Source organism: Lygodium microphyllum, chromosome 6, assembly GCF_053477565.2.
Source record: "Lygodium microphyllum isolate KBCC chromosome 6, Lygodium_microphyllum_v1.1.10, whole genome shotgun sequence".
Classification (NCBI taxonomy): Eukaryota; Viridiplantae; Streptophyta; class Polypodiopsida; order Schizaeales; family Lygodiaceae; genus Lygodium; species Lygodium microphyllum.
In genome coordinates, this window is record NC_141140.1 from 121,908,314 (window position 1) to 122,052,492 (window position 144,179).

The 144,179-nt window shown below is 42.5% G+C and overlaps 1 protein-coding gene across 11 annotated transcripts; it reads left to right on the forward strand.

The window, feature by feature from the left end:
- The first annotated feature begins 30,344 nt into the window (after positions 1 to 30,344).
- LOC148035057 (phosphatidylinositol-3-phosphatase SAC1-like) lies at positions 30,345 to 108,872 on the forward strand. Of its 11 annotated transcripts, none has more exons than XM_087679955.1 (17): positions 30,361 to 31,475; positions 31,578 to 31,782; positions 32,108 to 32,273; positions 57,951 to 58,170; positions 79,196 to 79,275; positions 79,604 to 79,788; positions 79,878 to 79,975; positions 101,887 to 102,020; positions 102,190 to 102,309; positions 102,811 to 103,114; positions 103,228 to 103,349; positions 103,433 to 103,543; positions 103,781 to 104,002; positions 106,228 to 106,339; positions 106,456 to 107,385; positions 107,485 to 107,603; positions 107,802 to 108,871. In XM_087679955.1, the coding sequence occupies exons 1-15, from the start codon at positions 31,362 to 31,364 to the stop codon at positions 106,720 to 106,722; spliced, it is 2,460 nt and encodes an 819-aa protein (XP_087536081.1). In that variant the 5' UTR covers positions 30,361 to 31,361; the 3' UTR covers positions 106,723 to 107,385; positions 107,485 to 107,603; positions 107,802 to 108,871. The 11 variants fall into 11 exon arrangements, with proteins under 11 accessions (XP_087536086.1, XP_087536087.1, XP_087536083.1 ...); XM_087679954.1 differs by having other exon boundaries at positions 106,456 to 107,141; positions 107,244 to 107,385; positions 107,479 to 108,871; XM_087679953.1 differs by having other exon boundaries at positions 106,456 to 107,141; positions 107,252 to 107,385; positions 107,479 to 108,871.
- The last annotated feature ends 35,307 nt before the right edge of the window (positions 108,873 to 144,179 follow it).

The window sequence follows — 144,179 nt, forward strand, 5'->3', positions numbered from 1 at the left end:
CTGGTGCTCTCTCTGAACTTTGCGAGTTGGTTTCTTCTGAATTTGAGCTCCTGGAGCTCTGCTCTTTTAGCTGGTCATCCACTCGAATGGCCTCTTCAAACACCCTAGCTATCGAGTCTCGTTGCAAGCTCGAATTACCTGCCAAGGCCTTATACAGCTCCTCGCTCCATATTCCACTGATAAATACGGTGGACACCGCTCTCTCGGTAGGCCGTTCGCCCATGGGGATTCTCTTGAAGAGGCTCCTTATGTGGGTGACATAGTCGCGAATGTCCTCTTTCTCCTTCTGATTGAAATTCATCAATCTCACCAGCAGATTGTTAGAGTATCCTAGCTCAGAGAACCTCTTGATGAAGAGGTCTTTGAGGCCGTTGAAATTTGCTCATTCTCTGGCATCTAGACTCCTGTACCAAGTCCTACCCTTGTTGCCTAAGCAAATCCCAAATGCTTGAGAGCATTGAGTCAAGTCTATGAGGCCGTTGGCCTCGCAAACTTGCTCGAATTGCTCCACAAAGCTGTATGGGTCGTTGTGGGGTTGGTACTTGTCGAGTTGCTTTGCAACGATTGGGATTCTAGACTGGCCCTTAGAGCCTTGGTTTTTTCCTAATCCTATTAGTAATGATATCGCTAGTGCTACAGCACTCTGCTCTGTTGCGGTGTTATCGAGCAATCACTTCATGAGAAGCTCACTTAATGTCAAGTCTCCTTCTAGGGTTCTCTCATGATCGGTACAATTCCCACCTACCAAGTTCAGCACCCGCTGTACCTCGGGCAATTCTATGTTCTGCCTTAAGCTCCTAGCACGTTGGTCCTGGTTGTATTTCACTATGCCTTGCAGTGCCTTGTGGGCTAGCTTCCGTTCCTCCTCCAAGTCTGTTATGATGGCTTCTATTGTTCTACCGCGGTGCTCATATCAAGCGTGCGCATCATAGCTGCTTACCAGCTACTGGATCGCCTCTGGAAAAACTCCTAAGTCGAGTTCCTCGTTCAGCCTGCAGTCTGAGCTTTCCTCTGACATGATAGCGTTCTCGTGCTCCACCAAGCTGTCGATCAGGTTACACAAGCTGGTGAGATCCACTTCTCTAGTGTTGCCTGCTTGGTCCTACTCTGTACCTTGGTTGTCCATCTATGTCTTGGGATCTTCTCCTATCGGTGGGTTCCTTGAGGTGTTTATTTGAGTGAGTTCCTTGACTTACTGCATCCAATCCTCAATCTACCCCTCCTCAATGTGTGTGTTCTTTCTCATGCACTTATGGTCAATCAGGCTTTCCGCTATCCTTAAGTGTACTTCAGGTGTGGAAATTCAGGGTGAGTGCAAAAAACAAGTGTCTAAATGGCTTACGTACCCTCTCGTTTTGTTTTAGGCCTAGTAGGCTTGTTGATTTACGTATGGCCATCTTGTCTATCTTTGGGTCATTCGTCCAAGTTGTAGGGGCCGAGTGTGTCACTCGAATGGGTCGAGGGCCAAATGGGGTTGCAGGTTGAGTGAATTCACTCAGATGGGCCGAGAGCCGAATGGTAACTAGCCTGAATGGGCCGAGGGCCAAGGGCCGAGTCAAGAGGGCCGAGGCTAATGGGCCGAGGGCTGAATGGTATTGTAGGCTGAGTGGCCGAGTCAAGTGGGCCCAGTCAAGTGGGCAAAGGGCCGAGTGGTCCGAGGGCCGAGTGGTGAATTCGCCCGACCGAATGTCAACTTGTCCGAGTAAAGTTGGGCCAAGTCGACAGGGCCGAGGGCCTAATTTCAAAGTTGGTCCGAATGCTTCACTCGGATGGGCCGAGTGAAAGGCATCAGAGTGTAGTGGGCCAAACGGCCGAGTGGTCCGAGGGTTGAATGGCCGAATGGTCTGAGGGCCGATTCTGGGACTCGGCCCAGAATCGCCAACACTCGGACGGGCCAAGTTGTGCACGACGACGGCCACGTCAGGAATGATTTTGTCAAATCTAACGATCCTCACAACCATCGAGCACGATGCCTTCCAAATCACAACAACAACTACATAGCAGAGAGGTCCTGACATACCTGAATCACGCGGCGAGCTCCTCAATGGCAAGATCAAATCAAATCAATGTTGGAAGCACAGTCTCACTCTCTCTCAATGTCAAGGCATGAAATGAGCTCTTCCTAGTCCCCTTGGCTCTTAAATCCCTTGCTGGGTAAAGTTTCGATGTCCCCAATCACTCACTTCCTGACATTAACATCCCAAGCGCTCTTTTTTCCCATTTTTGCATGACTTGTGCCCTGTTTTACCATGTTTTTCAGCAACAAACCCTACACTTTTCCTATCTGGTTTCCTAATCCTATCCTACTCTAAATGCAACAACAGTCGAAGGCAAAAAATTGAAATGATTTTTCCATCTTTTCCAATCATCAAACTAGCAAAATAACCCGAAATACTTACTTGTTTCAAAGATCAAAAAACCCAAACTTCCTACCTACCTTAAGCTCTGGTTCGAGGATGAATCCCTTACTTCGATACTCGATATGTAGCGCACGAGGGCTCAAGCTTGAATCTGTTGGTCCCGACAATGAAACCAAAATGTGGGAGCTTTCACTCAACTGCCAAGACCCACGAACTGCTTATTGCTTCAAGTGTTCCAAGCGAGCTCTCATGGCTATCTCTTACCTAGCTGACATGTCATAATGAGCTTACTGATCCTCTCGAGGTGTAATGAGCTTACCTTGATGCCGAAACGAGTTGCCTCCTCTCTCACACAAGCTGGTAGCCCCATGATCCTAGATGCTAGCTCAAGCCTCCTCCATCTCCAAGCTCCATTCTCCATAGCCCATGCAAGATAAGAGAAGGGAAGGGACGAGAGAGGAAAAGAGAAGAGGAGATGGTGAAGAGCTTCACCCTCTTGATCTCTCACTTCCACACACTCACTCACTCCCTCACACTCTCACACTCCCTCCCTCAAGAGCACACACACTAGCAAGAAGAGGAGAAGAAGAGAGGACTCTTGTTAGCCACACACCAAAGAATGAGCTTTCATTCACTTTTTGAACTTTATATATACAAATCCTAAAACCCCCATGGACGCCCATCCCTTATTACATGACTAGCCATTGTGGAAAGGTCACTTTTCCTAATTCCCTCTTCTTGCTTCATGCCTATACCCATCTATTCCTTTACAAGTAGCACAAGAGGGAGCTTGGCGCTCTTTTACAAGAGTTTTTAGAGTTTTTGAGGTGACTCTCCTTTAAAATTGCTCATTTTGCCTCAATTTAGTTTTCAAGGCCGCCTCTACGCCTTTGCTCTCTTTCTGTTCTTTTTGCACTTTTTCCTTTATTTTTCCACCAATCCAATTTGAGGTTAACAAATAGATAGTTTACTTACAAGTATATCCCACAATAAAATGGGTTTGCAGAAAGGAAAACTAGATATATTGCAGAAGTTGCACAACATTGATGACCCTCGAAAAATACTTCACAAGCAAGAAGCCCGATGTGTCACACTTAAAAGTGTTTGGTTGTATTACACATGTTCATGTGCTTGATGAGCTATGAAAGAAATGTGATCCAAAGCTGAAAAATGTACTTTTATTGAACACTCTTTAGAGAAGAAAGAGTATCATTATTATAACCATGTCACTCTCATAAGTGAATTCGAAGCAGTTGGTATGCATCTAGTAGTGATGCATTGGATAATGATGATGATCATAATAGTTATGTGTAGAAAGAAAAGTAAGAATCATTGAGCCTTAGTGGACCAAAAACATAATCTAGTATTATATCTATGATTAGCCCTTGGTCTGGGAGACCAAGGAGAAGTTCCACATCTTTTAGTGTATCTACTAGTGTTGTAGGTAAATATAAAGCGAAGAAGAAAGTGTCAAACTATTATGATAATTCTACTAGTCATTTGGTGTTTGATGGAGATTCTACGAAGAGATTGGATGATGAGCTTGGTATTCCTTTAGTTAGGACACCAGGTGTATAGGGAGTACATGGTAATGTAAAGGCTCCACTAAGTAATCTACTAGTATGCATGTCTAGTAGAGTCAAGTATAGTAGAAGTTGACTTTTTATGGAAGAAGTTTGAGATGAAGTATTTGGGTGAGCTAAGGCACTTTCTTGGTATTGAGGTGATCAGATGTGATGATGGTATATGGCTATCTCAAAGGCAATGTGGCTTGGATACGTTGTCCAAATATGGTATAACAATGTGTATGCCTCTTTGAGTGCCATTGGAGCAATAAGTTGAGTGCTAATGTTAGAGATGAGATAGAAAACCCTACTATGTTTAGGAGGGTAGTAGGAAGTTTGATTTACATGACTATGGCAAGGCTAGACTTGAGCTATGTTCTTGGCCTTATTAGTCAATTTATGTAGATGCCTAGAAAGCCTCATTGGATGCAAGTAGACGTATATTGACGTATGTGAAGTCCACTTTGCATTACGTACTTTTTTATGAGGTAGGTAAGGATATATAGATATTTGGATACACAAATTCAAACTAGCCTAGTAGTATATCTTGACATAATATCTACCAGTAGATTTATATATTTCCTTGGTAGTGCAACAGTTACGTGGAACAGCAAAAAACAATCTATTTTTGCTTTATGGAGTACAAAGGTGCTACTTTGGCAACATGTGAGGTGGTATGGTTGCAAAAGTTATCGGGTGATTTAGATATGCAAGGAGATGGTCTAGTTGTCATTCACTATCAACATGAGTAGCATATAGCTAGCTGGGAACCTAGTGTGCCATGCTAGGATAAAACACATTGAGGTGCATTACCACTTTTGAGAGAGAAGGTACTTGCAGGTGAGATTAACTTGGTATATATCAACACATAGGATTAGATAGCTAATATTTTTACAAAGTCATTGGGTATAAGAAGCTTCAAAAATTTTGAAGCTTACTTGGGATTGAAGAGATACAGTTGATCTTAAGGGAGAATGTTAAGGTGGAAAGCTCAATGCATGCGGGCATTGATGGACCACCTGGTTAGATGGGTCCACACGTCTACACTTGCATGTCGATGGTCATTATGATTGTAGAGGCACGGGCTTAAGCTCAACCGCCAAGACCCATGGACCGCTTATTGTTCAAGCATTTCAAGTGAGTACTAATGGCTACTTCTCACATAGCCAACGCGCTATCCCTCTCTACGAGTGTCGTGAGCTTACCTTAATGCCCGATTGAGTTGCCTCCGATAGCTCCATGATTCATAATGCATGCTCAAGTATCCTCAAGCCTCTTCCTTCAAGCTCCATCCTCCATAGCCATGCACGATACGAGAGAAAGGAAGAGGATAAGAAGAAGAGAGAAGATGGTGGAGGGCTTTACCTCAAAGATCCCTCACCCTCACACACTCACTCCCTCACTCACTCACACTCCCTCCCTCAAGCACTCACAAGCAAAGCAAGAGAAGAGAAGAAGAGAATAAGAAGAAGAATCCACTTTGCCACACACCAAAGAATGAGCTTTCATTCACTTTTTGAAATTTATATACAAAACCCTAAATCCCTTTTGGGCGGTCATCCTCTTATCCCATTTTTTACATGACCGGTCGTGGCCTAGGCCATTTTTTCCATTTGTCCTCCTCTCTTCCTAGCTTGGTTCTCCTGCCCATTCATGGTTACAAATTGCATAGGAGAGAGCCTGGCGCTCTTTTATAGAAGTTTTGGCTATGCCTTTATATTCAAAGGTGTGCCTTCTTGCTTTTGGCTTCTTGTAGCTTCCATGGTTGCATCTTGGACTCTTGGTGGTTGTTCCCATGCTTCTAGGTTTCCTTCAGTCCCACTCTTTTGTAGGGAGCCTTTCCTTTTTTTTGCCTTGCACTTTTCCTTTTGATACCTCATTTTCCACTTCCTTCGCTTGTAGTAAACATTACCCCACTCCTAGTTGAGTGCCAGTCCCATGGCATTGCTGGGTGGTGAGTCCAACAATGTTACTAGAGTAGTTGGGTGGCTTTTTAAGTTTGTATATGAACCCTGGTGGATTGTGTGTTGGAGGGACTTATGGAACTGGAAGGCCCTTGAGTTTGGAAGGATCCCTGGTATTGAAGGGATTTATGAAACTGAAAGACCCTTGAGTTTGGAATAAGCCCTGGTGTTGGAGGGATTTATGGAATTAAAAGGCCCTTGGGTTTGGAATGAGCCCTAGTGTTGGAGGGATCTATTGAACTGAAATGCCCTTATACGAGGCCCTGGTGGAAGGTGTGCTGGAGGGATTTATACCTTTGAAATTGAAGGTAGTTGGGTGGCTTTTTAAGTTTGTATATGAACCCTGGTGGATTGTGTGTTGGAGGGACTTATGGAACTGGAAGGCCCTTGAGTTTGGAAGAATCCCTGGTATTGAAGGGATTTATGGAACTGAAAGACCCTTGAGTTTGGAATAAGCCTTGGTGTTGGAGGGATTTATGGAATTAAAAGGCCCTTGGGTTTGGAATGAGCCCTGGTGTTGGAGGGATCTATTGAACTGAAAGGCCCTTATACGAGGCCCTGGTGGAAGGTATGCTGGAGGGATTTATACCTTTGAAATTGAAGATAAAGTTGGACAGATCTGTCGTTCTACCCTCCCTGGCTGCCTTCTCTTGTGTTGTTCCAAATGAGCTTCTTCATTCACTTTTTTACTGGGACTGTTGCATGCACCCCGCACATTGTTATGCCTGCATGGTGACATGTCACATAAGATGGGGAGTGCATTGTATGGATGATGGGACCTTTGGAGCTGGTGATGGGGCCTGTAATATTTCCAGGCAATAAAAGTTAGTTGGTTAATTCAAAAGTTAGTTAGTCAATTAATAAGTTAGTAGGTTACTAACTAAAGTTAAAAAAATTAACTAACGTTAATAACTAACTAACATTAAAAATAAATAAATAAATAAAATCGAGAGTCATAACTCTATATTTTTTATGAATTAACAAGGACTGTAGCCACCCTTCATGGAAGTCACAATGTGAACAAGAGAGATGAGCTATATTAATCACTAATGTTAATGCGTATAGTAAGGATGATCTAAAAATATTAGATTTTTGGACAAGACTAGAATATTTTAGATATTTTAGATATTATCCTTTAAAAAAAAAGAGATATGGAGATTTCTAGAACTGGTTGTCATTTAAAAGAAAAGACAAGTGATGTGTTAGTTAGTTTAAAGATTTTATTTTTTTTAAATAAAGAGAGAGAAAGAGAGAGAGAGAGAGAGATTGGCAAAATCGTGCACGCTGTGATCGCAGTATACAGGCAGAAAACAGTACTTCGAACAGAGAAAAGAAGGAGTGAAGTGAGAGCTTTCTAACCAAGCATCTTGGGGATTTTATCCCTTTTTCAAAGCCAACGGAACCATCATATTTATGATCTAAGCATCAAATCACTGATCTTTCCAAGATCCCCCTCCACAAAGAGCTCCTCTTCTCTCAGCCACAACCCTTTTGCTCCAATTCACTATAAATAAGAGGCATGGGGGGCAATTAGAGGGACATAAGGAGACCCTGAGAGGCTGTGAGAGAGAGGTAGAGAAAGAGAGGTAGAAGGATGTCCCTTCAAGAGGCTACGAGAAGAAGCTAGAGAGAGAGAGAGAGAGAGAGAGAGAGAGAGAGAGAGGAAGAGAGTTAGCTTAAATTCCTTGTCTCGATCTTTAACTAAACCATATTCTCTTACGCTCTCTCATCTCAAATCTATTCCACCTTCCCTATCTCTCGAACCACTCGTGGGACGATGGATCCAAAGTGACAAAGTGAAAAAACCATGGGGACCAATGCAACAGGTATTGCCAATGATACAAGAGTGCCGAGCTTACGGGAGTTGCCACTACCAATGGAACATCGGGTGTGGCTAATGCAAGCGCAAGTAAAGACAAAATTCCTAATGTCGTCATGCTGCCAAACCAAGTTATTCATTACTAGATTATTATTTTGCTATATAAGATAAGTACATAAGATATTAGCTTCCATATACTTCACTTACACAAATTGATAACTCATCTAGAAAACATATTAGTACAAGCATAAACAATTAATCGCTATGATTTGCAGCTAGATTAATTGAGATTCTAAGTTATAGAATCATGTTAGAACTAATTGCCAAAGGTTATTGTACATATGTCTTTATGCGCATTCAATATAGTTATGGTCAAATGCGACAAGGTTAAGAGTTGACTAGAGATGGTTATATAAATTGATTGTCTATTTAAGAGTCCTATAGGTCATCTTGTTGAGTTATTAGCACAATATATTTCTTTAAGGAATTTCACTTATGTTGGGTAAGATAGCCCAAACGGGAAATTCATGCCTTGCTTAACATATTATAAGAGATGTACTCAAGACTTCTTTATGGGGAGGAGAATCCTCATTAGAATGTAAGGTTACCTTAGGATAAGGTCTACCTTGGCTATGTGAAGCTATGAATTGCATGATGGGGTGATTGTCATTGCATCATTTGATATACATTTGAAAGGACTATCTGTATTTGGTAGAATCTAAATCTCTAATTGAAATTATTGTAAAATAGAATAAAAGGAAGGATCATGCTAGGCTACCCCCAAGCTAGCGGTGAGACCCTACTCCAAGGAGGTCATGATCATCGCTACGAGAGGCTTGGACTGGCTACGTAGACGAAAGGTCTGTTAGTAGGGATAGTTTCAAACAATAGGAAATATAGGTGCCAGAGGGGGCTCTGGCTATAAATCCTGCATTGTTTCCAGAATCTGACGAGCCCCTTTGTGACCTAGGATGGGATCCTGGACTGGACAAAATATCCTTATGGAATTATGTGTATCTTCCGCTAGGACAGAAAGATGGCAATTGTAATAAGCATCCAATATAATAAAGAAGTTTGCTTTACTGTTCGAATTGTATGTGTGTCGATGAGATAAATTATGTGAAGGAATCTGTGACTTAATGGACTAATTAAGGAAGCTAGTTTTATATGTTCCAATAAATGTGCTTTAGGTAATTAAAAAACTAAAGATGACCCATCATCAAAGGAAAGCAGGTGGGCGTAACCCTGATAGGTCCGTCCAATGGTAGGGTGGTCCCGGTTAGCTCGAAGCTTTTCTAAATCGACAATAGAAATAGGAAGACGGAACTAGTCGTTAGGTAGAACCGACTTGCATTGTTTTAGGGGGACGGAATAGGATTTTGTCTTATGGGCAGGAGGGTTGACGTACCACACTCCCCTCCGTCTCCCATTCTCTTTGAACCAAGTGCAATGGCAAGTCCACTTCAGATCGGGTAATCCTGTAAAAGTGGGACTCGAAATTACTGATGCTAGCTGGCTGCTAGGAGACCCATCCGATTTTAGGAACCCAAAACTTCAAGTTGATCCTAGTGGCTTTGGCCAGAACTCTCTCTTTGCGAAGTAGACTCAGTAGGGCCTAAGTGACAAACCCCGTAATGTTCCAAGGGAGCACCTAGCAACATCATTTTCGGAAAACCTACTGATGGACTTCTAAAAGGTGTGCCGTGGATTGAGACTAGCAGACACCTCACAGGGCCTTTGTTTGTACTTGGAAAGAAAAGAAAGGTGCACTACCTATGGGTGTTTCTACCTTACTGTGAATGCATAGTGCCTGTGCTTGTGGAACTAGGAGATGGGTCTAACCTTGGTGGTGTCCCACACTTGTGGACCCACTTTGTGCATAAGGGAGGTGTGGTGCAAGGGGCTTAGGGTGGCAGGTCTAACCCTAGGCAAGAATTACCTTCCTAGGGATGTCCTGCCCTTGATGTGCCCTAAGCAAGTGTCGTGGGAAATCCAAAGGGCTAGGGGGTTAAGCACGAAGCCGGTTGACCAAGGCCATCGGACGCACCTAACTTGAGGACCCCTAGGTGCAATGACCATGATCGATGTGCAGCTTGCGGTGTCTATGTGTGTTTTTCTTTGCCCAAGTTACATAGTCGTAATAGAAGTTAATCTTCATCATCTAAGTGAGGTGGAGAAGGGGGCTTAATAGATTTGTTAAGAAACTGGTGGCTTTGAAGATACCCCTTGAGGTTTAGGCAAACCTAAAGGGTGGTGGTGGAGAGGATTGGATGATTGCAGTGGGAGAAGTGGCTATCATTCATGTCCTCTAGAAGGGCTAAGCAAAATGAAGGTAATAGAGCAGCCCACAGCATTAGTCAAGCCATTGCGCAACTATCTATAGCGTTAGGATCAAAATGGAGTACTGGAAGGCCGCACTCCTACGGGGTGGGGTCTTGCCTAAGGAGTATCCCAAGTAGTCTAAGGTAATTACAAGTGGTAATAAAGGCGTCAGGGCATGAAGAGAATTTGTTAGTGAATTGGATTAGGGTATGATACAAGTTCTCTTATGTGCAGACGAGGGCTTCTTCATATGTAGTACAATGAGGATTATAAATTACAAGGAAGTCGTAGCGGTCGTGGACACTGGAGTCAAAATCCACTCCCACCCTTCGAGGGTAAGGCATAAAAGTTGGATCATTTTGCTCGAAGGGTTGAGTGTTGCAAAAGGTCGTCCAAGTGTCCAGGTTGGATTCATAGACTCTTCTTCTCCATTTAGGTTGACATTCATAGCTGGGCACGGACCTTGGCACTTCAAAAACCTTATTCTGCCAAAACTTGGCAACTTCAGTAGCCCATAAGGTGGGATTCTACTATCTCTCCTCCAACCATTTCTATCCGAGCAGTGTGCTTCTAATGTTAATCACCTCCTCCACCACCTTGATGGACAAGTCCCTATACAAAGTGGTGGAGAACTGGAAGTTAAAGCCGAAGGGGCTCTTGGACATTTATTACCTCTCCCAGATTACTAGGTCAAAGTGGAAGCTCACTAGGGCATCATCCTTGCATGATGGGATAGGTACCTAGGGTGCCCTCACTCCCTTGGCATTCCATTTTCTCATTGTGTCCTCCACCATTTGTTTTCTTCTTTCCCTCAGTGCCGCCTTTCTTTCTACGGAGGTGTCTGCGTGTTATTGCTGTTCAAGCCGTGGGGGGGAAGGAGACGATGGGACAAGATCTTCTTCTTATGGTCTCATTTCAAAGTTCACATCCACCTCCCTCTCTTGGCTTGGTTCTTCCTACTGCTCTTTTTTGAGAAACCTGAGTATATCCACTTCCTGTGAGGTTAGGCTTGCCAATAGGAGATAATGGCATTGCTCTTCTAGGCTTGGGCCAACTCCAATAGGTTGTGGCGGCATCTATACTGCTTTTAGTGCCCTATGAGCCATTCCCAGCTTCTTTTTCATTGCCTCTATGGGCTCTCCCTCCTCTGCTTCCAATAAGGTATCTAGGAAGGTGCGTTGCTGGGTTTGGAAGTTCACTTGGGCAGCTTTCACTCTGCTTTCAGCAAGTATCTTTTCTTTTTCAACTTGAGCGAGATGGTATGCCAAGGCTTTGACTCTTTTTTCATTTTGATTCACCCATTCTTCTGCCCTCCTGTTCATATCTTTGAGACTTTCCCCCTGCCTCTGCACTAGAACTGTCAGCCTTCATTCTTGATTTTCAATTTCTATCCTCAGCTTTTGCTACTCTTCCTATGATGAGGCAGCCTCTTGGGTTAGTTTCTCCGCCTCTCTTTCATACCTGTGAGCTCTTTCCTTCCTCAGCTCCTCCAGTTCTTTTGTGGCTTTAGTGATTTTCTCCATTTCAGCTTGTAGATATTTGTAGCATGCCACAATCTCTTCATTGTGTAGTTGTGGGTGTCATATGGCCTTGGTTTTTTCATTCACTCGTGCATGCCATTCCGCTTCTATCTCCTCCTTAGCTTGTGGCTGCTCCTTCAGCTCATGAACTTTCCTTTGGGCCATGGCTATTTAGCGTGTTTTCTTCAACTGGGATGCAACCATGGCCTTTTTCTCAGCTTCAAGCTCTGCTACCACGATTTTTTTCTCTTCCTTGGCTTTCTCTAATTGAGAAAGAAGCTCCTTGACATACTCATCATATTCTTTAGATGGCCTCTCTGTTGCGGGGACGGAGGTTGTGGAGCCTACCGCCTTTTGCCTCTTAAGGTCTTGCCTTGACTCACCATCTGCCACAATCGGTCTTTTGGTTCCTACTAGGGGGTCCCTTCTCCTATTCCTTGGCCCACTTCTTTATTCACAAAGTATTGGACCCAAGCCATTAAGTTGTTGGCCTCCACCTGGGTCGTAGAACTGGGAGTGGAGATGGCTGTGGTGGCAGCGGGCGTCAAGAGAGTGGGAATGGGGGTGATTGGGGACTTGCCCTTGCCTTATTGCATTGCACATGGCGTGAACTCTGGCACATGGGCACTTGAGCTGGCCCTTCGTCTCTAATTGGGCTTGCAGGTTCCGGCTCGTCCTATACTTGGACCGCTGCTCAATGGACCTACGTGTCGTGAGGGCCATGTCTTCCTCCTCCTTTTTTCTCAACTCCTCTTCCTCCTCTTTCTACTTTATCATTCTTTCCTCCTTGGCCTTTTTGGACTCGCTATGAGCCGTTTGCAAGTCCACCTTCTCTTGTTTTCTCCTCTCCTCTTCCTGTTTTCTTAGCGCAATTTTCTTCTTTATCTTCTTAGCCTTCCCTCGGCTAAGTCTACTCTTCTTGTTCCCTGCCTTCTTCTTCCTCACTCAGTGTCCTTTCATTGGAATGCACCTCATGTTCCTGGTGAGGTGGCGACCTACTTGGTGTCTCATCTACTCCTTCTCCTACTTCTTCCTGCCCTTGTCCCAGGGCTTCCTTGATGATCATGGTGAGGACCCCACCGAATTCGATGGTTGTGGCCTTTGAAGGAGAAGCTTTCCTTTTAGCCTTGGTGGCAGGAGATTCTCCTCTGACAGGTTGTCCTCCTATTGCTAAAGCTTTTGCTGAGGTCTCAATGGTCTTCCCCACAAAACCGTTGAGATTCACCTCATCTAGCAACCTTGCTACGATGCTCCCTAGCAGGGGGGACGTTGATGCGGCTCATGATGGTGTTGTACCTCTGACTAGAGAACAAGGCATGAGCCATCTTGTCTTGGAGTTGGACTTCGGGATCCAGGATATCTGCCAAGCTGATGCCGTCATTGGTGTGGGCCTTTACCTTGTCCATTCCTAGCAAGGCATATACATCTCTCTTCAGCTTCCTCTCTACTTTATTCGCCAAGCCCAACGCCTTTTCCACCAGCTCTAGGGTCAACTCAATCTGCACTTAACGAGTTCTCTCTCCCTCATGCACAGTTACGGTGTTGCGATTCCTATGGAAAGTGCTCAGGAACTCTGCACAGTGGAAGTAGTCCACCCCCTGGCTTACTGCCTCCACATATTTTTGCAAATTGCACTACTGGATGATCTGTCTCACAACCTGCTCTTCAATGGCCACGTCTTCTAGGTTGAAGGAACTTGAACTGGTTGAAGGCTCATGTTTCCATTGAAAGTCCGTATTTTGCTTGTTCTTCTTGTGAAAAAGGCAATTTACCCAGCCTTTTCTTTGCTTGCCATGATGGGTGTCTATCATGAAGCCATATTCACCATTAGTGTTTTTAAGAATAATTACAAGCAATAGGAAACGACTACATACTTGTTGAATCGAAATGCTTGAGTGCAAAAGTAGATTTTTTTTCTTCTAGTAGTCTATTGATTTCAAATTTTGTTGACATTTTCCTCAATTACAAGTTTTTGCATCCTACCCTTGCAATGCGTGCTTTTCCTTTATTGTTTTCCTTATGTGTTTGGTTTGATTCACCTTACCCCCTCTCCCCCCTTCTGAAATGAGAAGAATCCTTCCTAGGATTAAAGGGTTAGAGGATGAAGGGTCTTCAGCACATAATCTTAGTGTTTTACTTTTGCATGAGCCAGGCATAGAAATGCGAATTATATTCTAAATTAGCATAGCTATCCATATCAAAAGGGCGGATGCCTACATGCATAATGTAAGTGAGAACATCAAGCAAGAAGTCACCGAAGTCCACTCGGCTAGCAACATGCAACTCCTCCTCAGTGAGGATGCGATCTAAATAAGGGTGTCCCTTAATGTGCTCTTCAAGGGGTCGATTATGGAGAGTAGTCAACACCCTATATGAAGTTGGAGCTACATAGGTTGGGGCGTATTCCGATGCCTTGATTACACATCATTGCTCAGCATGGGTCATTATTTGGCATCCCTCTAGCTCCAATTGCAATCGTAGAGGGTACCGTTTTCGCAAGGAGGAGGAGTCATTGTCAGCAAGCAGTTTCAACTTCTCGATTTCCTAATTTGTGGCCATGATCGTGTTCTTGCTATACGACATAATGAGACGATGTTTGATTGCTTGTTCCTTGGATACTCAATTGAAATTAACTCCTTAGCGGCTTTGAAAGCCTTAATGAATGCAAATTCTGACTCCTCCCAAGAGCAAGGGAGTGTTTGTGCTTCCGTTGCCATAGGTTCTTCTAAGAGACCTAAGTCTAGTCGATCGTAGCTTTTAGCCAATGCCATGAAAGTAGCATCCAAGCATCTTAGGCAATCAACCAAGTCGTCCCCCATATTTTTAGCTAAGTCCATGGTAGCCAAGGTTAGAATTGATCGTTGCTCTCATAAGAGGATCTAAGCCCAGCATGTGGTTGAGGTTTGACAGTACTAGAGAGTTCAGCAGCTAATGGTCACAGCTTGGTTTGCTCCTTAGCTTGTAGGTTGGCCTCATGTTCAATGGGTTGGGTTGGAGTTGCGGTTGTCATGCTACTAGATGCATTGGAGATTTAAGGGGTATTATCAATGTGAGATTTGGGCGTTTTATTAGTAGCAAGCTGTGATTTTGGGTGATAGATTGGTTTAGGCATTGCTGAGCTAGGTTTTAGCGGTTCTATGGACTTGGTGGCCCACTTCTCTTGTGGTTTGAGTGTCTCCAACTCATAGTTTCGTATGGCCAACAGTGAGGGTTATGTTTGAGTAGCAATTTTGGTGGTTTTGGCTTTAGGTAGCCAAATCCAGGAATTACCCCCGTGGTAGCCTTGCGCTTGCAACAAGATTTTAGGAACCCATTGCGATTTTGACCGTGCGTCACTATTTACAATTCCATCTTGGTTTTCTAGGTTTCGAGCATGGGTCCTTAGCGCGGCAAGGGCATGGGTGTCTGCTTCGAGGTGGTAATCCTTGACGCTTAGGTACCCATTTGAACTAGGATTTCTCTATCACAGTGTTGGGTTCAACAGGTTTCCAGCTTTAAGGTTTGGTAGGTTGTGATGAGTCACAACCCCCCTCCTTAGGCTTGATGGTGGGATTCTCTACTGGTGGCTTTGCGAGCTTGGAAGGAGTCGCGCTGCCCTTGCTGAAAGATGCAACTATTTGGACATTGCCTATGGCTAGGCAGATACGTTGCAACTCGTAGTTGACAGTGCAACAAGCTTGCTTCTTGAAGGTTCATCCTAATAGCGATTTTGTGGCTGCATTCTTAGTGTTGGACAACACATAGAAGATTATTGGTATGCTTTTAGACTCGATAGAAACTGCAACCTTGCACTTTCCCAAAAGTGTGTAGGGTTGGCCTCCATAAGGGTTGAGCTTCGCATTAGTGGGAAACTACGGTTTGCCAATTTGGGTCCAATTGTCATGGGTTAAGATACTAAAATAAACTCCCTCATTGATCAATGTGTTGATTGTGCATGCGTGATTAGCAGTGACCATCATGCTTAGGTAAGCTGGTGCTACTGCTTCCTCATCCTCATCATCCATCTTAGTGATAGTGGCTACTCATATGTGAATAGGGGGTATTAGCATTGGGGGCTCATGTAATGGGTGCATGGAAGGGAAGTACTTCTTTATGTGACTGCCATTGAAGAAGCCTATGCCCTCACCTTCTAGGATTTTGAGTTCTGCATTGCCAATTTGGCTCATGGTTCAGACCTTAAAAGGTCCTAGCCCCTAAAACTTAAGCTTTTGCTTATGTCCTTTGATTGAGTACATTAGTACTAAGTAACCCTATTCAAAACTGCGCCGCTTGACATGCTTGTCAAACCAGCGTTTGCGTCTTGCCTTTTTGCATATTAGCGCATGGGTGGCTAGAAGCCAGGTTTCCGATAAGCGTTCGAGTTCAATCAACCGTTCTGTCTATGCCTCCTTCCCATCCCATCTCTCTTGAAGGGTATCCTGAGGCTTGGTATGAAGAATTCCAAGGGAGGATTTCCTCTATACCATATGCCAATCTAAAGGGGGTTTGCGATCTTGTAAGCTGTGCGGTCGGCCCACAAAGCCGCCATCAGCTTACTATCCCAATCACTGTGTGAAGTAGAGATGACTTTGGTTAGGACGTTTATTAAGATTTTATTTGTGGATTCGGATTGATCATTTTCTTGAGGGTAATAATGCAAGGATTTTCGATGGATGATTAGAAAGGAGGATAGGACATGAGCTATCACTTTGTTGATGAAGTGTATGCCTTGGTCGCTAACTAGTTTGATGGGGTAGCCGAATCATGAGATCACTTGCTCCCATAGGAACTTAGCGGTGGTCTTGGCATCATTATTTCTCGTAGCTTATAATTCTACCCATTTTAGTAGATTGATCAATGGTGCCACAATGATGTATTTGGCTTGTGAATACTGTGCCGCAGGACTAATTGGTCCGATGAAGTCATTCCCCCATTTCTCAAAGGGTTGTCGTATGATAGTTGGGGTTAGCTCCATGTGATCCTTACGAATCAGAACTTTAGTCCATTGGTACTCATCACAATGCTTCACAAATCGTGTTGCATCTTGGAAGAGGGTAAGCCACCATAGTTGGGACTGCAACACTTTGCGGGTTGCTATCGCATCTCCACTAAAATGTCCTCCTATGATTCCACCATGTGCCTCTATCAATACATCATGCATTTCATGCTCACACACGCATCTACGCAGTAACCCATCTTGCCCCAACCTACAGAGTTGGCATGCTATCAACTAATATGGCTAGAGCTTTAGGATGAGACGCCTAAGTCAGGCTTTTTCTATCGAGCATTCTGAAAGTCCGTGCTCAAGCACTTGAACTATGTCATCTGCCCAATACGATGTCATGTCAGTTATAAATAAATCTTTTTTGTTGGATAAGCAAAATAGATGTGCATCTGGCAGTTCATCCATAATGCCTTATCCAGCCGCCTTTCCAGTGGGAATACAAGATAGATGGTCGGCCATGTAATGTTGCTTCCCTTTATGCACCACCATGGAGAAGTCAAACTCCAAAAGCAAAAGAAGTCATCTAGCGATGAGTCCTGTAGCGTATGGTTTGTTAACAAGATACAACAAGGCTTGATGGTCAAGAAAGAAAGTAAAAGGCATAGCCAAAAGATAATGTCAAAATTTATTTATGGTAAACACCATGGCCAAGCCTTCTCTCTCCATTGTCGAGTAATTTATTTCAGTCTCAGTGAGTTGTTTTCTAACAAAACTCACAAGGTAATCTAGGTTGTGTTCACCAGGTTGGCACAACACAGCTCCTACTACGAATTTCGAAGTGTCGATATGCACATGAAACGTGAGTGTCCAATTTGGGGCTCATAGGATTGGTGCTATGGTCAGAGCCTTTTTCAATTCCTCATATGCTCATTGGCATTCACCGATCCATTCGAATATGATCAACAACTTGTATAGAGGTCTAGCAATCAATGCATTGCTCAATACGAACTGTCGATAATACTCCATGTGTCCTAAGAAGAAGCACTGAACACCTTGAAATCAGTTTTAGGGGTGGAAGATCGACAATGACCTTGATCTTCAAGAAATCTATGACAATGTCATTCTTTAACAGCATGTGTCCTAGGATACATCCATACTTCACCCAAAACTGGAACTTCAAGGGGTTCAATGAGAGACGGTATAGTTGATGTCGTTCAAAGACCTAAGTGTTCTCAGCAAGTAGAGTGAACACACAAGTCGTCCATGAAGACCTCTACTTCCTTCCTCAGCATGTCTTTGAATATTGTACACATCAGTCATTGGAAGATGGTTGACACGTTAGTCAACCCAAAAGGCATGACTATATAGGCAAAGATGCCCCATTCAGTGGCGAATACGGTTTTATGTCCATCGTTAGGATGTACTTGCACCTAATTGTATCTAGAGAAGCCATCCAGGAAGCTGTAGGCCTCTTTGCCAACCACTCTCTCGAGCATGTGCTCGGTGTACGACAATGGGTAATTATCTCTCTTTGTAGTGCATTTATCTTCTTGTAATTGGCACACACTCTAATCTTTCCATTTTCTTTAATACGATGCCTATGGGGGAAACCGAGTCCATATGTTCAATTTTGTAGATGAATCCTAGTCTCATTAGCTTGTTGATTTCTTCCTTAACAACATGGGCATTCTTTGGATTCATGGGATACCGTCGCTACTTGACCGGTGCTGACCGGTGCTGCATCATGTGTCATGGATACGTTGTGAGTTACCACACTCGAGTCTACCCCTTTGAGCTCTTCTAGGGACCAAGCAAAGATGTCTATATACTCTCGCAAGAGAGAAATGAGACCTACTTCCTCTTCCTTAGTCAAGTCATCGGCTATAAAGATAGGTTGTGGAGTCTCCCCTTCCCTGGCTAAATTGAGCTCCTTGACCTTGGCGAGTCTCTCGATTGGTTCACTTGCTTGCCCCTGTCGTTTGGCTCCCAGCAAGATCACCACCCTATCTCCCTTTTTGAACTTCGTGAATCATTTTGGCAGGTCTTGCGGTTTTTGTTGTTCTTTTATTTGCATTTCTTTAGGTAGCTTCCATTGTTTCTCCCTTAACTGTCGACGTCTTAGGTGCACATGTAGGTCCCCCTTGATGCATCTAATCTTGGGGGGTTGAGGTATTTCGGGGTCACTATCTGAGCTGACTTTCGACTCAGAATCAAACTCTCTATCTTCGCTAGAAGAGGGACTCTCTCCTAGTGGTCTTAGCTCAGAAGGTGAGTCCATTCACAGTAGTGGTGTATCACTCAATTGGGTTAGGCGTGCTTGCTTGTAGTCAATTGCACTTGTGTGCTCCAACCAAGTTCGATCGCAGTCCTTATGTCTGAATCCTTTCTCTACTCTAAGGGCATTCTACTCGCGTGGTCTGGAGTCTACCCATATTTGTTCGATTATACATCCCCCGGTGTCGCATTCTATGGTATCAATTTCCCTTTCGCTCTCATCACTGAAGAAACAACCGTCCTCATATTTGTTGTCAAAGCTATCTTTGTTCGGTTTCCATCATTCTCCAGCTTCTAACATTTCTCTTTTTGCTGGTCAAGGATTAAGGCCCAATTGTACCTCAAGTTTAAATTGTGCACCTTGGACTATCGCCATTCAAGCTCGTCTAAGAGGTTTTGGAGTGGCTTGAGATTTGTGACTAGATTGCCATTCAATTTGTCTATTAGATATCCTAAGATCTCCAAGAGCTCTCGTCTATTGTTCAGGACTCGGAACATGACCGGGTGTGGTCTTTTGTATAGACTTTCGATCGTCATGCAAACTGGCACTGAGGGGATGTCCTCAAGCTTGTCAGTTGCCTTGATGGCTTGTTTGTACTCCTCAGTGTTTGAGAACGGTAGGTCAATGGTAGCAAGAACATGCATCAAGTCTCACTCATCCTCAAGGCATGGGATATACTTGGTAAGGGCCCCATAGGATCCCCTAGTCTGTCTGTCACCCTTCAACATGGTGGAGATGGCATCTAGGTCGACAGGCGCAATATTCCGTGTGTCCATCTCCACTTTTACAGCCTCTGTTTGATTTCCCAGGAAGATAAGACCATTGCCCTAGTCCTCTATGACTCTTGCATTGCGCATCCAGGGTTATGACCTAGCAAGATGTCATAGTCCACTCCCTTCATGACTATGAAGGGGATTCATATGATGGCCAATTTTTAAACACTCCGAATGGTTTCACCTTCATTTTGTTAGTTAGTGCGACGTTGAACCTAGCAGTCTCGACTGGTGGGTTGCCCCAAGTTTGGAGTTCTCCATGGCTTAGCACACTCACTCCTACCCCCGTGTCCACAATCCCTTTCTGGTGATGTCCCCTAGTGCTAAGACTTGCACAATTGTATGCATTTTCGTGCATTCCCAAAAGGCATTAACGTGCAAGGATTTAGGTATGGAGTGCAGCGTCAGACTCAGTATTTGAGTTTTTGCATTGTGCTTAAGCAAGTCTGTGGTAATTGGCTCATTTGGTTCTTCAACTCACTATTTTAGCTCTAGCAATAGCATTGGATGTTACCTAAGCAGGTTGCCTAAGCTTAGAGTTACAGGAGTGGTCACCAATGTATTGAGGAGGTTGCTAGTCACTTGCCTCTCTCCTAATTCTACGATTCTTGGCCAATGGCCCTGACTGGTTTGCTAGCCTAGAGCATTTAGACTTGTCTAGGCGGCCCAGCTTGTGGTGCCATCACCTCCCTTGATCTTGGTCATGGGAGAGAGATTGGCATGCTTATGCTTGAGAGATCATTGATCTGATCTTCTAGTATGGGCTCACCATCCTTTAGGTGCTCCTGGGTCTCCTTCACCCACTCTTTGACCTTCTTGATGGCTTCGAGTTGGCACTTCGGGTTGTGACCTTAGCACTTCCCTTTTCAACCGTGTGTGGGGCCAATGTTTCTTCCTCTACATCAATGACTTTCCTTCCAATTGGCAGTGTTGTGGCACTTTCTATTTTGAGGGTGACCTTAGCGTCTGGTCTTTTCTTCCTTGGTCTCCGTCTCTTTTTTCCAACTGAGGTTGCGTCAAGGTTGCTAGGTCTTAGTAATGATATGCTGGCCTGCTTCGTCTACATGCGGGTCATAACATGCAACGGGATAGGCATGGCCTTTCCATCAAGTGTCTCGACACCAAGCAACCCCAATGGAGCTGATGGCTCGTTTGCAGAACTAGAGGATGGCCTCCGCCTAGGGTAATCGACAAAGAGATGAGTGATTCCACAATCCGTGCATCTCAGGTAATAGCCTTATCTCTATTTGCTTGCTCCCTCTCGGGGCAGCGCAAAGAAATGTGTCATGGGTGGCTGCAAGTCCAACACACGATTGGCTCTTGGGTCTATGCTTCTAGGTCTTTGCCTCTCCCCCTTACTAATGCCATCACCGGTACTAGTCAGTAGTCCATAAGGATTGTGTTTCCTTCCTCATTGTGCGATACGTACGGGTTAACATACGACTCATCGCTGCTAGGCTCATCCACATAATGGATTGGAGCCTCACTCGGTGGGTGGGTCACATAGGGTCCATGTGGTTTAGGGATACCCGTAAGATTTATTTCCATCCTAGGAATGGATGGCTTGGTGTCGTTAGGTGTTGGGAGAGCCAATGGGGCTCCTCTTCCAAAGAAATTCGGTGGCTTATTCGCAAGGTAAGGTTGACCATGAGGCTCCATGTAGTATGAGAGCCTCCGAGGTAATTGACAATGCATGGTGTCATGGCCCAAACCTACCACAATTAGTGCAAGGTCATGACCGTCTTGACACTCAATTGGCAAGTGGTTTTTGCCACAATGCACACATTGGACGTGTGGATGTGTTGGCCGTCGCATCATCTCCTGTAGTTTGGCTATGTCCATCCTAATCTCTGCTAGCTCTTATCCTGAATCAATGCCCTTCCCTTTGTCCTGCGTGCTTGGGTCCGCTCTCTCACTCGGTGTTGAGGCCCTCTTGAAAATCTTGGCACTGGACTCTTCTCGATTCAAGCCTCTGGAGCCTCTTTCCTTGAGCTAGTCATCCACTCTAATAGTTTCTTCAAAGACCCTTGCCACTACGTCTCACTATAAGCTCGAGTTGTCGGCCAAGGCTTTATAGAGCTCTTTGCTTCGTATTTCGTTAATAAATATTGTGGATACTGCTCTTTCAGTTGGTCTCTCACCCATGGGGATTCTCTTGAAGAGACTCCTCACATGGGCATGACATGGGTTACATAATCTCGAATATCCTCTTTCTCTCTCTACTTGACGTTCATGAGTCACACTAGCAAGTTATCGGGGAGTACCCAGGTTTGGAAAATCTTTTAATGAAGAGATTTTTCAAACTCATGTACCAAGTCATTGTCACCTAAGCACATTCCAAAAGCTTGGGAGTGTTGAGTAGGATCGGTAAGGCAGTTGGCCTCGCGGACCTGCTCGAACCGTTCCACAAAGCTGTATGGGTCATTGTTTGCTTGGTATTTGTCTAGTTGCTTCGCCACCACATGAATTTTCGATTGGCTCTTAGAGCCTTTGTTAACCCCTAACCCCGCTAGTAGCGATGTTGCTAATGCTACAAGACTTTGCTCTGCTGCCGTGTTATCTAGTAGTCGCTTCGTCAGAAGCTCCCTTAGTGTGAGGTCCCCTTCTAGCACTCTCTTGCTCTCTGATTGATTCCTGCTTGCTAAGGCTAGCACTCTCTGAATCTCTCGCATTTCCAAGCTCTGGTGCAAGCTCCTAGTCTACTGGTCGTGGTTACATGCAGCTAGGCCTTGTAGAGCCCTGTGAGCCAGCTTCCTCTCTTCCTCGAGGTTTGCTATGATGTCCTCTATAGGTCTACTGCAGTGTTCTAACCGGGTTTGAGCATCATATTTGTTCACCAACTACTGGACAGCTTCAGGAAGGTCTCCTAATTCAAGCTCCTCGTAGCTTCTTCGGCTTGAGCTACCCTCTTCCATTTCTAGGACTTCCTGTTGCGCCAAGTTGTCGATCAGGTGAATGAAGCCGCATAGATCCACTTCCCCGACGAGATTGGTTGCCTGGTTCTACTTTCGGGGATCTGATCACCCTTCTATGTCCTGGGATCTTCTCCTACTGGTGGGTTCCTTCAAAGTTTTATGTCCGAGTGAGTTTCTTGTTAATTGCAACCAGTCCTCAACTTACCTCCAAGATTCCTCACCCTCACACACTCCCTCCCTCACTCACACTCCCTCCCTCAAGCACTCACAAGCAAGCAAGAGAAGAGAAAAAGAGAAGAAAAAGAAGAAGAATCCACTTTGCTACACACCAAAGAATGAGCTCTCATTCACTTTTTGAACTTTATATACAAAACCCTAAATCCCTTTTGGGCAGTCATCCCCTTATCGCCTTTTTTACATGGCCAGTCATGGCCTAGGCCCTTTTTCCCATTTGTCCTCCTCCCTTCCTAGCTTGGTCCTCCTGCCCATTTATGATTGCAAATTGCACTGGAGGGAGCTTGGTGCTCTTTTATAGAAGTTTTGACTCTGCCTTTATATTTAAAGGTGTGCCTTCTTGCTTTTAGCTTCTTGTAGCTTTCATGGTTGTGTCTTGGACTCCTGGTGGTTGTTCCCATGCTTTTAGATTTCCTCCAAGCCCACTCTTTTGTAGGGCGCCTTTCGTTTTTTTTGCCTTGCACTTTTCCTCTCGATGCCTCATTTTTGCTTCCTTTGCTTGCAATAAACAATGATCCTCACATGTCCATTGACTTATCACTTATTATATTTAGTTTATTGCACCTACTTACAATTGGCATAGTTAATGGTAATCAATTAGTATAGTTAGTAATACACTATCTGACTTACTAGGCTGCTTTCCTTTATATTTTATCTTATCCACACTTTGTGTATATTGTATTGTGTGAGAAAGAAGAAGAAAAAACCAACAAGAAAACATTTTGGCCTCCATCTCTTCTCTTATGTCTTTGATTGAGCTTCCTCTTGTATGTATAATGCATATTTGGTGCAATAGCTCAAGCAAGTCCCCCCACCATGTGATTCTTGACAATATCGTATCCCAACCTAATAGAATCTGTAACCATACAATAGCTATGACACCAATGGTGATGTGGGGTGACATGGAATGAAGCCCCTAAATCAAGAAGCCAACATCGAAAGTAAGCTGATGGTGCATTGGTCAGTTGAGTAGCATCAAGAGATGAACCTATAAGAATGTAGTCATCAAAATTGTGCTCCAATGTATTTTTCTTCACATTAGACTTATGTACAATCTTAGCGGACTTTGCATTTTCATGTACTTTCCCTTGACTTACTCATCACACCAATCATTACTCATTATATGACACTATGGCCTAGTGTGACACTGCTACCCACAATGACATGTCAAAGAGGACTTACGATCGTGGGACTTACTATTAGATTGCCCACGAGACTGAGACTTGTCCCTATCGGGATTTGAGTCTCTACCACAATTATTATTACCATGTCTACCTCTAATAGTAAGTACATGAGAAGTGCAGGCTACATCAATATTCTTCCTATTTACTTTTTCTATGAGTAAAGCACTCTTTACATCATTGCATTTTAAACCATCCTCAAGAGGATTAGCACTTACAGTAGTACAAAATGCATCCCATGACTCTAGTAGTGTGACGAGCAAAAATAGAGGTTGTTATTTCCAAACTTGATACCTTGCGAGATAAGCTAGTTGAAAATAGAGTGAAACTCACTCAAATGAGTAGACATAGGGGTGCCATTGTTCATGCCTTTCACAAGCTTCTTCAACCAACACAATGAAGATGCAAGACTTTTCTTATCATAAATGTCAGGTCTTCTTCCATAAATCATACACACGAGCAACAGTAGAGATAACATTGAAGTAAACCTACTTAAACAAAGAGCATGATTGCAGACTTACGTAGCTCATCCACTTCATCCCAATCTTCTCCATCTCAATTTTTTGGCTTTATACCTCTTACTTTCAATGGTCTAAATTGTCTCTTCTACACCAATACCTACCATATTTGTATCTTCCAATATTGGAAGTTATTACCATCCTGTTTTTCAATGTTGAAAATGATACTATCAGTTGATGCATTAGAAGCACTTACCATAATGATTGCAAATGACTGCAAAGGACAAGAGTATGGGCTATTGTAATTACAACAAAAGAGTTGCAAAACTAAGCCCAAAGCATGAGAAAGGGATGGGGAACAATAGAGTATATACCGCTCAAACAAGACGTCAACGCTCAAAGAAACTGCTCGTGAATAGTATTTAGCATTGATGTCCACAAAATTACAATAAATGACCATACATCAGTAGGAAAATGACCAATGGAGTAAGCTCTCATTTTGCTAGGAATATTTGAGTTGCAATTCAATATATATAAAATGCAATTAGTAGTGTAGCAACCAAGTACCAAGAACTGTCAAAGCATATGGAGTGTTAAATACATAGATGAATACAACTAATGTATGCCAAGCATCCACCACCAATAACCATTGACAATGTTAGGAACTGGATATCCAAAATGCTCAAAAGCAAATCAATCCATAAGAGTCAATAGCTACAAGAACAATGTATACATAAGCAAGAGACTGCCACTCTCTCTAAAGAACCAAGCTTTGCAAAGTAAATACAAGTGTCTTACACTAAAAGAAAATTCAAAATGCAAAGGGAGCAAGAAAAGCTCAATATATAAGTGTCATAGCATTTGGGAAGCCCAAGTACATCATAAATATATTTGGAAGCATATATCCAATATGCCTTCAACTCGCAAGTGAATGATCATTGAAGCAAATGTTCAAAGCCCAAATACATCCAATGAAGCTCAAATACAAAGCTCAAAGTGAATCATAAGCCTATCCAGGCACATACATTAATGCAAAACATCCATATAGGTATATAGAGTACTTGAAACACTTGTAGACATTCAAAACATAAAGATCATTGTTATATGTTTGCTGTCCAAACTATTATTACTGCAACAATGCCTTTAATAATTAAGCTATTCAAGCTCTAAACAACCCAAGTAGCATCTCAAAGCATCCGATAACATTTGGGCACCAAAATAGCACCATGGAAGCATTAAATATGCATTATGGAACTCACAATTTGCTATGCACAGGGTATACAACAGGTCTATGCCAAAATGTGGGTCTAATATTGATAAAGAACTCTTCAAAAAATTCTTGAGAGCAAGCCAACCAATGATACAATGATTGCCAATGAGTGTGCCAAGTTCTAGGAGCAATCAATGTTTGAAATAAGAGTAGTAGAAGCAGGAAAAGGGACTTTAAAAATAATGCAAAATGCGCTGGCTACTCAAGTGCCCTTCCCTAATGTTTTTAACTCAAATGAGCATTAACTACTGCTCGATGAAGCCTACTTGAAAGGCCTAGAACAAGCTTAGACTCAATCCATACCTCAGATGGATCAAGGGTGGGAAGCCATGAAAGCTTGAAGTGAAGCTCTTATTCTAAACTGAAGCCAGTGATGAAGAAGATCCTTGAGTTCCCACTTTGATACTAGTCAAAAGGTGGAGTAGAATTGGAAGCATGAGTAGAAGTAAGAAGTGAGCAAGGGCTATGGAGGTTCAAGCAAGAAGAGAGATCATTGTGTGGGGGCTCCAACAAGCAGAATGTGTAACTTACCTTTCCTTATTCTATTGCCACTAAAAGAATAAAGAATAAAGTATCAGTTATGGGCACCCACCACCTGCAGTAGTGTACATGTGTGTGGATATAGTATACAAGTAAATGTAGGCAGCTAAGCACAAGTGGCCTTTAAGCCCCAACAAAGATTGCAACAACATAATCATGTCATCATGATCCTTGCCCACAATCATAGTAACACATGGCTCATGTATATACATATCCATGTCTATTGATACATTTATAGATGTTCATAGTTAAAACTTACGATCATCTACCCCCAAATCCCCCTCCCCCCCCCCCCCCCCACACACACACACACACATGTACACACGCACACACACTCTCTCTATTAGAAACCCAAAATATTGTGGGTTGAAAATCCCATATGCACATGCCTACCCCAACATATATCTCTATTAACACCCATTCAAGATCCACACATGAACGCCTTGTGCATACTTGAATTTCCACACCTCCAAATCCACCCATCAAAATACCCATACTAGCAAATCTCAAAATCCATATGCCTATGTGATAACCTACTCTAAATCATTATCTTATGCATACATAAGATAGAAAACACACAGAACATATATATACACACAAAACACACACATACACATGCACATACCTATATAGATGATCAGTAATCATTGTCATTTTAGATACTACTAACGCTAGGTAAGAGAATATCCATGTTTAAAAGAAGGCTCGCATAACATATTTGCCATGTAAGAGTATGCACATTGGAAAATCTAAGCAGATTGGAAAATTGAAAAGTCAAAGTTTTGAGATTATTTTGGTGCTCTTGCCACATAAAATTAATAGAATAGATAGTTGTGCACACACACACACACACACACACACACACACACACACACACTCTCTCTCTCTCTCTCTCTCTCTCTCTCTCTCTCTCTCTCTCTCTCTCTCTCTCTCTCTCTCTCTCCATGCCTCTATGTAAATACACATGCATATACACACCCTAATTCTTGAACAAAATTTAAAACTATGATGTGTTCTAAGGGTTTATCCTTCCTAAATTACAAATAAGGAGAAATGTATGGTGGGAAATTTCACATGTCTAATGGAGCTCTTTATTTACTAGAACCATTTATGTGTCCATGCTACCACAACATTCAAGAGAGAATTTATGTGTCCATCCTAGATTTTCCAAGACTTACAAAAAAAGTCAAGAGCTCATTCTTTTGGTTAAGAATGAAAAAGGATATTAGAACATATGTGAGTGAATGTTTGGGGTGTCCAAAAGTCAAAATAGAATAAAAACACAAGCATAGTCAAATGCAACCTTGGACATGCCTAGCCAAAGTGGATATCCATATCTATGGATTTTATCACCAATTTGCTTGTTGTTAAAGGAAAATATGATACCATTTTCATACATCTCTATGTTAGAGCGCTATGAGGCCCAATTGATAATGAGAGGGCAATAGTGTGATATCAAAAGATATAAATTTTTAGGGTTTTATAAAAATGAAGATATAAAAAGAACGAATTGTTTGCCTCACATACAAGCTACATTTAATGTCTAAAGAAGTTGTACCATATCTTTAAGTAGCTAAAAATATACGTGTTGAGTGTGAAGTACGCTTTTTATTTTATTTTTTGTGAGCAAAGAAAAGCAACTGTATGAGAGCATGGTTGCTTCCCTTTGCTCATAAAAATGTAAAGAAAGCGAGGGTATGTGCTTCCCTTTGCTCATAAAAATGTAAAGAAAGCAAGGCATACCCTGAGACACAACATATGTAGATGTGAATTCTTGGATGGAAATATGAAGTTTGAAGGAATATGGCTACACTATGAATACTCTCATATTAGAAGTAAAGTCTTATGATCTTGACCTCAAAGAACCATAGATGCATAGAAAGATAATGTAGAGTATATGCATGCATTTGTGTGTTTTTACACCATGGATATTGGGCCCACAATCATATATGGCATATTCCTACAATCGCATGAATTCATTTTTCCATTGATGTTTTGGTGAAGTAGAAATAAGCTCAATGTGATGAGGCTTCATGATAAGGCATAGAAAAAAGAACTCCAAACATAAAAGCTTCTTGTCTTGAGAGAAATATCAAATCTAGCTCTTTGAAGTTGGATTCAACTTTGTGTGGTTGAATTTGATGTTGATATATGCTATCATAAACCATATGTTTTTTGTAAATTTTCCTTGACCTTGCTTCTATAAGGTGATTTTTTACTTTAATATACATGAAAAGTTGGTTGATGACATGTGTTGATGTAAGTGCTAACATGCCCATTGAGCATCATAAATCAAAGAAGAACTTATAGGGAATCACAATAATGAAAAGTGCTTGCATGGTAGTCAATTTCATATTATCATTGTTATAATGGAAGGTGAATGAGGGATTCCTTTATTGACATGTTGTGACAAGAAATGATGCTAATCTATATGATTTCCTAATTATCCATGATAAAATACTATGCATCACACACGCACACACGCACACACACACGCACACACATGTACACACATACACATGCACACATGCGCTTGTGTGTATGTGTGTGCACATATATTGCATCACATTGTGGGTTGATCACTTGAACCCCCCACAGGCACCTTCTATAGTAAACATGTAGCAAAGTGGGACGTGTCACCAACTGGATGGATGAAGAGGGTGTTACAGTAGAAGAACTAATGGCACATGTAATCCTAATACTTTATATTACTTGTATAGTTGCATATATTTATTTGTCTTCATGTAACCATTAGTTTGTTTACCGTACTCTCACTCCCTACCATCTTGTCCTATACACAAAGTATAGTACTTTAATGAGGTGAGGAAAGGAACACTTGAGAAACTTATAGTATCGAGTAAGCTTTGCAACTTGCTATGTTATGTTAAGAGATTAGAGAAGGTTATATCCAAAGTGCACACATTCACATTTAACTTAATCATGGCAACAATGATTAATAAGTAAGTGCCAGTAGTTTAAGAGCCCTTTCATATATAGGTTCATGGATCTATAGAGGAGGTGAGGGGAGTAAAATAAACATGTCACCTTGGGCATGCATGCATGCCATTAGTAATATTTTTATACTTCTCTCTTTGTCTCTCCCACCAACCAATTATGAACCTTCGTTTACCATGTGGTGGTTGTGCTTTGTTTACTCCAGTCCCTTCACCATGAGAAATTTTGAGAGTTAAATAGAATGCAAGTCAATGATAGCGTTAACCCACATTACCCATGGTGACTATCAACAACTCTTGTAGGTGTGGATGGACTTGTGCGTCATGCCCCATGCTAAAGTGTCACAACTTTTTCTTCAAACATGAATAGATATTATACCTTAGGGGATGCAAGGTGTAGGGTTTGAACTCATGCACCTAAATAAGGCTAGTTACACATAGAGTGATGGACGCCCAACCCCCGCCTAGACTGTGGGCATGCAATTTTTGAAACTAGGCGAGGACATAAGCACATCACCTTTACACACCAAATAGGTACAATTTACAAGAAAATAAAAAATAATAAACTTAAAATTTTTAAATTGGTTGGAAATGAAAAAAGTACACCCTCATTTATGACTTTACGAAGTGGGCAGGAGATACTCGCCGTCCAACAGTGGGTGGAAAGTTCACTTGCTTAACACGGACGCCCAACTCGTAGATAAATGTTTTGATTGGTAAAAGCTTAGAAAGTGGATGTAAGTCATTTGGCGTGTAACCAGCCTAAATCAACCCACATGCAAACCCCTATATGGCATCATCCATGAGCTTGTTGGCACACCTTTTTCTCTTTTGGTGTTTTTGCAACTAGGCTAATAAGCCACTAGTGGACAACGGGATGGTGATTCTTGTGATTGATGTTGGCTACCTACCAACCCAAAAAAGGGGTTCTTCGCTTCTCTTTTCTATCTCTCTCACAAAAGTTCTCTCGAGTCCAACTTCTTCCTCTCTTATATGAACCGTGATGATGATCTCTCGGTGGATGATTGGGCGTAAGATTCGGTCTCGAACAGCGAGTTCTCTCTCTCTCTCTCTCTCTCTCTCTCTCTCTCGCGTGTGGCACTGTGCATGATTGATTTTACAAGAGCGATGGCGACGCAGGTGGCATCTCCACATGGATGAGTGGGTTGGCTGTGGCGGCCGACACACACACATCCCCTTTGGAAAATCGATTGGTAAACCCCCCACCCCCCGATAGAAAAAGGAATTGCTTGCTTGGAAGCACCCGCCAATTTCTCTCTCCCAGCCCACCGATTCGTTTTGCTTTTATCTCTCTCTCTCTCTCTAGGCTCTCAGAGATTGTCTGTCTGTAATTTTACCAGTCTCGCTCGGGCTGTTACTTGTCACCAGCTGTTTGACCGGGCAGAGGAAAACATTAGCTTCAGAGGTGATAGGAGAACCGACAATTTAGCACTCCCCTAACAACGATAATCGTTAATCGATAATCGATAATAGAGGGAGATGGGAAAATTGAGCTTTGCCAAGTAGGCCTATACAAGGCCACAGCGTCAAATCCCTTCGGCCCCACCGGCTATGGCGTCGTGTAGCACGCTCATTACTAGAATCAAGAAGACCTTTCGCGTAGATCTCTCTCTCTCTCTCTCTCAATTATTGACCCCTACAGAACCCTCTCTAGGCACCGCCTTGTCCTCTTGGTTTGCGTAGGTTCAATCCACACTCCCTCCCCTACACAGTAATGTGTCGTCTTTAATTCCTGCACGCTTCTGCAGTTTCGCCTCCAAACAAGCTTTCATTTTTTGGGCCGTGGTGGGGCTTCAATTGTATTGTCCTAGCACAGCCCCAAGCTCCAATCTTGTGGTGGGATCATCTAGAAGCCAACAAGGAGGCTTGCAGAAGCTCTTTGTTGTGTCACGTATTCTTGGCCTATCCAAACATGGCTTATGGTGGGTATCGGTCTCCTGCCTAAATTTGGGGCTCCATCACTTAATTCAGCTTGATTGATTCAATAACAACAGCCGCACTCATGGGATCAGTCTTACTATGGATAATAATTGCAGCCAAGGAGCAATTCCCTGGCTAGCCATGGGATAATTAATATTGTTTTTCTACGCGCACCTGTCCTCACGAAGCGGGCAAGCTCACGGAAATCCACTAGCGAAAGCTGGAAACATCGACGAATACACATTGAGCTTCGAAGACAGAAAACTAGACACACGTCTCTTAATGTACAAAGGGTGTCAAATTTCATGCATTCCTTAATTCATTCCCTCCCCAAGCTGTGGACCGGATGATCACCGGTGTATCACCAGTTCCCCGCTTCAAGAGCCTTGTGGGGAGTGATTCTGATCGGGCGTATAACTCCTATTTCCTGTCTAAATTCAAGCTCTACCAGACCAAAGCAGTAATGCCAACGCTCTTGCTCAGCTGGTTTACATCCATCTAATCAATATAATTTGGTTGGAGAGCTGACTACTCTTGACTATTTCTCCATCTGGTTTCGCAGAGATTCTACTTGATTGGCACAGATAAGTCCAGGACGCTTTGGAGAGTTTTGAAAATTGACAGAACAAGTACAGGCGAGCTTGATGTCTTTGAGGACCCGGCGATATACTCACAGCATGATTGCAATGACCTCTTATGCAGGTTGGATGCTGGCAATCAGTCAACTGGAGGCTTGAAGTTTGTAACTAAAGTTTATGGCATAATTGGTGAGTGATCAAAAGTCCATCAAACTCTTGTCACCAATCTCAAGTAGGCTTAGATATCAACTGATCTTCGTCATAAGTGCATATGCTCCTAGAGTATCTGAGAATCAGTTCATGCAGGCATACTAGCAAGCTGCATATGCATTTAGACATACAAAAGTTTGTCTTATCCTGTTACTTAAAACATTCTATACAATACCTCAAGTGCCATTATTCAATGGGGTGGCATGATGTGTTCTAATGCTGTGGTGGATACTTAATGCTGTTTGATTACCAAAGCTGGAATCTTGGCAATGATTTTATTGTAAACATTGTTGAATCTATTTAGGATTCATCAAACTTTTGGAGCCATATTATATGCTTATTGTGACCAAACGAAAATTACTTGGAAATATCAGTGGACATTCCATCTATGGTATCAAAGATAGTAAGCTGTTGCTCATACCTCATCCATCTTTCCAGACCAATGTGGCAGATTCTCAGGCTGAGCTCAGGTTTCACCTTTTCCCATCTGTCTTTCAACTTCATTGTTAATGCTAAAATATATGCACATTGTGTACCTCAATTGGCAATAAACATTAGTCTTTGTTGAATTGCATAGACTGCCTTTAGTGAAGATGATGTAAATGGCTCATTGATAGTTTGTCTATGAAGTCCCTTGTACATTTTAATGGATGGCAAAAGTTTGCTCTTCATAGGCTAGTGGAAGATTGATAAAAGAACTATTGAAGAACTTGCATGGCACACACCAGAAGGAACCTTGTTGTGTTATGGTCCCTTGGCCACTAGGGTTTCCTTGGAGCATAGTTGGCTGTGGAGGAGGCATTAGTGTTTTCAAATATGCTGCTCACACAGATCTGGTGGGTACCTTGTTGGAGCAAAGTTGGTTTCTTGTTGGAGTAAACTGCATGTGCAACCACTGAATGTGTGCCTGCATGAACTGATTCAGTGTTTACAACTAGCTGAGGCCCAACCTAGATGCTTCCTTCTGCAGGCCTCTGCCTTCCTTTTTAGCGTGGATGTAGGTCGAGTCGTTTCTTTGTTTATTCTTCATAGCATCATGACTTCCCTACTTTTCTAAGATTGGGAGGAGAAAAACGTGGAGGATCTCTAGTCCATCAAGCCAGCCGTCCAATGATCACGGGAGCAACTGCTGTGGCAGTGGTGGAGCTGTGACCTCTTTTTGCGGGTGGTGATTCAGTGTTCATAACTAACTGGCGCCCAAACTATCCTAGATGAGGTTCCTTCTGCAAGCCCTTGTCTTCCTTTTCATCTTGGAAGGACTTGGACTCAGGTTTCAATCTTTATTCCTCATAGAAACATTACTTCTGTACCCATCCGAGATTGGGAGGAAATGAATGGAGGACTCCAGTTCAGCAATGCAGCCATGCAGATATCCAGTGATTGTGGGAGTAAGTGGTGTGGCATTGGTGGAGCTACAGATGACATGAAGGGCAGAATGGTCATGTCAGTCAGGACCACAAATCCTAAGAGTGGCCATGCTGGTCAGGACCACAAGTCCTAAGAGTAGATTGGCAGTTCTCTTACTGATGAAGAGCAGAAGCTTTGGGCAGGTCGCATGCACTTCTTTGTAGACGGTTGATGCACTTGCTGTAAGATGCCAGCATGAACACTATAACTCCAGCCAGTGCAGCAAGCTTTGAAAGGTAACACTTTTCCATAACGGCAATTTATTTGTACATACAACTTTTGATCAGAAATGTTCCCATTTTGAAAGTTCTTTTCAAGATTTGCATCATGTCATTTCTCTGTCTTAGCATAGACAAAGTATCAGCAACGGCTGTACTTGCATACTTCCGACATGACTGCCATATCCTATCCATCATCTTATTGAAAGTACTTGGAGCATTTGGGAGGAGCATTTGGGAGTCCATTAGGCATCATGATATACTCATAAATCTCAAAATTACTTTTCCAAGCTGTATTATATACATTTCTGGGATCACTCTTGATTTGGTGACATCACTCTTCAAGTCAATAGTGCTGAACACATAAGCTCCTTTTTTGAGGAGATATGGTAATCGATGAAAGAGATATTCTAAACTTTTTGTTGTACACTCCTAACTCAAATCCCTTTCTTATGCCTTGGGAGCATTATTCTCTTTCTGCTCTAAACACAATGCATAATTTTTCCTCTTCTAGACAGCTTGGACTGGACATGTTATTTTGTTGGTATCAATCAACTGTGTGGGATTTGGGGATCATTCCTACTGTTTCCTCCATGGATGGCCCTTGAAGATCGCATACGGGTTCTAAATTTTTTTGAGCTATAAGAGGCATTGTGTGTTATCTTGTTTTCGTGTGTGGTTCGTGGTGTATTATCGAATATTTGAATTTTTCAAGTTGTGTTGTGCATTCAACAAAGTCAATTACCCCAACCGGCACTCCTTAACATCTCGTTATCGGGTTGTGAGTGAGGCTTGCTCTCGATCACCGCTCGCGTAACATCTCTATTTTGGTGCCCCCGCTGAGGAGTGCCGAAATTGACATTGTTGTTATTTTGAATGTGAGTTTGATTTGATTTCTTGTGATTGTTGAAAATGGTTGATAATGGTAATCATACTGAAGATCCCGAAAGATTTTTAGAAAAAATCGAGATGTAATGGAGGAGGTGTTGCAAGTTAAAGCCCGAGAAGGTAGTAGTAGTGGAGATACTGCATTTTGCACCAATGTGAAAGGCAAAGGTGGTTCCTCTACCCAAAGGCTATGTAAGCATGTACTTGGTTCTTATTTCAATGCAATGCTATTGTATATTGTACTTTCAATCTGTATCCTTGTCATGTCCTACTTAATATTGTGTTTATGAGTCCAAGAACTTAATCTTCACTTGAGTAACAGTCGGTCTCTTCACTATCTTTGTCATCATGAGTCTTGTCTTCATCTTCCACCTGCCATAGCTATCATGCTCTAGATCTGTGTTTTTGACATGGTATCAGAGCTCAGTCAAGCATGGCTGCTCCTCTCATTCCTCTTAGCTTTTCTCAACCTCAGGTCAGCTTAGTTTGAATGCATATCTTCATTCTTTCACTTGAATCTCATACCCCTATCTGGCAGCCATAGCTAGAGATTGGACCTGCAGCACTTTGAGCTTTTATAATAGTCTTCACCCTTTCATGTCCTATGTGTTTGTCTGTACGGCAAATTATGTAACTTGTTGAGTGTCCTTGTCACAAGTTCATTGGGATCAAATGGACCTTCTGCACTAAGTTTAAATGGGGTAGTACTTGAGATAGCATAAGACCTGGTTGGTGGTTCAAGGTTTTTGCTAGAAAGGAGATATTGGTTATGTGAACTTTTTCTGCCACTAACTCTCTTATACCCATTTAACTTCAGCTTAGTTTGAATTTCCATCATGGCTAGCCTATTTATGGAATGTATGCTAGTCACTAGAGGTGGTAAAAAGAGAACTCTATATTATCTCCATTGCAAGGCACTTCTTGGAAAGTTTGTTACAGTTGCTGAAGTGCAATCACACATGGAGTCATGGTACAAGCGTCTTGGACACATGAGCCAAAAGGGTTTATAGACACTTTCTTCACTTGGAAGAGTTAATGTGAAAAACTTAAAGCTTGACTTTTGTGATGACTGTGTTTTGGAAAAACATGTAGAGAGTTCATATTCTCATGGAGCCTGTAGGAAGGCATGTATCTTGGATTTAGTCCATTTTGATGTATGTACAATGCCAATAAAAACTCATAGTGGTTTTCGTTATTTTGTGTCTTTTATTGATGACCATTCTAGAAAGCTATGGGTTTACTTAAGTTAAAAAGCGAGGCATTGGACGCTTTTTAAAGTTTTATGTATGTATTAGTATCCAAAAGGACTTAAAATTAAAATGCATAAGAACAGACAATGGGGAAGAGTATGTATCTAAAGAATTCAATACTTTTTGTGATGTCAATGGGATTAAACAAGAGCTTACAGCTCCTTATAATCCGTCATCTAATGGTGTGACTGAGCGAATAAATTACACTTTATATAAGAAGCTTCGATGTATGCTGTCCATAGCTAATCTCCCGCAATCATTTTAGGGAGAGGCGCTTAAATCCATGGTGCATATTTGCAACCGATCTCCACATCGTGCACTTGAAAGTGGCATCCTTGAAGAGGTTTGGTCTAGAAAACTTGCTTCATATGACCACTTACGGGTCTTGGTTGCGAATGCTATGTACATGTACCTGTTGATAGCAGAACCAAACTTAACATGAAATTTCATAGAGGCATATTCATGGGTTATGGAGATGAATGTGAAATGGGCTATAGAGTTTGGATTTCAAACATGAAGAATGTGCTACGTAGCTGAGATGTGGTATTTAATGAGTCAAAGCTGTTGAAAAATGCCACATCTAATGATTTGGACAAAAATAAAGTGAAATTTCAGCATGATCAGCCACCATTGAAAATTCAGCTCCATTTGATGTTGGTTATGTTAATCAGTGTATCATCATTAAGCCTGATGAAAATGGGCAGCAAAGGGATGTTGAAAATCAATTCGGGCAACAAAATCAGCATGCTGAAAATGAATTACAGCAGTCTAAAAATGTATTACAACAACCTAAACATGCAGTTCAGCGGCCAAATAATGAAGTCATTGACATTCCTTTGGATGTGGATCCATTGCTTGATAACACAGATCATTGGGTAAGAAGGTCTATAGATGTCAGGAGACCTATACAGAGGTTTGATCCCTCTTTGGACTACATTTTGCTCATAGATGAGGGTAAGCCTCTCACATATAAAGAGGCATTATCTTGTGAGTTAAAAGAAAAAGTGGGAGCTAGCTATGCAGGAAGAAATGAAGTCATTGTATCAGAATGATACTTGGGATTTGGTTCCATTTCCCAAAGATAAGATAGCTAATCCTAACAAATAGGCAAATCCAAATACAAATCCAGACTCGTGGCTAAGGGCTATACACAGAAAGAGGGATTGACTTTTAGGAAGTCTTTTAACCTGTTTTCAAAATGACCACTTGTGACATTAATGTGGCATTAAAAGTGATATTTAATGTCACATTAAGGTCACAAATGTGGAATGTGACATTAAAAGTGATATTTAATGTCACATTAAGGTAAATCTAGGGGAACATGCACGAGAATGACCGTCCGGGCTCTTGGGTGCCCGAACGGGGTTAAGGGGAGCCTAGAGAGTAAGGGAGTCCAGGAATAGTAGGACTTCAAGAAGTTGACGGCTGGCAAAGAAATCCGGACTGAGGGCCAGCACTTATCTAGGCGTGGTTGGGAGAAGAAGGGACTCGTGCTTTCATCGTCATCTATCATTGGTATCAGAGCTGTGAGGATTCCTGGAGGTCTTCAACGGAAGGGCAGTGACGAATTTGCCCGCAATCTGTTCAGGCGAAAGTTCGATGGACCAGACGTGACGTGACTCGTCACGAAAAGTAATCGCTGGAGTCGTAATCGCTGGAGTTATTGGTCATAAGAGACGTCGATAAGAATCGACGGGTCGTGAAGAAAAAACGAAAGCCAGAAGCGCCCCGTCCCGTCGCGTGAGGCGTGAAGAAAAAACGAAAGCCAGAAGCGCCCCGTCCCGTCGCGTGAGAATCGATGGGCCGTGAAGGAAAATAGAAGCGTAGCGCCACGTCACATTAATGTGACATTCTACGTTACGGGCAAAAAAAGAAAAAGGAAAACGTGGGTCGTGAGGACCAGGGTCGCGAGGACCAGATCAGCCGTGGAGTTTAAACGACCAGACCAGGCAAGGACTAGATCAGCCGTGGAGCCGCCAGCATCAGACGTGGATCATGAAAAAAAAACGTGACTCTGTCACGATTGCTGTTGACGGGTAAATGCGACTGCTCCTGAGACGGATATGACTGCAACTGTTGTGAGACAGACGGAAAAAATCATACACGACTGAAGCCACTGTCTGCCATTAAAAATCAGGGAAGTACTTTACTTGTATGCAAATTTCTTATTTTTGCTTTCCAATTCCAGTGTATTAATGGCAGAAAAAGGGAAAGAAAGGGTAATGGAAAGTTCTAGTTCCGGGGATCAACCTATGGTAGATCCCTATGAACCAGAACTACAAGAAGAACAATGGGAAGAATTTTTTGCCACGCGAGAACAATTCGATGATCTTATTGCTCGTGTGCAAACTCAGGGGGTTCAAATGGAATTTTTAACCCAAACACTTATTGAAATAAAATCTCAACTAACTTTATTGTTGGAAAGAGATAAAAATAAGATAGAAACCTCGGATGTCCCATCTTCATCGAAAGATTTAGATGTGACTATGCGAGATCCTAAGGAACCCCAAACCTACCATAAATTGAGAGATAATCCAGTTCTAAAGGATATAAAACCACCTCAATTTTATGGGGAGGAAAAAGATAGGAATAAAGATACAATCTTTAATTTCCTCCAAAAATGGGAAGATTTACATAAATTGAAAAATACCCCACCACATCTCCAAGCACTGGAGGCTAGTTTAACTTTGGGGCCCAAAGCATATAAGTGGTGGCGAACCTTAAAGGAGGCGAATAAAATACCTGAAACTTGGGCTCAATTTGAATCCGTCTTTTTAAAAGAATTTCTTCCTGAAAATGAAATGGAACGAAATTGGAAAGATTGGGATTATGTCAGACAAAAGGGAAGACCCCTGCTGACATATCTGGAGGAATATCGTGAGATAATCCTCAAACTAGAAGGAATTGATGAATTCCAAAAAACAAGAGGATTCATTAGGGGACTGGATAAAGCCTGTAAAAAGGAAGTAAAACGGAGTTTACCTAAGACGCTTGAAGAGGCAATTAAATTTGCATTAATTTATGAAGATAGTACGCGTCCAGGTACACTCACTAGTCTCACTGATACGGAGCCCAAGTCTAAGGAATTGGAAACCTCAAAATTTGTGGGCAAATTTAAAAGAAAAATGCCATTTTTCAAGGGTAAAAAACAACCTTTTGAAAAGAAACCATATATGAGGCCAAAGTTAAGTCCTGATGACTTTGATAAGGCCAAAAAAGAAAAATTGTATTTTAATTGCCTATCCCCTAATCATGCTGCTTGGAATTGCCCTCAAAAGAAAAAGGGGGAAGACAAAGGAAAGGACAAGGGCAAGGGAAAAGAAAAACAAATCCATGTAGTGCAGACCTTAGAATTAAAGGGCCATGAAAAGTATAAATCTTTAGAGGTCTTGCACATGGATGTACAACATAAGTGTTGTATGTCAACTTCTATGTGGCAGCCTACTTTTGGGCCACATGATTTACTTAGAGTACATGGATTGATAGCTGGGAAAAGGGTTAGAGTCATGATTGATGACTCTGCCACACATAATTTTATAAATTATGCACTTGTCAAAAAATTGAAACTTCCCCAACAAAATAGTGAGCATCAATATGTTGTTCGTATGATGCAAGGCCAAGACAATAAAATATGGGATACAATGGTATCCAATTTGGAAATTGAGATTCAAGGATATAAAGATAAGCTTGATTTCCAAATAATGAACATGGAAAGAGCTGATATTGCTCTAGGGAGGGAGTGGCTATGGGGATTGGAACCATCCTTAAAACGTAGCTATCACCATAATACACTGGAATTTGAAAGGGATGGTAAGACTTTTGTCATTCAAGGTGAACATGAAGTATCTGATAATCCTTTGCTGTGTTCTACTGAAGTTCAGAAGCTGATAAAGAAGGAAATTTGTGAGGTATATATGCTATGGTCTCTTCCTGTACAGAATACTTTTACTTTCTGTAATATTAAGCAACAATTTTCTTATGTTTGTGAATTGAATGTTAATAATGAATTGAACAGCTTGTTAGATGATTTTAAAGATGTGTTTCCTTCTGATTTACCAAGTGGCCTTCCACCAGATAGGGGTGAAATAAATCACCCAATTGACATAAATAAGGATACACACCCAATTTCAAAACCACCGTATAGGTTAAGTGAAACACAGCATCAAGAAGTTGAAAGACAAATTAAGGATTACCTGGATAAAGGGTTTATTCAACCTAGTAATTCACCTTGGGCTTCACCAATTTTATTGGTAAAGAAAAAAGATGGTTCTATGCGACTTTGTGTTGACTATAGAGCACTAAATAAAATAACGGTGAAGAATAAATTTCCTATGCCCAGAATGGAAGATCTTTTTGATCAATTGCAAGGGGCAAAATTCTTCACAAAGATAGACTTAAGATCAGGTTATCACCAAATAAGAATTAAGGCACAAGATGTTTCCAAGACGGCATTTCGTACTGGATACGGGCATTATGATTTTTTGGTGATGCCTTTTGGCCTCACTAATGCACCAGCTACCTTTATGAAGCTGATGAATAGTGTTTTACGGCCCTATCTAGGACATTTTGTAGTAGTCTTTTTGGATGATATCTTGATCTTTAGTAAATCAAGAGAAGAACATTTGGAACACTTACAATTAGTATTCCAACTGTTAAGAACACATTCCCTTTATGCGAAGAAAACTAAATGTGAATTCTTTACACAAGAGGTCAAATATCTAGGGCATATAATCTCGAAAGAGGGAATCAACATGGATCCAGAAAAAGTAAGGGCAATTATTGAATGGCCACCTCCAAGGAACCTGGAAGAGCTGCAGATCTTCCTAGGTTTATCTGGATTTTATCGTAGATTCATTCGAGATTATGCCAAAATAGCTGTTCCAATGACAGACCAACTTAAAGGGAAAGGGCAAAGTTTTAATTGGGGAACAGATCAAAATAAAAGTTTTCAAAAACTTAAGGTAGCTTTTGCTACAGCTCCAGTATTATTAATAGTGGATCCCAATAAACCATTTGTGGTTGAAGCTGATGCCAGTGATAAGGCAATAGGCGCGGTCTTATTATAAGAGGGTCGACCAGTTGCTTTTGAAAGCAAGAAATTAGATCGTGCAAAACAGAATTATTCTGTGTATGAGAGGGAGCTGTATGCAATAGTACATGCAATGAAGAAATGGAGGCACTATTTGTATGGTGCCAAACTTCTGATTTTATCGGATCATGAAAGCATTAAGTGGCTTAAAAATCAACCAGATTTACACGGGCGTAAAGCCAGATGGGCCGAACTCCTCCAAGAGTTCGACTATGAGATAAGATATAGAAAAGGAAAGTATAATATAGTAGCTGATGCATTCAGCAGAATGCCCATCATTAATGAATTGAGTTTTACTCAGTTCACTTCCAACTTGCTTAAATCTTTAAAAGGGAAATGCCAGGTTGATCCGGCATATTCCAACATATGGGAAGCAATAAAAAATGGGGATCCAAATGAAAGTGCTTCTACTGAGGAAGGAATATTTGAGGATGTTCAACAAGGAAATGGAGCATCAGGGGTTGCTCAAACTGGATTCAAGTGGAAGAATTTTACCATTAATAATGGTTATTTACTCTACAAGGGTAGGGTATGTGTCCCGAAAGATATAGAAATAAGGCGCCAGATACTCTTTGAGTGTCATGATACCCCTAGTGCAGGACATCCAGGAGTTAATAAGACTTATAGTCTTATTAAAAGGCAGTTCTATTGGCCTGGAATGAATAAGGACGTCCTTGACTATGTGGTCAAATGTAATAAATGCCAGGTTAATAAAGCTGAAAAATTAAAAATGGGAGGACTTCTCCATCCATTAGAAATTCCTTCGGGAAAATGGGAGAGTATCTCCATGGACTTTATTGTTGCTCTACCTAGAACACAGAGGGGGCACGACTCTGTGTGGGTAATTGTGGATAGGTTAACCAAAATGGCTAGGTTTATTCCAACTTCAACTGATGTTAAAACACCAGAATTGGCTAGATTGTTCGTAGAGAACATATACCGATTGTATGGCCTTCCGGCAAATATAGTTTCTGATCGGGATAGAAAATTTGATAGCCATTTTTGGCGTGCGGTATTTAGGAAATTGGATACTAAACTTAGCATGAGTACGGCGGATCACCCGCAAACAGATGGGCAAACTGAAAGGGTTAACCAAAATCTTGAAGATATGCTTAGGGCATATGTAAGTAAAAGGCAAACTAATTGGGAAGAGTATTTACCGATAGCAGAGTTTGCATATAACAGTGCCAAGCACTCTTCCACTGGATATAGTCCATTTATGTTAATGTATGGGTTTCAGCCCAGAGCTCCTTTTGCAGTAGGACTGCATAAGGAAAAGGTTCAGGCAGCTAAAGATTTTTTGGAGGATATGAATAGTATGTTAAAATTTGCTCAAGAAAATATTAAAAAAGCTCAAAATCGAGCTAGAGCATATGCAGATCCTCACCGAAGAGACATCTCCTTTGAAGAAGGAGAATTGGTCTATCTTAAGGTGCCTGAACAAACTAAAACTATGAAAAAGGGACATTGTCCAAAGCTTTCACCAAGGTATTGTGGTCCTTTCATAATACTTAAAAGGGTGGGAGAATTGGCTTACAAGCTCCAACTACCTGCTGGTAGGAAAATACATCCAGTTTTTCATGTAAGTAAATTAAGGAAGAAGCTGGGTGATTTGGATAATCTAATCTTAAATGATGATATTGAGGAGTTATTCTATGACCAATCTAATCCACATGAACCAGAAAAAATATTAAATGTTCGTAATAGACGAACGAGGAATACTATTTATCAAGAATGTTTGGTTAAGTGGAAAGATTGTTCAGAAGAAAGCTCAACATGGGAGCGAGTAAGTACTTTAAAGAAAAGGTTTCCCGATTTACAGTTAGACCTTCTAAATATCGTTTTCGAGGACGAAACCGATTCTTAAGGGGAAGGAAATGTGACATTAATGTGGCATTAAAAGTGATATTTAATGTCACATTAAGGTAAATCTAGGGGAACATGCACGAGAATGACTATCCGGGCTCTTGGGCGCCCGAACGGGTTTAAGGGGAGCCTAGAGAGTAAGGGAGTCCAGGAATAGTAGGACTTCAAGAAGTTGACGGCTGGCAAAGAAATCCGGACTGAGGGCCAGCACTTATCTAGGCGTGGTTGGGAGGAGAAGGGACTCGTGCTTTCATCGTCATCTATCACCACTCTTCGTATATTGTTTGCTATTATAGCATCTATGGATCTTGAACTTGATCAGATGGATGTTAGAACTACATTTTTGCATGGTGATTTAGAAGAAGAGTTGTACATGAAACAACAAGAAGACTTTGTTATGCCAGGAAAGGAGCATTTGATGCGTAAGCTTAAGAGTAGCTTGTATGGTTTAAAATAGGCTTAAAGACAATGGTATAAAAGTTTGATGCCTTCATGCTCTCACATGGGTTTAAAAGAAGCAATGCAGATCACTACTTACATATGAAGAAGGCTGATGATGCCTCATAATACTAATGCTCTATGTGGATGATATGCTTATTGCTAGTAAGCATAAAAGTCAGGTTAATGAATTGAAAAAACAACTGAATTTAGCCTTTTCCATGAAGGACTTGGGTGTAGCTAAACACATTTTGGGCATGCGTGTGACAAGAGATAGAGAGCAACAACTCTTATTTCTCTCACAAGAAAAGTATATCAATAAAGTACTTGATCGTTTTTCTATGGCAAACGCTAAGCCACTTGGTGTTCCTTTACCACCATACCTTAAGCTTAGCGAAGTAGATTATCCAAAAGATGATAAGGCAGCCAACTCTATGAAGGTTGTTCCTTATGCTTCAATGTGTGGTTCACTCATGTATGCTATGGTTGCCACTAGACCTGACATTGCTCATGCAGTGGGAGTTCTGAGCAGGTTTATCTTAAATTTTGGCAAAGTACACTAGAAAGCAGTGAAATGCATCTTCTGGTACCTTAAGGACACACAAAGAAAATGTATTTGCCATGGAAAGGGTACGTTAGATTTGTAGGGGTATTGTGATGTAGATATTGCAAGTGACTTGGATACTCACAAGTCTACTAGTGGGTACATATTTACCTTGACTGGTGGGGCAGTTTCTTGGTGCTCTAGATTGCAAAGGATAGTAGCACTCACTATCATTGAGGCTGAATATATTTCAGCCACTCAAGCTTCGAAAGAAGCTATTTGGCTTGGTCATTTGGTCAAAGATTTTGGGCTGCCCACTAAAATACCTGTACTTAGATGTGATAGCCAGAGTGTTGTATGCCTAGCTAAGAATGCCATGTTTCATGCACATACCAAACATATTGATGTGCGGTATCACTTTATCAGATAGGTTTTGGATGATGGTCTAGCCACACTGACTAAGATCAAAACATAGGATAACCCTGTAGATGTTCTCACCAAAAGTCTTGCAAAGGCTCAATATGAGCATTGCATTCGACTAGTGGGAGTTGGTTAAAGATTGGCTTAGGACCTTTAAGTGAGAGATTTTTTGGTGTAAAGGCCCTTACGTTACTCCTATGTATATATTAATTTACACGTGAACACACCCTTGCAGGTGTAAGTGTACCATATCCTAAGTATGAATATATTCTTTTATTCTTTGTGTGTACCACACTGCTACACACCCATCTTTCGACTCTTCACTCTCTAATTGCGAACAGATGCACATACCTCAATTGACATGCACATTTCCTGAGTGCTTCCTCTCACACTCTTCACAAATTGCCCGACATGGTGACTTTAGATGTGTGTCCCAAAGGAGCTGATTGACTGGTGTGTGGTCCAAACACCAAAAAGGTGTAGGTTGGCCAACTTGGTATTCACATGTTAGCAAATTGTGTGGGCACATGGAAGATGGGAGAGTAGGGTGGGGATCGAGGTGCAAGGGTAAATGATTGATGTTACCTTCTAGTTACTATCTTGTTCGATGAATGAGGATCAAGCTGTATTTGGCCTGTGAAATCTCATATGCTCTATAAGCGCCATAGTAGTGAGATGTTTCTCTGCCAGTGTCAGAATCTCACAGAGCAAAGGTAGATTTCAGAGTTTGGATCAGGCTAAAAGGGGCAGTGGCAGCAGGGTGGTCTGCACAGGAGTAGATGGTAGGGGTAGGCTATAAACAGTGCAGATAGCAGTTGACAATTTCTGGGCTGGCTGGAAGTGCTGGGCAGCAGCAGGCTTGCAGAAATCACAGCAACTTGATCGATATCTGATTGCACCATGAACTGAAGTATTTGCCAAAGGAGGGGTGTAGACAACAGTGAAAACTAGGTGCGAGCAATCTGCAAAGCAAGGATAGGCTTAGTGGAAGGGTAGCATTCTTTTAGATGTGTGGATCCTCCAAATTAGGGTTTGGCTTATAGAACACAAACACTCTCTAGGAAAGTTTGGTAATATAATGAAAAGTTTGGTAGTAATATTTTTTGGGGCTGTTGTAAAGAGCTAATTGAATGGTTTAAGTTTGTAATGCATTTCTTAGCTCAACTCTCTCGTGATGAAGAAGATGCTGAAATCTCTTTGAATGATGGTTGCTATTAAGAAGATTGTTGGGCAGCCAAATGGAGGAGCGTGCTTTTAGTGTGTGAATTATTGAAGCCAAGAGCAATCAAATATGCATCTATCTTTTCATACCATGACCTAGGTGCCTATTTCAAACCATAGAGGGCCTTACGCAACCCGGACACTTTGCTCTCCGAGCCTTTCTCCAAGATCTTAGTTGGTGTCAAAGAGAAAGTTGTAATAAGTTATGCTTGACAGGTACTAGGTGGTACTCGGTGTCAGATTTGGGCCTAGACCAATTTATTGGCCAATAATGTTAGTGGGTAACATCAGAGACTAGGCATTAATTAACCAATTAATGCCAATTTGAGTGTCAATAATAACTGCTCAGGGACACTTGGGAGACAAATTGGCCCAACCAATTTAATTATTGGTTGGTAAAATTAAATTTTTGAGCACTAGAAGAATTGTTACATTAATTTTCAGAATTAATATTCTGAATTAATTTAATAAGATGGATAATGTTGGAAAGTGGATTAGAAGGCTGTCACTTTGCAAAACTTGCCCATGCAAGTGGGAAAGACATTTTTGGGGATTGAGGGAAGTCTATTGCACCCATTGTGAGAGAGGAGGCTGTTGGATAGGGAGAAGAGGCTATTGAATTGTTCTACAGCATTGGAGAGTTGCCTAGAAGTTAGAAAGAGTTGTTTGAAGGCCTATAGCAGGAGTAGCACAAGTGAGAGTCCCAAAAGGGCTAAAACATGGAGGTGACAACAATTGGAGGTTGGTGACAGGAATTTTGGGCTCCTAGACTGAAGGTGACTCCTCATTAGGGCAATAGTCAATTGGAGATGGTTATCGCAAAGAAAATAAGAAATTTCTCAAACTACAGCATTCTCTCTCATTCTCTAGCCATTTCTCAACTCTCCTCAATATTTTCCATGAGTTTGAGTTGTCAAAGGAAGAGATTTCAATCAATCTTTGCTGTAAACCCTAATTTATAGCAGAAATTAGGGTTTTGACAGCTACCTCGAGGTGCTTAGAATTGAAGAGAAGTGTTGATTGAAGTGCTGAAATTGTGTTCAACTGAGCGTTACAACAAGTATGTCTTCTTACAGTGAGATAGGATCAACTAGTAGTGGTGATACTTCTTAGTATGAAAATTCACATAATAAAGGGGAGAATGCAATGTTTGATTTTGGACAAGCCACTCAACATGGGCAACAAGCTGAGAATGACGGAATTGGATGAGAGGTGGGTCCTACGTCTTAAGAGGGAGAGGCATTTGATGAAAATAGCAGTTGAAATGCTTGTGCAATTGGCAAAAGATCCTCAGTTTATGCACTTTTTGTGCCCCTTAAAAGAGGGAGGCGAAGGCAAGAAGAGGAAATTGTCTTCAAAGAGCTTGGAGATAGCAAGATGTACCAAAGAAAGAGCCAATACAACAACATGATGTTCCAAATGTGGGTAGTGAGCATAAGCAAATGATGCTAGTGGGACACTTGATGCATATGCAAGGCCAACTTGGAAGTGCCAATCCAATGCTTTTTGAACAGCAAGGCATGCATGCTAATGTGGGTTACCCGGGGTACTTTGGTGGTGGTTTGATTTTCCAATCAATGGTTGGTAATGCTTCAGCCATGGGGATACAAGGACCAAATGTATTTGGTATGCAGCCACCTATGCATGATATGCGAGACCCAATGTATCCAGGTATGGTTAGTGGAATGAGAAAACCCAATGTATAGCAATGTTGGCATGATGTTGGGGCACAAAGTGGTAAGTTTGGAAATGCATATATGCAACCCACTGTGTTTGGAACTTGTGGTATTAATGCTAGTCATGTAAATGCTCCATAGAGTATTGGTCATGAGGAAAAATGTAGCTAGTAATGCGTGAAGTATATGGGAAAATGTATCTTGGTATGGCTATCAGTATGCAAATTCCCATGCATAGTCACATTGCAATGATCCACAGTATGCAAACAAGAATGTTTTCTAATGCATTTGGTGCTCCTAGCAAGCTAGTCAATTGGATGCAATATTGCATATAAATTAAGTTGGAATTGCAACAATGTGAAAGTATAAAGCATCATAATGCTCAAAAGGGAAAAAGGCCTAGAAACTAATGCAAGTTTTAGGGCATAAATAGTTAGACGTAAAGTTTCCAGAAGGTATTTGGTAAACTTTCAAAAATATTTACGAATGGATGCTAAGTGGATGGAAGAGAATGGCTTGGCAGACCATCCTCTGTTGTTGTGACTTTACCTCAAAGATTTTTAGTTAGAGCTGACTTTGGATTGGGCTCAATTAAGTTGTGCAGAGGAGAGGTCCAGAGCATTACTTGATGCTTAAGGAGGAGGTAGCACTTCCACTTCTCCAATGATGGACAACTTTCATGTATAGTGGATCTTGGATGTATTAAGCATGAATCCAGGGTATTGTGTTGACAATGTGTGCCATAAGGTCACTATTCAGTGTGTCAGTCACTACAGTTGGTAAACAGATGGGTATGGTTTTCACTGTAGTTCTAAAACTATACATTTCCATCAGTATGCATCAATCTATGATCATCAAAGATTGACTATGGATTGCTTCTTTCCAGTGGATGATCATAAGTTTTGAGTGGTATTCAGCTGGTTTTGTTGATACTAGTATGTTTTAAAAATGCCATTGATAGTTCAACCATGGTTCATGCTTAGTTTATCCTTTGCTATGGTTGTTTGGCCAGAATAGTCAGATATGCTTATGAGAAATCCACTCTACAAGTTTTTGGCAGTGATATTAGATTCTTTATGAGTCTTATGTTTTATGTATGTTGGCTGGAAATTTTCAGTAAGTGTTTGGCACTAGCATGGTTCAACAATAGTGGCCAATGTTGTTTTTACTATCATGTCTTTTGGGAAAATATAGTGCAATATGTTTTGCTTTGGTACATTGCAGTGCAATCGAGTACAATTACAAGGATTTTAAGGGGGTGGTCTATGAGAATGTGAAATTTTATTGATTTGCTTAGCATTTGATTAAAAGTTAATCAAAGGTGTAAATATGACTTGCATATGTGAGGTGCAAGTCACTTATTTCACAGTGTGGGACCCAAGACCCTAAGATATTAGTTGGTGCCAAAGGTAAAAGTTGTAATAAGTTATGCTTGATAGGTAGTACTCGATGTTAGATTTGAGTCTAGATCAATTTATTGGCCACTAATATCAGTGGTGGGTGGCATTAGAAACTAGGCATTAATTAATTGATTAATGCCAATCTAAGGGTCAATATTTGCTTGGGGACACTTGGGAGACAAATTGACTTGGCTAATTCAATTATTAGCTAGTGAAATTAATTTTCTTAGCACTAGAATAATTATTAGAATGCAGCCACTTGGCAAAACTTGCCCATGCAAGTGGGAAAAACGTTTTTGGGGGACTGATGGAAGTCTATTCGAGCTATTGTGAGAGAGGAGGAGAGGCTACTATTCTATTGGGGAGACTTGCCCAAAAGCTGGAAATAGCTGTTTAAAGGTCTATAGCAGCAAGTGGCAGCCCTCTAGAAGAGCCAAAATAGGAAGGTGACAGCATATGCAGGCTAGTAGCAGCCATTTTGGGCTCCCATACTAAAAGTGACTGCATATTGGACTCTCCTCATCATGAAGACAACAACAAATTGGAGATAGTTTTTATGAAGAAAATCTGAAACCTCTCTCTACAACATTTTCTCTCATTCTTGAACCATTTCTCTGCTAGCAATCGTGTATCTTGTGTGCTCATCTCTTGCATGTGAGCCGTAGTCTTAGTCAGATGAGGACATTAGGACCTTTGACATTGTATTTGTCTGTCATTGTATGTGCTTTAGGCACTTTAGATGGAGGGCACATTAGCACATTTCTTTTTGAGCACTTTTGGTTGTCTTAGGCACCCACATTTTGGACGTGGCCACTCTATTACCAATTGTGGCCCTAGTTTGCCTAATATAGGCCAGCAGTGTGCCCTCCCACACTCATTATCAATCATTGATCCTTCACGATTAGCCAAGCCTCCTCATTCTCTCATCCCCTTCCTACCATCTAGCGCCCACACTAACATGTAGAGCTATGCGTTGGGGGTGACTATTGCAGCCTTGTATCTTTAGCCATTGTAGTCACATTGTTCCTTCTCTCACTTGCTTTGTCTCTCTGTCTCTTCTCTATGTTCATTTCCTTTCCCTTGTGCACTCTCACATGGTATTAGAGCCATGCTAGGAGCTGGAGAACTTCAAAGAGAAGGACTTTGTTTGAGGTACTAGCCACTTTGCATACTAGTTTAGGGGCTGCAGATTTGCGTTTACAATGGGGCAGCATCATTAGAGGTTGGTTGACCTGATTTTCAGGTGAATATGACCACTGGCACTTTGTGTTTTGCATCAGGGGGCATCCTACCTGGCTGGACAGCCTGTTTACTGCCTATTACAGGCTGCATTTTCCAGGGACAGTCCACTGTCAAACCTGTGTCTTGTGCAGACCTTGATCTCTGTCTGCTGCATTTAGTGCTGCCCCTACATCTGAACCCTATGCAGTGTCCACACCTCTTACCTGGCAGCTGGTTTCTCCACTGCAAATCTGCATTTTGTGCAGGATATATAGTTGGTTCCTCTATGGGTGGCACCTCAGCAGCCTGGGCGGCGCATTTTGCAGAGTGGGTGGCGTGTTTCTAGTTGGACAGAACTTGATTTCTGCTGTGTTTTATGCTGAGAAGCTTCTTTTTGACCTGGATGACATCAATTTGAATGTGGGTGGTCTCTCTTTTAGGCCAAAAGCTAGGTAAATCTGTGTTTATTGCAGGTAATCCTAGTCCTTTGCCAACCCCTGGATTGGCTGCATTTACAGGTTGAAGACCTGTTTTCATCTAACTCTATTGCTCCACCTCTCTACTCCAAGACACCTCTTCTTGGTTGCCTTTCTCCCTAGTGGCAACATCTTCTTTGTTTTCTTGCAAGTATTTTTTGAAGGACATTTATGGCTGACGTATATGTTTTGGAAGATCGTGTGGTTTAGGATGTTTCAGACTGACCACCATCCTATCACTCTTTCCCTCTATACTCTTTTGGGGCTTCTATTTCCTGATTGGCATTGATGGCATCTCTTGGGCAGGTACTAGTCCTACCCTCTCTACCCGTCTCTAAGAAGCTAGATGAGACGAACTGCCCTCTATGGTCACGCCGAATGGGGTGTCTCCTTGACACCTATGACCTTTGGGATTTTGTTAATGTTCATATCCTCAGTCTACTATGGACCCCTGTGATGGTGTGACCTTGGATTCGGAAGCTTTATGGGATCAATTGAATGCTAGAGCCCACTCTTTTCTCTTTTTGAGTTGTGCAGATTTTGTACTCTTGCATGTAAGATGTATCTACATTGCCGTAGAGGTTTGGTAAAGATTGGCATCTCTCTACCAGATCCAGACATTTGGGCATTGCGAATTGAAGCCATGATAGTTTTCTGTCATAGATTCCCCCATGATGTGGGGTCACATCTAGGATGGAGGAGCTTCAAGATGAGCTTGCATCCTTTGATACGGACATTTCTTCGGAGGACCTAGCTATGACACTTCTCTCACATCTTCCATTACCAACATATGATATGTTCTACAGTGGTCTTCTCACTTCTCGTAGTGGGGAGACTCACACTTGGGAGGAGCTAGTCCCATTGGTGCTTGAGCAAGATGCACATCATAGTGAGATAGATTCTTGCGGAGCTTATGCACATGGCCATGCTTATGCGGCTTATCTACAAGTACAAGACAAGCCAAGGAAAGAGGAAGAAGTTAGAGTCATCTTCAAATTCAAATACAGATTTTGAGAGGAAGTATCAAGGATAACCTGAGGAGAAGTGCTGGAGGAAATGCCCTCACCTTCATTCGGGAGCGAAGGGTGGATCTACATTTGAGCATTGGTCTACCTTTACGTCATCACCCACTATTACCACTGAGTCTATGTTTCTATACATTTATTCGGTTGAGGGGACTTTTTTGACTGTCTCGTGTTTTGAGCAGCCTTGGCTCTACACAAAGCCTTTGCCCAAGGCTTCTATGCTTCATCATATGAGATTGTTGGGTCTTCAGACACTCCCATGATCTGAGAGGGGGTGTTAGCTTGCCCTATTTAGTCATGTCATTCTGTCATCTCTTGGTTGTGAGCTCTTGTCAGAGTTTGACGGAGACATTGGAACTTTGACAATTTAGTATGCATTTCTATGCATTTCCTCTATTTTAGGCATATTTATTGTGCATTTCCTCTGTTTGTCAGTTGGATTCCATCCCCTAACAGTGGCTACCTGCTCCATGACTGCCTGGGATATTTTGTCATTATTTTCCCATCTTTTATGTGCAGTCCGACTGCATTTATTGCAATCATATCACCTATTTTAGCAGTTCGGCCAGATTTAGAGGTCTTTCTAGCAGTTGGTCAGTTTTAGAGGTGTTTGGCTATTTATAGCCATAGCCCACACTTGGCTGATCACTTCTTCTTGCAGATTTCAGCACACTTTGGCTCCTAGACACAATCCAATGTGGTGTTGCCATCATCTCAGCCTAATTTGGTGCCCTCACTAACACCTTGGGCTGCATGCAGGGACTGATCAGTCCACATCATTGTATTCAGCATTCATCTTAAGTCAGTGCAGTATTTCTTCCTTGATTTTCTGCGCTCTCTCTCTCTCTCTCTTTCTTTTGTGGCCAAAACCTCAAGTGGCAAGGAATTTTCTCTCTTTCTTTTGTCGTGAAAGGAATTCTCTCTCTTTCTGGTGTGAGTCTGTTGATCGCGTCCGACTCTCATCGCGTCTGGCTCCCATCTCTCTCTGGCGTGAGTCACGGGATGGTGGCATGAGTCACGGAATGGTGACGAGACGGGATGGTGATGAGACAGGATGCTGGCGTGAGTCACGGGATGGAGACAAGACGGGGTGGTGACGAGATGTGTCTGACGTGAGTGACGGGATGTTGGCACGACAGACGTGTCTGGTGTGAGTAACAAGAGCTGATGTGATTGTCATGTCCGTCCTACAAGAGGCGGCAGTATGGTGGGAGCAACAACAATGACAGTAGTTTGGTGGGATTTGCGTGAGTGTTGACCCGAAGGAGCTACTCTGTAAGGTCACGACTTTGCACAGGGAGACAGCCACTGTCCTGCAAGGAAAGTGGTAGATACCTACAAATCTGAAATCTTAGAACTGGAGAAAGTGGTAGATACCTACAAAAAAAGAAATGAACGTGCAAGAAGAACTACAAAAAGAGAAAGAGGTTTTGAAGGCATGTGAAAGGGAGGTTCACTCATGTGCAGAAGTGGCAAAGACAACACAGAAGCAGATATAAGAAGCCAGCCCATGGATTGAGGTAGTAAAAAAGAATAAGGGAACATCCGTGAACAAGACTAAAGTAATGAATGCTACCTTGGAAGAAAAGGCTAGGAGATGGGCTAGGGTTCTACAGGTACGGGTAGTAGGATGGGAGGAGAAGAGCAGCCCACAGGAAGATGCTAAGACACTTGCTGACAAAATTGGGGCTTCAGATGTACCTATCGTCAGTGCTTGGAGAGTGGGGAAAGAGGACTCTAAGTCCAAGGCTCTAATTCTTCGCTTTGGGGAGATAGAGAAAAAAAAGGCCTTCCTCTCCAAGAGGAGAGCCCTCAAGGGTGAGAAGATTTATTTGAATGAGGACCTTACCCCAGCACAAATAGCGCATCGCAGAGAACACAGGCCCAAGGTATTGGAGGCTTGCAAAGAGGGAAAGTGGGCTGTTTATAGGGATGGACGAGTCATCATCACTGACAAAAGGACTTCATGACGGTACGAGGCCTATGAGACACTTCGGATGTCAATATGGAACTGTAATGGAGCCCTATGCTTGGATGCTGGTTACTTTGAAGATAGCTTCCGAAACATAGATATAGCAATGTACACAGAAACACACCAATGTAAAGGTAGCCGACCACCAGACGTGCAGGGATACATGTGGGAAAGTGTATTTCGTCTAGCAGCTAGAAAACCAGGAAGCACTAGGGGTTCTGGAGGTGTGGCCATACTATACTGGGAAGACCTCAAAGGGATAGTGCAAGTAATGAAAAGAGATGATGATGCACGATATTTATGGATTAGGATACATGCAGGAAGACCACGGGATATATTCATCGCAATATGCTACTTTCCTCCTGCAAATTCTACCTATGCCACACGTGATGGATCTCCCTTTGATGTATTTTATGAGGATATCATGAGATATGCTAGCACTGGGGACATATTATTAGTAGGTGATTTCAATGCACGCACTGGAGATAGATAGAGTGACCTTTATATGCATGATAATGCCATGTTCAAAGAGATCGACATAGATAAAATAGGCCTATGCAGGAAAGTCCAGGATAAAGAAGTGAGTACCTATGGGACACACCTATTGACTTTGGAAAGTGCACACAGACTAGCCATCTTTAATGGTCTGCCACAATGGCGAGGATCTGACAATTTGACATGCTAGAATCACAAAGGAGGGGCAAGTATTGTGGACTACTTGATGGGCTTACCAGCATTGATACCAGACGTCCAAAACTTTAAGATATCTAAGAGACCAATTAGCATAGCAGCAGATCATGCTATTTTGACATTCATGCTCTCTTGTGTACTTATGAAACATGAAACACCATGCCTCCCTAGACATCCCAAATACTACTTTACAGAAGACACCTCACACATCTACAGTGGTTCTTTGCAGACCAGTTTACATGATTTGGATTTGAGTAGATCGTTGGAAGAATGTACAAGGGATTTAGCAGAGGCCATGCATGGATCAGCCATGATGAGTGTAGAGTCACCCAAGCTCGCTTACAGAGAGAAGTGGAGCTAGGCACTCAGACACATCACCAAGCAAAGGCGTTCTTCAAATGCCTTGTGCAAAAGAAGAAACGAGACTACTTAGTGAAAGCAAAAGCAGAGATATATCAGCTATTTTTGGAGCGGGATAGTAAGAGCGCATGGAAGATGTTTCATGAAAGGCAGCCCCCCATACAGATTACATCACCAGATGCTTGGCTTGACTATGGGAGACAATTGTATGACCTACCAGGACAGCCACCTATGCAGCCCCCACAAGCTTGTAGGCCAACACAATGGTCTTTCTTCACATGGAAAATGGTTAGAGATGCAATTTATAGATTACAAAATGAGAGGGCACAGGATGAGCATGGACTAGTAGCAGAACATTTCTCACATGCTTGTGACATATTAGCACCCATATTAGCACATATGTTCAATAGAGCAGTATGTGAAGGTTTTCCTATGAGTTGGTCAAACAATACTATAATCCCGCTATTTAAAAGTGGTGATCCCGTGATTCCTAGCAACTACAGGACTATCATGATTGGTCATGCTTTGGCCAAGATATATGGATCTATATTGGAGCATGAACTCAGTGAATGGGTTGAAATGCAAGGCAAGAGAGCACAAGGACAGGCAGGTTTCAGATGAGGATATACCATGCTGGACCACATTCTCACACTTAGAGCCATTATTGAGGAGGGTTGAGCCTGAGACAAGAGGATCTATTGTTGCTTTGTAGACTTTCGCAAAGCTTTTGATACAGTGCCTCGTACACGCATCATACAGAGATTGCAAGACATTGGAGCACCAGAGAGTATACGATGGGGTGTTTATGCATTATATGAGGCAGTGACAGGTCATGTATGAGCACTTGGGGGGCTATCAGAGAGGATTGACAGTACCATAGGAGTGAAACAAGGATGCCCACTTTCACCCACATTATTTGGTCTATACATAGATGAAGTGTCTGATTACTTAGACCGAGGAGGAGGAGCTGGAGCCAGCCTGGCAGGGGTGCTGATACCAATATTACTGTATGCAGATGATATTGTTCTCATTTCAGACTCACCGGAGGGATTGCAGTGCCATCTAGACACTTTGCACATCTTCTGTAGAGACAAAGATCTCACAGTGAACCTTGGGAAGACCAAAACCATGGTTTTCAATACTTCAGCAGCATGGGTGACTAGATCTATGTTCGAGTTCACATTTACGGGAGAGATATTGGAGCATGTGAGGGAATATGTCTATTAGGGAGTCACCTTCTCTGGCCCACGTTTTTCGTTGAGGGGAGCATCAAAGGCACGTCTGGCACGTGGATACGTAGCACTAGGGGCACTCGATAGTCAATGTGCTCACATACAGTTCTAGGAGCCCCGCACTAAACTCTGGTTGTTTGACACGCTAGTCACATCTACATTACTATATGGAGCAGAGGTATGGGGTTGCAGCTTGTACCATAGGCGTCTTAGCCCACTCACGGATCAGATTGGAGTAGAGAGGGATTATTGTGATGGTTGGGATAGCATGGAAAGGCCATTGATCATGATGATAGCACGCATGATTAGGAGTAAGCCCTCCACCCCACATCCCATTGACAGAGTAGAGCTAGGGGCAACACCTATAGTTACGGAGGCACTCTTTAGGGCAGTAACCTTTTGGCAGAGACTATGGGAACTTCCATGCCATAGATACTCTAGATTGGCACTAACCTCATCTAGACAACTAGCAGCAGGAGGTGAGAAGAATTATTGGTTTTCAAAGATGGCTATTTGGATGAGCCTACATGGTTTGGATATTGACCCGTCTTCCACCTTTGGATTATAGCCTTGACTGCCTTACACTTTCTCTCAGCCGATCAGAGTTGAACCAGGTGATCAGAGCTGATATCTTAAGGATTGAGACAGCAAGGACATGGATCCATCCACCACTCCCTCTAGGATTGAGGATGGAGTTCTACAGGAGTCATTTATTGTCTCTCTGATGATGGTTTCACTATTCGGCCAGCATATATGGACACCCATCTCTCCCATAGAGTACGGGTTGCTATCGGACAGATTCGCACCTCCTCACATAGGCTTCAGATGGAGATAGGTAGATGGACAAATACCCTACCAGAGGATAGGACTTGCCAGCTTTGTGGTCGAGAGCTTGAAACGGAGGAGCACTATATATGCAGATGCACAATATACTATGACATACGAGGACGGTACCATTGCCTCTTCCGTGATGGATTTGGATGTCTTCGTCGCGTCATGGAGTACGAGGACCAGAGATGCCTAGGGCTTTTCCTCATGGAGCTCGAGAGGCGCCACGAATTGCACTACTACAAGACAGGAGGTCAACTCATCTAGAAGGACACACATAGAGAGTAGTGACAGACTTCTTCTACAGAGCCGACCCTACTGACACTAACAGCCTAGCAGAGACAGAGCCACCCCACCAGACACCTTAGAGGCCACGCTGTGGAGTCACATTGGATAGAGCCATTTCCCTTCGTCGAGCACGACGACCCCGTCTACCAAGGCCACGTCCGAGAAGGCCACACCAAAGTTGGATCAGAGCCATTATCACGAGACACTGAAGACTCACTACCAGGCATATCAGTGAAGCAGCTAGGGACCGCATCATAGCTGAGATCATGTGCAAATCTTGAGATCAACTACAGCCCATAGTCTCCACCACACTTTTTGTACATGGCTCTATCAGATCTGGTTCTCCTTTCCTTTCCTTTTCTTTTCTATCGATGGAACAACACTACACATGGTCCAACCCTAGTATAGTCCCACTGTATAGTTATTTTCAGTATTGTTTCATAGGCCACCCACTTATTTGTAATGTTATCTTTACCTTACTGATGAGATGACATTAGATATGGATGTACTCTGGATTTTGTCTCATAGGCCACATTGGCCTTATGTAGACGTTAATATATCTTTCTTTCTTTCTTTCTTTCTTCTTCTCTCTCTCTCTCTCTCTCTCTCTCTCTCTCTCTCTGTGTGTTCGTGTTCCTTCTTCCGTTGTGCACTCTCACATAGACTTCCTGCCTTCCCTTCTTTCACATCTGTTGTCAGGGCTGGGAGAAGCAGCATATTGTGGCATTTTGTTTTGTTTGTTTGCATGGAGGTCTAGGAGGAGTGTGTGTGTTTGTGCTGAACTCAGATCTGTTCAAGGCTCACAGCAGACTGCATGTGAATATTCTGAGTTGTTGCGTCTACCTATCTGGTTGCTGATGTTTGTGTTGCCATGGAAGCAAGGTCAGATTGTCAGACAATGAATTGCAGATTTTCAGACAACTCAATGCTCTAGGGGATGCCTATCTTGGTTCATGGAGGACAGATGGTGGCTTTGAGAAGAGCTGGGCATTGCACCCTTCTGTACACAGTTACAGCTGGACTGCCATCTCAATCAGACTACAAAACTTGTAGTTTAATGGTTTCATCTTCTTTTCAATGTTTATGAAACTTCTTTTTCAGTTATGAGTCACATCATGCTCATGTCTACTCCTTATTTGGATGAACGAAGCAAGTGTACAACAGTTTGCATCGGTTACTTTAATGGTTTCTGTTTTTGTGAATGTGTAACGATTTTAATAACTAAACACTTGATTGTTCGAAGCAGAATTGCTTTAATATTGTTAGCCATGGTGGAGAGGACTGCCCTTTATGTGTGCATGTTACCAAGGGATTCAAATCTCATTGGGGCATGCATCAATATAGGTTTCAGGTACCTGACTCATGGGGTATCTGACTCATGTGACATACACGTGCCACATTTGTAATTCATTTGTGCTGCACTGTTACAGATAGGGTCAACCCCACTACTTTGTTGGAGTTCTCCACTGCCAACATAGTTTCGTTGCATCTTGATTGACTAAATAAAGTTCTGTAGAAACATTCTCCTTGTTAGTATATTTGCTGTTTCATTTATTCTTTTTCCCCTTTTCTGCAAGGGGGAAAGGCCACGCTATGCAACATGTTTGAATATGTCACACAGAAAGATTTTGTGTACAGGTACAAAAAGCTGTTCAACTCTGTCAACCTCAAGGGTGATTTCTTTTTCAGCTACACATACAAAATTATGTGCCAATTACAGACCAATATTAAGGATGAAGCAGAGAAAATGCCTTACGAAGATATGTTTGTATGGAACTCATTTTTGACTTCAGAGTTTCGTCAACGAGTAAAGAGTCTACACTGGACAGTTGCATTAGTTCATGGTTACTTCAAACAGGTAATAGGCAATCCTTTTTTTGACTTTTGATTAATATCCATTCAAGAAAGCTCGATATATGAGGAAAGTGTCACAAAGGTACAAAATACTCATCTAGGCCAGTACAATAAATGATGCTTTGAAGCCATCACTAGATTTTAAGCTTTACACCAAGCTTCAATGTACAAGAGGTTATTTGGTTACACTAGTTGCTGGAGAAGGGAAAATTATGGTCCAGCTTCTTATCAAGCAACAGTTTAAAGCTTAAACTGAATCCGGTTGCAGTGCCTCATTTGGTTGCACCGGTTGCTGCAGAAGGGAAAATTATACTTCAGCTTCTTATCAAGCAATGGTTTATTCATAAACTGGAAATGGTCCTCATTAATAGGTTATATGGCTTATGTGTCTTGCAGAAATTATAGAACTCATTATAGACTTCAACCTTCCTTCCTGTTAGCTTTCAATGCTGCATGCTAGTTCTATCTACCCACTAGGAGTATCTTCAGCAGAAAATTGTCACCTTCTGGTTCAGTGGGATTCCACATGGCTTACAGTTCCACATTCAGATGACAGTTGTGGATGCAAATGAGGTCAGGTTGGAGTGCCTTCTGTAGCTAGGTTTTGCAGTGTTCTGCATTTTTTATGCCCTATTCATTCTAGCAAAAGGCAATCTCATTTTTCACAGTTGCATTTTAGAATGCTGTCAGTAATATCCTGAGCTAGGCATCTGCAGGGACCAAAATAGGTATCACGTGTGCTTGCAAATACAGCAATTGTGTTTTTTATGTGTGAAGTATTGGAATGGTGTGGTCAATATCAGTGTTTATGCAGTTTTTTCAGTGAGAGTAGGTGCATGTAGCTGTGCACATTTGCTGCTGTCCATTGAAACTCTGCAATCTATCATGGATACTTTCAGTTGCATCAACAGACATAGATATGGATTGAAGTTAGCATTGAGAGCCTCTGCAATAGATGCATTCTGTTCAGTTTGAGCTGTAGAGCTCTAGTGAACCCTAATTAGTTTTGCTAGCTTGCAAGCTGTTTCTGGGAAAGAAGGAGGGATTTCTTCTTTTTGCAGTGGGCCTTACACTCTGCAGATGTAACCATCCTGGATTAGGAAAGGGCCAAGGGTCCTCACAGTGAAGAAGCCCCAGCAGTCATCCATCTCAATGGCCCCAAAGAATTTAAATGAGGTTGTCCCAATTCAACAGTGATAATCATTGATCAATAAATATGCAGCAGCACATCCCATTGTTGAGATGGGGGCTCCCCGGGGGGGGGGGGGGGGGGTGGTGTAGGGGTAGGTCAGGGTTCCGGGGTGAATGTCAGAACTATCCTGGGTCGAATATGCGGCAGGAATCCTCATGGCCAAGAAACATGGGCAGTGCTCCATAGCACAAACTATCCTGGGTCCGAACATGCGGCAGGAATCCTCATGGCCAAGAAACATAGGCAGTGCTCCATAGCACAAACTGAGTTGCCCTGTATGGGCAAAGGATCCTTCTAGTGAAGAAGCTCCAGCAGTAATCCATGTATGAACTGATCTCAGTGGCCCCAAAGAGTATGAATGAGGTTGTCCCAATTCAGTGCTTTTTGTCAACACAAATAGTGGTAATCATTGATCAATAAATATGCAGCAGCAGATCTCATTGTTGAGAGAGGAGCTTGGGGGGTCAGGTGAGGAGGGGTGGGGAGTGAATGTCAGGACCATCCTGGGTTGAACATGCGGCAGGAATCCTTGTAGCCAAGAAACATGGGCAGTGCTCCATAGCAAAAAGTGAGTTGCCCTGTACCCTATGCAAATGGACCCGAATGGTTGTGGATGAGGTCATCCCCAATTCAATGCTTGCATCAACATATATGGTGATGATGATTGAACAATGTCTACATGGCAGCAGGCTGTCCAAATATTCCAAGCAGTGAGGCTGGTGATAAGATTCCATTGTTGCAAAGGGGAAGTAGAAATGTGGGTACCTGCAGCATGGGGGGATCTTATCATCGAAACAAGAAGAGATCTTGTAGGCTCCAAGATTAGGTATGTTCAAAGTAAGTTGATGGTTGAATCCCTTGTGGTTTTAGATATCTCGAGCAATTAAACACACCTATATCATTTACTTCTTAAACCATTTTGGGTGAGGAATTCTCATAACTGTGTACTTTTGTGCCAAAATTCAAGCAACATACATATCTAGAAAACAAATTCCTTAGAGCAACTAATAGATCAATGCATCAGTTGAGAAATCTCACATTTGATATCTTGTATGCGATATCCTTGGACATCTGGATGGGCACCGATAGCATTGGTCACAATGGTCATAAAGTAACCTAGTGTGCCCTGTGCATGCACTAGGGGCCCTTTAGGGTTAGGGCAGCCAAGCCCTATTTATAGGACTCAAGGCCCATTGTGCACATCATTGGGTGATCACCACTCTTGGACTTAAGTGTGTTGGCCAATGTATTCATACTTTGGGAAGGTGTGGGATGGTGGTATGTGATGCTAGTTCTTGGGAGGCGGTCATGACTCGATACATTTTGTTATAAATGTTCAATGCCCCACCCTTGTAAGGTGCCACCAATGATCCATGGTGATCAAAGTTGTAAGGCCCCCATTATGAGAAGAAGCCATGTGTGAACTTAGACATTGGTTAGCTATATATTAAATGAGGTCTATGTGTCTGATGGCAAAAACGTGACCTTTGTGGATCTAGCCTTTGTGTTAGATAGAGTAGTTAAGATGGTAGCAACGTGAGACATATTGCATTGAGTTGCAAGGTGTAGGAGTTATCAAGGACCCCTACTTTGGGGTCGAGGGGTTGTGAAAGTGGTCCTAGGGACCCTTGGCCCAACGATAAAGGAAATATTTCTTGGTTGACTAGTGAAGGTTAATAATATAGTACATTAGTCAAGCTGATTGGACCTCCTCTACACCCTATGAAAGGGTGATCCTCCTAGAGCCAAGATCATCTATCTTTTGCCTGGTCAGAGTTCTTCTAGCTAGCTTTAAGCTCACCTATTATTTGTCTAGATCGATATCTAAGCTCCACAGTGGAAGCATACGAGTGAATAGAGCCATCTTGTATCAATGTGTTTGGAATTGAAATTAAAAAATGTCCACTTTTCTCTAATTTGTTGTATACTCTCTGTGCCTTGCTTAGGTTTTGCTTGCTGCATTGTGTAATTTTTACATGATATCATATCTCAGGGGCTCTAGGGATTGAAGAGTATGCTAGAGGCAAGGGTTTCAATAGTAAGAGGAGTGATATTGATATCTGAAAGTGGTTCTAGCGCATTAGGAAGTGGTTCTGGAGCATCGGATAGTGGCCTTGTTATACCGGCAATCAAACATCAAGGATTTGTCCACCAACCTTTACCAAAGGTAAGTTAGATAGTATAATTACACTTTGTGGAAGTTTAAAATTACAACTATCCTTGATTCTTATGAGCTCTTAGAGACACTATTGGTGATTGACCTAGAACCATAACCCACCTCGACCCATCAAATTCGAGTGTAACAATTCTTCCAAATGCCGATCTTTTATGGGCTTGGAAACAAAGGAACTCAGATACATCGTGTGCCTTCATTAGAAGCTGTTTTGACCTTGATTGAATATATAAAAAAGATATTAGAGGCTTGGAATGTACTGAAGAGTTAGTGTAAAATGTGCAACCAAACAAGGATCCAAAACTTGGAGAATTAGCTTGCAATAGAGAAGTTTGCTAAAGGAGAGACAATAGGAGAATTCATCACTCGGGTCAAGAATTTACATGATCAAATAGCTAGCACAAGGATATAAAAGACTAGAGAGGAGCTAGATTGGTGGTGTAGAAGGAAGTAGCAGTGGAGATGTTGCGTCTCTGTCAACATAAAAGGTAAAGGTGGTTCTTTCACCAAAAGTGATAGTGATAAAAAAAAGTGGGTGGTAAAAAGTTTCAAGAAGATTGCTTCTATTGTAAGAAGAAAAGATATGCAATTGTAGATTGTCATGTAGTGAACAAAATAGTATCTTGAAAAGTAAAGTTGTCATACAATGGAAGGAGATAGCCGATATGGCTGAAGCAAAGTTGGAGTTATTCATGGTAAACATTGATGAAGTGTATTTTGCTAAGGCCCTAGGTACTATTTCCTTAGTTGTTGTAAATGGTGAAGTCAAAAAGCTTTTAAATGTGTTGTACAAACTTCAAGGAACATCTGTTATTAGTTTCTTTCATAACTAACATTGACCATGAAGTGAGATTCACTGAGATAGGTGGAGAGATGCCCGATAGTGCTAGCAAAGTTGTTTGCAAAAGGAGAAAGAAGGAACAACTTGCTTGAGCTAAGTGTTCTTACCAATTGCTAGAGTGGACCCAAGTAAACTTTGGTATGAAAGGTTTGTTCACATTGGATTTGCAGTATCGAGAGATACATAAGCAAGGTATGGTTACTCATTTACTAGCAGTGATAATGAAGGAACCATGTGAAGGTTGTATGCTGGGCAAGTAACAAAGAAAGACATTTCCACAAGAAAGCAACAAAGCAAGAATAGAGCAAAAACTCCTCTAGAGTTGGTTCATGTTGACTTGTGTGGTAAGATGCCTATACAAGCCTTAGGGAAATCTTATTATTTCATGTTGATTGTTGACGACTACAATAAAAAGAATGTGGGTATACTTTCTTCGTGATTAGAATCAAGCTTTTGGTAAGTGAAAAGAATATCTAAACCTTGTGAAAAAGGAAATGGGAAAAAGTGTAAAGAAATTTAGAACAAATGGCCGTGGTGAGGTAAAATCAAAGGAGTTTGAAGACTTTTGCAAGAGCAAAGGGATCAAGCATTGGTTGATTATGCCTCATATTTCTTAATAGAATGGTGTCGTTTGAATTGCCAAAATCGCACCATTGTGGAAATGGCAAGAAGCATACTTAAGAGCAAGGGATTACCTAACATTGTGAATTTATGCACATGTTCCAAAGGAGAATTGGAACAAGTTAAAAACCAAAAAGCCCTAAATGTATCTCCTTGTGTTATAGTAATGAACAAAAGGCTTACAAATTGTATGAGCAAGAGACAAAGACCATAGCGAGTCGTGATGCGATATCACATTTGCAGATTCTTGGTGTGAGGAGAGGGAGCTTGTGGAGTGTATGAACTAGCACTCAATCATTGTACTCTTGTCATAATGGATTCCTATTCCCGGTTATATCTTGCACATTCTCTCTTTCATCGATCTTGTGTCTTTCATTATTCTAGTGCGTGTTTTGTTGTTCTAACATGGTATCAAACACTAAGGTTTACTGATTAAGACATATTCACGTTGGTGTTTCTTATGCTGTTCGTTCTTTGTTGATTGCATGTGACCCAGTCTCATTGCGTTATGCTTGTAAATGTTGATCTAACAGGTGTATGTTGACTCGCATTTTGTTAGTACATGTAACCATGTTGCTTTTGTTGATGGCCTATGCTGTGTTGTTTGTGTTTTCAGCCATGATCTATGACATGATGGCATTGACTTTAGATGTCATTGCATGATGGTCTATTGACAATGCGACCATACTGACGTGTACTGTTGATCTCATGTCCCTTGTCACCGTTGACCTATTTGCCCTAGTTATGGTCAATCTTGTGTGAGAGTGCGCAACGGAAGAAGAACACGAACACAGAGGAGGAGAGAGAGAGAGCAGAAAATGAAGGAAGAAAATCTGCACTGGCTGTAATGAATGCTGAATACAAAACTGTGGACTGATCAACCCCTGCACACAGCCCGAAGCGTCAGTGAGGGCACCAAATCAGGCTGATGATGATGGCAGCACCGAAGACGGAGGAAGATGACGGAGTCGGAGTGTGCACCTGCAAAAGAAGGAGGGAAGATGATAATACAACTGACTGCCAAGTGGGAAATGGCTATAAATAGCCAAAAAACCCAAAAACTGGCCGACCTGAAATTTGAGGCCATAAATATGTCCGACCAGCATTTAATGCTGATCCGACCAGCATTTAATGCTGGTAAAAATGCTAGGAATGCTCAAAAAAATCCCAGAAAGGGTGGACAATGTCCGGCAAGTGAGGCAGGCTGAAGAATGCAAAAACTGCCCCAGGAAATACACATAAAATCCCGACTGGAGGAGAAAATGCAATAAACTGAGTGCTCTAGAATGAGCTACCTCCTCCGTCAAAACAAGTGATAGACAAGTCAGAGCTCCTAAAGTCCTCATCTGACTCAGATTGAGGCTCACAGGCAGGAGATGACAAGGCATGACAAACATGACTGCTAACACCCCCTCTCAGATCCTGGATGTGGCAGAAGGCCAAGGGAGAAACGGATCCTGGGGTGGCAAGAGGAATGCCAAGGTTGATGAAGTCCGTCGATGTAGACTGTTGCTGAAGGAGCTCCTCACGATCCTGGGAATCCCCCTCTAAAACACTAGGGGCCAGGGAATCCACAGCCGCATCACCGAGATCGTCCCCCTCTGAAAGGGATGGGGGGTACGAGGGAACCACCGGAGGAGAAGGTGGGGGATGGGAAGGAACCTGTGGAATAGAAGGTGCACAAGCGGGAATGGGTGTACCAATAGACTGCCTCGGAGGACCTTGCATCAAAGAAGGGGAATGGAGCCTGTAAAGCCCGCTCTCCTGCCAACCTGTAGATAAGATAGCTCCTGTAAGAGAATCCTCAATAACAACGGCATTCTCGGTGAAGATCACTCGTGTGCCAAGCCTCGTAAGGCCATAAACTGAGAGGAGAGGAAGGCCCAAATCCGGAACATGTAGGGCCTGTGAAAAGAGCTCGAAGGTCGGTCGGTAAACAAAGGCAATGTGCCAACACCACTAATAGGCACCGATAAAATGTCACCAACAGTGACTGAACCCTCTGATGGACGGAGATCCTGTAACAAATCACCTCGGGGAGTTATATGACTCGAAGCACCACTGTCCACTAACCAAGGCTGCGCAAAAGACACTGCAGCCACGGAAGAAGGATCCTCCTCCAAAGCATGGATATGAAGGAACACTGACTCATGGGTAACAGCTGGTGTAGAGGTAGAAGAAGGCTCCGATGTAGATCCACCCTTCGCTCTCGGACGAAGGTGAGGGTACTTCTTCCAGCATTTCTCCTCAGGGTGTGTCCCTTTCCCACAGTGTGGGCACTTCGGTCTCTCTGAATCTGAGTCAGAGCCTGAAGAACTGTCCTTCTTCGTAGCCTTTGACTTCTTCTTCTTCTTCTGTTCTCTCGAACCTGCAACAAAGGCTCTAGTGGAGTCGGATCCACTAGCACTGACCTCTGTGAGTCGCTCGTCATGCTCCAAGACAAGCGGGGATAGCTTCTCCCATAGAAGCTTCTCACAGGTCCTTGATGTAAGAAGGCTGGTGTAGAAGACATCAAACCGAGGCGATGGCAGCTGAGTCAAAAGAATCATAGCCATGTCTTTAGAAGATATCGTCCGACCGAGGGATGCAAGCTCATCCCTCATATCCTGTAATCTGTTGATGTGGTCCTTCATGGAAGGACTATCATCAATAGCGAGCATCCGCAACTTCTTTTCGAGAGATATCCAGTGGGCAAACGTCTTCTGTTGATAGAGAGACGCGAGCTTTCTCCACACGTCTGCTGCAGTCTTCAACCTGTGAACATGAACAAGGACAGAATCCTGCAAACTCAGAAAGAGGAAAGATCTGGCTCTAGAATTAAGCCGATCCCATAAGGCTGCACGATCCATAGATGTCCCATCTGCGGGATCCACCTTAGGCCGGGGAATAGGAACAGAAATAAGCTCCCAAAGATCGAAGGAGTCCAAGATACACTCCACCTTGCAGAACCATAGAGAAAAGTTGGAGCCATCCAACCGGTCCTCTTTGGGCAGCTGAGGAAGTACGGGTACCTGTATAGGGGGTACCAAAGGCTGCATCTTCGGCCCACTGGAAGGGGATCGCCGAGATACATGAATAGAAGGGGGACGGGAAAGAGGAATAGACTCCGGACGACGGTCCTCGTGATAAAAATCACGCCTCCGTTCAGATGAGTGTCGAGACAAAAGCTCGTCATCTGAGTCATCAAAGCCCGTAAACTGATGAGAAGACATCTTCCAATCTGCAAAACACCAAACACCAAAGAAAACTTTGCCGATGCCGAATAATGACCAGCAGTCTGGTCACCAACCACCAAAACGCAGGCTGTGATAGCCTACAAACACCTGGAGCTACAAAACGCAAGGATATCTGATGAAGATCACCAGAAAAGAAGCCGCCAGTACCAAAACACAGCCTGGGAGTGGGTCGCCAACAGGAGATGAGCCGCCAAGAGTGGAAACGACCACCAGATCAGGAAAACGCAGCCTGATGATGTGTCGCCCAGCTGAAAGAGGGGCCGCCTGATGGGAAACGCAAGCAGGAGGGATCGTTTGATGACGTGGCAGCCTCGGGAGTAGTCGTCTGCAGCAAACGCAAGAAGAATGGCCACCTGGAGGGGCCGCCTGGGCAGTTGGAGATGAGGCGACAGCAGCAGAAGAGGGGTGAGGTATCTCTCCACAAGGTTAGGTCCTCCGTGCTCTCAGTCAGGCGATGATACCATGTGAGAGTGCGCAATGGAAGAAGAACACGAACACAGAGGAGGAGAGAGAGAGAGCAGAAAATGAAGGAAGAAAATCTGCACTGACTGTAATGAATGCTGAATACAAAACTGTGGACTGATCAGCCCTTGCACGCAGCCCGAAGCGTCAGTGAGGGCACCAAATCAGGCTGATGATGACGGCAGCACCGAAGGCGGAGGAAGATGACGGAGTCGGAGTGTGCACCTGCCAAAGAAGGAGGGAAGATGATAATACAACTGACTGCCAAGAGGGAAATGGCTATAAATAGCCAAAAAACCCAAAAACTGGCCGACCTGAAATTTGAGGCCATAAATATGTCCGACCAGCATTTAATGCTGATCCGACCAGCATTTAATGCTGGTAAAAATGCCAGGAATGCTCAGAAAAATCCCGGAAAGGGTGAACAATGTCCGGTAGGTGAGGCAGGCTGAAGAATGCAGAAACTGCCCCAGGAAATGCACATAAAATCCCGACTGGAGGAGAAAATGCAATAAACTGAGTGCTCTAGAATGAGCTACCTCCTCCGTCAAAACAAGTGATAGACAAGTCAGAGCTCCTAAAGTCCTCATCTGACTCAGACTGAGGCTCACAGGCAGGAGATGACAAGGCATGACAAACATGACTGCTAACACCTTCATGCTGTTAGTTGGCATACTTGCACTGCCTTCACGTTTTTGTTTTTCATCTAACGTGCGTTTTGCGTTTTGATGCACTATGTCTTTGACAACATTAGTGTTGTGACCCTGTCTCCATGGTGGTTGTTGACCGTATTCTTGTGCTCTTTGGTAGCAATGACACCAGTGTGACTTGTTAACTTGCGCCTAGTGGAATCATGCCTACATTTTTTGATGCTGCAGATCCTGCGACATGTGTTACTTTTTGCCAGCACTTTTGACATGTGTTGTGAGCCTTTGATGCATTTGATGGAACTTGCCTGCATTGGTCAGTCGTGTGCGCTTATTCCATGGTGATCTACATCCTTTCCTTAACCATTGTATCAATGTTCATGCATTTGTTCATATGTGAAGTCCTGAGTACATTTATCCATTTGAGCATCGCTTGTGTGTGTGTGTGATTGCTTGTCTATGTACAAGTTTCTTTTGCAGGCTTATCACACTCCGTTTGCTACTCTCTCTTGATCAAGGTAATATGCAAGTACTTAATTCTCATTTCACTTCATAATGATTATTAGGATGCTCTTGTGATTGAGCGATTCCATATTCTAATACATCTCATGAAGCCATGGTTGAGTGTTTGTGTGCTTATCAGTTCTTGTCAAAGAGTGTGTTGGATTGCTCTAGCTTATGGAGGAGTCTCTACGTCCATCACATTGCTGCTGCATGATGGTTATGCATATGAAGGTGAAGCGATGGAATGGTGTTGCATAGTGTCACATTTGAAGCAAGAGAAGATTCGAAAGACATGCTGCTACTTCGTGTGGTGGATCTCATGGTTGTGCTTGGCGGAGCATGAGACTGTGTACATATCTATATCATCGTGGTTCACTCAAGGCCTACCAAATAGCTTGAGTGGATGGTTCTTCTTCACTCTAGTGATACTGCACGCCCACACATGCTCCTAGCTAGAAGGGGCAAGTGTGTGGGTGGAGAGAGGGCATAGTGATGCTCTTTCGTTATTGGTGGATTTGGTGTATGTCATTTAAGTTCACATCTTCTAGCGATCCAAACCTTGGACTGGTGTGTCTAGCACCATGTTCATATTGGGACGTGTGACATGATGTGTTCATGTGGTCTCACATGAGGGGACCCAAAGGGCATGCTGATGCTCTAGTAGAGGAATCTTGGTGCCACGGAAATCTATCCATGGAGCTTGTGTGGCTACAGGAGGTACAAGTGGCTAGCTTGACTACTTTGCTTTTAGAGAGGGCAAGGCTTATGGCATTTGGACTTCTTCTTCAGGGTGCTTTCTTACCAAGGCGCACCCAATAGAGTGCATGTTGTTGGAGTATCCATGGTGCATCTTGAGTGCTCTTGTTCATTGCTTGTTTACCTATGCTCTGAGAGAGGGTGTTAGAAGTGGTCATATCATAGGTTCATGGGTATCCACGGCCTAATTTATGGGCAATCTCTTTATTCTTGATTTGGTAATTGGCTAGGCTATTTTGTGGTAGAACAACTCCTTTATTTTTGTCTATAAAAGGAGGAAGTGTGACCATAGTCCATTATCACACTGTACTTGCAGATTCTCGGTATGGAGAGAGGGAGCTTGTGGATTGTGTGAGTTGGCACTCAACCATTGTACTCTTATCATAGTGGATACCTATTCCCGGGTACATCTTGCACATTGTCTTTTTCATCGATCTTGTGTCTTTCATTATTCCACTGTGTGTTTTTCTCTTCTAAAAAATAATCCTATGCTTACATCTCTTGAGAAAAAGACAAATGGACCGGGAAGGTCTTAGAGAATAGAGGAGTAAAGAAAGGTTTTCGCTCACATAGTCAATATGCCCTTAATGATTGAGATTATAAGAGGAGCCAATTGACTTGGAAGAAGCACTTATACAAGTTTAAGTATGATAGCATAATGAAGAATGACAATTGGAAGCTAGTGGATTGGCAAGCTAAGAGGAAGGTTGTTGGCATCAAGTGGGTTTTTTTACAGGGATTGGTTACATGAAGATTATAAACTTCAAAAGATGTAGCTTAGATGCTAACTTCTATGTTAACAGAGACAGTGAAAATTCTATAGTAGTTGTCCTATATGTGTATAACCTTCTTATTACAGTTGACTATAAAGAGATGATGTATCTAACTCAAAAGGATTTGAGCTTTGAATTTGAAATGACATACTTGGGCTTGTTGCACTATTGTTTGGGGATTGAAGTTTAGCAAGAGCCAAGAAAAATCTCTCTCACACAAAAGAAGTATGCATGGGAGGTTTTGAAAGCATTTGGCATGACTGATTGCAAGATGATAGTTGCACCTATGGAAGTCAATATGAAGTCATCCATTGAGGATACATTGGCAGTAGCAAACATTGGGTGGTATAAGAGGTTGGTTGGCAACCTTATCTATTTGTGCAATACTAGGCTTGATATTACTTTTGTTGTTGGTGTTTTGAGTAAATTGTCAAAGAAACCCCATTAGAGTCATTGGAAAGTTGGGATGCAAATGCTTAAATACTTGAAGTGAACTCTTGACCATGGTATCACATACAATTTTAGAATTTCTCTAGTAGGGAATTGTGACTCAAATTAGGTAGGAGACAGTGGTTTGAGGAAGTTAGTTTTTTGTAATTGTTTTTCTTTGGATTCATGAATTTACTCTTGGATTCGTAAGAAGCGACCAATAGTGGCATTGTTTTCTACTAAAGTAGAGCGAAGCTTGTTTTGTTGTATGTGAAGTAGTATGATTAAGAAGGATTCCATGGCATACAAGGATGCATGCATGATGAAGAATTAGTGACAACCAAAGTTGCATTACCATTGCCAAAAGTCTAGTGTTCTATGCATGCATCAAACATATAGATATCCCATATCATTATATGCATGATTTAATTGAGGATGGATAATAGAGTTGATCTTCTATCCAATAGAGGAAAATGGAACACATCAAATGAGGTTTATGTGACTGGATGGCAAAAAGTTGGCCTTTGTGGGTCTAGCATTTAGGTTAGAAAGAGTAGTTAAGTTGTTAGCAACTCAAGGCACATTGCATTGAGTTGCGGCATGTAAAACTTATTAGGGATATCTATTTTGGGGTCCAAGGGTTGTAGGACTTGGGGGCCACTGGCCCCCCTAGCAAGGGTTCGGGGTATAAAGAAATACCCTAACACAGAAACATAAATAGAAAGTGTACGACAAAGCACAGACTCATAAAAGAACACAATTAGGGTTAGGGTAACTCATAGACAATGAACACACCAAATGAATGAAGTGATATGACTACTGAATATACGATGCTCATGTAGCAAACACACTATGCAGTGAATGAATATTGTACCTCGAACTCTTGTATCTCAAGGATCAAGGCAGGGATAATGAGCTGGAGAGTGTATTGTACTCTGAATAGATCCCGAATCGTAGCAAGGCAGCCTCCGGATGTCGAATACCAGGAAACGTAGCAATGAGAAGTTGGATTTGATGCAGACAGTAGTGAGGAGAGAGAAAGACAAAACGTAGGCAGTGGGTGAGAGAAAGACTAAAAACGCAGGCAAGATAGCTTGAAGGAGAGAGAAAGACTAAAAACGCAGACTGCAGGAGAGAGAAAGACTAAAAACTTAGGTAGCAGGCGAGAGAAAGAATAAAAATGCAGGCAGGGGAGCCTGTAGGAGAGAGAAAGACTAAAAACGCAGACTGTAGGACTATGATGATGTGCCAGACTGTACGGCAGTAGGTCTGCACAGGAATAGCAATTGCTTGGCTGGAATCAGCTCCAAACTGTGTGAAGAGGGCTAGAAATCAGGTGCCAACTGATGGAGACAGCAATGGACAGCTTCGGCTGAGATGTTCTCTGTGAATGGGGTGTGGGCAGCAAGTTGAAACACCTGAAATCTGCAAAAACGAGATTGAGGGCTGAATGGAGGGCAGCATACATATTTATAGAAAGTTTGGGCCCTCCCAAGTGGGTTTGTGCTTATGGGACACAAAAACACTCTAGGACAGCATTTCTTTTCAATAAACAAGATTTTTTTATTAATTAAGCATGTTTTGGGGTTGTTTAAGTAAAACTAATGTATTTTTATCTCAGCACCCCCTCCCCTCTCAAGCCCAACAACGGTGCCACGAGAATAGAGGCCAGCCAAGTTCTTTCTTTGTTTATCTTTTACCCCAAAGCAGCCAGAGCATCGGACAAAGGGTGTGCGTCGACTGCCTAGTGGCCTACTAAGACTACAGAGGCGATGGTTATCTTACCAAGGGAGCCTAAGTGATCACCCCAGAGAGAATAGGGCATCGGACAAAGGGTGCACTTGGCTGCCAGTGGCCTACCAAACACTACAAAGGCGGATGGAACTAGCTATGGACATTTTTTTGGGGTTTTTTTAAGGGCTTTTTAGGTTTGATAGATTAAGCATTAAGTAAGGGTTTCAAATCGGTTTTCGTCCTATTGAGTATCCGTGCCCCAAACGGGAGAGTGATAAGGGATGGTCAGGAAACCAAGACCTTCACAAAACAAGCATACTATCCCTACCATTACTGGGTGTCGATAATTAAGAAAATGGCTAAGGTGTATGTATAGCAAATATGTCAAGCAAGCAAGACAAGCAAAGCAAGCAAGCAAGCAAGCTGGGAAAGATTGCCTTGGAGACTGCCATGTGCAATGCCACGAATATGGTGGATCCTAGAGTCGACTACTCCAAACGACCGAAAAGGGATAAATGCGCATAGATGCATGTGTACATGAATAGAATGCCAATGCATGGATAAATGCAAAGGGAGATGCAAGATATCATGCTCATGCAATATGCTATGCAATGGTGCCATTGGAACAGTACCCACGCAGGGGAATTGTTCACTTGTCCAAGTGCCCTTTTACAATCATGTCATCCTTACAGTGCGGATAAAGTTACAAATATCCATAATACAATACAAAAGAATAAATAAATGTAATGTCTAAAAAAAGCTGTAAGCATCATCACTGTCACTATCAAGAGTAGAAGCCATCCTCTCTCAAACTGGAAGGGAAAGCAAGAGGGAAGCACTCTCTCCTCATTAAGCTGAAGAAGTAGGGAAGGGTGTACCCAAGCCAATCCTGAGTAGCAGGTATTGAAGAACCGGCTAGTTGACCGCTTTGGTCAAGATATCTGCAAAATTATTTGATGATGGCACAAACTCTAGGCGAATAGTGCCTAGCTCAACCTGCTCTTTGGAAAAGTGAAAGTGGACTTCCACATGCCGTGTTCGTGGTGTAATGATCAGATTGCCCACAAGGGCAATGACACTCTAGTTGTCGCAGTAGACAACTGTGGGAGAGACTCACGAAAAGTGAAGCGCCACCAATAAACTCCTCATATAGATGGCCTCGGTGGTGTCATCGAAGAGAGCCCGGTACTCAGCCTCCGCTGTGGAAGCCGCCACTGTTCCCTGCTTACGGCTAGACCAAGAAATGGGAGCCATGCCCAAGGTAAAGAGGTCTCTTCATAATCAATGCCAAAGGTCTCTTCATAATCAATGCCATGCTTCTGTCGAAACCCTTGCACTACAAGGCGAGCCTTGTACTTGTCTAAAGTCCCATCAGCTTTTAGCTTGGTCCTAAAAATCCACTTTGTCCCGATGACTTTCTTGTGGCTCGGACGATCCACCAATGTTCAAGTCTCATTTCGGTCAATACTCTCTAGCTCCTTCTCCATGGCTTCTTACCATTGAGGGTGCTGAAGAGCCTCCTAGCATGTATCCGGCTCAGAATGCGCTATATAATTAGCTGTAAATAGGGATGCAAATAATGCTTGAGGAGCAAGCTGGGCAGATCTTCTAGGTCCCTCCGAGGTGGAATCCAGTGGTAGGATCCCTGAATCCTGCATGGTCTGCTGTATCAACGAGGTGATGGGTCTTGAGGAGGGGGCATGGGAGCGCAAGAATCTGCGGAAATGTCAAGAGTGGGAAGTAGACCAGGCTTAGTAGGCATGATCTTTGATGATGTGGAAGAAGGAATCGGATCGGAGTCCTGTGCAGAGGATTGTACGATATCCCTCTTGTCAAAGAAGACATCCTGTCTAATGATTACCTTATTTGTTTGAGGATCAAACAAACGATAGACTTTCGCTTCAGAGGAATATCCCACAAAAATAAGGAGATCAACTTGCGGAGTGAGCTTTCCTATCTTGTCATCAAGCGTGTGTGTGTACGCACGATACTCAAAGACTCTGAAGTGGGAAATGATAGGCCGAGAGCCAAAAAATGCCTCATACGGGGTCTTCCGAGGAAGAGCCGCAGTTGGTGGGCACCGATTGAGGATGTACACCGAAGTGTTAATAGCTCAACTCAAAGGTGCTCAAAAAGCTCTGTTGCAAACAACATAGAGCGTGCCATTTCTACGACTGTCTGGTTTCTATGCTCTACGACTCCATTCTGAGAAGGAGAATTGGTAGAGGTGAGCTGGTGTGAGATGCCATGCTTGTGTAGAAACTCGAAAAACTCGTGGGAGATGAATTCACCATTGCTATCACTCCTCATGCAACTGACATGACAACGAGTCTGTTTATGAACCACAGCAGCACCCAAGCAGAAAAATATATGAAAGCATTTGACTTATGCTTGAGAAAGTACACCCACATGTATCTGGAATGATTATCCACAACAAAAAAGAAGTACAATGCGCTGTTTAAGGTGACAGTGGATGTCGGCCCACAAAGATCAACATGAATCAATCTAAGAGGTGCCTCAGCACGATGTGAGGTTTGCTGAGGGAATGGTTTATGGTACTGCTTTCCGAGCTAACATGCTTTATAGACATCTCGAGCTAGCTTCAGATGTGGAAGGCCCTCAACCATCTTACGGCGTGACAATTCATAAAGAGAGTCATAACCAAGATGCCCTAAGCGAAAATGCCAAAGGCGCTCATTGTTCATAGGCTCCCAAGATGTAGCTAAGGCTTGGAAGCTATGGAACACGGAGTCCTCAGCTGTCAGCTCAGTTAGAAAATGTGCCATGTGGTATAGGCCATTAGGCTGTGCTTCACTGCGAGCAATCACTAAACCAGTTTGAGAGTCAAGGACCTTGACTATGGTTGCTATAAAGAAGACTGCTCGTCCCAACCTGCAAAGTTGTTGAATAGATAACAAGTTTACCCCAAGTTGAGAGACATGATATACATTGTCCAGCGAAGCCAGATCCGGACCCTTGTCAGTGGCAAAATCGACGCAACCTTGAGCCTCAATCTTGACTGAGGAGTTGTTTCCTACGCGGATCCGTCCGGCTGTAGGGGCTTAGGAATGGAAAATGTCCACCATAGAAGTCATATGATGTGTAGCTCCACTGTCCACAATCTAAACAGGAGCTGAAGTGCTCGGCTGTGATGAGTGGGTCTCTGTGGCAACCTCATCAGGAGGCAACTCACAGATGTGGACGAGACTCGCATCGGATGTCTCTATGGAGACAATGTGGACCTCTGCAGACCAATCAGACAAGCCCTCTGGAGTTGAGAACGTTGTCAACTGAGATGGCTGAGTGGTGGCAGTATGAGTCTAACCTTTAAATTGCCCCTTGCCACCATTACTTGCCTCCCTTGCTGGGGATTTCCCAACTGAGGGGCAGAGGTATGTGACTTAGATTTTGGTGTTGTGCCTCTTGCCTTTGATCAACACTCGTCGTCAAAATGGCCAGCCTTTTGACAATGTTAACAATACCTATTCTTTTTAGGTACATTTTGCTACCCAGGTTTTAGAGATTGGGATGTTCCTTGTGATTCCCCAGATTGATTTTTCTTTTGCTTTTGATTTTGATTTTGATTTTGAGTGGAGGTTTGATCTTGTTTTCCCTTTCCTTGTTGCCCTTTCTGAGAATGAGCAAGAAGAGCTCCCTTTGAAGAGGAATTCATATGAAACTGATCGAACAACCGTGCGTAATGTAAAAACTGACACTCAAATTCATATAATGTAGGCATGGTAGGCTTTGAAACTATAACTTCCATAAAATTGAAATATTTCCTGGGGAGTTTATTTAGGAACAATGTGATTTAATTGTTAGAGGACTTGGGAGTCACCGTAATGGAGAATTCAGCGAGAGAGCCCCGACACTCAGCCAACTTGACTTTCAAATCATCCCGGTCAGTGATTTTGAAAAGCTGGAGCTCATGGTCAGGATTGATATGATGGGTCCTATCCCAAGGGACATAGCAGTTAGTTAAGTGTGTCCATCCCTCAGACGCTAAGTCAAAATGCTGAAGCTGAGAATGAAACTCGGGCAATAAGCCCTACATTAGCTTGACAATAGCGGAGGCATTCCTAGCCTTCCATGAGCGGACAACCTCGTATGGGACAAGTGCGGGATCGGGTTGGGGTTCCACCCCTGCACAAGATCCCATAGGTTCTGGGAGTCAAGGACATGTCTCATCAAGTTCGACCAAGTGGTAAAGTGTGACTCGTTAAAATGAGTCTTGTCATTAAATGCATGCTTGGCAGAAGATGAGCTAGAATCATGAGGTGTCAGGTAGGTGGGGTAAGATGGATATGGGGGATAAGATGGTGGAGGTGGATATGTCTGATAGGTAGAAGGAGGGGGTAGAGGTGGGTAGACAGAAGTAGGTTGTGAGTGTCCAGTGAGTGCCGATTGAGGCTGAGGCACTGAAACATGAATGTTTTTATAAGGTGCCGGTGTAGGTGGAGGCACTGGGACACGGAAGCCCTGTCCAAAGTGAGGTTGGGGCACAACAGTATGACCAGAAGGTCCACTAGGTAAACCCATGGAGACAAACTGTGGAGTCAACTGATCCACACTCGGGAGAGAAGCATGTGGTGGAATGGGTGGGTTTTCAAAATGTGGTGTGTGAGATGCATATGCATTTTGTTCATTTTTACCATTTAATGAGTGTGGATCAGTTGACTCCACAGTGTGGATCAGTCTGAAATGGAAATGTAAATGGTGTGAATGGAAGTGGAGGAGCAGAAGAATGTGGTGGGATGGGTGGGTTTTCAAAATGTGGTGTGTGAGATGCATATGCATTTTGTTCATTTTTATCATTTAATGATTGGAAATGAAAATGTGAAGATGATGATGCACCATGCAATGAAGAAAAAGGAACACCGAATTCATTCTGATTTTGTGAAGTAGACAGAAAAGAAGGAAGGTTAGAAGAAGAGGTATCTGGCTTTTTCTTATAATCCCCACAACGTGTATTAACATACAAGAATTGGCTCTTAAGAGGACATTTTCCGTAGTCAACAGACTGGACTCTTTCTTCCACATGATCTCTACTAGAATATTGCAAAGCAGAAGAGGTAAAAGAAGAAGGAACAAAAGACGAATTTAAAGTACCTTGCACTAAAGTGGACGGAAGAGGATGAAAGAAAGGAACATACTCTAGGTCTTGCTCTCCAAGAGGAGGGCCCATCTTTGATGGAGGTTTCGACGGCCCTGTAACATCATCAGATTTACACGTAACATTTGAAGAGAAAAATTCATGCATACCTTCATTTAGAAGCTTTTCTTGAAGGGCAATCCTTTGATTGAGCTCCTCAATCTTCTTTCATCTATAAGCTATGATCAGCTTGTATTCTTCAAAGGTCAGCTTGCCTAGCTTTTCTTCCATGTAATCAGAAGTGTCTTCCACCATGTCGGAACTTTGTGGAGCAAGCTGATCGGCCCACTCTCGCTCGGTTCTTGGCATAGTTGGTTTTGGAGACTGAATCGGTGTTGTTGTGTTTGAAGTCATTTGAACCTACTGTTGTTTTTGCTTCTTGTGTAGAGCTTTTAGATCAAAGGCCTAGGTTTCTCAGAGAGTACCAGGATCTGATACCATGTAAAGAAATACCCTAACACAGAAACATAAACAGAAACCGTACAACAAAGCACAGACTGATAAAAGAACACAGTTAGGGTAAGGGTAACTCAGAGACAATGAACACAGAGAATGAATGAAGTGATATGACTACTGAATATACGATGCTCATGCAGCAAACACACTATGCAATGAATGAATACTGTACCTCGAACTCCTATATCTCAAGGATCAAGGCAGGGGTAATGAGTTGGAGAGTGTGTCATACTTTGAACGAATCCCGAATCGTAGCAAGGCAGCCTCTGGATGTCAAACACTAGCAAACGCAATAGTGAGAAGTTGGATCTGATGCAAACAGCAAAGAGGAGAGAGAAAGAATAAAAACGCAGGTAGGACAGCTTGCAGGAGAGAGAAAGACTAAAAAAGCAGGCAGTAGTGAGAGAAAGACTAAAAACGCAGGCAGGATAGCCTGCAGGAGAGAGAAAGATTAAAAACCCAGACTGCAGGGCTGTGATGACGTGCCAGATTATACGGTAGCAGGTCTGCATAGGAATAGCAGTTGCTTGGCTGGAATCAGCTCCAAACTGTGTGAAGAGGGCTGGAAATGAAGCGCCAACTGATGGAAACAACAATGGACTGCATCAGCTGAGATGTCCTCCGCGAACGAGGTGTGGGCAGTAAGATGAAACACCTGAAATCTACAAAAACGAGATTGAGGGCTGAATGGAGGGTAGCATACGCATTTATAGAAAGTTTGGGCCCTCCCAAGTGGGTTTGTGCTTATGGGACACATAAACTCTCTAGGATCACGTTTCTTTTCAATAAACAAGTTTTTTTCATTAATTAAGCATGTTTTGGGGCTGTTTAAGTAAAGCTAATGCATTTTTAGCTCAATAGGGCAGTGTCCCTGGCCCAATGGTAAGGGGAATATTCATTGGCTAACTAGCAAAGGTTAATGATATGGTATGTCGGTCAGGCCAACTTGATCTCCTTTGCATGTTATTACAAGGTAACCCTCCCAAAGTCATGATCATCTGTCTTTGGCCCAGTCAGAGTTCTTCCAACTAGCCTTAAGTTTTACACCTATCATCTGTCTGGATCACCATCTAAGCTTTTGAGTGGAAGCACATGGATGGATAGAGCCATCTTGTATCAATTTGTTTTGAATTAATGAAATTTCTGTTTTTCTCTAATTTGTTGTTTACTTCATATTCCTTGCTCATATTCTACTTGCTGCACCATGTATTTTTTACATGCTACTGGCTCCTAGACTTGGGGATGAGCCTGTTTAGCTCTGTGACTGGGAGGTGACTCTAATGTCCATTTATTCGCACTAAGCTTATGACCACTATGACCAATAGTATTGGTGCCCATCTGGATGTCCAAGGATGCTGGTCCTTGGGATGTTGTTTTGACTTGGTATGCTGCTAGCTCAGGCTTGAGGGTGAGTCCATTTGGCTCTACAGCTGGGAGGTGAGTTTGATGTCATCCCTTTATATTCTGTATTGTGGGTATGGCTTGTGTTGTGTCTTGTGTGCAGGTTGGTTCCTAGGGGACATTTCATCATAGGTCATAGCTCTTTCAAGATCGAGCAGGCCATCCAATGTCAATATCTTTTTGAGAATTGATTGAGATAGATATTACAGACACTTGTAACAGTTCTGGCCACATTTCTCAAAATAAGATATCAACACTCAGCCTGGTAGTTGTTAACTTGCCTTCAAAATTCAAAGGGTTGCTACGGTCATTGGTCACAGCTAACTTGCAATAAGGAAACTTGTTCTTGATTGTAATTCTGGGTAAAGCTTCTTACACAGGAAAACATCCATCTTTCTGCACTATTGGCTTTGCAATAGAGCAATTTGTTATAATCGTTGTTCTCCAACATTGTGGTGATAATATTGTGTGCTGATCCTGTAACATAGATAGCTTGTTAACTGCTCTGCTCTGTGCCCAGTCTAGACATAGCTCTTCTTGCTGCAATGACTTCATGAATTCAAATTTTGCAATCGATGGATTCTTTAAAGAACATCCTCATACATATTAAAACCACTCATATCTAACAACAGTTGTCGATGTTCCTATGCAGATGACACTTTCTGCTATTGGAGTAAACATTTACAAGGTGACCCTAATTGCAAGACGTTCGAGGCACTTTGCTGGTACAAGGTGAATGATTGATATATCAAGTATTGATTAGCAGCAGAGAAAGAGAAGTGTGATCTAGATTGTATATTTACACATTTCTGAGTTAATATGCCAATGGTAATTGGTAATAATGGATAAAATTGTACGTTATATTTTTTTCCCATTATGAGATTGATATTCTGCTTGGAATATTTCTGAAACCTAATGCTGTTTTGGACATAAAGTAAATAAATGAAGAAAAAATCATAAACATATCAAGCTTCTGACAGCTCACATACCATTTTTAAAATATGAAAAATCACGTACGTTCCTGTTTGCCCAGTATAGTAAGGATGATTGATGTGCTTAGGTATCTGAAAAGAGGTGTAAATGACAAGGGCCGGGTGGCAAATGATGTAGAAACAGAGCAACTTCTTCATGAAGAAACTGATGATGGACTAGGGCAAATCAGCTCTGTTGTGCAGCATCGAGGATCAATACCCCTTTTTTGGTCACAAGATACCTCAATTTTAAGCCCAAGACCAGATATTAAGTGTGAGTTCTCATTTTTCAAGTCCAAATTTGGGCTATGTGACATGCCATTTTGTTTCTCACATTGTCATTTTGCTGGTCCTTCTGTGCAGTGCAAAAGTACGACTTCACTTACTCTGCGACTAAATTACATTTCCAAAATCTGGTTGCAAGATATGGCAATCCTATAATTGTTCTTAATCTAGTGAAGGTGAGCAAGAACTTGTACATCAAAGCTCATATGTCTTGTGAAGGCTTGTCACTACCATCCCCTCCCTTTGCATCATCACTCAGAGAGAATAATAATTACAATGGTTCACTTTCTAGTCCTAATCAAGCAGTAAGTAATAGCAAATGCAATAGTGATGGAGCTTTAATATATTCTATGTGTTGCTACTAGAAAATAGCATGTGGAGTAGTGATTACCACAGAAGTTCTGTATTATATTGGATTACATGACTGCAAAAATCCACAATCTGTATGGAATAAGAATACTGTGCGCCCATCATGATCACATAAGTACTGCACACCCATAATTATCAGGATAGAATATCTAAATTAGTGCTATATTGCATACAGGATCAGCTCAGATATTCACAAAACCACCACGGCATACTCTCTCAAATTTCTCTTTTCATTTATAACATTCATTCTTATTTTTGTAGTTTGCCTTTAACATGCTTTATCATGGCATGCTCTCTCAGCATGATTTTTTCACTTAAAAAACTCATTCTTATTTTTATAGTGTGCATCCTAACATGTTGTATCATGTAGGAAGCCACATATTGTTAATCTTCTTGGTTGGCCAATATGGTAGAATGGGTGGCCCAGATTCATTTATGTTCCCAATCATGTGGCCTCTTTCTTGCCTTTCTTTGACCATCATTTGGGCTTCATATTCATGTCCATCATGCTTTGGAGGGAATCCCTACACATCTACCATTTCTAACCATAGCTTCCTTCCTTAGCCTTCATCTCCATGTCTATTGTCCTTTGTTTTTCCTTTTGGCTTTAACATACAAAATGGCAAGGACGTTTTTAAATCTTTCATTTACTGATTGTAATCGTTTCCTCCAAGAATATTCATCTTCCATGAATCAAGCATCCAGTTTGGATGCTTGAAATTGTTTCCTCCAAGAATATTCATCTTACGTGATTGAAATTATTTTCTCCAAGAATATTCATCTTACATGAATCAAGCATTCAGTTTGGATCATGGCCAATATCACCATCATCATGGTGACATCAAATTATTAAGTTATGCAGCATCTTACTGACCATGGTAGTTACCACAATAGTGTGTAGAAAACTGAGTGGATATCATTGTCCCACTACACAAAGTAAATACTTTCTTCTCCCTACACATTTAAACCAATGCTTAATCTTCCACACAAATAACTGAATCAAAATCTAAGGAGATGAGATGATGATGAAAACTGCTACTTTTCTCTTGATGAGATACACATGCACACAATTGCCCACAAAAGGGCCTCTCTTTTAGCAACCATGTGTGTCATGCATGGTCATCTCCATCTGTGAGCTTTGATTTGAGTCAGATGAGGATAGTAGGAGCTCTGATAGTGTATTTTTCCATCAATTCATTTTTCCTAGACATTTTAGGTGGAGGTTGTCATGAGGACATGTATTTTTGAAACCTCACTTAACATTTGGATTAATTTTCAATCACATGGTTAAGTAAATATGGCACATGTGAGGTGTAATTGGGGTTAGAGTAAATTTACAAGCCTGGGACGACTTGAGGAAATCACGGGATGTCAAAGGCAAAAGTTGCTATAAGTTATGCCGCATAGGTACTTGGTGGTATTTGGTGTAGTTGTTAGCCTAGGTCATTCATTTGGCCATAAGTGTTAGTTGATGACACTAGAGAAGTGATGTTTAATGGTACCTAACGCCAATCTGATGGTCAAAGATGGCACAAAGACACTTAGGAATGGAAGTTGCCTAGCTAATTTAATATTGGCCAGTCAGATTATTTTTTAGGGTACCAAAATAATTATTAGATTAATTTTCAGTATTTAAAGACTGAAAATTAATATTTAATTATAAATAATGTTGGAAAAACCATTTGGAAAGGTCGCCACTTGTCAAAAATGCCCATGCAAGACTGAAAAACGTTTTTAGAGGCTAGAAATAGGCATTTTTAGTATATTCAGCTTTCAAGAGAGAGGGAGGAGATGCTGCTAGTCTGATTTGCAGCCATTGGAGGACCTTCTGAGGCAGCTAGGGATAGGAGAAGACCAATCAATAGCAGGTGACAGCATCTACAGGTTGTTGAGACAGGGCAGTAGCAGTAAATGACTGATTTTCTTCAGTTCTTTGCATCTACAAGTTGTTGAGATAGGGCAACAACAGTAAATGATAGATTTTCTTCAGTTCTTCATGAAGAAAGTCTGAATTTTCTCTCTCTTTAGCATTCTCTCTCACCTCCCAGCCTTTCTACAGCCTTGCTCTGAAGATTACAGCATTGAGATCACTAGAGACTGAGAAATTTCAGATTTCTCTACTATAAACCCTAATTTGTAGTAGAAATTAGGGTTCAACAGTAGCCTCAGGAAGTGTGCCAGAAATTGGAAGCTCCAAGACTTGGATTCAACAGGGCTGAAGCTATTTTTAGCCTATTCAAGTGGAGAGACCAGCAAATAGTTGAATTTGGGGCATTTTCCATCTCCATCAAAGCGGGTGAAGGCTAATTGATTGCCCGAATCAAGGGGCAAATCAGATTAAAGATTTGCTGGTCATTTTGAAGAGCAAGGGGAGTTGGAATACTGAAAGGGATTTGGAGAATCCCATTGTACATCAACTTCTTCTTCAATTAAGTTAAATAAATACCGAAAGGGATACCAGTTTTAGGGCCAATAGGGTATTCAATGTTCAAGATTATATGGTAAAGTGTACTTTTCAGTTTTGTGAATTTGTAAATTGCTGTAAATAGTGCTTAATCAGGTTATTTACCACCCTATCCGAGAAAGAAGGCTGGTTACAGAGGTTCACTCCTTGCATTTGTCACATGGCAGCCTGTTTTTCTCATTTTTGGATTGGCATTTATTGCCATGGACAGGGTGGACATTACTTGGCAAATAGGCAGTATTTAATGCATTTTGTGTGGCATTTATTGAATTTTCAATATGTCCAACTTGCATTAAGTGCATGTAGATTGGCCAGTTTAGCATTGTGTCCTATGGATGGCAGCCCACCTCACTACATTGTCAGAAACTTTTAGTTTGTGTGCTAGCCGTTCTCCTCGTCATCTTCATCTCCTACCTCTCTCAAGTGCCCTCATTGATACTCCATGTTGTGTGTAGGGGCTGAGACCAATCTTGTGCTATTCAGATTTCTATTAGTTTTATTCCTTCATTTCACTGTGTTCCTTGTCTCCTCTTGTAACGTGTTCGCCTAACGGCTATCCAAGCACGTCCTAGCAGTCCATCGAGAGACGGATCTAAGCAATGCCGCCCGGCACTCCCATGGAATGTCACGGGGTTTGTCACCTAGGGTTTCTCGAGTCCGCCTCGCAATGGAACATTCGCGGCCGAACCCACTAGGATCGACTTGAAATCTGGGTTTCAAGTGGTCAAGGTTTCCTTACAACATTCTAGCGTCGGGTCTTAAATATCCTACTTTACGCAGAGATATCCAAGCCGAAGCAGATCCATACCGTACTTGGTTTAAAGAGAATGGGAAACGAGGGGGATGGATCAATCTCTCTACCCATAGGGCATAGTCCCATTCCGGTCCCCTAAAACGGCATGAATCGGGTTCTAACCTAGCAATGCCTAAGGTCAAATGATGGTAAGACCTTGTGAGAAGCTTCCCAGTTCTGTGGGACCACCCTGTCGTAGAACAGACCCGTCGGGGTTCTGCCCACCCGCTTCCCTTGATAGCTTTATTTTTCTAATTAGGTCCTACCACAATTATGTGTGACATTTAAAATCAGCTTCATTAATTAAGCCTTTTAGGGAATAGGGTTCGTTCGCGTAATTTACAACACAGACACGAATACAGAGCAAGGAATCCTTTGACAAATAAGTTCAAAATAATTCCTTAACTTATCTTCATGTTAATCTTGATCTCCTGCCCATACAACAGGAGAAATTATATATCCCTTCTGTCCAACAGAAGTATCCGGTCCAAATCACATGGTACCATAATTTCCATCCAATATCTAGAATAGGATCTTCCAACGCCCTAAACATTGGGCTCACAGTAGTTTATAACTCTGTTCCGAACTAGGCAAGGGGTGTCTAGAGCTCCACTAACCCCAAGAAACCTAGGAGTGAGACACAACTTCCGTGGTTGGCCTTTTCACCACTCGATCTTCGGCCCGTGAATCGAGCAGTGCCCTCTCGGGTTGAAACGGGGTGTGACCTTGGAGATGATCCACCTGTGCAAAATATCATTCCTTAATTAGTCCAATTAAGAATCAAGCACAATCAAGGCAATCAGCCTAATATCATCTTTCAAGAAAACATTCCTTTATTCCCCCTGGCAACTTGTCATTACAGGCGTGCCTCCCCCGTCCGCAACCTCGGACCCATCCGTAGTAAACACAGTAGTGTTTCCTTCCCCCTTGCCATTGATCCCCCCACCCTCCAGTTGCTCCCTCCATCTGTAGCAACTTCCCCCCTCAGGTAGCACCGCGATGTGATTGGTAGTCCTCTCAGAAGGGACGCACAATGGAAACCTCTGGTCAGACGCCGGCGCACTCAGTGAGTGCCCCCTAGTCAAACACCTTGTGCGCAGTCCTCTCTGAGGAACAGCTGTTAGTCGTCCGAGCTAAGGAGCTGGAGCTAATGGAAACAACAATTTATGGTCAGGTAGTAGGACATTTCCCAGCCAGGGCCCAGCTTCGGGACTGGCTACACTCCACGCTGCGCATCGGGATAGCGCAAATCAAGGAGGTGGTCCTATTGGGCCAAGGGATCTTCATGGTCCGGCTCAGCTTGGCGGACATAGCTCTCGAGTTACTCGCTAGTTCACCATATGCGTCCACAAAGGGGGTCATACACATGGTCCCCTGGTACAGGGGCTTTACTGTGGAGGTGTTTGCACTCCACAACAGGTTTATTCGGCACCCGGTCACCCTTCTTTTCCCCGGCTTGGCAATTGAGTATCGCCAGTTGGTGGAAGACTTTGGATGGCTTTTCGACACTATCCTCCCCGCATCCTTCGCGGATGTAGTGACAGCTGCAGGAGTCCCAAAGGTACGAGTGGCAATGAAAGAGGTCAAGAATATCCCACAATTCCTAGAGATTGAGGCGGGCGGGCACTCCTTTAGGCAGCAGGTCATTGTGACGGGGCAGCGAGGGCAGTGCTTGCGTTGCCATGACTTTGGGCATCAAGCAGCAAGTTGCACACATTTCGGAGCCAAGATGGCTCCGCCGATAGGCCCGCAGGTGGACGCTAATGGCTTTATACGAGTCCAGAGATGACAGAGAGGGAGACGGCAGGGGGGGCGCAGCCAGCGTATCAGACCCAATCTCTGTAGCAGGGAGCAAGTGGACGTGTGACGCTCCCTCGGCAGAGCTCTCCATAGCCCCCTCTGCCCGCTCCACCCGACAGGACCGCAGGCCCCTACATCCACCACCCGCACCACATACTACCTCTCTTGAGTCCCCACAGCCCCCACACCCACCGCCCTCCACATCCCATGCCCCCCCCCCACTCCCCCCACCACTGACCCTGGCCCACAGCCCCCCACTTCCAGGACCACCAGCCCCCCTACACCCGCCATGTACTTCCGTCCATCCCACCATCCCTCTATTATCCTCCCCCCCCACCACCTCTCGTACGGAGCACCCCCCCTGATCTGCACCTGGTTCAGGCGATTCCCCCCCAGACCCACCCCCCTCCTCCCACAGGAGGTGATGAGCCACACACTCCTACATCCTCTTCGCACTAGCAGTCCTCCCCGTCCCATACATCCACCAGCTCATCCACCCCTGCCGCCCGTCACACTTTCCCGAGACAGGCATACCTGTTGCCACAGGAGTTCTTCCGCAGTGACCCATGGTCCTACTTGAGAGTTACGGAGGGCAGAGATTTTCCACTACCTCTAGAGGTGGGGATCTTTGTGGTTCATAAGTCGAGGGGCAAGGTCCATCTACTAGCACCACCAGATGGACCAAACTATGCTTTTTTTCTTTAGTCCTCTTACTCCGGGGAGTGGACGACGACACAGATAGAGGAAGGGTTGAAGAGTCAGGTGGCGGACCACACCTCCCAGTGGATGGGAGAAGAAGGACTAGCATCGTTTGCATAACAGTGGCTTGGTTGCATGATGGACATTAATTGGTGGCCTGGTGCCGAGGTCCCTCACCTGAGCACTATCTTTCGAGCCCCTCCACAATGGAGAGCTCCGAGGGATGTGATCGAGTGGCCCCTGGCACAGGCGGCCCGTTTCTACCAGTGCGCAGAGTCTTGAATCTCAGCAGCATGGCTAATAGATGCATTGATAGTACCACCTGGAACTTCTATCACCCCTATGGTCCGGTCGAGGGCCACCATGGGGGAATGGAGCTCGCCGTCCAGACCGGCGGCAAAGCGTATCTGGCTCCTCCTCGTCATCAGCAGCCTCCACACCGAACAGATGCCTGTTCGGGCAGTCACAGGTTTCCCCATGAGCTTACACCTTGCATCCTGGAATGTGAATAGCCTCCACTACAGTGGGGCACGTGGTTCTAGGAAATTGATTGTTCGGTAGGAGTTGCAGCCTGCCCTTGCCGGACGGATCGACATCTTACTTCTACAGGAGTTGCAGACCACGGGACGATAGTGGCAGGGAGGGTGCTATGGATCAGATTGGATATTGGGGATTTGTGCCTTCAAGTCCTTAATATCTATGCCCCTACGGAGGTTAGGGCACGCAGCAGATTCTGGGTAGAGATCGCGGAAGGACTCCCAGAGGTGGACTCCTGGATTGTTGGAGGAGACGTCAACAACCTAGAGGCTTTGGAGGACCAGTAGGGTAGAGGGAGAAACTACCAGGGCATGGCCGGGGAGGAGTAGGAGGCATGGGAGGTGTTTCTATTGGCAATAGAAGCACGCGATGCCTAGAGAGACCTTGCCTTCCACAGGAGGGAGAGGTTGATGGACTTCTCTTAGGGATACAGGCGGCTAGGTGGAGTCCTGCTGGAGCGGTTGGACAGGTTTTATGTGGGAGAGTGGGGAGGCTCTCGGGGAGGCTAGATTGGGCAGTTGGTGGGTACCACGTTGTCCGATCATTGCCCGATTCTCTTGACACTAGATCCCCCAGTATCTGCCCTAGATACACGATCTTATCGGATCCCTGACTCGATCTACAGGAGGGAAGAGGTGACGAGACAGATAGAGCAGATTTGGACCAGAGAGTGGGGTAGGAGGGAAGAGGTGACGAGACAGATAGAGTAGATTTGGACCAGAGAGTGGGGTAGAAGGGGCCAGATCGCAGAGGAGGTTGCAGAGGCCCTAGCTGAGTCGAGCAGAATCTGCCAAGAGGCAGCCATAAAGGCTAGGCAGCAGAGCTGGGAGGAGAAGAGAGCACTCCGGTGGGACCTTGCAGCCACGCAGAGATTATTACAGGAGGCACCAGGGGATCCCACTCTCCACGCACAGGAGGTGCGTGCGCGAGCAGCCATTGCTGGCCTAGAGGACAGGCGCTCTGAGTTCTCTTTCCGTACCACAGCAACTTTCTGGTTGCGGAAGGAGGATACGATGTGTAGGGAGTTTTTTTAGGTGCACCAGCCTCGCACCTGAGGAGAGCAGATACGCAACCTCCGAGATCAGTATGGAAGGACCCGTTCTAGCCCAGACGAGGTGATGGAGATTGCCACCGACTACTATAGTCGCCTCTTGCAGTAGGAGACAGCCTCAGCTAGAGGAGAGTGATGTAGACAGCAGGTCTGGGATAACATCCCGTCCCTCGTCACAGAGGAGATGGGACGCTCCCTCCTAGCCCCCTTCATGGAGAAGGAACTAGAGGAGGCTTTCCATACACAGGACGGGCAGAAATGCCCGGGAGAGGATGGCCTCTCTAAGGCTTTTTTCACTACCTTCTGGGAAGTGAAGGACCCCCTATTGATGGCCTTTCAGGAGATTTTCACTTCAGGACAGATGCCAGGGAGTCTATCAGCAGGCCTTATCAGTCTTCTTCCCAAAGGGGGAGACTGGTTGGAGCTTTCCCAGTGGAGACCGATCACCTTATTGTTAGTGGCCTATAAGGCATTGGCAAAGATGATTGGTAGGCGACTAGGCCCCCTGCTTCCAGACATCATCCATGACACACGGACAGGCTTTTTCCAGGATAGGAGCATCCTGGACAATGTATTCACCTTCTTTGAGGCGACAGAGTGGACCCAATACAGTGGGCAGAGACTGGCCGTACTACTCTTGGATTTTGAGAAAGCCTATGACAGGGTGGACTGGGATTTCCTAGAAGGCACCATGGTGAGGTTGGGTTTCCCCCAGGCTTGGATTTCCGGGGTCTCCGCACTTTACAGATCGGCTACCAACAGGGTTCTCATAGGAGGGAGGCGAGGGGAGGAGTTTCGGCTGGAGAGATCGGTCCGACACGGCTGCTCCCTGGCCCCGTACCTGTTCCTTCTCTTTGCAGAGGCGATGTCTCACTTCCTCAGGTCACGTGTGAGCGGTTTACGTAGCCTTCGATTTCCAGTAAGAGGAAGACCGAGTTGTTAGACTCAGAGTATGCAGATGATATAACGCTCTACATAGAGGACGATGAGTTGATGCTGGAGAGAGTGAGGTTTGCTCTTGAGGTGTTTTGTTCTGCAGCGGGAGAAAAAATCAACTGGCAAAAGTCGGTTGGTTTTCTCACAGATCCGGACTCTAGCACGGAGTGGGGCGTCCACCTGGGATTTAGATGGGTGAGCAGAGGATAGACCGTCCGGTACCTAGGGTTCTAGGTGGGACTCGACATCACTCCCGCCCAGCAGTTTCTTCCAGTCCTTGATTCTATTCGGAGGAAGCTGACCTACTGAAGCACAGCTCACCTCTCACTAGCCGGTCGAGCCCTGGTAGTTAACCAGGTCCTCCTAGTGATGGCCTGGTACATCGCCTCGTATTGGTGCTTCTCCTCCTCCTGCGTAATGCAGCTTCACCACCTAGCGCAGAATTTCCTTTGGTCCGGGTCAGACGGCTCCAGGGATTCCAGGGCCAAGGTGGTGTGGGCGACCATTATATGACATCGGTCAGAGGGAGGGCTTGGGATCATAGACCCAGAGTATTAGAGTATGGCCTCACACCGGGAGGGCAGACCTGGAAGGTCCTATTGTAGGAGGGTCTTCAGGACTGTAGACCGAGGCTTAGCGGTGAGTGGAGGCCGTCCCTGAGATGGATCTTCACGTCAGCCTAGATCACCCTTCCTACGCAGCTTGCTCCGCGTGTGGCAGGGTCTCTGTAAGGCCCTAATCCAGAGCCCCCTAGGCTGCCAGGAGGAGATAAACCGTCAGCTGGTGATTTGGAACCCCTAGGTCAGGGACTGGGAAGGGGCACAGATTGTCGAGCGCCCCCACATCCAGTGGGCTGGTTGGGAGGCTGGCCCGGTTCGTACCATCAGGACATGGCGGGAGGTGTACAGGATGGCGGACGAGGAGGTGCTGAAGCAAGTATCAGGCTGCCAGCAAGGAGTGAAGCTGAGGAGAAGGGAGATAGATGCAGTGATACCTCAAGAGTGGCTTGCTTCCCCGATCCGAGAGCCGATAGAGCCCGGGGAGGTATGGGCCACTAGGCTTTCACCAGCAAACATCCCCCTACAGGTGGCAGGAAGAGTTGGTGGCGCTCCACTTGGGACCTTTTTCACAGTGCAGGAGGGGGGGCGTCTGGCTCTTGACAAAGGGCAGCAGGATGAGGGGATAACTGTCCTTTCATAGAAGAGGATCCGGGTGGTTGGCCTTTGGGGACGACATGGCGGCTAGACCCTTTGGTCTTTTGGTAGGAGCTCAGAGAGTGGCGCCTCTGGATCTTGGAAGGAAGTCCACTTGATGAGTTGGAGTGGAATCTGGGAGAGTGGCTTTGGCCGGCCACTGCGGTCGCCAAGAAGCCACCGAGGTTCCTGGAGTACACCACCAGGATTAGCAGACACGTACTGATGTAGGAGGACATGGATTGGGCGCTGTCATGTAGCAGGCATTGGGCGAAGCACAGCATCACGGAGCCGTTCCGATGGACCTTCTGGCGTGGCCTATGGGACAGCTGGAGGCCAAGGAGGGTATCGTATTTTTTATGGCTGGTGGCACACGGAGGCTCGGCGGTGGGAAGCTGGCTTGCCCAGATGCAGAAGGAGGGAGTTTGTAAGTGGTACACACAACAGTCTATGGAAACCCCAAAGCACTGCCTTTGGTCGTGTGAGGCGGCACAGCTCGTGTGGAGAGGAGTATGCCGCATCGTGCGCCGCATAGCACCCAGCCTTGGATGTATCTCTTGGGGTGCTTTCTGTTGGCAGGCGGTCAGCCAGGGCCATCACCTTTTGTATGAGGCCAGGATGCAGGATACGATATTCATTATCAAGGCAGGGTTGTGTGCAGTAGTGGGTTTAGAGGCTCTACTCATCCGCCAGGTACTGAAGCCCACAATAGACTGCTCTGAGGTATGGGAAATCATAGGGAGTCTTACTAGTTGGTATATCTGGAAGGCGCGGTGTCAGGTGGCTTTCGGCGGAGAGAGACTTTCAATACAGGCGACCTTTGCAGAGCTTTGGACCTCCATCATCCACTCCCTTCGAGGCCAATGGGATCAGGTGCAGGGCGAGTCCAGGGCTCGTCAGGAGCTCCAAGGTCATTTCATGCGCACTTGGGGCGGCCAGGACCTGTTCTTCGTGATGCAGGCAGGTAGCCCCAGATGGTGATACACACCCCCCCCCTCCATGGCTTCTTGCCCCTATCCCCCCCAGACCGCCTTGAGAGACTTGTATATATGATGTATCTGTGACTTTCACCAGCTCCAGCTTGGTCTACTGAGTATGAGCACTTCTTTGTATTTAGGGTTTTTTTTTTTGAAGTAATATAATTAGCCACACTTTATCTGCAAAAAAAAAAAACTTGTCATTACAGACCCCCACCATGAATTTACCATCAATCACAAGCACTTGGAGTAATCATCCGAACCACAATCCAACAATCAATTGAATGTATAAGCATTTAGGGTGTTGTTTGATCAACCAACAAAAACTAATTGTATTTTTCCCAAACAATACAAGAATAGATGCAATAACAATTCCATCGCATATTTGCTCTTTCCGTTGGGATCAAAGAGCGATTCTATGTAAAATTTACTTAACACTTGTATGTAAAAAATTTTAATGTCATTCTTTTTACAATTATACCATTCATAATCCCTAACCAATTCTTCCTTGTAATTGCTCTATCAACGAATAAGTCATATGATTCTAGGTGCAATTACCTTTCCTTGATACATGCACTTTGCAAGCTCCATCTTTCGAATATGTGAGATGAAATTTATCATTTTTGATGATCTATACTCGTGCATCGTAGTATAGGGTCAAATGTATCTCATATGAGAATCAAAGCAAGCATCTATCAATTTAGAAATACATTACTTACGACCGGTACTGCAATTGGATTGATAGTAATGCCTTCGTCCAAAGCTTCATTGCTGGTTGTATAGAATTGCCATCCGCACGCGACATTCTTCGCTTGGGGGCCATTGTCCACAAGTAGATTCGAGAGATAAGGAAGGAATAGATTTTGAGATGGAAGAGCGTAAGAGAAGGTGGCTCAGTCGAAGACTGAGATAGGAGGAATTTGAGCTAACTTTCTTCCTTGCAGCCTCTCAAGGAAATTCCTCTCTCTTTCTCTCTCTCTCTCTCTCTCTCTCTCTCTCTACAGTGGTTCTCTACAGACCAGTTTACATACATTGGACTTGAGTAGATCGTTGGAAGAATGTACAAGGGATTTAGTAGAGGCCATACATGGATCAGCCATGTATGCATTCCCACACACCTTGCCCCGATGTAGACCCACACGATCTATTGCTCCCCAAAATAGCTAGTATGATGATGAGTGTAGAGTCACCCGAGCTCGCTTACAGAGGGAAGTGGAGCTACGCACTCAAACACATCACCAAGCAAAGGCGTTCTTCAAACGCCTTGTGCGGAAGAAGAAACGAGACTACCTAACGAAAGCAGAAGCATAGATATATCAGCTATTTTTGGGCCATGACAGCAAGAGCGCATGGAAGATGTTTCATGAAAGACAGCCCCCCATACAGATTACATCACCAAATGCTTGGCTTGACTATGGGAGACAGTTGTATGACCTACCAGGACAGCTACCTATGCAGCCCCCACAAGCTTGTAGACCAACACAGTGGTCTTTCTTCACATGGAAAATGGTTAGGGATGCAATCTATAGATTACAAAATGGGAGGGCATAGGATGAGGATGGACTAGTAGTAGAACATTTCTCACATGCTGGTGACATATTAGCACCCATATTATCACATATATTCAATAGAGCAGTATGTGAAGGTTTCCCTATGAGTTGGTCAGACAATACTATAATTCCGCTATTTAAAAGTGGTGATCCCCTGATTCTTAGCAACTACAAGACTATCATGATCGGTCATTCTTTGGCCAAGATATATGGATCTATATTGGAGCATGAACTTAGTGAGTGGGCTGAAATGCAAGGCAAGAGAGCACAAGGACAGGCAATTTTCAGACGAGGATATACCACACCGGACCATATTCTCACACTTAGAGCCATTATTGAGGAGGGTCGAGCCCAAGACAAGAGGATCTATTGTTGCTTTGTAGACTTTCGCAAAGCTTTTGATACAGTGCCTCGTACATGCATCATGCAGAGATTGCAGGACATTGAAGTACCAGAGAGTATACGATGGGGTGTCTATGCATTATATGAGGCAGTGACAGGTCATGTACGAGCACCTGGGGGGCTATCAGAGAGGATTGACAGTACTATAGGAGTGAAACAAGGATGTCCACTTTCACCCACATTGTTTGGTCTATACATAGATGAAGTGTCTGATCACATGGACCGACGAGGAGGAGCTGGAGCCAACCTGGCAGGGGTGTTGATACCGATATTACTATATGCAGATGATATTGTTCTCATTTCAAATTCACCGAAGGGTTTGCAGTGCCATCTAGATGCTTTACACATCTTTTGTAGAGATAAAGACAGGGATTATTATGATGGCTGGGATAGCATGGAAAGGCCATTGATCATGATGATAGCACGCATGATTAGGAGTAAGCCCTCCACCCCACACCCCATTGTCAGAGCAGAGCTAGGGGCAACACTCATAGTCATGGAGGCACTCTTCAGGGCAGTGACGTTTTGGCACAGATTATGGGAACTTCCACGCCATAGATACTCTAGATTGGCACTAATCATATCTAGACAACTAGCAACAGGACGCAAGAAGAACTGTTGGTTTTCACAGATGGCTATTTGGATGAGCCTACATGGTTTGGATATTGACCGTCTTCCACCTTGGGATTATAGCCTTGACTGCCCTACACTTTCTCTCAGCCGATCAGAGTTGAACCGGTGATCAGAGCTGATATCTTGAGGATTGAGATGGCAAGGACATGGATCCACCCACCACTCCCTCTAGGATCGAGGATGGAGTTCTACAGGAGTCATTTCTTATGCCTCTCTGATGATGGTTTCACTATTCCGCCAGCATATATGGACACCCATCTCTCACATAGCGTACGGGTTGCTATCGGACAGATTCACACCTCCTCACATAGGCTCCAGATGGAGACAGGCAGATGGACAAATACCCTAGCACAGAATAGGACTTGCCAGCTTTGTGGTCGAGAGCTTGAGACGGAGGAGCACTACATATGCAGATGCAGAGTATACTATGACACACGAGGATGGTACCATTATCTCTTCCGGAATGGATTTGGACCCCTTCGTCGTGTCATGGAGTACGAGGACCAGAGATGCCTAGGTCTCTTCCTTTTGGAGCTCGAGAGGTGCCGAACTGCACTACTGCGAAACTAAAGGCCAGCTCACCCAGAGGGACACTCACAAAGAGCAATAACAGACTTCTTCTATAGAGCCGACCCTACTGATACTACCAGCCTAGCAGGGACAGAGCCACCCCGCTAGACACCTTACAGGCTACACCGTGGAGTCACATTGGATAGAGCCATTTCCCTTCATCGAGCACGACGACCTCGTCTACCAGGACCACGTCTGAGGAGGCCATATCAGAGTCGGATTAGAGCCATTATCACGAGACATCGCAGACTCACCACCAGGCATATCAGTGAAGCAGCTAGGGACCGCATCATAGCTGAGATCATGTGCCGATCTTGAGACCAGCTATAGTCCATAGTCTCCACCACACTTTTGTACATGGCTAAATCAGATCTGGTTCTCCTTTCCTTTCCTTTTCTTTTCTATCGATGGAGCAACACTACACATGGTTCAACCCTAGTATAGCCCCATCGTATAGTTATTTTCAGTATTGTTTCATAGGCCACCCACTTACTTGAAATGTTATCTTTACCTTACTGATGAGATGACATTAGACATGGATGCACTCTGGATTTTGTCTCATAGGCCACATTGGCCTTATGTAGACGTTAATATATCTTTCTTTCTTTCTTTCTTTTTTCTCTCAAGCTCCTTCTTGCAATCTCTTGGAGGGGTATCCTTCTACCTCTCTCTCGTAGCCTCTCGGGGTCTCCTTGTGCTCCCTTGTGCCTCCCCATGCCTCATATTTTTAGTGAATTAGAGAAGAGGGGCTATGGCTGAGAAAAAGAACTCTTTGTAAAAGGAATCTTAGAAAAATCAGTGATCTGATACTCAAATCATAAATCTGATGGTTCCACTGGCTCCGAAAGGGGGGTAAATTTCCAAGACACTTGGTTAAAAATCTTTCAGATTACTTCTTCTTTTTCTCCCTATTCGAAGTACTGTCTACTGCCTGCAAACTGCGATCACGGCGTGCGTGATTTCGCCAATCTCTCTTCTTTTTTTTTGCTTTTTAATAAAATCTCCAAAACCAACTAAAACATCACTTGCTTTTTTTTAAAATATGACATCCAGTTCTAGAAATCTCCATATCTTTTTAGGATAATATCTAAAATATCTAAAATATGCTAGTTTTATCCAAAATCTAATATTTTTGGACCATCCATACTATACACATTAACACTAGTGATTAATATAGCTCATAACTCTCGTTCACATTGTAACTTCCGTGAAGGGTGGCTACGGTCCTTATCAATCCGAGAAAGATGTCAGATTACGACTCTCGGTTTTTAAAAAATATATTTTTAATTAAATCAAGATCGTTAATTATTAACATTAGTTAGTTTTTACTTTAGTTAGTAATCTTACTAACTTATTAATTGACTAACTAACTTTCGAACTAACTAACTAATTTTTAATTGTGTGGAAATATTACACCTCCTCCTGTATTCACTGCGTGCTCATTGTTACTTTCTGTTGCACACTCTCATGTTGTGTGATTCACTTTGGTGGGAGCTGGATCTGATCGAAGAGGAGCCTTCTTTTCTGCTGTAGTTTACTGGGAAGTACCATCAATGTGCTGGGTGGCCATTTCAGACTGCTGGCATCATCATTTGAGGAGCAGACCAGGCTGTGTTTGCCTCCAACAAGGTGTTTTCATGCTGTACCAATCAGAACCAGCCCCTTGCAAGCTGCATTTTCTGTCCCAGCACACCCTACATTTGCAGCTAGGCATCTTCCTACAGCAGCATTTTGACAAATCTTCCCTGTTTTTTCCTCAAATTTATTATTGATGTTATCATAGATCTGTCATATAGCAGTTGAGGGGGACCTTTGCAGGCTGATGTCATCCTTTTCAGGTCTTTTTCATCAGCAACAGCAAGGTTTTCTTGTTTTTTTCGGGTAGTTTCAAAGGATATAGATGGGAGACTAGTACAATTTGTAGGATTGCATGGATTGAGATCACAAGGATTGTCGCAGAGTGACGACCAAGTTTGAGAAGACTGGCATTTTCGCTCCCTTCATGATCACCATATTATTGTCTCCATATTCTCCCCTTCCATAGCATTTGAATCCACGATTTGCTATTATGGCACTACTTGTACAGATGCCCGTCTCCTCCCTTTCCACTTCCAAAAAGCTAGATGGGACAAATCATTCTTTGTCGTGCGAGGTCGAATGGACCCTCAATTTTTTTTGCAAGTAAAATGTGGCTAATTATATTACTTAGAAGGCTGATTACAACAAAGTGCACGTGCTCAACAGACTAGTTGGAGCTGATGCTAATCGCAAATCCATTATGTATACAAGCCTCTCAAGGTGGTTTGGGAGGGATGGGGGCAAGAAGCCATGGAGGGGGGGGTGTATTGCCATCTGGGGTTGCCTGCCTGCATCATGAAGAACAGGTCATGGCCACCCCAAGTGAGCAGAAAGTGAAGATGGAGCTCCTGACGAGCTCGAGACTTGCCCTGCACCTAGTCCCAACGGCTGTGGAGGGAGTGGATGATGGAGGTCCAAAGCTCTGCCAAAGTCACATATACTGAAAGGCACTCCCCGCCAAAAACCACCTAATACTGTGCCTTCCGAATGTGCCATCCTGTGAGACTCCCTATGATCTCCCATACCTTTGAGCGCTCTACTGTGGGATCCAATACTTGGCGGTTGGGTAAAGCCTCCAAGCTGACCGTTGCACAAGACCTAGCCTCGATGAGAAAAATCGTGTCCTGCATCACGGCCTCATACAAAAGGTGATGGCCCTGGCTAATTGCTTGCTAGCAAAAAGGCCCCCACGAGATACATCCAAGGCTGGGTGCCACACGGCAGAGAATATGGCAGGCTCCTCTCCATACGAGCTGTGCCGCCTCGCAAGACCAGAGGCAATGCTTTGGAGTTTCCAAGTGTACTGCTGTGGGTAGTGCTTGCAACCTCCATCCTGCTGCATCTGAGCCAACCAACTCCCAACAACTAGACCTCCATGTGCCAAAAGCCAAAGGAAATATGATACCCTCCTCGACCTCCAGCTATCCCACAGACGATGCCAGAAAGTCTGACGGAAGGTGTCCAATCCATGTCCTCCTGTATCAGTACATGTCTACCAATCCTGGCTGTGTATTCCAAGAATCTTAGAGGCTTCTTGGCAATTGCAGTGGCTGACCATAGCCACTCTCCAAGGTCCCAATCCAGCTCATCAAGTAGCCTGCTCTCCCATATCCAACGGCGCCACTCCCGAAACTCCTCCCAGGGCACATAAGGGTATAGTTGCCAGGTCTTCCCCTAGAGTCCAACCACACGAATCCTCCTCCAAGGAAGGACACCAATCTCCTCATACTGCCCTCTGTCAAGAACCAACCGCCCCCCATTCTGCATGGTGAAGAAAGTCCCATAGGGGGTACCATCCACTCTACCTGCCACCTATAAGGGAATACCTGCCAGTGAGAATCTAGCAGCCCACACCTCACCAGACTTCACCGGCTCTCAGATCAGAGGGTCTAGCCACTCTTGAGGGATCGTTGAGTCAATCTCCCTCCTCCTCACCTCAACTCCTCACTGACAACTTGATGCCCATTGCAACACCTCCTAATTTACCATCTTGTACACCTCCCACCACGTCCTGATAGTACGAGCTGGGCCAACCTCCCAACCAGTCTACTGGATGTGGTGGCGCTCACCAATCTGTATCCCGTCCTGATCTCTGACTTGGGGATTCCAGACCATCGGGCGGTTGGCGATCTATCTCCTCCTAACATCCTACGGGCCTCTAAACTAGGGCCTTCTTGCGAAGGCCCTGCCACACTTGAAATAAGTTGTGAAGGAAAATTTGGGTGGCGTAATCTGGGAAGTTGTGAAGATCCATCTCAAGGATGGCCTCTACCCACCGCCAAGCCTCTACACTCCTTGAGACCCTCCTGCAGAAGGACTTTTCAGGCCTGTACGTGGTGTGAGACCACGGACCACTAGCTTGCCCAAAAGGGCTAGGCTTTGGAACTCTGGGTCGATGATCCTAAGCCCTCCCTCAAACCGATGTTGGATGATGGTTGCCTACGCCACCTTGGCCCGAAAATCCTTGGAACCGTCTGAGCCAGCAGCCCAGAGAAAATTCTGCACTAGGCAGCGAAGCTGAACCACACAAGATGAGGAGAAGCACCAACAAGAGGCAGTGTACCAAGCCGTCACTAGGAGGAGCTGGTTGACTACTAGGGCTCGGCATGCTAAGGAAAGGCGGACTATGCTCCGGTAGATTAGCTTCCGCCTAATAGAGTCGAGAACTGGAAGAAACTGCTAGTGGGTAGGAGTGATATCGAGTCCCACCTGGAACCCTAGATATCAAACGGGTTTGTCCCCTGCTCACCCATCTGAACCCCAAGTGGACACCCCACTCCGTGCTAGAGTTTGGATCTGTAAGAAAACCAACCGACTTTTGCCAATTGATTTTCGCTCCAACTGCAGTGCAAAATACCTCCAGAGCTAGTCTCACTCTCTTCAACATTAGTTCATCATCCTCTACATAAAGAGTGGTATCATCTGCATACTTTGAGTCTAGTAGCTCAGTCTCCTCCCTCACCAGAAGTCGAGGGCCATGTAGCCCGCTCACACGTGAGCGGAGGAAGTAGGACATCGCCTCAGCAAAGAGTAAGAAAAGATACAGGGCAAGAGGACAGTCTTTTTGGATAGATCTCTCTAGCCGAAACTCCTCCCCCCTCTTGCCACCAATGAGAACCCTGCTAGTGGCCGATCTATAAAGTGCAAAAACCCCACTAATCCATGCCTGGGGGAAGCCCAACCTTGCCATGGTGCCCTCTAAGAAGTCCTAGTTAACCCTGTCATAGGCCTTCTCAAAATCTAGGAGTACTGCCAATCCCTGACCATTGTGCTGACCTCACTCGGTCGCCTCGAAAAATGTGAAGACATTGTCTAGGATGCTCCTATCATGGACAAAACCTATATGAGTGTCATGAATGATGTGGAAGCACGGGGCGGAGTCGACTACCGATCATCTTGGCCAGTGCCTTATGGGCCACTAATAACAAGGTGATCAGTCTCCACTGGGATAGCTCCAACGGGTCTCCCCCTTTGGGAAGGAGATTGACAAGACCTGCCGATAAACTCCCTAGTATCTGTCCTGAGCTGAAAATCTCTTGAAAGGCTAGTAGTAGGGGGTTCTTCACCACCTCCCAGTAGGTAGTGAAGAAGGCCTTAGAAAGACCATCCTCTTATGAGCATTTTTACCCATCGTGTGCATGGAAGGCCTCAGCTAGCTCCTTCTCTATGAAGGGGTCTAGGAGGGAGCGTCCCATCTCCTCTGTGACAAGGGACGGAATGCAATCCCAAACCTGCTGTCTACAGTGTTGTACTCTGGCTGAGATTGCCTTCTGCTGAAAAAGCTATCTGTAGAAGTCAGTGGCAATCTCCATCACCTCATTTGGGCTAGAGCGAATTCTCCCGTACTGATCACGGAGGCTGTGAATCTGATCTCCTGAGGTGCAAGGCTAATGCACCTAAAAAAACTCCCTGCACATCGTGTCTCCCTTCCACGCCCAAAAGGTTGCTGAGATTCGGAAGGAGAACTCAGAGAGCCTGTCCTCAAGACCAACGAGGGCTGCCCGTGTGCACACCTCCTGCGTGTGGAGAGTGGGATCCCATGGTGCCTCCTGGAGTAGTCTCTGAGTGGGTGCTAGGTCTCGCCGGAGTGCTCTCTTCTCCTCCCAACCCTGGTGCCTGGCCTGTAGGGCTGCCTCCTGGCAGATCTTGCTGGACTCGGCTAAGACCTCTACAACCTCCTCTACGATTTGGTCCCCCCTGGCCCACTCCCTAGTCCAGAGCTGCTCAATCTGCCTCCTTACCTCCTCCCTCCTGTAGATCAAGTCAGGGATCCTATAGGATTGCGTGTCAAGGGTTGAAGCGGGAGCATCAAGTGTGAGAAGAACCGGGCAGTGATTAGACAAAGTGGTGCCAGCCAACTACCCTACCTGGCCTTCTCTGGAGCACCCCCACTCTTCCACATAGAACCGGTCCAGCCGCTCCAAAAGAGCTCTGCCTAGCCGCCTGTATCCCCAAGAGAAGTCCAGCAACCTCTCCCTCCGTGAAAAGCTGGGTTCCACCAAGGATCATGTGCTCCTACTACGAGGAGGAAGACCTCCCATGCCTCCTACTCCTCCCCTGCCATACCCTGGTAATCTCTGCCTCTGTCCTCGTGGTCCTCTAAGGCCTCCAGGTTGTTGAAGTCTCCTCCAACAATCCAAGAGTCCACCTTTGGAAGTCCTGCTGCAGTCTCCATTCAGAACTTGCCGCGTGCCCTAACCTCAGTAGGAGCATAAACATTGAGGACTCCAAGGCATGAGTCCCCTAAATCCAGTCTAATCCATAGGACACTCCCTACCACAATCGTCCCGTGGTCTCGCACACAGGCAGTGAGGCTTGGGCCAATAGAGGTGCGTACACCTTCACTCGTGCCGTGGGTACCAATGGAGTACTCCCAGTAGGTGTGTGAGCTGCTTGGAAGTACCTTCCCCACCTGATGGGCCTTGGAGGGGGTGAGCTTATGCTCTTGAAGAAGTAAGATGTTGATCCGTTGGGCAATAGGGGCAGGCTGCAGCTCCTTCCAAACAATCAATTTCTTGGAACCACATGCTCCACTGTAGTGTAGGCTGTTCACTTCCAGGATGCTAGGTGTAGACTCATGGGGAAACCTGCGACTGACCGAACAGGCATTTGTTCGGTGTGGAAGTTGCTGATGAAGAAGAAGAGCTATGGGGCATGCGAATGCGCTTGGCTGCATGCCTGGAGGGTGAAGGAGAATCCTCCCAAATCAGGGTTTTGCATGTGGGACACAGAAACTCTCCAGAATCGCTCCCCAATTAATGAAACTTTTGGTAATTTACTGTTTTGAGGCTCTTTAAAAGAGCTAATCAGTGGGTAATGAATTTTTAGTTCAACAGGTGCATGGGTAGGGAAGACATTACTGGGCAAGTAGGCAGCATTTAGTACATTTTGTCTAGCATTTATCGCATTTTTGACAGATCAGACCTGCATTAAATGCTCCTCATTATCTTCCTCGCTTGCCTCTGTCTAGCACCCTCATGATGCTTGGCACTGTGTGTAGGGACGGACTAATGTATCATTCAGGGTTGTCAGTTTTGTTCCTTCATTTTACTGCATCCCTCTCATCTCCTTCTTCTCTATTTGCTCCACGTTGATTATTCCTTTATATTGCTTGCACACACACACACACTCTCTCTCTCTCTCTCTCTCTCTCTCTCTCTCTCTCAAATATTATCTAAGAGAGCAAAACTACAGCCATGCTGGCATTGTTTCTATTTGCAGATAGGATAGCTGGCAAGACGAATGAACAATGGTGCTGATAGAACCGGGGTCCCCCTCTATTGGGGGGTCAACTGGCATGCACTCAGACAAAAAAAGATACCATAATAGGTTTCCAACCAAGTGATGCACCTAGCAAGATTTGAATGCATAGCCTGGCAATTATGAGCTCAAGTTAGCACATCATCGCTGGGATGCTTATATAGTTCGGGGCTGTAAGCAAACTGCTGAAAAATAACACATGCCGAATTTTAATTTTGGAGCATAAACTTCTTAATGTAGAAGCAGAGTTGTGTGAGAAAAGAAATTGACATACCTATGACCTTTGCTCATTTCTTACTAGAAAAATACAGTTGCAGAAAAAGAAAACTTCCACCAGATGAGAATCACATAAACTAAAAGGCTCCAACAGCAGTATTGGAGCTAATTGTTTGTCAACTCACCCCAGCCTAACAGCAATAGTGCTTGTACGCTAGAATCCTACAGAAAAAAGTAAGACCACTAAAATGAAGAAATAAGGATCATAAGAAGATTATGCGACTTAAGGAAAATAATGATAATGCATGGCATTTATATACACAAAATGAAAAATTTTGCAACACTGTCTCCTAAATTCTCTAAATTCCTACTGACATCATGGATGAGATCTACACCTTGGATGTCACCAGGTTGAGGCTTGAAATATTCCAAGTGTACATGTAGCATAGATGCCAAAAAACTTGTACTTTTAATGTTGTCTTTGAGGACTCAACATCTGTTTTTGTCTCCTGCTACCAAGTTCTCATGAAGCTTGATTGGCTTTCTGTCTTGTTTACAGACAGTGGAAAAGAAACCTCGTGAAACAGTTCTTTGCCATGAGTTTGCCAATGCAGTGGCATATCTGAACCATAACCTTCCAAAGGAGCATCGCATCAAGTTCATACAATGGGACTTTCATAGATTTGCTAAGAGGTAGGGCCACTTTATTCAACGTGTGTACAGAGTTTTTGAAACTCAGGAACAAGTTAACTATACTCGAGTGATTATGCTTACAGTGTTGACATATTATTTTTGATATATGCTCTATTCTCAAGAAGTGAGGAATAAGGTAGTCTTGTTTCTTTTATGTCCACATTGACAGTGCATCTACAAATGTACTGGATGTTCTTGGAACCATAACAACTGATGCTTTGAATCGAGTGGGTTTCTACTATAGTGGCAAAGAAACCCTTAGGCCAATTGATACTGGACTTCTATCAAAGTAGGTATGCTTCTTGAGTTCAAAGACACTATATGGAGTCAAGCTCCTGATTTCCATATTCAGAATCATGGGATTTTGTTTCTGCATTAGTGACAATTTTGTGCCAGTTTAGTTTGCTGTTTGAGCAGTGTACGATGAGTTAAAACAGTTATGGGCTCTATCTCACATGCATTGCATGTCCAATTGAGCTTGGAATCCTCTATTAATGCCAAAAAGGCTTGGTCTTATACGAGTCTAGTTCCCTGATAATCCACTTTTTTCACAGAAGAACAAAGTACTCTATTATGGCTTGTTTATTTGGTGAGGTTTTGAAAACCGTCTGAAAGTATTGATGGTTCTGAATGTGAAGTTTTACTATTTGAGTGTTTAACTCCAATATTTATAACCAATTTTTCATTTATTGTTTCTTCCACTAGTAATCCTGCTCATAATTTATTGCTTTACTTGTCTGGGATGATACTTTTTGGATACAAGGATTTTAATAAAATTTATGTTAGACAGGGAGCTGAAGGATTCAGACGAAGAGTTGCTCAAAGACCAACCAAATTCAGGGAAGATCAGAAGAAACAAAAGTCTACAGCATGGAGTCCTCCGCACCAACTGTATTGACTGCCTTGACCGTACTAATGTTGCACAATATGCATTTGGATTGGCAGCCTTAGGTCAACAGATGTATGCTCTGGGTTTATCTGATGAAGCCCGACTTGCACCAGACAGTAATAGTGGCTCTTTGTTGATGGACATGTATGAGAAAATGGGTGATGCCCTCGCGCTACAGTACGGAGGCTCACCCGCACATAACACTGTTAGTAAAGAAACACAACTTATTCTCTATGTGGGCTAAATTGTAGAAAATGTGCATCTGTTTCTGATTTGAGATGTTATCAGTAACACGTGCTTAGTTTTCTGTATATCAAGGTTCTTTCCAACAGGCAAGGCAAGTGGAAGGCTGCCACCCAATCGCTTGATCTTCTGAGAGCAATCCAACGGCACTACAGTAATGCATATACAGATGGCTTAAAACAAGATGCCATTAATATGTAAGCCACCCAGCTAAACACAATTTCAGGAGCTCTGTGTTTTACCAGGCTGAAAGCTGAATGTTTAGCCCTACAATGTGCAGATTCTTAGGGCACTATCGTCCTGAGTTGGGTAAACCTCCACTTTGGCAACTAGACTCTGATAACCATCTTCAGATCAGACGTGAAGAATACAGTCCATTTACTAATCAAAAGTGAGAATTCATCATCCTGACTTGATTCTGTATTTCCAGGTTTTTATATGATGGTGTCAATAGTCTTTATCTTCTGACAACACATGTATAAGATGTTGCTTGTGTAAATTCTTTAATCATTATATATGGGCAGCACAATTTTCTTCTTAATCCTTTCCTAATGTAAGTAGATTAAATATGATAATAGCTGTGTTGCTATCTTCCACAAGTAATTGCTATATAGTAGTTGTGGTGCAGGATTTCCATTAAAAGGTCCCTTTCTGCTGGGAGCATGGTTGATCAGAGAAGCACTAGTTCTGTGGACTTCCGTCTTAAGCATCCTGTTTTGGACGAGCTATCTCCTGAGAAATCAAAAGATGCCACTGAATGCAGCTCAGTAAGATTGAAAGAAGAGCTTGAATTAAGTGCTGTGGCTTCAGATGTATCACAAGATGGAAAAGTAAAAACTTTGAATTTCAGGTAAACCTAGTTGTTGTGAACTCTCTCATACTATCATGCATCAAATATATGAATGTCAAGCAAGCATAAATATTTACCTCAAGAATTTGAAACCAATATCTTAATCCCATTTTTTTAGAAGCTAGCTACCAAAATGTCACAGAGAATGGTCTTATACAAGGCATTGCATCCAACTCCACATTGAGTTGTCCTAAGAAGGTAAGTTTCTAATTCAGTAGTCGTCCTTGTGCAAGTAGATATCTAGGGAAAGTATAAAATAGTTACGGATGGAATAGGCAATTAGTTTTAGTTTCCGACAGAGGAGATATTTGGTTATATGAAGAAACCATGGCTCAATGTATCCTTCAAAAAAGTGTTGGCAAGTTGGTCCAGCAAAAAACTCAGAGGAAACCTATAGTATTGGAATGTGACCATTGCATCTCAAAGGCATATCTAGCTCTCTAGAAATGCCTTTCTTTTCAACTGAACTTCTTTATCATGGTCATGTTGGTCGGATTAGAGGCTTATTATTGTGCAGGTGGTTTCTATGTTACAGCCTGTGTTGTTATCAAGATGTGGCTGCTTCACTGCTTGAGGCAATTTTTACAACTTCTTGAGGGTGAGAGGAGAGAGATCCAGCATCCATGGATAAGTGAGACAGGGCTGTCCATTAGCCCCCTTAATGTTTCTATTTGTAGCAGATGCACTTTCTTGACAGAAGATCCACTTGTATTAAAGGCATCAGGTTGCCCATCCTTGAGCTCAGCAGCTCCTTTGTAGCAGTTTGCAGATGGTATGACAATTTACCTAGACGGCCATGAGAGTAACTTTAGGCCTTTGTACCGGCCATGGAGATATTCTGCAAAGCAGCAGGTGCCCTAATTAATTGGCATAAGTCCTATGATTTTGGATATGCAGCCCCTAGGCAGCTGGAATCGAGACCGCACAAGGATGTCACATGGGCCTCCTGCTGGACTGCGCTGAGATATGTTAGTCATTCAGAGCAGCAGTCGGCACCTCTTCTTTTGAGCATCGGACAGAACCTCCACTATTGGAGGCTGGTGAAGATTCCACTAGCAGGAAGAGTGGTGGTCGCCAACCGAGTTGTCTTGCGATCATATGGTACACCATTTCCTGTAGTGCATTCTTCAGTTCACGCGTAGGCTAGGTTGGAGGCCAGATTTGCAGCTGCTATCATCAGAACATCGAGATGTATTTCATTTTTCCTCCACCAGCTATCACCGACTTCAGTTGAAGAGGAGAGGAGGCAACCTTTTCTCTTCAATCATTAGTTGCGATCAGAGTTAGACCATGATCTTGGACATAGGACTAACTTTTCTTGGGGTAAGTTCTCTATACAGGTTATTGCCTCAGTGGGAGAGAAGTTTGCATTTCAGGTGTTACTCATGAGATTTAGAGATAGAGACTACAATGTCTCAAGGGTGCCAGAGCTATGATTAAGGCCATGACACATAAAGTATCTCTTGACTGGAAAATAGATACAGACACTTCTCAGATCTAGATAGGTCTCTTCTCCTAAGGGGGCATCGTCCTTGCAGTCATTGCAACTAGCATGGAACGAGTATTTACTTTTATGGTTGAGGAGGATGGTCATCCTCAACATGAGGACTTCGAAGTTGGACTAGACAGAGATTATAGGATGCTCTAGAGTTCGGCATTCAGGCTGCCTTGTGACAATGATCCGCTTGAACAGTGAGAATTGCCAGCCATGATCTCCATGTCTTTAGGTATTTTCTTGATGATGGCAAAGGCAAGACGGGTGGGGAGACAGGGGAGTCAGTGGCAGTGGCAGCAAGCAAGGGGAGGGTCAATCGTCATGAGGTCACACATATTCCAAGTTAGTGAAGTGAGTTGTAGATTGGTATCACAGACAGCAGTCACTCACTAGTTGGGTGGTCACTTGCTGTTGGTGAAAGCAGGAGAGGGGTGGGGAAATGGGAGTCAATGGTAGTGGCACAAACAAGGGGAAGGTCAATGGTCACAACTCATGAGTTCACACTCGTTCAAGTTAGTGAGATAAAGTTGCAGATTGACATCACAGCCAGCGTCATGCACTAGTTGGGTGGCCAATTAACAAATCTTGTGTTTTGCATTTGATTCAGAGCCATTGCTTGCTCAGTTTTTCAAAACTTCCTATAGTCTATTCCGTTCGCACTCTTTATTTCTGAAAAAGAGAATTCAGTTTTTATGTAACCTTGGCAAATCTTTTGCACATGTTCTTGCAGGAACTCTCTAACCCCACTAAACATTGGTTCCCACCATGAGAGAGTCTTTCTTCCGATCACCCTTGAAGAAGAGGAGGAAGAGGAAGAACCCTGCAGCAGCCAATATTCTGAGGTAAGAAGTCCATGGCTACTGGTGATGTGCCTAAAATGGTTTATGTGTGGATTCTATCATTTCTGACGTGCAGAGTGAAGGGCTTAACTATGGTTCAACATTTGGTTCTATGTTAGGATTCTATAGAAGATCATCTGGGCCAGCCTGCTATGTATCTTGCAACAGAGGTTTTACAGGATGAATCTGGAGTTGACATGGAAACTGTAAAAAAGCCTGCATTTTCTAGTGCGAGGGAGGTCTTGAAGGATACAGGGGTAGAGTTGAACATGGCAAGCTGGAGAAAGAGACACAGCCTTGAATACTCTGATGACTTTTTGAACTGGATTCACAGCAGTCATACATTTTTCCAGTCCTTTTCTTATCAAAGAAGTTTCTTCTGCTAGCAAAACAAACCGCTTGAGAGCAGAAGCATCACAATCAAGTGCAATGCCTATTCAATTGAATTTTTTGATTGCTGCACTGTACCATATCTGGTGCCATGCATCACTGAATTTGCTGGTTTTGGCATACTTTCTCAATTTGAAGGCAGCTACCAAATGATGCAAGGTTGATTTGCAGGCAGGTCTATGAGGCCTTGTACTATACTCCAATTTTATTGATATGTGCATGACACTGCCTTTGAGTGTTAATGCCGAGATCACATCTTTCCATCTCCTTGTTTCTGCTTCCTCAAGCTTGTACTTAACACAGAGACAAGCTGATTCTGCAAGCACAGAGGTCAGAAGTGGTCGATGACTGCAAGCAGGGACACGCAGAGTATAATCATCATGCAACAGTGATGCATTGGAATGACTGTACAAAGGTGCAGAAATATAGAATAGTTCAGTTTTTGTCTATCGGCGTATATCCATAAAGAAAACAATGAATCACTGAGGCAGTAGCTTTGTATAATACGATTTGACAGCTATGCAGGGTAATTCAAGGATATTTTACAAAATCATTACATCAACAAATGAGAAATGAAGCACATATATTAATTTCCCAAGCAATAAGTAAGAAGTCCCTACAGAAGTGAAGAACACACTTGAACAGTTTCAAATATGCTGGTAAGTTTAGAATTGTTCTACATGCTAGCTCAAGAGTAAGTTGTCGAGCCAAATGCTTATTTCTCTAATCATACGTATCCTTTCCTTATCAAGTTTTAGGAAACCTGATGATTTCTCACAAGCAGTATCCAGCTGGAGCCTTGGAACTATGGAGTTAATGCATACATGATCTTGCCTCAGCAACCTGTTTATTGTAGTTTTGACACAAGCATTTATTGGTATGCTCTAATTCTTTGATATTGTTCAATTTTTGCATGTAAAAGTTTCTTATTAATATCTACCTCAGAGAACAACTTACCATTGCTCAAGTGATCCACAGCTTTCTCGATCTTCCTTTGTTGAGTCACATGCCACTTCGTTGTTTGATGCAGTACTGATGCCCATGGCTATGAAACCCATAAACCTTTTTTTTTCAGGTTTTCATTCCAGTTAGGCTTGAAACAACAAAGTATTGTCATCTAGCAAACTTATTGAATCTTAAAGCAGGCCATTCTGAGAAATGGGTATGGCTATTGGAAACATACAGTGAGTGAGATGGATTGGGATGTTAAATATCTGCTATCGCACCACCTGTTTCTTATATATCAGAAAAGGAAATCATTAGCATGCACTTGAAATTATTTGTGCGTGCATGCACATGCATGTGTGCACGCGTGTGTGTGTTCAGCTGAGTGGACATAATGATTGGGATGATATCGATGCCATGGCAGTTGTTTGATCAACTTCTGCTTCTCTTTGTTTATGCATAAAATATTTGCTCCAATAAACTGTATCACTTACAATTTGCAAGGCTGCTTAATGCAAATAAATGAAGGCTGTTCTGGCACTGTGCACATACCGTGCATCCTAACGTGTTACATTTGCAAAAGCATAACCAGCATAGTTTGGCTGGGCAGCATAGTTTCTTTGCTGGCTATTACATATTCTATGCTGGATTTAGACTATTTTCTTGTGTTCGTGTGTTAGTCGTCAGACATGAATTACAGCCAACAGTGGCATATAATGACCCATGTGGTCAACAGTTGGTAGTGCAATGTATGTTGCAGGGGAAAATATTTGGGATTGCTGCTGATTTATGATTCATAATCATGTAGAATTCATACAAAAATGTGGGAATTCATTGCATAGCATCCTTGGCAACAGAATGCATTGCTTGTGGTAGTTTCAGTAAGTCCCCAGATTATGATGATAATACTGAAGAGATTTTCTATAGAGAGTATTAAACAAAAACAATGTCACCAAAATTGTATCATTGAGTGTCCAAAACAACATCCCAGCAAGCCGTGAGAGTATCTGACAAAGTGCAAGGATCAAATTGAACCTGGAATCATCCTCTTGGCAAGGAGGGCATTGGAGATATAACACCACGAGGTAGTGACATACCATAGTCATTTACTTATAGATAACCAAGAAGGATTAATTTCGCAAATAAGTGGATTTTAGAAATGGTAACTTGGAAAGTTAAAAGCTCTACTGATTGGATGCAAGTTGTAAATTATAATATTTACTTTAAATGGAAATCAAGTCAAGTAATTGATCAAAACCTCTGATAAGTTATTTTGATTTTACTCCAAGGAGCCTTGTGATATAGTGTATGAGCGACAACAAAAGAAATTACAAAATAATTGTTGTTTATCACATGTTGCACACAAGTCATTCACATCATAGTAAGGAAGCTCGTTCCATTTGTCTCTTGAATAGCCAAAGAGACCTCAGACAACCTACTTCAATGTATACACGATACACATGTATACCCTCGTTTTTTTAAAATATTCACATCACCGTATGGGAAGCCCTAAGATGGTTGAAAATCAGCATCAAGTCCAACAATTTAAAAAAAGGTTTAACTACTTTGCCCAGTGTTGCTAAAAGGTTAAAAAAGGAAAATTGAAAGCTTACTTTACTTCGGAATAATCACGTGAAAGATTTCATGTGGGCAATTTTACAAGGATTCAACATCATTTGGCAGTCAGTACTCATCAAGAATTTAATAAAATACCCAAGATTGAGGAAGATGATAAGATAAAGTAGAGAATAATCATCTTGGTCTCTTCCATTTAAGTTTAAGTCAAGTGCTTATCATCACAACAGCTTGGCATATGATAGATTACAGTGTACACTACAGGCTTGGGAGCCTTCAAAGAACTATAACAAGTCCTCTTTCCTGTAAGAGTCATTTGAGGACATCAAGTGCATTGTTTCACTTTGACCCATTTGAAAAACTGTTTGGTAACTAATGTGCTCAAGAAGGGTCCAGAGAACATGGTCTCTCAACACAAAAAGAATCAGTTATGGCATGTACCTCCCTCCCTGACTAAACAATTATTTTACCTGGAGCTGATTCCAAAACTGATTGGACAAGTAACACGTTTGACTGAATTGGAGGGAATACATGCATTTATTTGGTGACATGACCTCCATCTATTGCCAAGCAGTGAGATGATGACTGATGCCATCTTCCAAATTTTAGGCCCCCAAATGTACATAAGGGTGAGAATTCTCAGGATATCCCATATCCACTTGGACTCTACGTTGGGGTTCCCCACATCCCTAGATGGCCTGCTTTCAGGACAGGGTACCATGCACTAAAGTTATCTAGGAAGCTTGAAAAACCTTTTCCAGAGCTGCCTTGCTTCTGTACAGTCCCAGAAAAGATGCTTGAGATCATCCTCCTCCTTTGCCCACAGAGGGAGCAGTACGGAGATATCTTCTTGTACTTGACAATCCTATCTCAAGAAGGAAGCTTATAGGCCTCCACCCACCAAAAAAAAAGAGTTGAGCCTGGAGGATGGTGTGGCTCGCCAGACCTTACTTATTCTCCTTTTACCAGACCTCCATGTCACCAAACCTATCGTACTAATGCCAGTGGTATGTTGCCTTTTGAATCCATTTCCTATGTGGTTCTCTTAAGTCCATCCTTTTTCTTCATCATGGACAGAGCTTTACCTCCAAGTAGCTTAACAGAGTAGAGGGGGTTTGCCCCCACACTCCCCTATATCAGTCAGAGTAGAGGGAGTTTGCTGCACCCCCACACTTCCCTATACCTAGCCATCCTTCATCTTCATCAGCACACCCTTCCAACCATCTAGCCTGTTCCAGGCCTAACAAAAGCCTGTACTTTAGCTCTATTTTGGGTCGGATTGCTAATGACATGTGGGTCCCCACACATCTGCCAATAACTTGAGCCCACTGTCAAAAAGGGAGCAACACAGCTTTGGGCAGGAAGTCTCCTTCAAATGTCTCCTCCTGGGCTGATGTAGCGGCGTGTCCATTCCTATTAACACTCAGCAGCCACTTAGAGTCATAGTGGAGAATCACATGCGTATGGTTGATAGAATTAGATGTGGGAAATGAAAAATTCCATACCTGTATGGAATTGGCAAACATACTAGACTGACATTAAAAGTGTCTATTCCTATTAACACTCAGCAGCCCCTTAGAGTCATAATGGGGAATCATATGCGTATGGTTGATAGAATTAGATGTGGGAAATGAAAAATTCCATACCTGTATGGAATTGGCAAACATACTAGACTGACATTAAAAGCATAGTACGCTTGCAAAAGCATTTCTCATGCAAGGACAATAGTCAATGATGTCTGAGTGTTGAAATTTGAAGTTTAAGGTTCCGTAACTCTCTGAACAGTGTATATCTCCTTGTTTATTCTTTTATAAAATTAGGGGCATACTTCCATAACCATATGAGACGTGAGCTTGCCACATGGAGACATATGTCAAAAACTATGCTTAGAGTTCTGAAAGATATCTTTCCATGTAGCAACCAGTGCCCGAGCCAGCTCAGACTGTTTAATACTTACACTCATAGACTTAAAGAAAAGGATCTCGTGCCAGGAGACATGGTTCCAATGCCCACCCACATTTTAGTGGTGATTATCCACTAGTGCACAATGATAGCCCATAGCTGATCCAACTCAATCCTTGCTGGGCAGAGCAAAGCATCGCCAAAGAAGGTGCGCTTGAAGTATTAGAAAACAGCCCCTTTGGGATGGCCTTGAACCTAAGCTCCTCCACCAAGTCAGGCTGCTCATTTCAGCTAAGGACCAATATCTCAGCTCTATTCATGCTCATTTTAGACCCAAAGACTGGCAGAAAGCAGTTCCAAGGGAAAGGAGTGTGAGGCTTGGGCAACCCCATGTCTCCCCCCCTTCTCCTGGTGGGCGTGCCACATGGAGCAACCATCGTTTTTGCCTCCCGACATGTAGGGTTCTCCATTTGGTCGAGGCAGCTGGGCCCCCTGCTCCGAGTTCAAGTCGACATGACTCTTAGGAGTTGAGACTCGTGAGGAGAGGTGGGATTGACCCATGTCACCCCCCGTGGCATGTGGTCCAAGATGGTTGAAAGTGGATCCTTGTGAGCTCGGAACTCTTCTGTGGCACGATCAGGCGACTCCAAGCGCCAAGTAACTCAAGTGCGAGTTTGATCAACATGTTATGAATACTGTGAGCAAGCCGCAGCATGGGAGGGCAGGATCTGGCGACTCCAAACGCCAAGTAACTCAAGTGCGAGTTTGATCAACGTTTTACGAATACTGTGAGCAAGCCGTGGCATGGGAGGGATATCTAAGACGTGACGGCCTATGACGCGACACAACGGGGAGGGTGCATGCTATGACGCGATGGCGTCTTCTTGGCATATCTTTCGAGTTGGCTTCCGCTGCATATTCTAGACGCGACGCAGTGCTGCGTGCCCGCAGACCATGTTACTTGTGCGGGTTTCCGCACTATGGACCCATGGGACCACGTAGGCATCATGACACTGGCCAATATCGATAGGGGGGTCACGAATGGAAGTACCAAGGCCCAAGGGCCTATCATTCCTAGATGGTAGTCAATTCTGTGTTTAGTGTTCACGGACGACAAGTCCAACATATATGGTTCCAAACAACTCCAACATATACCATAACTCCATGCAAGCATATTCTCTTCCGCTCTGACTAATTCACCTCTACAGCACTTCCATGCATTGCTCCGTTTTGCCTCTTGGCTCCTCATTCAACTCAAAACATGATCTTCATTTTGCATCCTCTAACTAGTGGTCTCACTCTTCGCCCACTATCTTTATACTCCTACAAGGTTCGGGAGTTCTTCGGTATCAACACAAGGGTTTCAGTTCACAGATTGCAAATTTGCCCTTAGATGCTCATCTGCTCCCAAAGATTCATCCTGCGATCTCAACCATGCGTGTGTTGTTTATACTCCTGTCAAGTCCAAGAGTCTTCAAAGATATCCTCTACTCACCCTCCTAACCCGTATTCTTTATACTCATGCCAGGCCCACAAGTCTTCAAAGAGACTCGAGCCCGTAGGCTCGATCTTCACCCCATAAAGCTTCGTCTTCACAAACCACCCCTCGAATAGAGAAAAGGGACAAAAGACTTTTTGATGCGCACAAGTTTGTCGATCCCATTTAGCCTTCACCAACTCAATATGGTCATCATTATATGGCCCTTATGGCCCCAAAATATCCATTTTCAGTTTCAGCACAGATGAGCATTTCACTTCACGCCCCATGGATGAGCATAGATTCAGGTTCAAACCATTCAGTCATAGCATTCTCTTCACAGCTCTTCACAAGTTGTGGGTGGTGGCACACAACCTTGACCCTACTTCACTCTACATGAGAGCTCATTCTTTCAACACATGCAATTGAACAAGCTCGACATCACATCTCAAATTGTTGGACACTCCTTAGCTTGAAATCTTAGCCAACTTGCCTCCACCCATGTAGACTGCTTGAGTAGTCGATGGGTGAGAGGTAGCTCTAATACCAAGTATCACGATACCTCCCTGGTCCCATGAGTTTGCACAAGTAACATGGTCTGTAGGCACGCATCACCGTGTCATGTCTAGGATATGCAGTAAAAGCCAACTTGAAAGATATGCCAAGGAGATGCCATCACATCATAGCATGCATCCTCCATATCATGCTGCGTCACAGGCTGTCATGTCTTAGATATCCCTCCCGCACCGCAGCTTGCTCACGACATGCATAACATGTTGGTCAAACTCGCACTTGGGTAACTTGGTGCTTGGAGTCACCAGATCGCACCACAAAAGAGTTCTGGCTCATAAGGATCCACTTTCAACTATCTTGGACCATGTCGCCATAGGGGCGACACGGGTCAATCCCATGTCCTCATGAGTCTCAACTCCTAAGAGTCATGTTGACTTGACCTTGGAGCAAGGGGCTCGGCTAGTGTGTGGAAAGAGAGTGTGAGGCTTGGGCAACCCCATGTCTCCCTCCCTCCTCCATGGTGGCCATGCCACATGAAGCAACCATCATTTTTGCCTCCTAGCGTGCACGGTTCTCTATTTGGTCGAGGCAATCAAGCCCCTTGCTTCGAGTTCAAGTCCACATGACTCTCAGGAGTTAAGACTCATGAGGAGAGGTGGGATTGACCCATGGCACTGTGGTCCAAGATGGTTGAAAGTGGATCCTTATGAGTCCAGAACTCTTTTGTGGTGCAATCTGACAACTCCAAGTGCCAAGTTACTCAAGTGTGAGTTAGACCAACACATTACGTGTGCTATGAAAGCGAGCCATGGCGCAGGAGGAATATCTAAGGCATGACGGCATGTGATACGACATGATGCGGAGGGTGTGTGCTATGATGTGATGGTGTCTTCTTGGCATATCTTTTGAGTTGGCTTTTGTTGCATGTTCTAGATGTGATGCGGTGTTACATGCCCGAGACCATGTTACTTGTGTGGGTTTCTGCGCTGCGGACCCATGGGACCAAGTAGGCATCATGAAATCCAAAAGGGATTCAACGAGCAGAGAGAAAAATAGCTGGGATAGTGGGCACCGAGCAGCCTTGACGTATTGGCCGCTTTAAGCTCAAAACTTTTTGTCAGATACCCATTAATGTTGATTGTGGATTTTGTGTTTGCAAAGAGGGTTCTTACCATGTTGCAAAAGTGAGGTCCAACCATGCTATAGAACTAGGACGCACAAAGGTCCAACTGATCCTATCATACACTTTGTCTAGATCCATGTTGATCAAGACAAAGCTGATACTAGCTAAGACATGATAGAAGTTGAACACCATATTGAGGATGATGTTGAGCTTAAAATGCATTGTACACTAATTAGTTCTTAATTATAGCCCCAAAACTCAATTATTACCCAAGTTTCATTAAAAGGAATGTGCTCCTAGAGTGTCTATGTCCCATGAAACTGGAATGATCCACACTTCTATTAATAGATAGGTTGTCCATCACTTAGCCCTAATTATTTTTTGTAGATCATTGATGCTTATCTCTATTGTCTACAACCTATTTGTGGAGGATATCTCAATTCGAGTTCTTGTCTACTGCTATCTACAATTGTTGGTTGTTCTCCTGCCTCTTCCTACCTATTGTTGGCAAGCAATTTTAGCCTATTGTCATTGTATGGATTGTTGTATTTACTGTTGAATCATTGGTTGCAACCTGTGTTTGCACTTGATCAACTGTTGCCAGTCTTGCGCGTCATCAATTGACCATACGTTTGCTATTCCAGTCTTGCCTTGAAACTTTGTAGGTTGTGTTTTGTTGTTGATAGCAGTCACTTGATTGCCATGTCGCCTCAATTGGTTGCGTTTTTTGATTTGTTGGCTTGCTTCGTTTGATACTAATCCAACCTTTACAAAGTTGCATTTATTGGTGTTAGACATCTTTGGAGATTGTCTGCTATGTTTTGGGATCTGTCATTAGAGTGCAACACACTCTCTAACTCATACTCACTTTCTCATTTGATATGAATTTAACTATACTACTTGGTCAAATCTAATGAGGCATGTTTTAGACTCATAGAACTTGTGGGACATTGTACAGGGGTTGCAAACCCTACTAGACCGTCACCTAATTCTATATGAGGTTGTCCATTTTTAGAAGGCTAGAAATGCCTCAATCATCATTGAGTTGATGCAGGGATTTCTCAAGGATTTTCATTCACAGTTACAACATTTTGACCATGCATTGGAGTGGTGGGAACATGTGACTAACCACTATGTAGGTTAAGATAGGATCCGCCGTATAAATATTGACCATGAGCTCCAAGAATTTAGGATTATAAACAAATGACCTTAAGGTCAAGTTGGCTGAATACCAATGTTTGCTCACTAAGTTCTCTATTACAAGGACTTCTAATTCTTCTAATGGTCAAGTCACATTGTTCACAAACAAGCTTCTAAGAAAATACTTATACTTTGTTCAACAAGGACTCCTAAGTCTTCTAATGGTCAAGTCAGATTGTTCAAGAATAAGCTTCCAAGAAAATACTTCTACTGTGTTCAACAAGTGATTTCACAATCCACCATGTTGACATTTTATGAATTTGAGTGTCACCTACTACATAACACTCGGTTGTTCGATTAGTTCCATAGTATGACCACTCAATCTTTAGAGGGGGCTCTTAATATCACTTCTCAAAAGGGGCAGCAAGGGAAAGATGATATATAAATTCAAAATCAAACTTACTGCCAAATCTAATCAAGTGAATCATAAGGGAACACCTATTGTGCTCTCAAACCCAGGTAGTAGAATGTACTTTAAAAAAACAAGCATTGCCAACATTGTCAAAAAGTTGGCCATTTTGACGACAAGTATCAATCAAAGACAAGAGGCACACAATCCAAACCTAGAAATCAAACCCCAATCCCTCAGTCAAGTAACCCCAACATGAGAGATAGGGTACCCGGTGGCATTCCAAATCAAGGACAATGGAGGATTGAGATCCACATTGCCATTGGTCAACCATCATAGCTAGTTTCGTTCTCAACTCTAGAGGGCAAGTCTAATTATTATGTTGGGCCGACCTTATCTCTATAGAGTTGTAAGAGGATGCGAGCTTAGTTTATATTTGTGAGCTATCTCTTGATGAGGAAACTACAAAGGCCTACTCTATCGAATCCATCACTTCACTTGTTTGGTTTGTGGATAGTGGAGCTACCCATTACATGATCTCTACTCAAGATATTTTTGTCTCTAGAGTTCTTGCAATCAGGGATGTCTAATGTGGGAATTACTCCTCGATTAAGATCCAAGGTCTAGGTTGTAGTACCAGCATATCATGTGTAATTATGGGGATCCTTCCACCAGATCCAATCTTGAAGGGCCCTAGAAGATCCGCGTTGGCTAGCACTTACTACTATTTTTGTGTTTGTATTTATGCTAGATTACACAACACACTCTAAGCCAAAGAGTTGGCAGGAGGCTATAAAGCATTCCTAGTGGTGTTGAGGCCATGGGAAAGGAGCTTGAGAGCATTGACTAGAATGGAACTTGGATGTTGGTGGATCATCCAAGCCACACCAAGGTCATTGGGACTAAGTGGATCTTTAGAACCAAAATGAAAGCTGAGGGGAACTTGGATAAATGTAAGACTCACATTTTTGTGCAAGGTTTTTGACAAAAGCATGGCATTTTTCAAGAAGAGATCTTCACATCTATAACATGATTGATATTATTATGCCTAGTAGTTGCACTAGCCACTCACCAATGGTTGGCCACTTTATTAGTTGGATGTCAAATGTGCCTTTCTAGACAATTTTTTGGAGGAATTTTGTATGGAGCAACCTCCATCACACTTGTTTTTGCTACAATTGTAGCTTTGAGAACTACATGGTATATCATATAAGGCCACAGTAGATAATTAACTCTATCCAACGTCCTCAATAGCTAATATATGAAATCCATCATTATTAATAGCCATGGCCATTGATTGAACTTGATGCAAAATTTACATCTATAGAGAAAAATTTACATAAAGCCAACATGTCCTCTATAGCACAACATAAAGTAGATTGCAAGAGCACTTATTTACAAAAACAATCATTGTGAAAATTTTGCACAAAAGGATGAAATAACATATGCAATATTGAGACAACACTGTCAATGGAGCTCAAAATGGATCTAGATAAAATTTTGATGATGCTAAGCCATATGGGTGTTATAGTATTTGTTGATCTCCAAAAGCTCGTCAAATCTCATCCCAATTAGAGGAGATAAAGTGGAGGGTATTAAATCACTACCCAATAGATTAAAGCTCACTCTAATACCAATAGTTGGATCTAGGGTTGTAGGAATGCAAACACATAGCTTAAGAAGAAGAATCTTGAGAGTGCACAACATGAAGTATATTGAGAGATATCAATAGATAATATTTACAATACTAAGAATACCATAGAGTGAATAGACATATATATAAGACTGGGAAAAAAAGACCTCGAAGAGAGGAAGAAAAGTGCCTTGATGATTGTAAGTGTATTCATACATATTACTACTAATGTATATGGTAGTAAATCCTTGTTTAGGAGTGATGCCGTGAACAAGAGCTGGCACTCCTGTATCAATAAGTGCTCATTCTGGTGGAAGAGAGTAAGCCTAAAGTTTTATAAAAAGTCTTGAGCTTCTCACAAGGCAAAGCCTTTGTGAAAATATATGTAAGGTTGTCCCATATTAGCACATATGCCAAGCTAATCTCCCTTGTAGAGACTCTCCTTGAAATAATGATAATGCACCTCAATGTGCTTAGTACATGCATGGAACATCGAGTTCCATACAACTCTAAATGCACTTTGACTATTAGTGAAGATGGTGGTTGTACATGATTTTCTAACACCCAAATCAACCAAGAGGCATCTGAGCCAAATACACATAAAACTATGCATATGAAAGCTTACTTGTCCTTAGTCTCACAACTAGACATGGCCATAGTGGGCTACTTCTTACCTAGCCACACACGTGCAAGATGCATGAAGGAAAAACCACTTGTGGATTTACGAGTATTGTAACAGCCAATCCAGTCAAAATTCAAAAATCATGTAAATCTAGTAATTATAATCCCCCTCAGGATAAATAGGCAAAAGTGCCAAATATCATTCAAATAGCAAAAGATTCACTTCACTATTTACCAATGCTTCATGCTTCACTATGCAAATTTGTACATCTGCAAATTAAATGTCAAGCCTCTTAAAGCATACATAATAAAGCATTCAACAAGTAGATGATAGAGAAAGACATTAAAGCAATCTGTATTATCATGAATACTCAACTTCAAACTTGTCTCCATAGGAGTAGCAATAGGGTTGTAGTCCTTAAGATCAAATATTTGCAATAATGTCTCAACGTACTTTGTTTGGCATAAAGCACTATCTCCATGAAACTACTTCAATTGAATGTCCAAATAATGATACAGTAGACCCAATTCTAACATGTCAAAGGCCAAATACAATGCAACCTTAAAATTAGCAATATTTTTCTCATTAGGACCAGTGAACATCATGCTGTTCACATAAGCCACGATGATTAGAGACACATCACTCTCATGGTTGACATTTAGCATGCTCTTAGTTGGACTATTGTGAAACCATGTGCAGTTAAGTATGCATGGATCTTCTTATACCAATCACGAGATACTTGCTTCAAATCATACAAAGTCTTTTTAAATATGCAAGGCAAATCTGCCCCACTGAGGAGTGAAAAGAAAAAGAAAAAAGACAGTACAACATGTACACATGTACAACAGGATGAGGAAAGACGTCATCTCATCCCACGCTCATCAACCTTTCCTAAGGAAGGCAAAGCGCTCCGTAGAGAGGCTTTTCGTGAGTAGATCTGCAGGATTCTGGTCAGTCGAGATCTTGACAAGATCAACAGACTTGTCCTCAACGACCCCACGTATGAAGTGATACCTCACCTCAATGTGTTTCGTCTTCGCATGGAAGACCGGATTCTTGGCTAACTGAATAGCACTCATAGAATCCGAATGCAGTGTAGGGATAGCATCAATACCAAGGTCAACAACTAAACGACCCAACCAAATGGCCTCCTTGCAAGCCTCAGTGGCTGCAACATACTCGGCCTCTATAGTAGAAAGGGTCGTGCATTTCTGCACCCTAGACATCCAAGAAACAACACCTCCAGCATAGGTGAATACATAGCCGGAAGTGGACTTCCTACTATCTGCATGTCCTGCATTATCAGAGTCAGTGTACCCCACGACTCCTGTATCCTAGCTGCCATAGCATATGCACATATCTGCAGTGCCCTTCACGTACCTCATGATACCCTTCACGGCATCCCAATGCTTCTTGCCAGGTGTAGCCATATAGCGTGCCACAACACCAATTGCAAAGGCAATATCTGGACGAGTGGCTATCATGGCATGCATAAGACTGCCCCCACTACGGATGCATAGGGAATCTTGGCCATCTCGGCCCTCTGCTCATCTGTCTGCAGACAATCAGCTTGTGATACCTTCACATAAGAAGGCAATGGACAGCCAATAGGCTTTACGTCCTGCATGTGGAAGCGCTCAAGGACTTTATGAATGTACTCCCTCTATGACAAGTAGAGGAGTCTCTGATGCTTGTCATGTCTAATGCGCATACCAAGTATGTGAGTGGCCTGTCCCAGATCTTTCATCTCAAAGCTCTTCTTGAGCTGAGCCTTAAGAGCATCTAGCTCATCATGAGATTTCCGTGCTATCAGCATATCATCCACATAGAGTATCAAAATCAATAAAGAACCATCACGAGGCATCAAACTTATGATACCACTCCCTAGGTGCCTGTTTCAAGCCATAAAGACTTTTCTTCAATTTGCACACTAGGTGCTGCCTGCCAGGTTCTGCAAAGCCCTTAGGCTGCTCCATATAAATCTCATCATGCAAGCCCCCATGTAAGAAAGCCGTCTTGACATCCATGTGGTATAAATCCAAGTCAAGCTGAGCAACCAAAGCCAAGACTAAGTGCAAGGTGGTCATCTTAACCACAGGAGAAAAGACCTCGTCAAAGCCTACACCATGCTCCTGCTTAAAATCCTTTGCTACCAATCTAGCCTTGTATGCCGCCTTGGGGTGTCCAGGGGTACTTTTTAGCTTGTACACCCACTTGCATGGCAAAGCCTTCTTGCCCGTAGGCAAGGAAACCAAATCCCAAGTGTCATTCTTATGCAGGGAGTCTATCTCAAACTGCATAGCCCTCTCCTAGGAGTGACTGTAACCCTTGCACATAGCCTCATTATAGGTGAAAGGCTCTCCTGCATCTGTAACCAAGACATAATGCATCGAGGGCTGAAATCTATTAGGTGGGCGTTTGTCTCTAGTAGACCATGAGCATCTGCTGTAGTTGTAAGCTGTCCAACTGGCTGTGTGGGAGCTCTCGGCTCCTGAAATATGACCCTGCGGATCTCAACAACTCTCTCAGGCTGCCTATGCATTTTGTCTTCATGGAAGACTACATCATGACTGCGGATGACTTTCCGCACCTGCGGATCCTAGAGACGGTAACCCATCTCGCCTGCATCCCGATAACCAAGGAAAATGCATTTAACACTCTTGGAATCCAGCTTACTTCTCTTGTCCCTGGGTACATGACAAAATGCCTCACATCCAAAGACACGGAGATGCGCATAAGAGGGAGGTTTTCCAGTCCATACCTCCTCTGCAACTTGGAAATCCAAACCACTAGAGGGTGATCTGTTTATGACATGCACAACTGTACTAACTGCCTCAGCCCAAAAGCTCTGTGGTAGGCTTGCATGGTTAAGCATACTGTGTACATGCTCCTGGATGGTTCTATTCATCCGCTCAGCCAAACCATTCTGGGGGGGGGGTGTAGGGGGCGGTCAACTGACGCTTAATACCCCTCTCATCACATAGCTGCTCAAAAGCACGTGAGACATACTCACCCCCATTATCTGTCCTTAGGCATTTTAGCCTATACCCAGACTGGTTCTCAACCAATGCAAGCCATCTTTGAAATACAGCCAAGACATCAGATTTCAGCTTAATGGGATAAGCCCAAACTTTCCGTGAAAAATCATCTATGAACGTAACGAAATACTTTGCACCACCCATACACCGACAAGGCATGGGCCCACAGACATCCGAATGTACCAATGCCAAGGGCTCACTCATGCGTGGCCTACCAGACTTCTTAAGCATAGACCTAGTCTGCCTGCCATAAAGACAATGCTCACATGAATCAAAACATGCATAATCAAGGGGCGGTAAGTACTGTAAACTAAAAAACATTTTCATTCCCTTCAAAGACATATGGCCCAAACAAGCATGCCAAAGAGATACATGTGGGATAGAACCCACAGACAAAACATGATCAAGGGAAGAAGCTGATACAATCAAGGGGTAGAGACTGCCAGCCTTGGCACCTCTCGCAATCACAAGTCTTCCACGAGTGATCTTCCATGCAGAGTCTCCAAAACATACATGATATCCTGTGTCATCAAGCTGTCAAGCTAACATGAGACTGCGTGTCAAAGCAGGTACATGACGTATATCCTGCATAATAAAACTACTACCAGAAGGAAACTGCAGCCTAACATCACCAATGCCCACAATATCAAGAGAGCTGTCATCATCCAAGCGCACAGAACCCGAAACAATACAGTATGAATGAAACCACTCTCGGCAAGGTATCACATGAAAGGATGCACCTAAGTCCAAGAGCCAACACACATTCTCAGGCTGCATAACATTGATCTCTTCAATTTTAACACTGGACTTTGCAGGTACTATACTGCGATCAGAAGACTTATTCTGCACTTTGTCTTTCCCCTTATCTTTGTGCCTTTCATTGCACAATTCATACCATTGTGGCCTAATGTGGCCCTTTTTTCCAAAATGGTAACAAGTAACATCTGCATTCTTGCCACGGGATTTGCTACGTGACTTCCCACGAGACTTGGACCAAGATTTCTGAGAATCCCGTCCACGGCCACTACCACTGCCATGCTTTCCATATCCATCATTCCTCCCTCTAACTGTCATAGCATGAGACACAGGAGAGGCATCCAAATTCTTACGGTTAACCTCTTCCTGTAGAAGAGCACTCTCAATATAAGATAATTTCAAGGTAGCAGTAGAGGCACATAATGAAATTGCGGAATACATCCCATGACTCATTAAGAGTACCAAGCAAGAAAAGAGGAGTGATATCCTCTGCAAAAGTGATGTCCTGCGAAGTCAAGTTCTTGAGTATAGCATGGAACTGGCTCAAGTGAGTAGACATAGTCACATTCTCCTTCATGCGCAGATCCATAAGCTGCTTCAGCCAATACATCTGACTCGCTGGACTTTTTTTGTCATAGAGTTTTTTTATCTTTTCCCACAACTGCCATGCACTCTGTTCTTCCTCAAAGACATTATAGTGAACCTATTCTATGAGAGACAATACAATAGTGGGCTTGCATAACTCATCAAGCTCAAGCCATTCCTCATCTGGCATAGTTGCAGGTGAATGCCCGCTTAACCTCAAAGGTTTGATCTGCGATTTCTGCACCAACACCTGCCAAATCTGGCTCTTCCAATAAGAGTAATTCGTACCATCAAGCTTAGTGATGTTGAAAATAGCATGATCAGTGGACGAACTCGCCATAATGCAAGCTGGAAGACTGTAGACAGTTCAAAACTGCTTGCTGTTTACTGCAGAAAATGACCAAAAAATCACCAAAATCGAGGAGAAATGACAAAGAAAGTGGAACTAAAGCTGCTGCCCACCAAGTACTAGTGAAAGTACATCATTTCAGAGTGTTTCAGCATGAAAAATCCATGTCAGTACATATATGCTTACTGTAATAAATTTCAGATTTCAGTAAAAGAGAGCTAACAGTGCCAAAATCGGATCCCAAGGCAATCAGATATTGCCAAGACCAAAGCCGGCATCATGCGGGCATCGAATAAGCATATGACGGTCGATAAGCATGAATCCAACACCCAAGTATGTCATACAAACATCTGCCAGTGAGTAGGCACACCCCCCAGGCAACGAGGCAAAGTGTTCCTGCTACTACCAAAACTTGACATAAGTGTCAATTCACAAAGATACAGATCCAAAACTGAGACTTAGCTCATAAGCATACAGTGAACCAAGACATACGATGTATCATCCCAAAAGGTAAGAAGTCCCAAAGTCTCAAGTGTCTGTAACTACTCAATAGCATGTAATGGCTCAATGTATAAAAGTACCACCTGCTTAATGTCTGATAAGCATTCAAGAATGCTCCCACTGGCACAAAAGCTGTATGTACGAGCTCAAGAGCTCAAGCCAAGGCAAGACATAGTGCCAATGACATAAGTCCAAGACAATACATCAATAGTATATCCCGAACATGTAGGCAGTAGAGCATCCGTATGTAGCATCCATAAGCATATAAGACATTAGGTACATCCCAAGATACAACTCTGGCAAGCCAATAAATAGCTCAAGTAAGCTCCGAGAATCCAAGGTCAAGCCAAGACCGAGCTCTAGTAGCAATACGCTCCAAACAATGTAACTAGCATGTAGTAATGGCATAGGCTAAGCATGTCAAGACCGGTCAGACATAAGCAACATACATGCCATAAGTACATCCAAGACAGAGCATCCAAATGCTTTGCAAAGTGAGCTCAAGCTCAACCAATGATCCTGAATCAAAACCAAGCTCTATGTCGAGCCCCAAGTGTCAATACATCACCATATATGCCCGAAACATAGCCCGAAAAGCATAGGCATAAGTATACATGAGTAAAATGACTTCAGCCCAACTATGTACAGCAGTGATTTACTGTTCAAAACTGAGAATTTCAGCACCAAAATCAGCTCCAAATGGTTGCTAAACAATAGGCATACATTCCCCTAACATCCGGGCATCAAACGGGACCAACCGAACATCAAATGACAATACCAAACAAGCTGTAGCATCAAATGTCAGTGTAATATTGTCATAAACTACCTGTGGACTGTTATGGCAGTCCCAAAACAGTGTTAAATAAGTCCAAATGCTATGCCAACACATCAACCATCAAAACTAAGCATCAAAGCATGTTCATATGCCTGAAATGGAGCCTTTCCAAGTGCCAATGGAGGGGGAGAGCTGCTGTTGTGACTGTCAATGCTGAAGACACATATGGGAGGGCTGCATGATTCCACCAACTATAAATGCTAGTCTTGGGGCTGCAAAAAATGGTGGCCAAGCTTCGGAGGGGTCCGGTTAAAGCCAAGGAAGGCCTCAAACAAGCTCCAGCAAATCTTGTTCAAAGGCAAGTGAGATATGAAGCAAGGGAGCTTCAATGGTGGCTGCCCCAATCTTGTTTATAGCCTGTGAGACCTGAGAACTGAAGTAAACACTGAAGAAATTGATCAAATACCTCTGATCTAATGCCCTGAAGGTGCCCAACAATGCCGGGAAGGTGCTCGAGAAGCCGGGGAGTGACGGGAGCTCGAAGGAGTCAGATATGGCTGCGGAGAAGGAGACCCAATGCAAGTAGGGAGTCGATGGGATATTGAGAATGCCACGAACCAAGCTCAAGAGTCGGAAAGCAAAGCTCTGATACCAATTGAAAGGGAGCAACGGATTGAAGGTTGGACTCGAGAGCTATGGCGGTTGAGCAAGAGCAAGAAAGGGAGAGACTAGAAATGGGAACTCCAACAGTCACAATGTGTGACCGGGCCTTCCTTTATTCAATCTGTCACTAAAAGAATAAAGAATAAAGTGACGGTGACGAGCGTCTGCCACCTACAGTGTGCAGTGGTGGTGACTGTTAGTGTAGTAATACACGGGCGGCTAGGTAGAGGCGCCTTTACCCCCAACACTTAATACTAATGGCCTTTTTGATAGGAGACAAGTCACATAAGAACCAAGTACCATTTTCAACCTAGCATCATTACTTAGATTACATAGCAACCATGTATTTTTTTGAATTTTGTGCGTCTCCAAAAGAAACAAGCTCATCTTCATTACATAGAGTAGAAATAACCTCTCCAATACCTTCATATTGTAGTTCTTACTTGAAGATAGAAATATATGGCCTCACAATCCTCATGGATGCCTTTCTTAAGCTAAGCCATCAATCCAATGCCTTCGAGCCTTTCTCCAAGCTTGAGCGATGCACATTGCAAGAAAAAGGAGAAGAGAAAGAAGAGATCGGTAGATGTAAATAGGGTTTCCACCAAAAGTGGCATCCCATCCACTTTTAAGACTTTTGATCAAACCTTTCCATCATTGGATGGTATTGTAATTTGCATGAGAAGCTCTCACATGATGTTTGCAAAAAAAAAAAATCTACACATCCCAGTAGATTGATGGAATAATTTGCTACTACATATTAGGGATGGAAAATGTCTAATGTAATATGTTGTAACCCAAGAATTAATCCAAGTTTGGAATAAATTTCAATACTTGTCTTGCATGCTTCTTTTCTTTTAAGGGTTAACAATACCCCTCTCCTAGATGAGTGCCAACCCCTTGGTACCCACATTGGTGATGGTAGCATATTAGAGGTAATGTAGATGTTGTTTACTAGGGATGGCCATAATTATTGAGGTCTTGTTGGACGAGTTGTAGTTGCCTTGGATAATAATGTAGGTGGTTGATGGTTGCAATAGTGGATGGCATTCATATTTATAGGGAGTGGTCGTACCATAGAAGAATTAGAAAGTGAATAAGTTAGGGCCACCAATATTGATGGGTCCTCTTTATTGAATTTTGGTTGTACTTATAATGAACGTGTGGTCCCTGAGGGTATAACCACTATACTGTGTAGTGAAGAATGCTCAATGCAAGTGTGACTAGGAGATGGATTGAAAGTCCAAAGTGTTATCCCACACTTGAGGTCCTAGCCAACATTAATCAGTGTAAGGTTAGTTGTGTGGTGTTAAGCTAGGGTGATAGATCAATCAAGTAAACTTGGGGGTCTTGCCCTTGATGTTTCTTGAGACTTGCCTAGAGGGATAAAGTGCTAGGTGTTTAGAGATGGAGCTCATTGATCAAGCCACTAGGTGTCTTAATCTTGAGAATCCATAAGGGTAGTGAGTGTGCATGCTTTCTTTTTATTTTTTACTTTTTGGAATTTATGACTCTATGAATGGCTATAGTGTCTTTGACAAGACCCTTTACTGAGCAAGTATTATTTTACTGATTTCGTAACTTAATTGAGGATTCTTGTTAAAATAGGCACATATAGCAAGTGAACCAATTATCAATTATATCTTCCAATAGGTTGTTATAATAGGATGAGAGAGTGCTCTGAAATTGGATTCGTGCCATTGTGACACGATCTATCCTAGCATCTACACTAAAGAAAATAGGTGGCAAGCCATCTTGATATTGTATGGGTGGTTGTTGCAACAACTTCACCATAGTAGTTGGAGATAGTCATGAATGATGGTTTTGGGCAATTACTACATTTTTTTATGAAGCAGATAAAGGATAACTTGAGATCCTTGGGCTAGAATAGATTTTTTTTAAAAAATACTATAATTCACACAATAGGGATTTTTGAAAAATTATATCTATCATGAAGCTAGCTATCATAGTCTTTCTTGTGACTCTTACGATAGGGACAATGAAGGAACATTAGCCCATTCATTAGGAGGTGACTAATAGAAAGCAAACTAGGCATGCTCATCTACCTCAAGAAAAGTATATTGCGTTCTAGCTACCTTGTCCATGCTTTCCTAGGCTTCAATCTGAGACATTTTCTTCTACTCCATTGAAACTTATGTACTTTGTAGAAGGCTTCCACATCCTATTGGTGAGCCATTTCTTTGCAATGCTCTCCATAGTACTGAGTGTAGTTTATTCAAGGATAAGGCTTGTCTAAACTCTAGCTCTTCATAGAGCTTAAAATCAAATGTTATTGTGATATATGCCCTCTACTTCTATTGTTGGTGCTACCATAACATTTCTTCTACATCCTCCCCTTGATCTTTTGGAGTTGGAAATTCTAATGGTATATCAATTACCTTTTGTCTTTGATCTTGCAGAATTTTAATAATTTTGACATAGCTCTCCTAGGTATTAAATACCACATCCATTGCTTGTTGTGATTCTTGTGGTTCTCCTTAAATTCTCTCTATGGGTGCATCAAAATCCAATCACTCCACATATTCTATTGGGGGCTTCATGGCCTTAGGAAGCTCTATAAATTTTCCCTCTTGTGATGGCAAATGAATGTTATTGGGTTGTGAGGGTGCAAATGACTAAATTCATATATCTCTCAAGTCTAGACTATTGTAGCCCATATGGCAAAGGTGATCCAATCAATAACCATTCCTTTGCAAGTTCATGGGATATTCTCTTGAACTTTGTGCCAAAATCTAGCTTTTCTAAGGTCATAGTGGAAAGAGTGAGTTGAGGCCTTAACTACACTTTTTTTGTCTTGCACATACATACATGTTCCTTGAATTGGCTTTCATGATATAAAGAATCCACTTAAGCATCTCTACATGTCCTCTACCAACTTTTTCTTCTACCTTTCTTAAAGCACCTATTAGGCTCATTTGAATTCTAGCTTGTAATCTCATGTTTAAGCTCTCATGTCAAAGCACCTATTTTTTTCTTTCTCTTGCTCTACTTCTACCTTGAAATTTGCTATATGTGTTCTGACTTCTTCATTTTGCTTTTGAATTACCTCCACATTTTCATATTTGAGATTTCACATCACCTTTGAGATTTGTGTTTTTACTTTACAATTGGATTTAGAGGTCTTGATGCTATTGGCCACGTTATTGCAAAAACTCTTGCTATGCATCTTTCACCTCATCTAGTGTGAACTATGGCTTCTATCGTTCCTTGACTCTTTGTGCCTTATCCATTCTGAGTTATTCGCATAATTGTTCAAGTGTGGGCAAGCTCCATGTTGCATGAGTCACCTTAATGATTCATTCCAACAAGTCAATGGGTTGACGTAATATGTAATCATTTGTCCCCTTGAAAGTTCATGGTAAATTCATCTACTAACCTTCCTTTATTTAGTTCAAGTAATTAAGTCTACATACTTCATATGATTGCCATTGGCTACTGCATGGCACTAGGTTCCTCAATCATATTCTCCTTGCAATAAAATCTTGCACAAAAACTAGCATATTTTGAGACAGTCATAGAATATACATATGCTTCAAATTTAGGAGAAAGACAAAGTATTACACCAACCGTCTCTTCATGATTGCCCTTTGATACAACTTGTAGGATTTGACAAAAAGCTCCATTTAAGAGAATCACATGTCCTCCAAAGGCATATCACATTCCATTATATCTATGAATGTTTTATCTAATGCCTCAAAGGCATGTCGATGACATCATTGGCACCTCATCCCAAATAACAAGACAAGCCACCCTCAACAATTTCACAAGTTGGCATTGCACATGTAGGATGAAGTACTCTTAAGCTCAATGGGAATCTTAAACCTCGATTATGTAGTAAGTCTATTTGGTGATAACAATACAGTAATATCCAACATCATTGTTAATGGCACAACTTTTTTCTTGCCTCTTAAATTTGCTAGCAATCAATTATGCAAATATGTTTTTCTTGATCCACTTGGTCCATCTGAAAAGAAAAGAACTTTATGCAAAGAGGCAATAGCATCAAGAACAATTGAGTATGCCCTTCTTTGACATTCATTCAAATTGGATTCCATTGAACATGTTGCATTTTACCGATACACAATGTCAATATCTAGATTCTCACATATCAAAGGATTACCAAACATGAATATCAATCATTTGTCTACTTCAAGCATTTTCACTCATTTTGGCACAAGATGTCTTCCAAGTGTAGCAAACCCAAATTGAATGCCAAGTCTTGAGCAGCTTATGTTCGTGTGAAGATACCAAGCCATGCAATATATCATTTGTCATGTCAAATTTAAATCATAGCAACAAGTGGCTTGGATTCATGGGATCACAAAAAACCAACAATGTTGGAAATAGTGCATGCAATGATCTACCTATTTGAACAATCAAAGTCTCCTCCATACTCATATATCATTTCTAATCATTTTCTAGCAATCCCTTAGCTATGCAAGCTACTTTGAAAGTAGGACACCAAACTACAAAATTGTTCATACGTCCTCAAATTATTTACAACCCTTACACTTAATGAGCAGCATTCTCAAGTAGTAGAGCTACTATAACTAATCAAGGTGATCAAACAAGATAGAGAAGAAGGGCTAAGGCCACTCGGCTTCAAACTCCATGTATTTAGAATTCAATGTTAACAGAATCTCTCATTCTTGTATTATGAGCCATTGCTTCTCTATCTTCTTCTCCACCTTCTTGCTTGCACCAGAGCTTGAAAGAGACAGTATGTGTGTATTTTTATGTGGGATGTATGAGAGCTTGAGTTTGGTATCCTCTTTTCTTCTCTATTGTTGTTGTTGTTTTTCTTCTTCTTATTATTATTCTTCTTTGCTTGTGATTGTGGTAGTCTATAGGTTTGAGGTTGAGAAAAGGCTATGACTACACAAGGAGGATCTAAGCTTGAATAATGAGACAATTGAAGCCCTCTCAATGGATTGGACTAATAATAGTAGAGAGGTAACTCTTAGTGAGTTTGATACATCCAACTTTGAGCTTGTGGTTGCTTTCTTGTATTCTTGGAATAAAGTGGAGAGAGTGTAACTAGTTCAGAGTTTGAGTACAAATTGGCTATAGAGAGGTAGCTTGACCCATAGAGAGTGCAAGGTCTTCAACAAATAAGAGTTCCACCTAAATATCCTATTCATGTATTGGGCTTTGGTTTCATTGCTAGGACCAATGTAAAATCTACTATCTTTTGGTTGCTTGTGTTCTCCTTGTTGTGTGAAAATAGGAGGTTCTAGTTGTTGAAGAGGATAGAGTGATCCATTACACTCCCTTTGATAAAGCATAGATAATCCAAAACACATATTTGATTACATTAGGAAGGCCAAATTGTAAGGAAATTGATTTGATGAAATAAGATGAGTATATACTAGAAAAGAAATTAGAGTAGATTAGATTATTTCCACTTTATTGGATACTCTTTAGAGCAGAAAGGCCCTCCTACAAAAGGTGAGGTACTTGAGTGGATTTATTCATCTACTTTGTCAAGTGGTACTCCCTTTTGCAACAACTCACACATCAAGATGTGTTCACTTGGAGTGAAGAAAATGAGTAACAGTTCTCTTAGATGAATAAAATTTAGCCTCACTCCCCACCATTGCAATTCCAAATTCAGATGATTGTTTTTATGTTAACCCAACTGTGGGCAATGATACCCTTGGGGCACTTTTGATTCAAAAAGATCCCCTAAGTTAATTCATGTGCCTTATTTATTTATTTAGTAGAATGACGATGGCACCAAGGAAGAGCTCAACTATTGAGTAGCTGATGGTTGCTCTTGTGTTTGGGATCACAAAGTTTCACTCCTATTTGCTATGTCAAAGTAGCAACCATAGGGTTGTAATGGTGTATAATGCAAGATATTCAATGTTTAAATGTTTTTGGTGACACTCCACTATTAGTAAAATAGGTCAAGGGTACTTGGGCCTATAAGAATCATGGTTTACAATGCCATCTATGCCATGTTAGAGAACTTTTAATTAAAGTGCAATTTGTATAGCTACATCATGCACCCATAGTAGAAAACCAAGAGGCATATGCCCTTTGTACTGAACAACTATAAGAGATTTCAATAGGGGCTATTAAGTTGAAGCTGCCTCTATTTTAGGGAGGTGATGATAACCCTAATCTCATGCAATTTTCAAAACTAAGGGAATTTCGTGAGGAACTCACCAAAGGCCAAAAGCAATGACTTTACACAAGGCCACCAAATATTGACTCATCAACAACAATATTGCAAGCATAAAGATCAAATATTCCAAAGAGTACTTCTCTTCTCTAGAGAAATTATAGAGATACTATCAAGTTGCTATGATGGCGTCTTTGTTGGGCACTTTTCTCTTGAAATCACTAGTAGGAAGATCATGCAAGCTGGTTTTACCTAGCCTAGTTTTAATAGAAATGTCATCATTGGTGTAGAACATGGTCATGGATCAGGAGTGCCAAAAAGCTCGTGATAGGAGATTGACCTATAAGCCTCAAACTCCCATTGTTTCAAATAAACCATTTCTCAGTTTTACTTGGTCTAGCTTTAACAAACATGTGCATCACTAGTGTAAAACGTGCTAGGAGTGCTAGAAAGCAAGTGACAAGAGATTGACCCATGAGCCTCAAACTCCCATTGTTTCATATGGACCATTTCTCAATTTTACCTCGCCTAGTTTTAACAGAGATGTGTAGCACCAGTGTAAAACATGCAAGGAGTGCCAAGAAGCTAGTGATAGGAAATTGACCTATGAGCCTCAAATACCCATTTTTTCATATGTATTGTTTGAGAAATGGGGAATAGATGCTATTAGGCCTCTTTCAATAGTGAGCTTAGGAAAATTATACATCATAATGGGAGTATATTACATGAGTAAGTGGGTTGATGAACTAGCAACTACATAAGGATCATGCCCAAAAAAGTGGCCATGTTTATCTTTGAAAATATTTATTGCAACTTCAACACCCCTCTCAAGATCATTTCTGATAGAGGACCAATCTTTGAGGCTCACTTGATTGGTGAACTCATGGAAAAGCTAGGTATTGCAGGCAACACTCTACTACTTGTTATCCACAATGTGATGGGATAGTAGATAAGGTAAATGGCATGATTTGCAAGACCATCACTAAACTAGTGAGCAACAAATCTAATGACTAGGACAAGCATTTGTTTACATCACTATGGGCTTACATAATATCCTTCAAAACATCATTATGTTATACATTGTTTCATATAGTTTATGGTAAGGAGGCTATCTTACCTATTGAGATGCCACCAACAAGAATGAGGGTACGAGCAAGGGGAGATGAAGGACCAAAGTTCATAGAGAAACAATTCTTGACCTAGAGAACTTGGAAATGGATCAAGAAGATGCAATCAACCACTACTTGACTCAAGTAGAACGTAGGCGCTAAAAATTCAATGTGACTCTCAGCACCAAGGGCTTCGAAGAAGGAATGCTAATGCTCAAGTATAATAATAGGCTTGACACAATGAAATATAAGAATTTGATGCCTAGTTGGTAAGGTCCATATCTCATCTTGAGGAATCATACCAATAGCAACTACAAACTACAAGATATCAGTGGAAAGATGCATAAGGCCAAGGTGAATGGATGGTGGCTTAAACCCTATTTTCAAATATTTGATGATGTGCCTCTCTTGGATTTTTTTGAAGAGGCTACCTCTTCCCACTATATATAATCCACTAAAATTGAAGGTAGAGTCATGAATACCTCTAGGCTTAGGTGGAGGGATAATGAGACCAACAAAGGAGTTCCCCCCCCCCCCCATTGGAAACCCAATAAAAGGGGGGGTTATCTTTTTTTTAAATAATGAGAAGAGGTTGGATGGAAGCATGTGCCACCAATTAGGGGCAACCCATGCCACCTACCCCTTCTATGTATGGTGCATAACCTTTTCCTCTTCCTCCTAGTGTGCAACACCACTTGCCCCCCTCTCTCCCCCATTCTTTAAGAGCATTTGGGCAAACTGACCTCACTAATGGACTCTTCATGCTCATATACTATGTGTATCGAGTTTGAATTCATTTAGATTGATGCAAGTGCTCAAATGACCATTTTGTGTTTTTTTCAAGCAAAATTGCTAAACCTTGGGTAAAATTGTCATATTGGTGAACATCTTGGGTTAAAAATTATTGTTTTTGGGCATCGTGGGAAACATTTGTAAAAGTTGAGGGAGATATTTTTTAAAATCATCTTTTGCAATTGATAAAAATGATGTAATTCCCTAATAATGATTATAAAAGTCATATAGTGCAAAGCTGTAGTAGCCTAGGAGCTGTAGGAGGTAACATGGTGGTTGGACATAATTTCTTTTTGGCTATTTTGTAGGTGGCATAAGCTCATTTGTTGAGTTGGAAATAACCTTCTCTAATTATTTTAAAATAATCTCTCATTTGATCCTACATTTCGTGTTTATTGAGGTGCAAAATTGTATGTAATAAGTGCTATGGGATGCTAAAGTTAACTATCACCATGGGTAGTACATGACTAGTAGACTAAAATTTGCAAAGTGACACAGGGGATATATGTACACATCAAAGTGATCTTTGAGAAGATTATTTTATGAACATTTGGAGGTGCATAATGCCAATGAACTTACCCCTCTTTGAATGTATATTGTGATGACATGCAAAGTTTCATCATATTTCAATCCTGTTTCGTTGCAGTGGTGCCTTACCTTGTGAAGTTGCATCTCAAGAGGGTCACTAAAAAAAGTTGTAGTTTTTTTTCTAGTTATTGAGTTCTCACATTCATTTATCAAAGTGGTGGTTTACACATTGAAACATTGTGCATGCTAGGGGATGGTGCATTACCTACAGTATTTCAAGCCCATTTGGTTGTGCCATGAAATCTCATGGGGGATGGTGCATTACCTATAGTGTTTCAAGCCCATTTGGTTGTGCCATGAAATCTCATGGGGGCATCTTACCTTGTGAAGTTTTATGGTGCACTTCCATATGATGATGCACCTTCAATTTCAAACACACACACACACACACACACACACACACACCCCATTATATTACATTATCACATCTACTTAGAGTAATCATCACTTTTCTCCATAACACAACCGTGGCCCATGGGGGATGTCTTATCAAAGAGTATGAGCAACCACTCTATCAAAAATCATTAGTTTATACAACACTACATGTATACATTGTTTAGTAAGAGTGCCACCAAAACAAGGTCTCTCCTCTCTTTCACACATACACTCATGTACACATACACACTTGCATGCTCCTGCAAAGCACTTCAACTAGTATCAAAGTGTGGTTGAGCTTGTGTCCATAGCAAATTTGAGGACTTGTATGCTCGAGTTGTTTGGAACTCCATCTTTGAAGCAGTGTGTACATAGAATGTGCAACAAGAAGAGGTTGGAGTGAAAATTTGAGCTTGAGAGTTGTTTTTGAGCTTGAGGAGAGCTTGAGAGCTAGGTTTTGCCTGATTTTTGCAGAGAAAAAGTAACATAGTGCATGTCATTTTTCTGCTCATCATGCTCCGAAATGGAGTTTTGCATATCTCTCTCATAGGGATTTAGATAAATATGATCTAAGAGTCTACCCAAGGTTTTTTGGTGTTTTGGATGCATTGGTGTTGTCAAAATTTTGGCTTGAAAATTTTGCACTCTTTCGAGTTAGTTAGCTATCTTATGCCCACCACTCTGTACACTATTATCAGTTCTATGTTGTTTTATAGTTATCTCTTATTGAGGTTTATGCCAAAATATCATTGAAACTTTGTCAAATTTTTAATGTGAGAATTTTTATATTTTATATGTGCTTCATAGACACATTTACAGTCCAAACTATGCTAAGATTCTATCAACTTTTTCTCTTTTATGATTTTAATCATTTTATGTACTTTGTTACATTGAGTTTTGGGTTGACATAGTATCCAAATACTACTAAAATTCTATCATATTTTTCATAGATAGTTTATTTGCTTTCTTGAAGCAAGATCGCTCCTTCTTCATCAAAGAATACTCTATTTAGCATAGAAAAGTTGCTGCCTAGTGGAAACTCATGAAGTTCTATAAGTGACAATGTGGGAATTTGTCTAAAACTACTTGTCTAGGCTAGATATTGGTGGACTTTAGCTTAAATGTGGCATGAATGCTTGAGATAGGATTTAAACTCCACATTTGTCACATTAAAGGTTTGGCTAAAACCATCACACCAATCACGAATGCCTACACCAAATACTTACATTGCCTAAAAAGTTTAAACTTCAAAGAACGTGAACAATGAAAGGTTTTTCTCTAGAGTCCCCTCCTAGTTGTTGCACGATCTAAATGGGGCCCACATTCTTCAATGAAGACCTCATATTATGGGAGATTTATGGAGGGAAAATCACAACCCAAATCTTGAGGGATACCCACCATAAGATATCAAAAGAAGTAAAGTAGGATACCAGAAAGTAAACTTAGAAAGGGAGGGACACCTGTGTTTGTGATGTTACGAGTGCAACTTGAGCTAGAGAGAGAGAGAAGGAAATCACAATAAACAAGAACTTGGAACTTGATTATGATGCTTAATATTTATTATAATATTGAATACATGATTAAGAAAACTTGATACAAGACATGGATTACAAGACTAGAGTACCAAGTAGGAATTGATTACAAGAATAAGACTCAAATGACAATACCACATCCTTTAGCAAGGAGTTCCACGAAAGATAGCCTTGTTTTTGGGCTTCAATGGTGGATATTCATTATCAACTCTTTATGGAGTCTCAACAAATAAGTGGCATGATCTATGGGAGTTGGATTATTTACTCCTTGATTAATGTAGACATCCATGCTTAGGTGTTGCCCATTGCTTGCAAAGAATGGGCTATCCTGGGTAGAAGTATGGCTCATATTATTATCTGCAAACTCAACTAAAGGTAGCATTTCTACCGAGTTTTCTTGATATTATAGTTGATTGTGCATCAAAGGTATTGCTCAAGGAATTGATTCAATCTCTTTGTTTATCCATCACTTTATGGATGATTGTCTAAAGAGACATTTAGTTGCACACCCAAAAGCTTGAAGAGTCCTCTCAACAACTTGATACAAATTGTGTCCCACAATTTGAGATAATGTCATGTGGCAATTCATGATAGAGATATATGTTCTCGAGAAAAATATTTGCCATACCTTGCCCAATGATTGTCATGTTGAGATGTCAAGCTCCACATGAGATTACATTCACTACATACCATGGTGATGTGGCATGATATTATTCACTAGCATGTTAGGTGATCGACATGAGGATATGCCAATGATTCTTTAGCTGTACTACACCCATGTAGTCTATCCTTGGTTAGGGCACATTCATTGTGCCACCTTTTCTTTCCTTATCAAATTCATACTTAGTGATTGCATATGCATACATCGCGGTTAGTTTCATATTAGTATTTTATCGTGTTGCAGACTTAGTTATTTTGTGTCAAAGAAGAAGATTTCAGCCCTCTCTATCTACTCAAGTCTCCATTGCTTTTGTGTGCGTGTTCTTGGTTTCTTCACCTCTCTCTCTTCTTGTTTGTTTTCATGGTATCAAAATTGTCCCACAATTGCATGGAGGTCAATTGAAGAGGTTGAGGAGGTGAAGGTCAATTGAAGGTGTTGGAGCATGAAAGCCAACAAGCAACGGGTAAGAAGCTCTTCCGTCTTGCTTGATTTACCTTAACCTTGTATATACTACAAATAAGTCCTTTGGGGCTTGGCTGCTATGATTTTTGGCATGTAAGGTTATTGTGCTCTCTATTTTGGACCTACAAGTGGTCCCAACAATAGTATTTTTTGGGTATAGTGCAATTTCGATTGTGCCAGTTGTTTATAGGTGCATAGGTTATAAAATTTTAATTTGTAAGATTTTAGCTGTTTGGGTATACTACAGTTTTGATTGTGTTAGTTGTTTATAGGTGCACAGCTTACAAATTTTTAATTTGTAAGGTTTCATGTGTTTGCTAGGTTGCGAACATAGAAGGCATCTGTATACAGATTGCAAACTGTAGTTATTGTTGTGTAATCAACGAGAAAGGCTATGTGATTAGTTGTGATACACCTGGTATCAGCTTTTGTGCATATTGCAGTTTTTTGTAAAGTTGTCTATTTTGTCAAAATGTTTGACAACTTCAACTAGTTTGTCAATAAGAATCTTGATAAGAACAATTATCTTCCATGGAAGTTTAGGATGAAATTTTTCTTAAAGGGAAAAGTTATTTGGAATTATATTGAAGGAGACATGGCATTAGTAGCCAAAGTTCTTACGCAAAAATTGCTACTGTGAAATATATAAAAGCTAGAAAAGATTGGGACTAGACAGAGAGTAAAGTCATACATTGGCCATTTATTAGTGTCACAAATAGTATGATGGGCTATTTGTAGGAATCTGCAATTGCATGGAGGAATCTGATAAGGTTATTCCTCGAACCAAGTGAAAAGGGAAAACTATCCATTAATGATTATGCTTTTAAGATCAAGAGTATTATGGAAGCTCTTGAATCTATCAGTATACTAGTTGATGATGATGACGTTGTGTGTGCATGCTCAAATGGACTTAGAGATGAATACAAGAGCTTCTAGTCATCTATAAATATGAGGGATGATATCCTTGGTTCTATAGATTTGATTTCTATATTGATACTTGAGGAGAAGAACCTTGGCTTAGATTCCTTTTCTTCTCAAAGCAAGAACAAGTTCGAATTCGTGTTGACTAACGCTTAAAAAGTGAAACTCTATTTAAAGGATTTGTAAGTCATCTCGTTAAGTTATTGGCACAATATATTTCTTTAAGGAATTTTGCTTATGTTGGGTAAGATAGCCCAAAAATGGAAAGTTCATGCATTGCTTAACATGTTGTAAGAGATGTGCTCAACACCTCTTAATGGAGAGGAGAATCCTCATTAGAATATAAGGTTACCTTAGGATAAGGTCTACCTTGGCTATGGAAGTTGTGAACTGCACGATGGTGTGATTGTCATTGTTTGAAAGGATTGTTTGTGTTTACCAGAATCTAGATCTCTGATTAAAAACATTGACAAAATGGATAAAAGGAAAGATCACACTCGGCTACCCCCAAGCTAGAAGTGAGACCCTACTCCAAGGGAGTCATGGTTATCACTTCGAGAGGCTTGGACTGGCTCCATAGCGAAAGCTCTGTTCATAGGGATAGCCTCGGGCAATAGGAGATGTGGGTGCTAGGGGGGCTCTAGCCGTAAATTTCACATTACTCCTAGAATCTGACGATGAGCCTCTTCATGACCCAGGATAGGATCTTGGAACCCTAAATACTAGTGACAAGGGTGGAATCTTGGTGGGAAAAATATCCTCATGGAATTTTGTATATCTTTCACAAGGTCAAAAAGATGGAAATCATAATAAACTTCCAATGTAATAAATAAATTTGTTTTACTAAAGGGTTGTTTGAATTGTATGCATGTCCGTGAAGCTACCATAGCCAAATTGTACCTGCTCTACTTTGAGCTCTTAGATCTCTTCAATCAAGCAAGATCTTGAAAAGCTTTCTTCTAGAGACTTCTTTCCTTGCTCTTGGAGCTTATCTCTATCACCTCAAAACTTGACTGTAATAAACTAGTTCTCACAGCAAATCAAATAATTGGAAATTCATGAAATATATCACTCTTACAAAGAAATACAATAAATACACCATGTTTGTAAATTAGCCATAGCCAAGGTAGCTAATCTTGAAATAATATTGCCATGGAAGGCTGAGAATCAAAGATGTAAGCTCCAACATGAATATTCACCTCATGTCAAGGTGGGACATGGTATGCACCCCATATCTTGGTGGCTAAGAGCATGCACCCTCTTAGTTGGTGGGAGGAAGGAACCTCAAAACATGTATCATTTGAAAATGACAAAAAGATACCTCACAAGTTACACCTCCACCTTTTATACTTAACCCTAGCCTACTCTAGACTAAGGTGACTTATGCTTTATTACAAGCCATCCTGGCCTAAAAGAGCTTTGTCCTCAAAGCTGAATTGGAAACAAATTACAATGACGATTACAAAGATAGCTTGAAGCATTTGAAATTCATGCTGAAATAAAGCTCCATGTTGATGAAGATCATATAAGTTGATGAAGATGGATCACATAAATGGAACATGCTATTGTAAACTGTCCAAAACAGACTGTACCATATCTTGAGCTAGAAGTGGCCGATTTTCATGTTTGATATATAGAAAGGTAGAGGACAACATGTAGTATCCAGCCATGCCTTGAAAATCAAATTTTAAAGCCAATAAGACAACTTACTTTGTCACAAAAATTTAATATAGCAAGCTGTTTACTATTCTGTTTATGAATTGTCCTCTTGCTGAAGCCATGGAAATTGTTCCGAATATGATATTTGTTGGCATGAAGATTCTTTGATAGGCAAACCCTTCCATTTGATAAGGTATTTAATAAGAATATGGTTCCTTATAACCTTCTCTCGCTTGCCAATAATCTTCTTGGGCTCATAGATGATTAAACCATCATCATCTAAGGGAGGTATTCTTCAAGAATTTGAATTTGAGGTTCCACATACTTTTTAAGTTGAGACACATGAAAGACATTATGGATTCTTGTGTTGGAAGGTAAGTCTAGTTGATAAGCAAGATCCCCAACTCGCTTGATAATAATAAGGACCATAAAACCTATGAGCAAGTTTGTTGTGCCCTCCTTTAAGAGAAGCATAACGTGACTTGGGAACCTTCAAAAATACCCATTCATCTTCCTCAAACTCCACATGTCTTCTTTTCTCATCCACATAGACCTTCATTGTCTCTTAAGCTTTATGAATGTCGTTCTTGCATTGCTTCATAAGGGCCTCCATTTTTTCCAACTCCTCACGGGCTTGTGGATTTACATCTTCATAAAACAATGCAGTGTCAAGATTGTGGGAGAGAAGGAAGGAGTCTCACTTGTAGCTTCCTCACTTACACAATGGGGGAATACACATAAAGGTGGAGGCTGAATACAGTTTTCCTCTTCTTAGTTGTGTAAGCCAAAAGAACTTTCATACAAAGAAATAGAAGAACCCTATATATGGGTCCCAAACCAAACTCAACTAACTAAGGTGGCATACTAACTGAACCACGAACTAGAGTAGATAAGGATAGCTATCATCTAGCTACTATTCATGGGCGGTGTACCAACCGCATCTGCAACTAACAAGTCGGTGGCATAAATGCACAACGGTCACCCTGGCATATCACGAGTGGAGCTCAATATCTCAACATGCAGAGGGTACTTGTACTTTGTAGCCATATAAAGCTTCAAAATGAGACATTCCAATGCTCATATGGTAAGTATTATTGTAACAAATCTCTGCAAGATGGAGCCATTGGTCCCATGAATTTTGTGTCTCATGGCAAAAGTGCCTCAAATAAACCTCTAGCCATGTGTTAACTCGTTCAGTTTTCCCATTTGTTTGTGGATGATATGTAGTACTAGGAGTCAAAAGAGTCCCCATTGAAGAGAACAAACTTTTCCAAAAGCTGCCTATAAACTTAGTGTCGCAATCGGACACAATCTTCATTGGCAAACCATGAAGCTTGAAAATACATTCCATGAATTGTTGAGACACTTGCTTTGCTCTAAATTGGGCCTTTGTAGGGATGAAATTGGCTGATTTAGTCAACCGATCAACTATTATATAAATGCTATTCCACCCATGCTTAGTTGTAGGCAATCCCACAATGAAATCCATAGAGATATGAGTCCAATTGCCTTGAGGAATAGGAAGTGGCTGAATTAAGCCGCCAGGTAGAAGAGATGAGTCTTTATTTTGTTGACACAAAAGACATAGCATTATATAATCCTTTATATCTCGCCAATTGCCCTTCTAATAGAAGCTCTTATGGATGCTGTCAAATATTTTGAACAGCCCATGACGACCAGCAAAATATGGTCTTTGAAAGAGGATTGTAGTCAAGTAGACTCTACCATGATACCATAAAAGATTGTTCTACCAATTAAAATTGGGATACTCTTCTCCTTTTCCTTGCTGAAATTCCTTCATCATCTTTGAAGCTTGCTCATTAAGCAAATATTCTTCTTGGATGTCATGAATCCAATCCTTATGTATGATTGAAATTGAGGATAAAGAACATGCCCACATACGTGATAAAGCATCCACCACAACATTATCTTTTCCAAGCATGTAAGATATTTCAAAATCATAGCTTTGAAGAGTAGCTAACCACCTCCTTTGTTTAGGGGATAAATTTGGTTGGGAAAGGAAATATTTCAATACACACGATGATCGCTTTTCACCTTGAAATGACTGACATATGTATAGTGATGCCACTTTTTGATAGCATGCAAAATTGCCAATATTTCTTGTTCATAGACATGCAGTTGACGTTCCTTGTCATCAAGCTTGTGACTTTCATAGGCTATAACTCCATGGTCTTGATACAAAACAGCCCCAACTCCTCGTTCACTAGCATCCGCACATATAATGAATTCCTTAGAGAAATTCGGGCATATAAGAATAGGTACTGAAACTAATAGAGATTTCAGCTCATTGAAACTCTTGTCGGCTATGGAGTCCCAAAAGAAAGCTTCTTTCTTCAGCCTATCGGTCAAAGGAGCCGCCACGTGAGCATAATTTTTTATAAACCTTCTATAGAAAGAAGATAATCCAAGGAAACCCCTTAAGGAAGTAGAATTCGTAGGAGTAGGCCAGTCTTTGATACATTTCACCTTGTCATGATCCACATGAATGCCTTGCTCTCCCACAATGTGACCCAAGTATTCCACTTCATCTTCCATGAAAGAACACTTTGACATTTTGGCAAAGAGTGTAAGTTTTCTTAATGTGTCAAAGACCTCTCGAACATGCATCAAATGCTCAACCTTGGATTTACTATAGATGAGGATATCATCAAAGAATACAAGGACTGTTTTGAACAAGAAAGGCTACAATATCTTATTCGTGAGTGCTTGAAAAGTAGTAGGCGCATTTGAAAGCCCAAATGGCATAACCAAGAAGTGATATAACCCTCTTTCAGTCCTAAAGGTTGTTTTATATTCATCCTCTTTCTTCATTCAAATTTGATGATAACCCGAATGAAGATCAATCTTGGTTAAGACCTTTGCATCTTTGAGCTCATCTAAGAGATCATCAATGCAAGGAATTGGGTATCTATTCTTCACTGTGGACTTGTTAAGCTCCCTATAATCAATGCACATGCGAAAAGATCCATCTTTCTTCTTTACTAAGAGCACAAGAGAAGCAAGCAGAGATTGACTTGGCTAAATTAAACCCATTTGTAGCAACTCTTTAACTTGTCTTTCCACTTCTTCCCTTCAAACTTTGACAAGTGATAGGGAGGTTTATTGATGGGTTGTGTTGGTTAGCAAGTCAATAGGGTGGTCTATCTCTCTCTTTGGAGGCAAATATGATAGTTGTTGAAATAAATCTTTGTATTCTTCCATTAGCTTTTCCATTCTTGGATCATTTTTCTTTGAAGAAGATGATGGCTTATTTGGTGACTGCTCTTCATCCACTTTCGCAAGCAAAAGAGTGAATATGCATGACCGTGCATTGATTTCTTTACACATCTTCTTCCTAGAGATGAGTTCCATTTGCTTTTGACCAATGCCCTTCAATATCATAGGCTTTCCATTCCATTGGAATTCCATCAGCATGTTTTGCAAATCCAAAGAAAGCTTTCCAATGGTTTTCAACCAATCAAAGCCAATGACAATATCTATGGGACCCATTTCCAAGGTGATCAAGTCCACTTCCATAACACATGAAGGAGATAGGGTAATAGGAGTGTGTAGGCATACTTCATTACTTGATTCATAAGCTCCATTAGCAACTTGAATCTTCAACGACACTTGCATTTGTTGAGGAAGCAATCTCAACCCATTCAAATATTTGGTATTAATGAAGCTATGGGTGCTGCCCGTATCAATCAAAATATGAACTTTTTTGCTATTGATCAGCCCTTCAAGTGTAAGGGTAATTTCTCCTTTGCAACCAGTCCAAGCATAATGAGAAATTGCACATAAAGAACCACCCGGATCATAATGAAAACTATCCGCAATATCATAAAATTCATCATTATTTCCTTCCTCTTCGTCATGCATTTCTTCAACCATAGGGTTTGCTTCTACCTGAAATACATTTTCCTCTTCACTTTCATCCTCATCCGTCTCATCAATGATGACAAAGTTAAGCTTGCTATTTTTGGATTTGCATTTCAGCCTATGGTCTTGTATCCACTTTTCTCCACACTTAAAGCATAACCCTTTTGCCCTCATGTCTCTAATTTGTTCATTTAAAAGAACTTTGTTGTAAGTGCTATTCTGAAATCCCTTTTGTGCATTTTCAGCCCTTGCAAAGGTCTGTTTTGCTTCAGCCATTGGTCTATATCACCATTTCCCCACTTGGTTTTGATCCATAGACCATTGGATATGTAGGCAACTTGCTGTAATTACTGTTGTAGTTACTAGTTCCCTTGCTTTTTTTCCTATAAACATCCCTTTGTTGGTGGTTGAATTGTGCTCCAATCTTTGAAGGCTGATTAGGTAATGAATACCCTGTACTTTTTGGTTGAACTCCCATTGAATCTCTTCTATATTTCTGCCCATACCTTTCAACATATAAAATGGCTTCATGAATTGTCTTGGGCTGCATTGCACCTACTTACAAAGAGAGGGCTAAATATAAACCAAAGATATATTTGTTTAATTTGGCCAAATCATCAATCCCATCAACGTACATAGAAAGATTAAGGAACATGTTAGAGTAATCACGAACGAACATGCCCCTTTGATGAAGACCGTACCATCTTCTTTGCAATCTTTCATTTTCCATTGGAGAGACAAATACTTCCAACATTACCTTCTTAAAATCCTCCCAAGAAGCAAAATTGTGACGAACTCTTTGTATATATCTCCACCATGTATGCGTGCAGCCTTCAAGATGGAGTGATGCAAAATAGATCTTGGCTTCATCATGGCAAGGAAAAAGTGTGAAGTACATCCCCAATTTGTTTACCCATTCTTCCCACTCCGTTGGAGATGCATTATCTCCCTTGAAGTTGGAAATGGTAATCTTCTCTTTGTACTCCCTTTCATTATAAGTTGGCTGAAAATTGTTGAATGTTGCCAAAAGATGATTGTCTCAAAAAATCTCTATTCATTGAATCTCTTCCAAAGGAATTTGATCTAGGATTATTACCATCATGATTTGATTGTATCAATCCAAAAGAATGATGATGTCCATTAGTGGGCTGACCATAAAATGACTTATCTTTATTGGTGATATCATGAAATGACATTCTTTCATCAAATCTTCCACTCTTATCATGAAACTCCAATTCTTTTTGCTTGATGGTAGATTGAGAGGGAAAAGATTTGTAGAAGGGGTCACATCCATGAAACTCCTCATTCTCCTCTCTTC

Coding starts and splice junctions, on each gene's coding strand:
- LOC148035057 (XM_087679952.1), top strand. CDS start 31,362: ATGATCACCGGTGTATCACCAGTTCCCCGCTTCAAGAGCCTTGTGGGG. Junction 31,476..31,577: donor AGCTCTACCAGACCAAAGCA/GTAATGCCAACG, acceptor CTGGTTTCGCAG/AGATTCTACTTGATTGGCAC. Junction 102,021..102,189: donor TTTCATAGATTTGCTAAGAG/GTAGGGCCACTT, acceptor CCACATTGACAG/TGCATCTACAAATGTACTGG.